This window comes from Cupressus sempervirens, chromosome 4, assembly GCF_028749045.1.
Source record: "Cupressus sempervirens isolate cs-2001-9-10 chromosome 4, ASM2874904v1, whole genome shotgun sequence".
In the NCBI taxonomy this organism is placed as follows: domain Eukaryota; kingdom Viridiplantae; phylum Streptophyta; class Pinopsida; order Cupressales; family Cupressaceae; genus Cupressus; species Cupressus sempervirens.
The window spans coordinates 777,792,863-777,937,041 of record NC_143121.1 but is presented as its reverse complement, the minus strand read 5'-3'; the positions used below and the strand labels follow the sequence as shown (position 1 = coordinate 777,937,041).

At 34.9% G+C, this 144,179-nt stretch overlaps 1 protein-coding gene across 1 annotated transcript; it reads right to left on the bottom strand.

Annotated features, from left to right (window-relative positions):
- Positions 1-73,375: 73,375 nt before the first annotated feature.
- LOC149563698 (U3 ribonucleoprotein (Utp) family protein) lies at positions 73,376-142,463 on the bottom strand. The gene is made up of 9 exons (XM_089826838.1): positions 141,912-142,463; positions 123,717-124,086; positions 123,043-123,518; positions 122,554-122,775; positions 122,137-122,469; positions 98,219-98,596; positions 97,123-97,974; positions 74,345-74,476; positions 73,376-74,252 (listed from the first exon to the last, which is right to left on the bottom strand). Exons 1-9 carry the CDS (start codon positions 142,248-142,250, stop codon positions 74,019-74,021), a joined length of 3,336 nt encoding a protein of 1,111 aa, XP_089682964.1. The 5' UTR covers positions 142,251-142,463; the 3' UTR covers positions 73,376-74,018.
- Between the last annotated feature and the right edge of the window lie 1,716 nt (positions 142,464-144,179).

Sequence of the window (144,179 nt, the reverse complement as noted above, 5' to 3'; positions counted from 1 at the left end):
GCCAAATTTCTATCTCTACCAACACTTTTTTGACAAAAACATGATCACACATGCTCATACATATCCTTGAAAAGGGTAAGCCAATAATAGCTGGACCTAAAAAAAATGGTGAGTCATAGCCTCTTTTGATCCAAGCCTTGTGTCATACTTGTCATGATACTTCTCTAATACTTCCTCAGATTTATAACAATTTAAACACCTTAGGTGTATTCCTTCATAGTTCCTTTTGTAGAGTTTTCCATCCTAGATCATATAGGACTCACATTTCATCTTTAAACCTTGGCATAGGGAGATGTTCATTTGTTGAGGGCATCAATTCTATAGAATATAATACACAATATCTTGGTACTAGACATTTTTTATAACTCCTTCATTTGCATACACATGAGATAACATGTTTTGTTCCTCATTATGGGCAATCATCTTAGTTAACCATTTTCCTCTTACTAACTTCATTGGTTGTATTTTCAAGTCAAATTCTTGTAAGATAACAATTTGTTTCCCTCTTTTTTCTCCTAGCTCATTCTATATCAATAATTATTTAACCGTTGGGTTGAGCATGATGGCATAAACTTTGCTTTGTAGTATATAATGATGGAAATTTTTGATTAATTTTACTAGGGTGAATGTCTCCTTGTCCAAATTAGAAAAGTTTAATTCCACATTCTTTGGAGGGAAACTCATGAATGCATTTGACTTCTCATCTTCACCATCTTTCTTTTGTGTGAGAATACTAATATGAATGGTCTAAAGCGAAAGAGTAGACTTTGAATGCCAGTTGATAGTTAGGGCTTATAAGTAATGGGGTGATATAAATAGCCACCTTGATGTCTTCAAAAAATTTATTGACTTCGAGGGTCCAATTGATCTTTGCCCCTTTCTTTAATAATTCATTGAGAGGGCATACTATTTCCACAAAACCATTGATAAATTTCTTCATCAAGTTAATTTCTTTTGAAGAAAGACTTCAACTCTTTACAACTATTAGGTGGCAACAATTTGAGCATCACTTCAACTCTCTTGAGGTCAATAGAAATGCTTGCTTTAGAAATTCTATATCCGAAGAGCTTCCCCTTCGCAACCCCAAACAATTTTTTTTGGGATTGAGGAATATGCTATATTTCCTACATTGTTTAAGTACTTTCTTTAGATTAGTGATGTCCTTGCTCCTCTCCTTTGAGAAAAGTATAAGATCATCCATGTAGATGATGATACATTTGTTTACCAAACCCCTAAATGCCTTGTCCATGCCTTGTTGGAATGTGGATCCTATGTTAATGAAATGGCATAAAACTATAGGAAAATATTCCCCACTTGGTAGCTAATATCATCTTTAATCTATCATCTTCATATACCATGAATTGGTTATACCCAGAGTATCCATCCAAGAATGACATAATCTTTGATCTGTTTATAATTTGTAGTACTTCATAAAGTGAAGGCAATGGATGATTGTCTTTCTAAGATGCTCAATTTAGATTCCTAAAGTCAACATAGAGCCGAATTTCTCCACTTTTATTTCTTATGGGCATTGGATTGGAAAACCAAGTGGAGTGCTAAATTGAGAAGATGATCTTGGCATCCAAAAATTTATGGACTTCTTTCATTATGAAAAATTCAATGATTGGGTTGGTAGGCCTTTGCTTTTGAAGGAAAGGTTTAGCATTAGGCTTCAAAGGGATATTATGTGTAATGATCTTGGGGTCATAATTTTTTAGTTCTTTATAATTCTAAGTAATAAAATCCTTGTATTCCATGAGGCAATGTAGCATTTCATCTCTTTCTTGAGTTATACATGCCCTCCCAATGTTAATCACCTTGGGGTCCTCTTTGAAGTCCAAGTTGTAGGAATCACACTCATCATTTCCTTTTTCTTCAAGGGTTCTTTTGTAGCATGTAGATTCATCACAGTGAAAGATTCATTCCAACTCCACCATCCCTTTGGGGATAGTGTTGGTTTTGAGTTTCAGGATGTCATTCTGATCTTCTTCTTATTGGTCCTCTGATTCACTTTAGGCTTTTCGTCAATTATTTATCCTTTGAAAAAATTGTTGTACATGATGAAATCAAGGATATGTTGATCATCTTGAAAAAATTGGAAGTTCATGATATTATATGGGATTGATGAGGCAACTACAAGTTCAATAGAAAACCTTTTGAGTTTCATCTTTTCAATAGGTTGTAATGCTTTGGTTGAGATAGCTAATGCATTGGTAACTGTATTCCTCCTTCTGGGGATAGATTTGATGTTTTGCGCCTTGAAATATTTCATCAAGTCCCAAAATTGCTTGTGATAGGCCATTAACCTCTTATCATTGCAAGAATAGACTACCTTGACTTGTTGAATCACCAATTAAGAATCTCCCCCCACTATAAGGGATTTGACATTATTTTCAAGTGCGAAGAGAAGTCCTTACACTAGAGCTTTGTACTTCACAATGTTGTTGGTGCATATGAACTATAAGTGATAGGTAGCATAGAAATATTTACCCTTGGGATTAATTAGCTTTATCCCAACTCCTGCTCCTTCCTTACACTTGGAGCTGTCGAAACTAAGAGTCCAAATTTCTTACTGCTTGGGTGTCTTGCAATTATGTTTGTTTGTTCTAACCTTTTCTTTCACTTGATCTTTGAAATTGTTCTTCTTTGGGACCTATTAAATCTTCCCTTGTGTTAGTCTATTGCTAGTGGGTTCCTCTAACATAGAGACATTTTGTTCTCTTTGTTTCTTTTGAATTTCTTTAATCAGTTCAACAACCTTGGAAGCATGTCAATTTGGATGCACAACTACTAAGACCCAACATTGACCCTTCACAAAACTTTTCCTTTTGTGTATATTGACCATCTCCTTAGGAGGAGAAGACAAGGCCCCACCATTTGAAGACATATCACTATACGATGCATTCATATCCTCTTTGATTTCCTCCATAAAGGTGCCTTCCATAGTGTGGACTTTGATATCTTGATCATTTAGAGTAATCTCCCAAGTGTCATTTGTCATTCTATTATCCATTACTAAGAGGTTGGATATCTTTTATTTTTGGACTGAGATATCAGAGTTAACCCTTAGGTGACAACGTCTTGACAACTCAAATATTCAAACTCATAATGGCTCACGTGATACAACCTACAAAACCCAGGAAGGAGTAAGATATTTGGGTATGCATCTTCTCCAAGGAATTACAAATTGGTAAACATTTTGTTAATGAATTGAGTGAGAAGTTCATTTTGGGAAGAAGGATCTTGCCCACCTGTAGTGGGATTTTCACTGGATCTCTCTGTTTGAAAGACATCAAGCACCATTACTCTATAATATTATAAATTTGACTGGAGAAACAATATTTCGTTAAGGGAATTATACTATGTGATCATATTCTTCATCTTAGGCTCAACATCTATCTTAATCTAGTTAATTAGTCCTTTTCACGACAACCATAATTGGGTAAAGCCTGTAGAGAACCATCCTCTTAAATATTGGGTCCATTCCTTACTTAGGAGCATGTCATATGTCTTGGGGATGCCTGCTACATGAATATTAATAATATCTTAGATTTTGGGATTATAATCATCTCAATATGTACATCCTTCAACACCCCAATGACCTTCACTTCTATCTTATCAAGTTGGATTACCACCTGGTTAGTAGGTTGGAAGTGACTCCTAGCCTTTGAGATATCGATAGTAGCACGACGTTGCAAAAAGTGACCAAGTCTACAATTCAAGTATGAATTTTTTTACCAAAGACTTGAATACCTAGTTGAAAAGGAGGCACTTCTGTCTTGTCTTTGAACATAGTTGGCATAGATTTGGTGGTATCAACCTGAGGAGATTTTTTGTTTTGAGTGCTAAGGCTAGAAGATGCCTTAGTGTGATCAAGGGTCGTTAAAAGTGATTCCCTTTGGGTGGACAAATTTGTAACATGTCATACATTGAAATGTTCATCTTAGTATTTTTCAAGTCTTTAATTGCACTATATTTTTCTATAAACCAAGCAAGATTCTTCAATAAGGTGGGCACAGTTCCTTGAGCCTAGAACTGTTGCTTCTAGGAAGGGGAATATCCATGCATAGGATTATTGCTTGCTCGTGGATTGGGAGGAGTAGGCTGCAACCTAGGAGGTATTTCATTGATTATTGGCTCCTCCTAGTTGCACAAATTATAAGTATTCTAGTTGTCAAGTTTGGGCTCAACCTCTTGATTGAATGGGAACCCCAATTCTTTGTTCGAAAAATATTTTGACTTTGTATGTAGTGAATTATCACAGGATTCCATTAATATTGTGTTGAACTAAAGAGAGGGCATGTCAATAACATCATGTGGATTTTGGCCAATGTCTTGATTTCCTCCAAACAACATACTATTATCATTGGGTATATTATGATTTAGTCCATTTGATTGATTTCAACAAACTAAACATTATTACTATTATCAATTGGGATACTTCCATTGGTCAAGCGAGTGTTCCACTGTCGATTCTTTCTAGGAAGTTTTTTGTAAGTTTGTTGTTGTGATATGAGGGGTAAAAATTATTTTTGGTGGTACTACTCCCATAGGAATTGAAGTTCTTTGACTAGTTTTTCCCATAACTATTATTATTTGGGGTTGCATTGGATCATTGAAATTTTTTGTTTTTCACTTTTAACAAATGAAGATGAGTGAGCTCAGTTATTATGTGGGACATATTTTTCATCATTTGTTCCAATCTAGTTGACATGTTGTTTTCTACTTCAGTAGCTGATGCAAATCTTTTGCTAAAAAAAGTTGCATTTGGGGGCTCGTACCATAGATAAGTTGGGGTGGGGGTTGAGACAATGGGGACCTATTATACCAGTATCAAGTTCAAGAGGATAAATTGATTGGGCATTATTTGCACCCCTGTTGGATAAGGTGGGGCCATTGTGGTAGTACTAGCTAGAACCATCATACCTCAACCATTAGGATTGACCTATTTGGTGAAGGTGACTACTTCTTTGAAGACCTTTTCTAAAGTATCAATATTCATGGAAAGAAGCCTTCTTAGGAAGATGACAATGAGATGATCCATAGAATTTAAGTATATTTGAACTATAGCTTCTAGTGGTATAGTGTAGGGAGTTTCCAATCTTTGGTATGTCATGAAAATGAGGGTTAAACCGAGAGATAGTTTCCATTGGGTGCTTTTTGATTGACAAGAACTGGTGGTGCAAGATAGTCAATTTAATAAATGTCTTGAATTGGTCTAAGAACAACTTCTCAAAAGTTGCCTAGTTTTGGATGTCAGTAGATGGTAAATTCATATACCAGTTAAATCCAACTCCCCTAAAGTGTATGTGAATAGATGGAGGACCACATCTTCATGTTGAATTTTATTTTTATTACATACGTCCTTGAAGAATTTAATGTGATCTTCTATTGTTCATGTCTAACCATAGATGAACTTTGGGAAGAAGTTATCAGGGTTTTTAGGAAGGTCATGAGGTGGTGGTTGCAAATTGATTATTAAATCCTGAGGATTTGCAAAGAGAGCCATTGGTGGGAGTGGTGGTGGCTAACTTTTCTATTGGGAAGGGTTTTGTGAAATGTTACAAATGGAAGTAATAGAATGTGAGGGAGATGATGATGATGGAATTTTTAGTGTAAATGGGCAAAGCTTTGATATACCTTTGCTTCTATGAGGCTTTCAAAAGTGGTTGAGTTAAAGGAACTCACATTTGTTGGGTAAAAACCTCAATAGTCTCTAAAAGGGAGATGACAAATCAAATTTTTCTAGTTTATGCACCTTTGGAATAGCGCACCTACACACCTATGCACCTTAGTGACTATGAAACTTTAGACTTAGAAAATTTGTAGGAGGCCCTCTTTCTAGAACCACTTCTATTGAGTGACCATTTTGCATGGTGCCAACGACAAAAATCATTACATATTTCTTTCTTGGAAAGATGATTGAATTAACCTCCTCCAAGGTTCTGAATGGTTGTTTTTCAACCTACTAGGTAGCTCAATTGAAGATAAATGTGAATATTCACAAGGATGTCTTTTCTAGTATCCTTAAATTTGCAAAAATTCTAAAAAAATGCAACCACAAGAACTTAAAGATTACTACCAGGAGCACATAATTAGAAGAAAAATGTTAGCTCCTAAGACACCACATCAGAATGGTGCTATTAAAAGAAGAAATAGGACAATCATAGATTGTTCCAAAGCACTAATTATTCAAAACAATATTGCACAATTCTATTCAAGATAATTTGTAAGCACAATAGTGTACACCTTGAATAGGGTATAAGTATAGAATGGAATGAAGAAGACTTTGTATGAACTATGGTTTGGTCACTCACCATCTATGATTCACTTCAAGGTATTCAGAAGAAAATGACCCATATAGAGATATGAATATATAGGAAAATTTAAGCCTAAGAATGATGAAGATATATTTCTAGGATTCTATATAAAATGTAAAGCTTATTAGTGTCTAAAACTTTTGGACAAATAAAATTGTGAAATATGTCAATGTGAAGGTAGATGAGTTCTCAGAGAATAAAAAAGAATAAAGCTTGAAAGAAATGAAAGATTAAAAATAGTGTGAATACATCCTACTAAATGATACTAAGGAGAGAGTTCTAATAGAGGTGAAACTTGTACAAGAAGTTGTACTAGCTTAGGCAGAAGTTTCTCAGCTCGAAGAGCAAAGAGAGGAAGCACCTGAAGGGTAACTAATACTAGAAAAGCATGTAAGAAGACATCACTTAGCTAAAAAAATTATTAGATATAAGGATGTTTGAGTGATGACTAGGAGAAATGTGAGAGAGATAATACGTCTTCTCTCACAAATAGGTCCTAGGGCCACTAGGGTAGTTCTTAAGGATGAAGAGTGGAGAAAGGCCATGGAGGAAGAAATTGATAAAAAATAAAAGAATAACACATGGACCTTGGTAACTCGATCAAAAGATAAGAATTTCATTGGAACAATGTGGTTGTACCAAAATAAGATGAACAAGGATGAAGAATTAGTAAAAAAACAAGGCTATGCTTGTTTGCAAAGGGTGTGCACAAGAAGAGGGCATAGACTATGGAGAAACCTTTGCATTGATGGCCAAACTTGAAGGAGTCAGGATACTTCTAGTATTTATTGCATACAATAATTTCAAAGTGTACTAGATGGATGTAAAATTCACACTTCTGAATGGAGTTCTAGAAAAGAAAGTTCACGTTGAACAACCTGAAGGTTTTGAAAGTAAGGAAGATAAAAATCAAGTGCATAGACTGAAGAAAACCTTGTATGGATTGAAACATGCACCCAGGGCTTGGTATGAGAGATTGCACTCATTCTTAATTAAAATTGGGTTTATAAGAACAAGTGAAAACTGTAATCTATATCTAAAGCAAGATACATATGCAAGCTTGTTGATTTCAGAATATTTGTGGATTATATCATCTTTGGAGGAGATGATAAGATGAGTGCTAAATTTTCTAAAACCATGAAGAGAGATATCGAAATATCCATGATTGGTGAGATTAAATTCTTCATTAGAATTTAAGTATCCCAACTGAAAGGAGGAACCCTCAAAGGGAAAACAAATTATGTGAAGGGGATTCTAAAGATGTTTGGTATGGAGGAGGAAACATTAGTGGTCATCCCAATGGCAATTGGTTGTAATTTATTAAAGGAAGATGAAAAAATTGAAGTAAATGAGACACTTTGTCAATCCACAATTGGTAAACCACACTATGTTGTGCATAATAGACCAAACATAAAACATGTGGTTGGAATAGTAGTTGGATTTTTAGCCAACCCAAAGGAGTCACGCATGGTAGTTGTGAAGATAATATTTAGATATATAAAAGGTAACGAAGAGTATGGACTATAATATCCTCACAAAGAAAAATTTGAGCTTAGTATCTTTACTAATGTTGATTAGGTGGGGAACATAGATGATGGAAAGAGCATGACTAATGGTGCATTCTTTCTAGGAGAAAGACTAGTTGCATGGTCTAGTAGAAGCAGAATTACATATTGTAGTCAACAAAAAAAGAAGAGTATGTTGCTACTACACTAAAATATACTCAAGTTATGTGGGTCAAACAACTTCTAGAAGTGATTTGAGAGAAGATGGAGGAACTAGTGGTTATCAACTGTGATAACAATAGTGCAATAAACATAGAAAAAAATATGGTATTGCACTCAAAGACAAAGAAGGTATCAATTAAGTACCACCTTTTTGAGATAGTAAGTGTAGGAAAAGGAAGTTAGGTTGGAAGCCGTACCAAATTTATGCATAAGGTGGTTACATTTCTATAAACCTTTATAGTTGAGAATCCCATGTTGAAGAGAATCCAAAGAGGAAACCTATAGATTCCTATCTATGATGTGCAAGAGCTATTAGATTGTGGCTCTTGAATGGACATAGTTTAAGAAACCCTTGTAAGGAGCACCATGGAATGGAAGAATCAAAGAGTAGAGGCAATAATTCCAATATCCAAGAACCAAGAAATGTAATTCACTCTAAGCTAAGTGAAATGCAAATAGAAGAGCAAGCTAACAAAGAGTTACAAGACCCTTGATTAGACTAGGTTATCTATGCTATGCATAAAAGGAAACTAAACTAAATGCAAGTATAAGATGAGTTTAAAGTGAGTGCTCCAAGTGATCTAGAATGAAACTTGCAACATAAAAATAGCATGCAATTCTAATATTACGAGAGAATAAGGAGAGAGCCTCCTTTTAAAGAGAAATGGATGGTAGAGAATAAGAGCCAAAATCAAGGATGGATAATGAATCTTAAGTGATCCACATGCACAAAAATCTCACCTAAGAAAGATAAATGGTGGTGTTCAAGAGGAAAAATGTATGTAGAGGAAAATTAAAGTTATTTTAAAAATAAAAATTCCTCTCATATAGAAAAGTGTGCATTCAAGTGTAGACAAAATGCCTTTTCTTTTTATTTTTAGAATAGGAAAATTCCTTTTCATGTGTACGCTTAGGATAAAGAGACTTTAGAGATCTTATTTAATTAAAAAGGGACAAGTTATTTCCATTAAATAGAAGACTCAGTATGGAAAGATGATGTTCACATTGAGACACAAAATATAGAGATGGCCATAAGCATGGTCTTGCAGGAAAACAAACAAGGATGTACTTCAAAGATCCTAAGTGTCAAGTGGGTTAAAGCAAGATGCTCAAGACACCTAAGATTTAACAAAGTAAACATGCAAACATAAATCAGAGGAAAGCATGCCCCATGCCCCTAGTCCTCTAGTTCAATGAAATCCTTGAGAGACTATTAGGGAAGGAACATTCAACAAAGAAATCATCATAAACAACACACAAAAGAAAATAAAGCAAAAAATATTAGTCAATTTTAGTTTAAGTGCATGTATGAAAGTCACATGACTATCTCCCTAGGACTCAATTATACCAGTGAGAAATAAAGAAAAATCCTAGACTGGAGACAAGGTATTCTATAAGTGTTAAGTAACAGCCGATGTTAGGGGGAAGTATTGAAAAAAAACACTATTTAGAGATCTGTTGAAGAAAAACCAACACAACAAAGAGATCCAATAGGCTATATAGTTTGTTACTCCTAGACTTATACAAGTATTGATTCCAAACTAGGAAAGGCAAAGAGATATGAGATGAGTTAGTTTAGAGTACAAAGAAACATGCAGATAGACATAAGTTTGAGGGTCTCAAGTCGCACATGTTTTCTAGGTTTTCGCCACTTGGCAAGATTGACTAGCTCTTAAGAAAGATTACATCATTTTGTCCTAGTATCTAGCTAGGTGTGGACATGATAGAATAGTAAGGTAGATAAGATGGATAAGAAAGAATGGATGGAGAAAGATGAATGTGATCCTTAAGGACCATATCCTAAAGAGTTCCCAAGCTAGGGAAAGAGGTAAAATAGTCATGTGAAGCATGTTTTAGATAAGCATTGAAAGTCAATGAGTGAAATGACATATAGGATATGACTTGATGTCATGAAAGAGGATAGCCCAAAAGAGTGGACATGCCAAGTGGCTTTAGAGAACCATGTGTTCATCTTTATTGTGAACAAGACCAAAAGGTAAACCATGAGGTCAGATAGGATAATGATAGGATATAATATAAAGAATAGAGTTTGTTATGGAGGATAGAAGTGAATGATTTTGGAAAATCAAGACCATGATAGGGAAGTAGATGGATGAGATAGTCGATTCACATGGATAGTTCAACATTGTCAAGATAAAAGGTGGACGAGGGAATAGTTGGATGATGGAAGAATTACACGTGACACTCATTTGTTAGGTTTTCATCATGGTACTTATCAAAGGCACCACAAGGAGTGGTTTTCACCATAGTATGAATTTATTTCTCTTTAATTTTTCTACTAGGGTGCATGTTTACTAGGTTTTCACCATGACACTTCTTTTTCTTTTTTTGTATTTATAGATAGAATGGACAGTACTTCTATTGGAAGGATAAGTCATGATAACCCAAGGCCATAAGAAGATATGCTCAAAGATGTTGATGTGGTGATGAGAGGGAGGTGATGGTAGAAAGAATATATGGAGGATAAAAATGCACACCTTGGAAAGCTATAAGTAGTATGGATAGTAGGAAAGTCTAGCATTGAAAGGATTACATAAGAGTAGGTGATAAAGTGGGAAATATCAACATTCACACACACCTTTAAGGGTGGTGGAATGATAGAGGAAAAATGGATGAAATAGCTTGAGGTTTTGATGTATGAGATGGTAGGAGACTTCTGAAAGAAGATGGAGTGGAAGGTTTTGGAATCTTTTGAGAAAGATGTTTGGAATAATATGAAAGGGAAGCCTTTGGAAGCTTGAATGTCAACTTTGATTTGCTTTCAATATTCAAGTCTTTTAAGAGAGACATGGGAATCCATATAGACTTTGAGTTTTTTTTTCCTTTGGATGCTTTAAAATGCATTTCTTCAATAATGGATTTAGGAACCCATATTTTCTTTGATTTCACTCTTTTATTATAGATCTTTGTGTTCTCTTGAATGTTCTTTCTTTATTTTAATTCACATGTTGATTAGATAGGAAATAGTGATCTTCATTTTTCAATGGATTCTTGTATTTCTTACATTGAACATCCAAGTTGCTTCCAAAAGACTTGGGACTTGTGAATGAAAAAGGTTGATATGACTAGTTTAGATGGGAAAGTGGATGGAGATTCATCAAGGATTAATCTATTGTGTGTGGAGCTCCAAACTCAGTTTTGAACTATTGCATGTGTGCACTCGACACTTTGCTTCTACTACTTAGTCAATATGAGTTTGGTAGTTGAATTTGGTTGCACTGCCTCCTTTTCATCATCATTTAGATTTCCAGAGACATTAGGTTTCTCACTACCAGTAGTAGATTTCTCTACTTGGTATTTTTGAATCCCTTGTTCCTTTCTCTCCTCTACCTAATAATTCTTCTCATGTGTTGGCCCACTTCATCACTTGATAGTAGCAAGATCCTTTGCCTCTTTTGGCACTTGTAGATTAGTGTCAACAATAACTGTAGATGTATCAATTATATTGATTTTTTTCTATTGAGATTATTTCTGCTCACCAATCTTTGGATATTCCTTTATTTGCACAATCACTAGATTGGTCTCCATTAATGAATCTTTAATAGATTTAGGGACTTTCTCCTTCTTTTCTGGTTGATAAACACAATCTTCTTTGGTTCTTGAGTGGTAGTAGTCACATCAGGAAATGTATTATCTGGTGTCTCATCCTCAATAGTGACTACCTTAGTCTAATTCACATTCTCCTATGCCATCTAATGAATTGTCTCTACTAGTTTCTTGACATAATCATAGATATATTCCTTATTATCTAGCTCAACTTCTCATGCATCTTTCTCTTCCTTATCATTTTCTTTATCTACAAGAATCAATCCAAAAACTTTCTTCCATACTATTTTTCTTTCTTAGACAACCTCTTCAATTTAATTTCTCAAAATTTTGCATGCACTTCTCTTTAACATAAACTTATTTGCATAGTCTTTCATGGCTATTGACATATGATGATTTCCTAAATCAGGCATAAGTTGGGCTAATGTAAACTCTCTCATTTGTTTCTCAGTAGTCAAAGACCATTTCCATTTTTTGTCTTTTTTATTGTACAACTCTTCTAGTAATTCCTTTCCCAAGTTAATTTGTGTATATTTAAAATTTACCATCATATCTATAATTGCTTGCTCTACTTTCTCTTTATCATCATTTTCTACAGTATCATAATTAATATATTTAAAACCAACTAATCTTGTAGAATTCATCAAATTATCACATACCTTATCAATAATTTGAGGCTCCTTCCTTGGTTTGTTCCATCTAATCTTCTTCATCATCATCCGGTTTAACAACTAATTTTCTTCTTGGCTACTTCTTTTGTTTTCCTTTCTTAACCCCTATAGCATTAGATGTCCTCTTCCTAGGACTTTTTCCTTTAATAGGCCTTCTGATCTTAACAATTCCTTTTGTAAGTGGATTGGCAGATGCAAGATATACTACCTTAGGTCTATGCATGGTCACCCTATGTGGTGTGGTAGTGGGATAGGCTCCCACTTTCTTCAAACTATTCTTCACTTTAGGCTCAACTACAACTTATTTTCCTTTAGTTTCCTTAGCCTTGACAACAACTAGTTCTTTCTCTTTACCTTCATGTTCTTGTTGAAGTTGATGAAAGGTCAACCCAATAGCTCCCAAGAAACACCTACATGCAAACACTTGTCACAAAAAGAGAGAAGAAAAAACTATTGAGGTTGGTATTCCCAAATCCACAGATGAGACATTCTTGACGAGCAAAAAGAGATTTTTCTATTATCAAAAGTAAATTAATGTTACAAAGAGAGACCATACTTATAAAGGAGATCAAAACCCTAACAAGTAACTAACCTAGGTTTCATGATAATAATTAATAAAAGAATTAATTATTATATGCCCAAAGTTTAGCTTTAGTAAACTAGAGATAATAAGTGACTTAATAATTAAATAAATATGACTTAATTAATAGGTAAATGCTTTATTACTCTAACACACCCCCTAAAGATAAACTTCAGGAGTAGCTAAAAACCTAGAAAGTAATACTGGAAGAAAATTTGGGTCTTGACAACAAAGCCTGATGAGGTACCCAAGCACAACTAAATCTCTGAAAAGAAGAGAAATAGAGAAAACCACATGGGAAAAGTCCTACTCCAAAAAAAGAAAGAAATAATGTTGAAAAAAACTAGGTAAGGACTGAAGAAGCATCAAAACTAGAGAATGTCCCACAAGATAGGAACCAAAGATGATCATGAAGAGCACCATTGAAGCATGAAGTTGCAAACACTACCAAGTTGTTGGTATGAAGAACCTCCACTATATAGAACATGACCAGGTAGAGAAGACTAAGTCTAAAGAGTTGATCAATCAAAGATGGAAGGTATCTTCATGGCCTCTAAAAATATGAATGAAATAATTTCTATATGGTAAATGATCCATCTCATTGAAATGCATAGGTACCCAACCACTATAATCGCCTTGTACACAGGATAAAATACTAAATACATAGCTCACTCCATCGAACCAAGAAAGTAATATAACCAACATAAACCCCCTATAATGCTGAGAGGTAAGACATGAACACTTAAAGTAAATGCAATATCTCATGTAGAAAGAAGAACCATGAACATTGAGAGTACAAAAGATGTACAAACACTTATAATGGCACTTGTTATCAACACATCATGAGGCTAATGTAATGGAAGGAACACTCACTTGACAAAGGAAGATGACGAATATGGCCAATATGAAATCCCCAAGGCACTTTATAATGTAGTACAAGTACAACAAAATACAAAGATGTGCAAGATCTCGAAATGCAATAGAGTGACACTTTATCTCAGTGCGCTTGCAAAAATACTACAACAAGATGTCAAAAAAGATCAAAAGAGACATATGGATGATAAAAGAAGATAGAACAACCTATGAAAAATCATCTAAAGTAACAAAATTGGTCTTTGGACTTGAAATAATGAAGATATCCACCAGAATGCAAAAAAAACAAAAAATTGAATGGGATGTGCTTGGAGCAGAATTTGGAAAATAGAATGTCTCAAGATGTCTCCCAAAGTGTAAAATAGAACCTATGACTTTGAATACATAAAACATAAAGCAAATAAAACAAAATTCCAAATAAAATACACAATCATGATAGGTTAAGAATAAACTTTCCAACAATATCTCGTTTGCAAAAAATAAAGTCTGGATGAGCAAGTTATGACCAAAAAACACAAGTAGGTCAAAAAAATGCTCGAAGGGAAAACAAAATCACTAACTTGGGAAGTGTGCCAACTAGTATAAGAAATTATCTTGGGATTCATGCCAAACCCCATAAATTTCTGCACCAAAGACTCAATTTATGTACCAAAAATCTCAATTGTTGTGCCAAAAAATCTCAAGGTGTGTGTGAAAAATCTTGATTTGCACACCAAAATATCTTGATTTGCATGCCAAAAATATCGATATGTGTGAGAATATGATTTAATTAATAGTAAAATACTTTATTACTCTAATATTTCTTCTTCATCATTACTACTAAGATCTTCACTTTTTCCTTCGATAATCTACAATGGTGTTTCTCCAAGTTTTCCTTCCAAAGCTTCGGTCATCTTCTTTCTTCTTCTGTCCATCTTAGGGACCTTGGTTTACATCATCATTTTGATCTTAACAGTCTCACATATGCTAAAGGGATCAACATTTTTTATCAATTTTCTCATCTAACAGTGTTGTGATGATTGTTGAAACTTCATCAACATTTACCTCATAGTGCAAAGGTCTTAACCATGCCACTCTAAGTATAACAACCTAAACATATGTATAATCCATATAAAATAGAAAGAATACGTGATCATAGTATTTATCAATGACTGACTTAGGTATTCTTAATTATTTCTTCATCTTCTACTTGAAGTTTTCAAAATAACCATCTATTATAGTTTCAAAATTTTCACATAACTTATCAATGAGCTCATTTATTTTCTCAGTCACTAACCTGGACTTTCCAAAACAACATCTCCAACAGTGGGAAATGAATTATGTACATCAAAAAATATGCATATAATAAGAGAACCAAACTTACAAGATGTATTCTTTGCCTTGCTTATGGCTCCAAGGTTTACTACAAGCTGGATGAGATGCAAAACTTGGCCAAGTCATAGATGTTGTCCTTCTTGAGAAATTTGTATCCCCTGTCAATAGCTACACATGGCACATTGATTAGTTAGCTTGACTGGTAAAACTTATGAGTAATTAGCCAAACTATGAACTTGATCATAGGGTCCTCAATGGTATTGATTGACATACCTCGACCATTCCATTTTTCCTTTGTGATATTTTCAATCACATCCCTTGCTTGAAAATGAACAGTCTTCACTCAATCCAAAATAGGATATTCAGTTACATGATGAATAATGGAATTTTTGATCCCGATTGGTCTATTCTACAACCATAATTCCATGTCATGTACCCTACTCAACATGATCTTTATCCATTCAACTTTAAATACTTTTGGTAATGCTAGGGCACGAGTTAACCCTTTCTAATATCTCAATATCCCATTGTCACACAATTTGGCATATGCAAATTGCTTGAATTATCCACTCATATGATTATTAGGCATACACTGGTTGTATAACAATTTTCTCAGCTTACTCAATGAAACTTAACATACACACACACACACACACACACACACACACATATTTCAACTTCACTTGGTCAATATTGAGACTCAGTTCATACTGACATACACAATTGGCACTAAAACTCTACCAAATTGCATCTTCTTTTATGTTGATTTGGAATTACATTCATGTTGTGTTAGGAACTAATGTATGAAATAGAAATATAAACATAGTTCCATACACACCTTATTATCTAGTTTGATGTGGAGAAATCACCTAATCCATTGGATTTGGTGATCACAACTTCTCCATTTGCACCATTGCCTTCATTTGAATTCTTTCTCCATTTTTTATTCATTTCACTTCTTACTTCTTTAGTATTAACCTTGCCCTTTCCATTGTTTGTCTTAGCATTGAGTGCCGACACTTGGTTCACACAACCCTTTCTTAGATGACCAATTTTCTAACAATTGAAATATATTGGTCCAAAATTTATCCAATAACTAGATCTTCCTTTGAGATGTATCCTAGCACAATTTTCTTCAATGTGTCCATACTTTCCACAATATTGATAATTTACCGTAGTATTGTAATCCCAATTTATGGTATTACCTTGCTTAGGTTCTTCGCCTTGACCTTTAGGTGTCCAATTATTCTTTGCCTTCGATATGCAGTCTTGTGACTTATGACCATACTTCTAAGATGTATAACAATAACCTTCAAATATAGAAGTAGTTGGTGCTTTATTGACCATTTATCTACAATCATGTGCTTGATGACCTTGTTTATTCCAAGTAAAGCAATAACCATTGAATTTGGGTTTAGGGTTTGACTTACCAATCTTAATTTTGCAAATGTTTGTTGTATGATCTGGTTTTCCACAATGATATCTTGTAGGCTTCTTATTCTTTGGCTTTGTATTCACATTCCTTTGTTCTCCTTGTTTTGACGACTCTCTTTTCTTTATACCTAATAGGAACTTGGAATAGCCTAGTCCAAAGGTGTCATGAGGTCTCCTAGGTCCATTCATATGTTCATTCATAAATCACATAGCCTCTTTAGGTTTATTCAATCTCTCAAGAAATTCCTTTTCATCTTTTAACTCATTTGTCAGTCTGTCATTTTCAAATTTCAGATTTGTAATCTCTAACTCCTTTCTTGCAATCTCATGATTTGAAATCAGAAATTGATTGAGCATATCAAATTGATTATGTGTTAGCTTTTTTACTTCTTTGATCCTTTCATAAAGTCTTGTAACTAATTATTCTATTGTCTTCATCAACCAATGCATTGTCATTTGCAACCTTTGTTTTACCTTCCTCAACCTTTTTCTTTTGTTTAGTCACTTCACATAGCCTTACTGCTTGAATTTGTAACAACCACAACTAGTTATAACATCATCAATTGCCAAATTCTTCTCTAATTTAGTTGTTTGATATTTCATCAAACAATTTACAAGCAAGAGATATATTGTATATGTAAATTCTGATTGCTTTCTAAATGCCAAACTTTAATAAATATTCTTCCAAAGAACACACCAAACAACTAACAATGAAGATGCAATTGTTTTTGAATAACATTGATTACAAATAGGAAAATATGCATCTACATCAATAAGGCATTAGGGAAAAAAATTCTGATAAAACTCTGATATAAATTAGATTACAATAGATTTTACAAACCCTACCAATGCCCTAAATATCTACTCTCAAACAATGCAAAATGTAGTAGATAAAAACCTGAAATTGCTCCCAAATATGAATTTTCTTGTAGCAAATCACAATAGCAAATTCCAACTTATTCCTTACTCCACAAAGTTGGCTCTAGGCCATAAATTTGGCACAATGAAAAGACTGATTTGTCTTCTCCAACAGTCACAACCCTTTGGAAGATATTTCACCACCTTAGTTATGCAAATCAATGGGAGTGTTCATTCCCAATGATCAATATAATAACTGCATAAACCCTTGGCTCCACAAGCTATCTAGAAGAGTAGATGACAACACATTCGATGCTCAACAATGAGGCTCCCCTTCCTATTTATTTTTTTCCTTCACCCTTCTAGAAGGAAATAAAATATTATTTAATTGTACTCTCTAGAAGCTTCCCCCTTTCCAAGGTAGTAATTAGTTGTACTTCTATAAAATTAAATTAATTAAATATAAAGTAACCTTTTAACTTTAATTTATTTAATGACTTTATAAGAAATAATTTAATCGATTTATCCTTATTTCTCCACTTAGCCTTTAGAGGACATAAAGGCTAAGAACTCCACTAAGATGCTAAAAAGATGGTGACATTACAGCCTGCCCCTCTTGAAATTGCTTGTCTCCAAGCAATCTCAACTTTGGATGCTGCAAAATTTCTTCATTCTCACAAGTGGCATCCTCTACTGGCAGGTCCCCTAATAGTACATCTCCTCAAATTCTTCTCCTTTAACTCAATGATAGCCTCTGGTACTAAAACCAATTTCCCCCTATCGTCCAAGGGTGAAAGCACTGTAGAAGGAACAATTTGGTGTCCTAATGCCTTTTTGAGATGTGACACATGAAAAATATTATGGACTTTGCTCTCTGCTGATAAATCCAACTCGTAAGCCACCTCTCCAACTCTCCTGATCACCCCAAAAGGCCCATAATAACGTGGCTTAAGTTTTTTGTCACCACTCTTTTTGAGAGTGGACTGATGGTAAGGCTACAATATCAAATATACCATATCACCTACCTCAAAAGTCCACTAAGTCCTGTTTTGATCAACATATTGCTTCGGTTGATTCTATGCCTTGGTGATATTTGTATGCACCCCAAAATGGTTATCTAGACTATGGGCCCCCATTATCCAATTTATCAAATTTCTGAAATCGATGGTTTGCAATATTTTATTAAATAAATTCAAATCAATTTCTTTGATCAAAGTTTAATTAATTCAATTGTTTTAACACTTCCTAAAGTTTGATCATTTTTATCCTAAGTCTTATTTAATTAAAAGAAAACCTCTTTTTTAATTAAATAATTAATCCACATTTAATTAATTAAGAGAAAAACCTCTCTTTTAATTTAATTAAATATTTCCTATTTAATTAAAAGAACTTACTCCCTTTTAATTAAATAAACTCCCCTTTAGAGAAATCGTGGACATCTTTGTTAGTCATTTCAAAAATTTATTAAATAATCATAAAGGTTCAAATTACTCAGCGCAAGCAAGTCTGTTGAAAGTCATTCCTAAAATTGTGGATTGCCAGGATAACATTAATTTGATCAAACCTATAACCTTAGAAGAAGTTAAGAATGTGGTTTTCGATATGAACCCAGATAATCCCCGGGTCCTCATGGATTCCAGGCATTCTTTTTCCAAAAATGCTGGGACATCATAGGTGTTGACCTTTGGAAAGCAATTGAGGCATCCAGAAATGGAGGCTCTCTCCTTACTGAAATTAATTACTCCATTACTTTGATCCCTAAGAAGTTTGATCCTAATCCTCCAGAAGATTATAGACCAATAGCTTTATGCAACACAGTCTATAAAATTTTCTCCAAAATTATAGCAAACAGACTCAAAAAGATCCTCCCTAAGATTATTTTGGAAGAACAAATTGGTTTCATGCCGGGTAGATCCATTCTAGATGGTATCATCACTATTCAAGAAACTATTCACTCTGTAAGGCTCAATAAGGATGCATGTATGCTCATGAAACTAGATATTCAGAAAGCATATGATCTATGGTAGATTGGAGGTTTTTATGTAAAACATTAGAAGCCTTTGGGTTCTCACACCAGTGGATTAATCTAATATTCAAGTTTATTTCAACTCCTAAAATTTTGGTGCTCATCAACGAAACTCCAGAAGGTTTCTTTGATATATCTAGAGGAATTAGACAAGGGGACCCTCTATCCCCCTCACTGTTCATTATTATGGCGGAAGCATTTGGAAGAGCGGTTCAGGACGCATACTACAATCAGCGGATCTTAAGCATCACAGTCTCTAAAAATTTACCTAATATAACCCACCAACAGTTTGCTGATGACACTATTCTACCTGGGAAAAGTACAATTGCAGAAGCTCGATCTCTTAAAAGCATTATCAACCTATATATGGAAGCCTCGAGACAGAAGGTCAACAATCTCAAATCCAAAATTTTCTTTATTAATACCAAGATAGAAATTGAGGAACAAATTTGTAGGTTCATGGGTTTTAAAAGAGGAACCTTCCCCTGAAAATATCTTGGTATAGCCTTAGAAAAAGGTACTAAGTCAGACAAGGTTTGGGATGATACTCTAGGGAAGTTAGATTCCAAGTTAGGTTCATGGAAGGACAAATGGCTAACTAAGGCAGGCAAATGTACTAAAATTAGAGCAGTACTGTCAGCCATCCCTACCTACCCACTTTCTTGCCTCCCTCTTTCTAAGTAGAATCTTAAGAAATTTGAAACTAAGATGAGAAATTTTCTATGAAACGATAGGGATGGAGATAACAAGTGGGCTCTCATCAAGTGGAAGCACATCAGTAAACCAAAAGAATTAGGGGGATTAGGAGTTAAGAATCTTCAATGGAAAAATGAAGCTTTAGGAGCAAAACTTATTTGGCACCTCTACAATGAATTTAATCGTAAATGGGCAAAGGTACTCTATAATAAATATCTCATCGCAGAGGATCAACTTTCAATTTTCAGAATTATCTCTCCTCCCAAAGGATCAGAATGTTGGAACTTCATGATCAAATGTCGTAGTCTGATTTATTAATTTCTAACCTGGGATGTAGGCTTGGGTGATAAAGCCCTTTTCTGGGAGGATTCCTGGGATGGTAATCCTCCTCTCTCTCTCCATTTTGATAACCCAACCCTAATAAACAAATTAACGACCCTTTGGGGCAATAAGGTTAAAGATTACAAGACTCTGTCAAATAGAGAAGGTTCTCCAAAATGGTCTTGGAAATCACTCAAAGGACTAGGTTTTGAAAAATAGATAATTGAAAGATTTGATAAGCTGTTGGAGGGTAGAAAAGTTAAACAAACTAACATAGAGGATACTCTAATTTGGGCGGCTTCTAATGATGGGCAATATTTGGTCAGCAATGGTTATAGGGCTATTGTCAAAGCTCAGCAAACAGAGTTTGTGGATATCCCATCACAACTATGCTGGGATTCCTCTTGTCTCCCAAAAGCTGGCTTCTTTCTTTGGCTAGCTATTCAAAAGAGGATCCTAACTATGGATAGATTATACATCCTTGGTTTTCAGGGTCCCTCCAGGTGTACCCTATGTCACTATAATATTGAAAATGCTGATCATCTTTTGTTTAACTGCTCCTATTCTCAAAGTTGGTGGGAATGGCCTAGATGGATGCTGGGCTGGTCTACACCTTTTCCAAAATCATTGACTGAGCTGCTTTTTGGCTGGCCTACGAAAATAGTTAAGGGTGTCTATAGTAAGCTGTGGAACATCTTCCCTTCTATCATTATTTGGGAAATCTAGAAAGAAATGAATCGCTGTATATTCTAGAGCTTGGAACTCGAACCGGCAGAGCTCATGATCAAAATTGAAGCTAGTATTATAGAACTGGTCAACTCCCACTTAAGTAAATTAAGGTTAGAAGAAGGTTCCTTTTCAAATTGGGATGGCATTATGAAGAAACACTGGTCTAACCTGATCAACCCTCCTCTTATCTATATGAAGAAAAATATAGAGGCTAGGAAAATCTGCAAATGGGAGCCACCGTCATTTGGATGGGTCAAATTAAATTTTGACGGAGCCGCGCGAGGTAACCCAGGTGTAGCGGGTATTGGCTGTATCATAAACAATGAGGCAAGATCTTGGATAGCTTAAAAAACAATATCTATCCAACCTACCTCAAATAACATAGTAGAACTGGAGGCCCTTCATCAAGGGATTCATTTATGCCTCAAGCTTAAGTTATCCAAAGTTATCATTGAAGGCGACTCTCAAATTATCCTAAATGCTGTTAGAAAAAGATCCACTCCGAACTGGGTCCTAAAATCACATTTAGAAGAGATTCTCTCCCTTTTGGATAAGCTGGAAGATTATAGGATCTATCATATATTCAGGGAAGGTAATATAATGGCGGATAAACTAGCAAATTTAGGAGTAGACGGAGTCAACTCTCTCCTCGTTAATAATAATTCTCTAACTCATTTTAATAACTGACCAATCTGAGTATATTCTTTACTATGTTTAGTTTAATTATATCATCCAAGTAGGATATAGTTATCTTCTTATTTAGTGACTTCACTAAATAAGAAGTTCTGGCATCATCATCCTTTAATAATATTCTCTCAGTAGATTTGTATGAGTTTTTTCGAGTGTGTGAAGTATATAGTCTATAGGTTTTAGGTACTTTCCACATCATTATTTTGTAATCTGCAGTTTGTAGTAAGATTGCAATCTTGATTAATGATTTCCCTCTTAGATGATATTATGCGCCTTAAGTACTTAGCTTAGGCCAGCTTTGGTTATTTCATTTAGGTATCCTTCTAGTTTGTGTCTAGAAGTTTCCCTTCGATATCCATAAGAGAACTCCTTTGAGATATCCATCCCCAATTTCTCGATTTAAATGTGGAATCCAACATTTATCTATTCCACACCGATGAAAGTCAAACTATGGCATTCTGTGGATCGGTGAAACCGTATATTATATCCGGGGGATGACATGATGCATTTTTCTATCTACAGAGCTCTGGGAGAGGAAGTGTTTGACTATTAGTATACCTAGAGGACCAATAGTGACATTATTGGGTCCTTTATCGAATGCTTGGTAAGAGCTAAAGTAGAAGCGAATGACATTGTCAAGCTCTGTCGTGACCTATTTGTCCAATCATGGAGAAAGGGTTTGGAAGAAGCCATGCTTAGCATCGATGAAAAATGGAGGATTCCCCTCCTGAAAAGGTATATGAGTCTTCCTATAGGGCATTCGGACTTAATTACCACTCCTTGCCGTCAGTCCCTGATCATCCGGGATAACCTAACCTTCTATAGAGAATGGCCCAAAATGGAGGCCAATCTACATTTTCTCCTTCATTGGCGAGGGATCATTTTAGAAGAAAAAAAAGACTGGCTCCTCGACTATCTTCACTGATTCAATGCCTATATCAAGCTGGGGGTGTCTTTCGACAATCTGGATGATCTCGTATTCAGTACCCCAAATGCAAAGAAATCAAGTAGGGTGAAGCATGACTACGCATTTCCTCCCAATTTCCAAGTGGAGCATCCAAATGACATGGCGGATGTGATCATTATTTTTTGGAAGGAAGGAAAGGGCCTGGTTAGTTAGATTCAAGTTTTTGGTCAAATTTAGCCCTATAGATATCTTTAGCGTGTAGTATGACAACGATTTTGTTATTACACTTAATATAGCTTAGTTGAGTGTCCTTCGGTTTTTAGCAAAAATGTTTAGTTTGTAAATTGGTATGTTACATATAAAATGTGGGTCTGTAAATTAATGATAAGTTCTTTGCTGCAAATGATGTGATAATACATTATGAAATATGATATAAGGTTAATCAAGATGAAGTTTTGCATATTTATTAATCTTAAAATGCTGTTAGGATCTTATCTAAATAGAGATGGATTTAATTCCTTACTTGTGATTCAAGTTAATATAGGGCAGTGTGAGGCCCAATGTTCTCTGTTTCTATTTAGTTAATAACTTTCTCAACTGTATATGCGATATTCTGTGGTTCGAATAATCCATAAAATTCCCAAAAATTATACACTCAGAGCTTTAATAAATGTTTAATATCAGCTTTAGATTTAGCTATAGTTCATGACAATTCTTATGAGGATATCATGAATCAAATGGTGATTTGTATTTAGAGATTACATAGATTTGGTACTTGGTAATTTTTTAGCTTCCTCGAAATTGAGTATCGATTTCCATCCTTAGGAAATTCTTTGAATTTGCATTCTGGGTGTAGTATCATTGCTTGGAATTCTATGTAATTCAGTAGTAAGCAGTAAAGCTGCAATATGGGTCGAACTCTGTTTCCCAATCAAGACTAATTTTAAGCCGACTAGATTTGCCCGACCAATCTTTTGATAAGCCTTTCTCCTCACTTTGGCCACTGGTTCTAACTCCAGTAATGATTGGTTAGCATGTAGCCTCTCATTATGGGCCCTTTAAATCTATTAATTAATTAATCCTTTAAGAAAACCTCCTCTATAAGCTATAGCTGGGCAATCTCATAGAATAGGCTCTTCTCTGTTAGAGTTGGTTAAGTCAGGATTTTTCTTTGAGTTTAGTAATGATTTTAGTAAAAGAAATCATGGCTCGGGACTCCTTTCTTAAACTTTTTATGATGTGGAATTTGGCTCATATTGTTGATGATTATGAATACATTCAAATTTTTCATAGTGGTCATCTAGCAGAGTTAACCGCTATTGCTCTTCTTGTAGTTTAGTTCGCTGCCATTGTTTCTCTTCTTTCCTTCTTAACTATTTTCAATCAGTGTACATGATTAGCTCTTTATGTTGATAGGTATCTATGTGTTTTTCTTTTTCCCATTAACAACTAACCCTTTGTTCGAATATCTAGCATAAAAAATGGTTGAATGCAGGAATTAAATGAGAGATTATAATCAATCCCTTGATCACTTTCCTAGCATCACTCGGTAGAAATTATGGATTTCTTAAGTTGTAAATTATCAGGGCTATCCCCCAGATTACATGTAATTATTAGGGAAACAATTTCACTGGGGTATGCCCCTTTTAAAGTTGTAATAATTTAGGAGATTTGTCCCGGGCAAGACTGGAGGTTTTCTTCTCCATTCTTTCCTACCAGTGCCCGTTTGAACTGAAATATGCTTTGTAATTAATTTTAAATTAATAATATAGATCAAGGCCTTGGCCGTTTACTGATCAAAAAAAAAAAAAATCCCCTTTGAATTAAAAGAAGATCCCTCTTTTAATTAAATAAATAAAATCCCACTTGAAAAAAAGGAAATAAATTAAATAAAAAATAAATAAATCTTTTTTAAAAAAAATTTCTCTACACTTAAATGCACATATTTCTAAGTGGGATTCTATTTAATTTTCTTCCTCTTTTCTCATTGGTAGAATTTTGTCTCACACGGATCATTCTTTCTCCACCCTTGATTAAATCTTATTGCCTCTTAATCTTAATTGTCTATTCTTCTTTATAAGGGAGAGCCCTCTCCTCATTTTTGACATCCACGAGTATGCTATTGTTATGTTGCAAATTGTGACAGTGATTTTTGGAGGAGTTTGAGCATTACAACTTTTTGTGGAGAACTTCTATCTTCTTGTCTTCTTCTCTCATGCATCCATGGCTTCCATCATCATGATCCATCCTTGCATTTTCATATTAGCTTAGATCCACGTTTGTTTTCATAGATTAATATTGCATTACTATTTCCTTTCTTGCATTGCTTTGCATTGTCATCATTTAGATTAGCTTGCATCTTCACTTGCATTCATATTTTGGTCTTTGAATCTCTCATTTTATGATGTACTTGCATGAGCACAAACTAGGTCAAGTTGAAGGCCTCCATCACAAACCCTTGCACTTCATGAATAGAGAGCTATAGTTGCCACTCAAGACCTCATTCTTGAGCAATCTTGGATATAATGACTCATAGAAGTGTGCTCACATTTTAGGCATACATTTTTGGCACCCACCATGGGGCAACCCACCTTTACTTGCTAGTTTTAGATATTTTTGGAGCTAACCCCCTTATGCAGATTTGTTTGGAGACCAAAAACCCTAGATCTTAAAGATTTGATCATATCTCCCAAACGGCTTGGTGTTTTGGTTTACATTTTTTTTCAAGGTGGCGACATATCAGACAAGCTTTAGTGAAATTTTTATATTATTCTGAGGTATTTTCAATTTTTTATAATTTTTTCTTTATTTTTTATGAAAAATTGTTTTAGGGCTCAAATTAGCAAATTTTTAAGAAAATTCTACATTTTTGGAAAAGTCTCAGAATTATAATAGGGTTGGTTATTTGTGTTTTGATTTTAGAGATCACATTAAGGCTCAATAAATCGATTTGCAAAAATTGGTCTATTTTGAAAAAATGGCTCTCTAGGGCACAAATGAAAAGATCTTTTCAAAATTTTGACATTTTTGGAAAGCTCTCTAATTTTTTATAGGGGTCTCTTTTCTATATTTAGGGTTTTGGATTTGAATTCATATCATATAGGTCCAATCTTGTTGACTAGGTCAAACATTAATATTTAAAAAAGGGCATTTAATGAATAGCTTGCATTTAATTTTCACATGGATCAATGCATGATGAAAGATTTTATTTGGGTTATTTTCTGGTTATTGTCACCTTTAAAAATTAGATTTTCAAATCTAACCCTAGTTTTGCATAAGTTGGATATATATTACATATCTTGTGTTTGCTTGTTGCTTTGTTCGTTGCGAGTGAGTGTTCAAGCATAAATGGAAGGTACAATAGAGAAAAGAAATGTTGTAAGGATTACCAGGTATTTTTAAAAGATCTCTATAACATTTGGATTTGGTAGTCAAATGAATCCTCTCTTGTGTTTGGCTTGAGTGTTTTTACATACTTTCATAGATTCACATTTCATTTGGTGCTCTAAAATTGGATCTAGATCTACTTTCATGCATATGTGTTTCACATAGTAATTAGGCCTAATGAACACTATTTGTGGAGTTCTTGAGGGAATGTGCTTCATTTTCTTGCATTACATGCTAAGCTCTTCTCAACGATAGATCCTCTTGTAGGTAGGGAAGGATATTTGTTATTATCTCACTATTCCACTTGGGTTTGTCCTCAACACCCATCAATACTTTCTCTTTTGAGATTGATGGTGTTTGTTGTTAGCTTTTCCAAAAATTTGGTGAGGTGATTTTGAATTAGCATATCAAAAATTCTTGTTTGCTATTTTTGGGTAAGGTGAAAAGGCTAGAGGAGTATCCTTTGTTCCCTTTTGGGCACATCAGAAACTTGGAACCCTTGAATCCAAACCAAGTTCCCATGTGGTACAACTTTGTGAGTCTTCCTTGATTAGAGAGGGTTAACCATAGTGGACATTCCCTTTAATGGATCAACCATATGGATGAAACCTCAAGCGGTAATAGCCATTTTTGACATGGTAGTAGCAACCACTATATAATTGTCCTTGTGGGAGAAATCCTCACAGTTGTAGTCTTTTGTTGGGTTGTCGTATCTCTTCAATATCTTCGATTGAGTAAACTCTCAGAATATGTCAAAACCCTGGTGCGTCAAAGTTGGATTTTGCCCACTCTAGATTGCAAAAGCTGCAAAGTTGAACATTACTAAGACCATAGTGTTGCCAAATTTTCTTTTCTAAGACTATGTGCATAATTGGAAAACATTTTGAGAACATACACAGTGGTGGTTCTAGGGATTAGACTGATACTATGACACTATTCTTGTTTATGTGCAAGGTTGCTTTGCCCCTTGCTCATTATTTGAATATGTTTTCTTGAAATTCTTGATTATTGTCTTGTGTGCCTAGTTTATGATTCAAAATTTATCACACCTAGTTGGATATTTAAAACAAATTAAATCTAAGTTCCTGAATCGAGACTTCATGATCAAACTGCTTTGCTATCCTATTATTTCCAATCTCCCTAGGTTGATCTAGTTCAAATTTGGCTACTTACCCCATTGTTAGAAGCTTGTTTGCACCTTGGGTTATTGTGCTTTGACCCCTTGAATTAGTGATCTTTGATTTCACAAGTGACCTTGTTTGGAGTCGGTGAGTTAGAGACTGTCCTTGTTGAGAAAGATATACCTTTGGATTCTTTGATATTATGCTCAGAGAGTCTTAGTAATTTCTTGTCCATCCACTTTCATAAAAATTCAATTTTAATTATTTATAATTTGGGTAAATCATCCTCCTGGTCCATATGTGCTAGGGTATTCACCCAAATTTGTGGGTACCTCTATGGTAGTGTTGGTTTATGCCTATTGCAAAATTCTATTTTATCACATCTCTTTTGGACAAGTGAGTGATTTTACTATCCTAGTTTGGTACCAACATTTCTTAGGATTATCCTATCACCTAGTACCTTTTGTTTTTATGCCGGTTACAACAAGACGTCAAGTAGACCAAGGAAAGCCACCTCAAGTCATCTTTAAACAATTACCTTTAGTTCAAACTCATAAAAGATGTAAGGGAAAATAACTTGTGTTTTCTCAATCACCTGAGAATATTCCAGAAGTTTTTTTTGACCCTAGTAGTGACCTTATTGAGTTGAGTACACCCTTAGCATCACCTCACTTGGATATGGATTTTATAATGGCTCCACAAAAGAAGAATCAAAGTGGTGAATACTATGTTGACCTTTTGAGTGGTGATCCCACTTGTGAAAATAGACCAACCTCACCCCATATTGAGGATAGATATTTGGATGCACACCAAAGGGCTGAGAAAGATAATCATTATACCTATCAAGAAGAGAAATCCCAATATGATGATCAAATTAGTGATCATTCTAGCACTCGTGTGAATGCAACATTTACTGGTAACAAGTTTAGACAGTCAAGACCATGTACATTTCTCATGAAACCTTTAGGTTATGCGAGTGGAAAACTCAAATTACTTGAGCGTGAGAGAAAATCCCTTCTAGAAGAACAAGCTAAGAAGGAAGAATAATTTAGACACCTAGAGGAAGAAAGGCAAGTTATGATTGAGATATAAAGGAAAACCCATCAAGAAGCACAAGACCTTGTTGTGGCTTCGCAACTTGATAATAAATTCAAAAATTTGCACATTGGTGATGGAAACAACTCTCCTCCATCCACCCCTTTTAAGACTCCACGAAGTCGAAGACACTCAAGAACACCTTCACGATCTCCTAGCCCTAGAGGAAGGAGAGCTTCAAGACATGATTATTATAGGAGACCAACACCTCCTAGAGTTTAAAAACAACCTTCACAAAAAGCTCATTATGGCTCACAATATGGAGGTGGTAGCTTAAACTTTGACTGTAATTCTTATGATTTCATGGCTATGCAACCAGACCCAAATTTTCAGCAACATATGGAAGCATATATGGACCAAAAAAAAGATGCATGCTTTCAACATTTTATCAACAAGGGTGCTAAGGTCCCTTGACAACTTTGATGTAGACAAAAGGATTCAAAAACATGATCCCTCTATGAAAGAAGAAATTGACCAATTGAAGAAATAATTGAAGCAAATATTGGCACCCAAGAGCTCTTTTTCACTTGATTCAATTTGTCCTAATCCTTTTGATAAGAGTGTTGACATGAAAGATTTTCCTATAAAAATTGAGATCCCCCAATATGAAAAATATGATGAAAATGGGGATCCAAATGATCATGTGTGTCGGTTTTATACTACGAGTTTTGAGTTTCATCATGAGGACTCATACCTTATGAGATTATTTCCAAGGAGTCTTGAGGTCAAGCAATGGAATGATTTACCAATTTAACTCCTCCTATTAAGACGTTCCCTGAGTTAATTTAGAGATTTGTTCAACACTTTGCATATGACCTTTCACGATCTATCTCGCTATTGGACTTACGTTACACAAAGAAAAATCAAGGAGAATCCTTTGTTACTTTCTCGCAAAGATGGAGATGATAGCGGTCTCGCTATTCTAGGACTATTCTTGAGAAAGAATAGATTGAAATCCTCCTTAGTAACATGGTTCCTGAGATGAAGTACAAATCTAAGAAGATGGTTTTTGAGTCCTTTGATACCATGGTTGAAGCTGAATTTAGAATTGAGGATGTTTTGAGAGAGCAAGGTATTTTCACAAAAAATGGAAACAACAATAATGGTTAGAATAACAAGAATAACAAGGATAAAGGAATGAGCACATATTGGAATAAGAAAAAACAAGTGGTTAATGATGGAGTTGTGGATTCCTCTATGCCTAAAGACCAAGTTGTTCTCCATTTGGCTAGTGCCAATCAACAAAGTAACAAGCCAAGATATTAAGAAAGGCCTAAAGGAGAGAAACATAACTTTACACAATTGGGTGAATCATATGAAGAGATATTCACGAAGCTTCTTGCTCATAATCTTGTGCTCTCTTATGATGCTACAAAGTTTTGCATACCTAAAGTTAAACCATGGTGGTGGGACGAGATGACTTATTGCAAACTTCAAAATAGCATTAGACACGATATTGAAAACTATGGGAGATTTAAGCATATTGTTTAAGATCTTATTGAGAACAAAAAACTTTAAATAGATGGATTAAATACTAATGTCGATCACATAGCATTCAAAGAACCTTTATCCAAGGATGAGAAAGGGGAAGCTTCCCAACCTAAGAATGGCAAGGCTGCAATCAATTACACTTATGAAAATGCAAAAAATGTTGTCAATATGTTTAAGTTTATAGAAGAAAGTGTTAACATGATGGAAGATAGAGATCCTAGTGGTTATGATTTAAATTTGAGCTTTCCTATCCTTGGTGAAGAACCTATTTTGGTGCTAAGGGGTGCTCACTCTAGAGAGTCATCTCAAGGTCCCCTTGTCATTAGAGGACCCAATTCAAACTAGTCAAGTAAACCTAAGAAAGTGTCTTCCCAAAGTCTCAATTTTGTTACACAAAGTCAAGACCTAGTTCAAACTAACCAAGTAAGCCAAAAAAAGTGCAATCCAAGTATGTTCCTTCAAAACTAGTGGTCAATCCTAGGTTGAATTATAATCTTGTTGATCAATTGCAAAGAACCCCCACTCAAATTTTGATCTTTGAGATTTTAGAGTTGTCTTTGAGATACAAAAAAGTCCTTGAGGATGCTTTGCACATGGCGAATGTCCCCAAAAATTTAGATGTTGATCAATTCTAGAACATGGTTAATCATATTGCTAGCCCTCACTACCTTTCCTTTTTGGAGGATGATGATAAATCTTTGAGCTGTTCACACAATCTTGCCCTTCATATTGAAGTCATGATCCATAGAACTTGTGTTAGACATGTGTTGATAGATGGGGGTGTTGGGCTTAATATTTGTTCTTTGAGTCTTTTAAAGACATTAGGTTATTCTGAAAAAGTTATTGATACTAGAAGGAAGATTATTATCAAAGCCTATGATGAGGTAGAGAGAAGTTCAAAGGGGTTGGTCATCCTTCCCACTAGGGTTGGTCCTATTGAAAAATATATTTTATTCCAAATAGTTGATGTTGGACCCCTTGGGTATAATATTTTACTTAGTAGACCATGGATTCATGATATGCAAGCAGTGCCATCTACCTATCATCAGCGTATTAAGTTCCCTTACAACAGAACAAAGTAACACTTTGTCTATTAACTCAATTTCAGCAAGTAATCATGTTCCCCTCAATAAAGAAGCAGATGATTTTGATGCAACTTTAGTTGAATGTAAAGACAATTTCAAATCCATAGACCTTGGCATAGGGGGATACCAACTCAACTCCTTTGCAACATTACCAGTTTCCCCTAGGTCTTATGGTAAACCTTCACAGAGATGAAACCTTCCTCTTCAGCTATGACATTATTTGACACATTTGTACAATCGTCAGTGCCTCTTCAAGATGAGAAAGAAAATGTGGCTGTTAGAGATTGGATTTATAGAGAAGAGAAGTATATGCACAATCAGAACTTCACTCCCTCTCCTAAAGCTTATGGAAGAGGGTATACTTTTGTCAAGAATATGGGCTATCCTAGACATGGCCCTCTTAGTAATAGATTGGATGCTAGAGCTGAACCCCTTGATCATAGTCTTTTTGGAAGCAAATCTAAGAAGCCAATTGACTTAGGATATGCAAATCACAATAATGTTGCTCCTATCCTTGATAAGTTGAATAGTAAAGAAGAATAAGAGTACATACCAAATTTGGAAAATCAACAAGATATGTGTGAAGATTGGGTCCCTTCTACTAATCTCCTTTGGGGAGATTCAGATAGTCTAGTATCTCATGAGACAATTGCAAATTCAGAACAAGAGAATGTGACCCTTGATGATATTGAGGCTTCCATGTCTAGGTATCCCAAGCCTTCATGGTGTAAGCATCCTAGTTAAGATTCAAAAAAAGATTCCAATGAGTATGAATAGGACTCCCTCTCAGAGCCTTCTACAATTGATATGGGCATTGATGTTGTTCATACATATAGTTCTCAACCCGAGTTAGTCGATGATTCATGTGTAGGATTAGATGATTTGAACTCACATGTTACCTAAGTGGACAATTCTTCACTTGTTAGGATGAATCCTGATTTGGGTAGTTTAGGAAGTTACTTGACATACTTTGATTCTTTGGTCACCAGAGATATCATTCATATTCATAACCTTAAACCAGTCATTGATTTACCCCTTGTTCATCCTGATTTGATTGATTGGTCGCAATGCAATCACAGACCTAAGCTTTTAATGTTTCAAAATAATTATGAGATAGCCTACTATTTGAATGCCATTGAATCCATAGTCTCTTCAACCAATGAACCAACTACCAACATGATAGAGGCAAACATCAAGTACCTTAGTCATAAAATAATAAGAATAGAAAATAAAAAGAACATGATTTATGATGGAAAAAACCACTATGTGGCAGCGTCAAAACCAAAAAAAGTAAAAATAAAGGACATATTCGATGGTGAAAACCTCTCTGAGGCACTTGAGGATGAGGTACTTGATCGTCTCCCTAGTTATTTTCAAGATAGATCTTCAATACTCATTGAACCAACATAAGCAGTCAATTTGGGTATGCATGAAGATCCATAAATTGTACATTTGGCTTAGTCATTGTCATCACAAGAAAAAGAATCCTACACTAAGTTCTTGCAAGAAAAGAAGATCAATTTTGCATGGACTTATTCAGATATGCTAGGGTTGGACACTAATCTTATTATACATCACTTATCCATAGCTCCAAGTGTTAAAACAATTAATCAGAAATTGAGAAAGATGCATCCTCACATAGCTCTCCTAGTCAAGGTAGAATTAGAGAAACTCCTTGGTGCAAAATTAATAAGAGCTATTGACTATGCTCAATGGATATCAAACATTGTACCAGTTTCAAAACCTAACAAAACCATTCAAGTTTGCACAAATTTTAGAGATGTTAATAGAGCATGCCCAAAGGATGATTTTCCACTTCCTAATATACACATGATAGTGGATATGATTATGAGTTATGAGATTTATTCCTTGATGGGTGGTTTTTCCAGATATAATCAGATTAAGATGGCTCCTGAAGATCAAGAAAATATGACATTCACTTGTGCATGGGGTACCTATTGTTGGAACATTATGCCTTTTGGATTAAAAAATGTAGGAGCCACCTATCAACAAGCTCTGGAAAGTATTTTTCATGATATGATGCATAAAAACATGGAAGGTTATGTGGATGACACCCTGGCTAAGTCTAAGAAAAGAGATACACATTGAAACAATTTAGAAGTCATTCTAGATCACATGGAACAATTTTGACTAAGGTTAAATCCTAAAAAGTTTGCATTTGGAGTCACCTCTGGAAAATCACTAGGATTCATTATTCTAGGAAAAGAAATAGAGGTGGACCCTAAAAAAGTTCAAGAAATCATGGTAATGCCAACTCTTAAGAACATTAGTCAAATGAGGAGCCTTTGAGGGTGTCTTCAATCCATAAGAAGGTTTATTTCATAGTTGGTAGATAGAGCTCAACCTTTCAACAAGAACTTACATAAAGAAGTCAAATGTGTATGGAATGAAGTGTCAAAAGAGCATAGACCAAATTAAGAAATATTTGGCAAATCCTCCTATTTTAATGCCTCGTATCCCAGGGAAACCACTTATTCTATACATTTTAGCAACAGAGTCTTCCTTGGGGGCATTATTAGCTCAACTAGATGAACATGGGAAAGAAAGAGCAATATACTACATTAGTCGTACTCTTGTTTCATATGAAGTTAATTACAATAGTATTGAGAAAGCTTGTCTCATAGTTGTGTTTGCTTCCCAAAAGTTGTAACATTATATGCTTGTGCACACTATACACCTCATAGAAAAAATTGATCCACTCAAGTATTTACTAGGTAAGGTTGTCCTCACAGGTAGACTTGCTAAATGGATGATGATCCTTTCAGAGTTTGACATAGAGTACGTTGGGCGTAAAGCAATCAAAGAGCAGGCCATAGTAGATCAATTGGCTGATTTCCCACTACAAGATAATGCACCTATTCAAGTTGATTTCCCAGACGAGAACCTCATGTATATGGCTGAAAGAACATGGAAGATGTTCTTTGATAGATCCTTTATGCAAAATGGTTCCCGAGCTGGTGTGTTGTTTGTTTCTCCTCATGAGTACATGATTCCTAAATCTTACAAGTTATTATTTCCATTTACAAATAACATTGCTAAGTATGAAGCTTTAACAAATGGACTTAAGATGGCTATAGAATGGAAAATTATAGAGTTACACATCTATGGGGATTCATAGATGATAATCAACCAAGTCAATGACAATTATTTAACAAAAATGAGAAATTGGTACCTTACAAGCAAATGGTTGATTCCTTGAGATGCTACTTCGTATATGTCTCATTTTAGCAAATCCCTAGAGTAGAAAACAAAGCAACCGATGTTATGGCTACACTTGCTTCACTTCTTCAATTAGAGCAACATGAATCAAGATTTGAATTCTTGGTGGAAGAGCTACATCACCCTATCTACGATTCCCAAGAAAGTCATGTTATTTGTATCCTTGTTGGTTGTGAGTCATCTCATTATGGTGTCATTTATTCATACCTTCATGATGGCATTATACCTGACACCTTTAACTAATTTGAATGTAAAAAACTTATTCAAAACACCTCTCATGATTCCCTTATTTCTGGAGATTTGTATAGGACGGGTCTAGATAGAACACTTCTTAGATGCTTAGAAAAGGAAGAATCCAATCAAGTGTTAGTTGACATTCATGAGGGCATCTATGGGGGACATTCCAATGGTCTTTCCATGGCTCGACTATTGCTTAGGGTAGGGTACTATTGGCCGAAAATGCAATACCTTTAGCAAAGTCATGTGAAAAGTGTTGAAAACATGGTAACTTGATACATGCTCTGGATAGGGAACTCATTCCTTCTATCTCTCATTGGCCATTCAGTGTTGGGCCTTTGATCTTCTTGGGTAGATTCATCCCAACTCATCATGTGGACACAAGTTTATTATCACTGCTACTAATAACTTCACTAAATGGGTAGAAGTTGTCTCACTTTCTATTGCCTCAGTCAAAATAGTTTCTCTATTTATTCCAAATCATATTATCTAAAGATATGGAGTTCCTTCCAAGATTATCACTAACAACATAGGCCAATTTAAAAATAGGGGCTTTAAACAACTTTATAAGAAATTCAAGATAAAACAACATTGGTCCTCCATTTACTTCTTGCAAGGAAATGGTCAAGTAGAAGCATCAAATAAAACCATTCTCAAAATCTTATATAGAATAGTTCATAAGAATGGTAGGGATTAGCACTTACATATAAATCCATCTTTGTGGGCCTTTAGAACAAGTATTCGTACTCCCATTGGGGTTACTCCTTTTTCCCTTACATATGGTGTTGAAGCAGTGTTACCTTTAGAGGTTGAGATTCCTTCACTTAGAGTTTTCCTCAAAGGTCTAGTTATAGATGAAGACTATCATGCCATGAGACTTCAAGAGTTAGAACTTCTAGATGAGAAACGCCAAGCATCATTTGACCATATGAGGGTCTATCAAAAGTGCATGTCAAAAGCATTCAACAAAAAGGTTCACCCTAGAGAATTCCAAGTGGGAGATCTTGTCCTACATGAAAATCCTAAGAATCAACAGAATAGAGATCAAAAGGGTAAGTTTGAACCTAAGTGGCTTGGACCTTACATTATTATAGCAAATTTTGGGTATGGTGCCTATTTACTATCTACAATAGAGGGAGAGTAGCTTCCTAATCCTATCAATGTCTTGCACTTAAATAAGTTCTATCCATGATGCCCATTTTGTCTAGGGGCATCTTTGTACATATTTATTGATCCTAATTTTTTTTTAAATGATATATTTCAAAAATCCAAAAAAAATGATATACTGTCAAAATTCTAAAAATTGGAATGTCTTGAAAAGATGATTATCTTAGTAATAAGTGCTTTGATGTATCTCCAAAAAATATATACATTTAAAAATAAATCCAAGTGGTGAAAACCTGAAAATGAGCGCTACTTGAGGCCTTTTCAACCTTGTTTCTTAGCGTGTGTCCTCGACACTTGGCCTTTCTCCCTCATGCCTTGTCCTTGTGGCCTTGGTTTGGAATTGGTCTTTTTCTAGGGGGCATAACTATGTTCACTTTGGTCTCTTGGCTGTGTTAGTCTTTAGGACACCTCAAAAATGGTGTTTTTTAACACCACTGCAACTGTATTTTTCAATACAACCCCTGACATTGAGTGTTTTTCAACGCTTATTGGTTTGGTCTTATCCAGTTTCATCATGGATCTTACCTACTTGCAAGAATTTGATCCTTATCCTCTGAACTTAGTATCAGTTATCACATTTAAATTTAAAAAAAAAACACTTAATGCTTGATCTATGTTATGAATTTTTTTCTTTGTGATTGATTTTCATTGAATGTCCTTGTCTGATAAGTCTCTCTGAGATGCATAGCTAGAGGACTTGGGGCATGGGGAATGTTTTTATTTTTTTTCTACTTGTGTGTGTGGTCTTGAAACTCTAGAGTGTCTCTTGTTGTCCCCTTGAAACACTTAAGAGATTTGAGACATCATCCTTGACCATTTTTTGCACAACCATTCTTACGATCATCCTGGCATCTATGCCTTGATGCAAGCATGGTTTTGTTACATTAAATTGGGTAAGCTAACATTGAAGTCATCTTGACCTTTATGTCTTTAATGTTTATGTTAGAATCTTTCCACATTCCAATTCGATATAAATCACATTCATATTGTCATAGTTGCACTTGTGACTAGTGATGATTGTATGATTTTCTGATGTCCGTTAATAATGGCCCAATGATGAAAATAAGTTCTTTAACATTCTCTAATGAATGATGAACATAAAATCCTATGTTATAGTTGCTCTGTTGCAAGTACACCTTTGCATTTTCATGTATCTTGCGTTATTAGACTTCATGTTAGTTTGCATTTTTAGGCCACATTATGAGTTTGAGAGGGTTTTCTCTTCATCTTTCTTGTGGACTTTTAATCAACTGTGGTAATGTTTTGATCTTCATTTCCTTATCTTCTTTTGTGATCCCAATCAAAATTTCTATCTTAAACAGTTGATTGATTTTAGGGAATTCTATTTCTTAGGGAAAATTTTAGTTTCTTCTTTCTATTTCTTTCCATATCTTCCAAATTTCTACCTTCCATTCGCTTTCACCCCACTTCTTTTCTTCTAATTCCCCTTTGGGGCATAATATTTCATGCTTTATGATCTACCTTGGTTCTGTGATTCTTATCTATTTCATCTTACACCAAGAACTTTATCTTTTGTTTGATTTGATCAAATTTATCAATTTGTTGTTTCTCCTCTATCTCATTTCGATTTTGATCATGAGGGGGTAGTACCTATCAACTTCAATCCTTGATTCAATTTTATCCTTGACTTTTTAAAGTCAAAATTTGTTTGTATTCTTTGTCCTGATGTGTTCCCAAATCGACCACACATCTGGGTTATTTTGTGATCCTAAATCGATCTCACACATCAATTTCTTTCTTTGACTACATGTGTTCCCAAATCGATCACACATTAGTCGAAGAGGGGAAAATGTATGCACCCTAAAATTGTCGTCTAGACTATGGGCCCCCATTATTCAATTTATCAAATTTCCTGAATCAATGGTTTGCAATATTTTATTAAATCAATTCAAATCACTTTCTTTGATCAAATTGTAATTATTTCAATTATTTCAACGTTTCCTAAGGTTTGATCATTTTTATCCTAAGTCTTATTTAATTAAAAGAAAACCTCATTTTTAATTAAATATTTAATCCACATTTAATTAATTAAGAGAAAAAATCCTATTTTAAATTAATTAAATATTTCCTATTTCATTAAAAGAACTTGCTCCCTTTTAATTAAATAAAATCCTACATGAAAAAAAGGAAATAAATTAAATAAATCTTTTTTTAAAAAAATTCTCTACACTTAAATGCACATATTTCTAAGTGGGATTCCATTTAATTTTCCTCCTCTTTTCTCATTGGTGGAATTTTGTCTCACACGGATCATTCTTTCTCCATCTTTGATTAAATCTTATTGCCTCTTAATCTTAATCGCCTATTCTTCTTTATAAGGGAGAGCCCTCTCCTTATTTTTGATATCCACGATTATGCTATTGTTATGCTACAGGTTTGGGGAGCAATTTTTGGAGGAGTTTGAGCATTAGAGCTTTTTGTGGAGAACCTCTATCTTCTTGTCTTCTTCTCTCATGCATCCATGTATTCCATCATCATGATCCATCCTTGCATTTTCATATTAGCTTAGATCCATTTTTGTTTTCATAGATTAATATTGCATTGTTATTTCCTTTCATAGATTAGATTTCATTTCTTGCATTGCTTTGCATTGTCATCATTTAGATTAGCTTGCATCTTCATTTGCATTCATATTTTGGTCTTTGAATATCTCATTTTATGGTGTACTTGCATGGGTACAAACTAGGTCAAACTAAGGGTCTCCATCACAAACCCTTGCACTCCATGAATAGAGAGCTATTGAGTTGCCATTCGAGACCTCATTCTTGAGCAATCTTGCATATAATGACTCATAGAAGTGTGCTCACATTTTAGGCATACAATATTATCCTTAAGAGCCTTCATAATGTCTTGACTCTCCTATAATAAGTCTCCATCACTGGGCACTCTACTATCTGATAGCAACAAATCCATGAAACTGGGTGCGTCATATCCATATAATATCATGAATGGTGATATCTAGATAGACATGTGATATGTGGAATTATAAAAATATTCACATAAATATATCCACTTAACCCAAGCCTTCTATTGCCCTACTATGTAATTCCTAAGGTATCCCTCCACCCATTTTTTCACTATCTTTGTTTGCCCATCTATCTAGGGGTGGTAGCTAGTATTTAGGTGAGTTTTGTCCCACACAATCTAAACAACTCCTGCCATAAATGACTCATAAACATGCTATCCCTATCGCTGAAAATGCTCTAAGTTAAAACATGCAACTTAAATACCTCTCTAAAGAATAAATATGTCACCTATGTAGTAGTGTATGTAGTGTTGATTGGGAAGAAGTAGGCAAACTTTGTAAGCCGATCAACAACAACATATATGCAGTCTCTACCCTGAGCTCTTGGTAGTCCTGTAATGAAGTCCATGGATAAACACTCCCACTTCCTGTCAAGAATTAGAAGTGGCTTAATTAAGCTAGTTGGGTAAGAGTGCTCCTATTTATTCTATTGACAAGTAGGACACTCTCTAACATATTGTAACACCTCATCTTTGAGCCCTTTCCATGAAAAATGCTCACGAATCTGCCAGTAGGTTTTTTAAAAACCTAGATGTCCTACCACAAGTGAGTCATGATAAAATCTCAACACCATCCCCTTCACCTTTGACCTTGGCACCAAATAAATATGCCCTTTGTAAATGATGATCTCATTCATCAGGGTGAAATCACTGTTCTGGATCAATCCATCTATGAATCCTGATGCCCATGTATCTTTTGCATACTCTACAAGGATCAAATGTCTCCAATCCTTTGATATGTCTATCATCAAGCTCAAGTGGGGTCTTTGTGAAAAGGCATCTACTACTACATTTTGTGTCCCCTTGAAATAGGTAATATCAAAATCATATGCTTGTAATTTACTTACCCATTTCTACTACCTATCATTAAGATCTCACTGCCTTAGGAAATGTTTTAGGCTATTGTGGTCATTTTTTATGCTAAATTTGCTACCCACCAAATATTGCCCAACTTTGGCCAAAGCATGCATTATGGCCAAAATTTCCTTATCATAAATGTTGCATCTCCTCTCAGCCCCCCTGAGCTTCCTACTCTCATAAGCAATCGGTTGCTTGTCCTGCATAAGCACCGCTCCAACAACTCTGCCAAATGCATCACAGTGCAACTCAAAAGGTTTGCTAAAATCTAGTAATGCTAACACTATACAAGAGGTCATCAACTCCTTGAATTTATCAAAACACTCTTGTACCTCAAGAGTACATAAGAAAGTCCCCTTTCTCATCAAGTCCATCAAGGGTGTTGCATGCCTAGAATATCCACTAACAAACCTCCTATAGAACCCACACAACCCCAAAAATCCTCTCAATTTTGTTAGGTTCACTAGAGTAGGCCACTCAATAATAGCACAAATCTTTTTAGGATCCATGAATACTCCTTGAGCACTGATAATGTGCCAAGATATAATAACTCTGATAATCTCAAATCACATTTGGACTCCTTTGCATACAAGGACTCCCAGCTCAGAATGCTCAACACAGTGTCTTAGTGTCACACATGCTCATCCCATGTCCTACTATACACTAGGATGTCATCAAAGAAAATTAACACAAATTTCCTCAACTAATGTTGAAAAACTTTGTTCATCATGGACTGAAAAGTAGCTGGAGAATTAGTTAGCCCAAATGGCATGACTACAAACTCAAAATGACCATAATGACATCTAAATATCATCTTCTCTATATCATGTTCTCTAACTTGGATCTGATGATAGCCTAATATCAAATCAATTTTGGAGAAGAAACATGCTCCATGTAGCTCATCTAATAACTCATCAATCTATGGAATGGGGTATCTATTTTTTATAGTCTTCTTGTCTAGGACCCTGTAATCTATGCACATCCTAAGAGTTCCATACTTCTTCTTCACCAAAACCACAAAAGAAGTGAAAGGTAACTTACTTTCTCTAATGTGCCCCATAGCAAGTAGTTCCTTGATGGTTTTTTCAATCTCATCCTTCAATCTCTTTGGATGCCTATAAGGTGTGATTATGATGGGTTTAGCACCCTCCTCTAACTCAATAATATGCTCAATACCTCTATCTAGAGGTCTACATGGTGGTATTTCACTGAAAACCTTGTAGTGTTTGATTCTCAGTTCCTATAAGTCTGGGTGATATTATGATTTTTGTTGCCCATGTGATAGCATTAAAGTGCAACGGGTTGCCCACTCAACCTGGTCATGTCTCAACAAGCTCTCCATGCATCTGTAAGATATCATCCTAAACCCACTGTCACAAATGGCCTTAAGTATATGGGTCTTCCCCTCTGACTGAAACTTCTTCTCCATATCTCTCAAATTGAGAGTGAACTCCCCTATGTCACGTAACCAAGTCATACCCAAGACGAAATCTGTATCACCCATGTTAACAACATAAAAATCTGTTTTGAAATCAAAATAGTTGATCTTTAGGGGTAGACCTGTAATCATCCTAACACATTTGAGGATGTAGCCATCAGCTACCCTCACTCTCAGACCCTCAAATTCCTATGTCTATATCCCATGCCTCTCAATCAATCTAGAATTAATAAAATTGTGAGTAGAACCTATATTGAGCAAAGTAATAACTTGTTGACTAGCCAATACCCCTGTCATCTTGAATGATCCCTCTTGTTGTACACTAGTGAGATGAGCCTACTAAAGTCTAGCCTCAATATTCTCATCACCTATATCATCTATGCATTCCTTTTCTTCAATTAATTCCTCATTTTCAGATTCTTGGTCTAAATTTTTAGAATCAGAATCCTCATAATATGCCCACATAACCCTATTTGCTTTCCCCTTTGGCCTCAAGGGACAGTCATAGTTCATTTCATAGGGGCCCTTGCAATAAAAATTTTTTTTTTTCTTCCTTAAATAATTCAATGTCTCTCTATCCAAAGGAGCAAATGATTTATCTTTATTTTCAGCCTTTATTTCATTCCTGTCAGGTTTCTTGAAGAATGGTTTGTCTTTGCTAGATGATGCTCCCTTTGACTAAAATTTATTTACTGAGGCTACTTGTTCCATACTTCTATCCTTCTTAATTGCTTCTTGAAAATTTAATGGATCAAAGGCTTTTACCTAACCCTTCAGTGGTTTGGATAATCCCTCCATGAACAAAATAACCTCTCTTCTATCTGATATATTCGACGTCACTGTCATTTGTCTACTCCCATCAAATGTAGTCAAACAAAGCTTCCCTATAGCCCACTTTAATTCATTATCCTTTCCACAAGGTCTCCTATTATGTCTGATTGCACAATAGTGTTCTTTTCTTTGGTTCACAAACCTCTCAAAAGTCATTCTCTCTCGTACCTGTGGTGTTAGTAATTCCCATTCATCATTAGCAGCTATAAGGATATATGCAAATGTCCCATCCTTAGCTTCCTCTGCTAGCTCCTATATTGGTTCCTCTCTAACAAAGGTAGGATGTGTAGGCCTATCTACTATTGTAGAAAGAGTTATATGAGCTCTAGGTGATCCCACTGCACTCATGTTATCCCCTTGTTCCTGTTTTCATTTGCCTTGTGGGTTCATGCACTCAACCATGGCGGTGAGTGCTTGTAAATCTTGAGCCATCCGCTATTGTCCTGTAACCATTGCTATGAAAAATTCCCTTGTTTTCTAATCCTCATTCCTATTGTCTCTTGGTGGGCTATGCTCTTGCCTGTCAAACATGGTGTTTGGTTTCCTATCAAAATCTTGTTCCTTGTCAAACAAAGCTAACTTGCGAGTGGAAAATCTATGAGAGCCAATCGCAGGTGGTTGCATGTGATTGCAAAACCCTCAAGATGGAAGAATTTAGCTCTGATACCAATGTAATAACCACAACCGGTTATAACTTCATCAAACACCAAATTCTTCTCTAATTTAGTTGTTTCACATTTCGTCAAACACTTTGCAAGCAAGAGATATATTGCATATGTAAATTTTGATTTCTTTCTAGATGCCAAACTTTCATAAATATGCTTCCAAAGAACACACCAAACAACTAATAATGAAGATGCAATTGTTTTTTAATAACATTGATTATAAATAGGAAAATATGCATCTACATCAATAAGACATTAGGGCAACAAATTTTGATAAAATTTTGATATAAATTAGATTACAATAGATTCTACAAACCCTAGCATTGCCCTAACTCTCAAAAAATGCAAAATGTAGTAGATAAAAACCTGGAAATGCTCCCAAAATATGAATTTTCTTGTAGAAAATTCTAACTTATTCCTTACTCCACAAAGTTGGCCCTAGGCCACAAATTTGGCACAATGAAAAGACTGATTTGTCTTCTCCAATAGTTGCAACCCTTCAAAAGATATTTCACCACCTTTGTTACGCAAATCAATGGGAGTATTCGTTCCCAGTGATCAATATAACAACTGCAGAAACCCTTGGCTCTACAAGCTATCTAGAAGAGTAGATGGCAACACATTTGATGCTCAACAATGAGGCTCCCCTCCCTATTTATTCTTTTCCTTCACCCTTCTAGAAGGAAATAAAATATTATTTAATTTCAATCTCTAGAAGCTTCCCCCTTTCCAAGGCAATAATTAGTTGTACTTCTAGAAAATTGATTTAATTAAATATAAAGTCACCTTTTAATTTTAATTTATTTAATGACTTTATAAGAAACTAATTTAATCAATTTCTCCTTATTTCTTCACTTAGCCTTTAAAGAATGTAAAGGCTAAGAACTCCACTAAGATGCTAAAAAGATGGGGAAATTATAGAACTTCATGTTCTCTTTTCAATTCTCTAACTTTTTCATTTAGGGTATTGTATCTCTCCAATAGATATGCTATTTCCACATTAGATTCATTGGAACTTATTTCATTAAATAGTTCTTCAATAGTCTCTTCTTTGTATTGGGTGTCATGTTGTTGTATTGCCATCTATTTCTTTATCTTCAAGGATCTCCTTAATGTTTCCTTTGTGGCCTTGACTTTTCATATGCAAGATGAACATCAATCTTCTAGTTCTCAATGATCTTTCTTAGTTTGTAGGCTTTCATCTTCAATATCTTTAACTCTCAAGTGGTTGGACTTTTATCAAGAGAGCATTGCTTTGATACCAATTATTGGAAATCTAATAGTGAAAATGTGATATTGAGAGGGGGGTGAATCAAGATCTATTAAAATATTTCACTTCAATATGAAACATATTTTATATCACCACAGTAAACCCTCATTTAAACATTCATCTCATATCAATGAAACCATTCACATCACCATAACATCTGATCTACCTTCTAGCTTCATAAATGTAAACTCATAAACACATAACACAATAATGCACAGATTTGGTAATGTAGAAAACCTCCAAGATGAAGGTAAAACTATATCAAGGATGACACCGAAAAAATCTTCACTACTACAGCAATAAAGTTGTTCCCATTAAGGCTACAATGATTTGATCACTTATGGTGATCTACCATGTGAGGCATCTACCCTGTTAAAGGTTAAAATAATTTCTAGGTTCTACCTTAGTTAAAGGAATTTATATCAAAATGAAGTGATTACTCTTTTAGGATATTTACATAAGCTTGTTAAAAGATTTAAACCCTAAAACACTTGTTAGAATGTTCAGTACATGATCCTTCAGTTAGCACTTTAATTCTTGATAACATGTCTCATCTAGATGCAATATAATATCACCTTACTATGATAAATCTCCTCTATCTCAGCTCAAAACTCTTCACTTCACTTCTCTATCTCTACACTCTAATTCACTTAAAAAATTTGATCTTCACCTATTCATGTGCATGCATCCTCATTACATCATATTAGGTCATAGACCCTCCTTAAATAGATGATTGGGTGAACCTTCTATATCCAAATCAATGATATAGAATCAATCTTTTTGCCACTTAGACCTTGCATTTTTTTTGACTGACAGATTCTCTTACCTAGGGACCAATGATCTTCCTTTGAATGCATAATCACCTCCTTGATTACCTCCTTGATCTTCAAAACACACTTCAAACTCGATAAAAATGGTTAACACAGGATTCAATGCCAATCCAAAAAAAATTCTTAAATTGTGTTACTCAACACTTACATCACACTAATGCTCTGCACAAATTGTTTCTTCATGTTGTCCTTCAACCATAATTGTGCTCGACATGAGCTGAATAAATTAGCCTCTGCATCAATTGACATCCACTAATATCTTTGACTAACTTGGTAATCATTGTTATCTTTGATTAGCTTAGAAATCATTGGAGTAATTACCTACCATTATCTCGCTTGATAGTAACTAATTCTTGACATATGACTTAGTATATTTACAAGTCTTCACTCCTCTACTTGGCCTATATAGGATGATTTGGTCATAGTGATGACTGAATAATTCTGCCTTGTGAATGACTAAGTGTTTGACACTAATAGACAACATGGCTTAGGGATTAATACATATGTACCTAAAGATATTACTTCTTGAATGGATAAAACTATAATAACATACCAAGGTAAAAAATCTCTAAGTATTTTTCATACCACATCCTCTTCTCCAATAGTTTTACCAGCTCCTCTAATAGTAGCAACCACATCCTTTATTTTTCAATGCTCTCACTCTCCATCATCCACATCTCATAAAATTTTCCTTTCAAATTCTCCACCTTTTCTTTCTATACATTTGAATTTCCACCATTAACTCTCTTTAGTTTCTCCCATATGTCATAAGAGGATCTTGCACATTGATAAACTCTACATCAAAAATAGTACTTGCAATGGCTTTCATAGTAGGTGTATGCTCCTTTTGTATCTTAAACTTGTCTACATCAAGACTTCCTATAGGGATAATATATCTTGAAACCACATGATCCTAGTATTGTTCACTCATAGCTTGAGATAGAGCTTCATTTTGCCACACTCTACTACATAGTTTTCCCTTGTGAACTTTGACCTTCCTTTTTCTCGTCATCTTCAAATATTTTCCTCATGTTTTTGAGATTAAAAAAAATAAAGGACCATACCTTTAATATAAATTATTAATCATAAGAGATCATATTACTAAGAGGAGGATGAATCAGTAATCAACCAATTAAATCACTTCCAAGTTATAAGCTTTTATCACAAAGACAACTTAATAGCTTCACATGAAAGCATTAAACATATAAAAACATCCACAAGATTGATACACAAATTTTGGTGTTGTAGAAACCAAACTTGGGTGAAAACCTCGGTGGGGATTAGTACCTACAAAATATGTCATCTTTTGAAGGACACCCAATGAGGAGCTTAACCTTGTTAGGAGTTACAAGGATATTGTTAGATATCACTTGTCAAGGGATTTGCCTCTAGACCTATTAGGATATTTACCCTATTAGGAGTAGCCTAGTTAGAACACTATAAACACTACTTAAAGTGTCACCCTTTTAAAGGATTTATAATGAAGGACCTATTAGTATCTACCCAATTAAGGGATTTTACTACTGCAACTATTAAGGAAAAATAAATGGAATATTAATACATATAATTAATCAAATTTACTAAAAAAAAATACACTTCACAACATACTCAACTCTAAACTGCCTTGATAGCAACTTGCACCTTTCCATTGCACTTGTCTAACCATGATCAACAACTCAAAATATCCATCTTCTATCAATATATATTGAACTTTAATGTCCACTACCTTAATAAATTCTTAAATGTGCTATGGATATGAATTTGAAATATCACACTCATATCCAACACAACATAAGACAAATCTTAAACCCCAAAAAATGTTTCCATGACTGAGCTAACCAATAGATAGGATTTTGTGTCAAGGAGTCAAAAACATTTTGACCAAATATTTTCTCCCTCTAGAATCTTCTCCATATGCTAACATTTAGAAAATTGATTCCAAATCATTACCTTCAACCATGTAAACATGTCACTAGATCATGAACAACACAATTGAACCCACTTGAACCTTAATAATGATCATCAATCATCAATTTACAACCTATCACTCAAGAACATAATACTCTTTCACCTATTCAACAACCCCATTACTATTTTTGATCATCTAGCCTTACATTGATCACACTAATGTGTTTGTAACCATATCATCTGGATAGTGTTATTTTTTATTTCATGTTATCACTCCACCTGAATCATTGTAGATTTGACAAACGTCCAATCAAATCAATTGTGACATGTCACTAATTTCTATAAAAAGTTGCACTATCAAGTAAATCGATCATACCTTTCTTCACTTCAATAGTAGCAATCATATTATGGACCTTTAGAGATACCCCCAATTCTATCGTAATGATCACTACCAGTAAAACTCAATCCAACACCTAATTCATCATGTTTATGCTTAGTAATATACTAGGAACACTGGGTCAATAGTTTATATCAATGACAACACAATAATTGATCATTATGAAATAAAATATGTACCATGACATTATTAACATCACCTTTCATCACTACATCAGTTAGGAAAAAAATTATTTCATCTTCAGGTGGCCTTCATCAGACTCTGTTCCTTCTTCTTCAATAGGATCAGTAGCTTTGTTCCTTTGTTCCTTCTATTTCTTTTATTTTTTTAGTAGTCTTTACTAGGTTAGAATTTTTTTTCCATAAAGGAGGCTCTAGCTTATTAGCCTTATTAGTCTTCTCCTTTTTTTAACACACAATTTGGTCGATGGAGTGACCTTCTGCTTCTTTATAGTTGCTCTTTTAGTTTTCCTCTTGGTTGACGCTTTGTCAGTTGAAGATAAGACTTCAACTTCTTCATTAACTGGTGTGCCATATGAAAATGTACTAGCTTGTTGAGTTGCATATTTATCTCTTACCTTTTCAATTTACTCTTTGGTAAAGTCATGCTTGATTGCATATTTCTCTAAGTCCTTTCTTATTTTCTTCTCCACAATTGATTTGTCTAATGGAATAAAGACCTCTTTTTCCTTTTCATCAAATATTCTAGACCTTGGTGCACTTCAATCATTCAATTTAGATAGTAATTCCTCTAGATAAGATATCAATAGATCAACTTCAACTTAATATCCATTGACATTACCCATGAAAGTTTAGATTCAATAGCCTCCATCAAATAAGTGTCAACAACAACCATAAAGAAAATAAAATCTTTATAAGCCTCCATAGTCTTTGAGGGGATCCTTTCTCTTTGATGCATATCTTTCTGGAGTCTTTTGAAATAACCCCAAACATCACTAACAAAAAAATTTCCTAGAATTCTATTATAGTTCTTGGTCTAAACTATTATTGTTGTATCTTTTGATCGTGACATACTACCAACACTAGGAAAGAAGTTTTGGAAGTAAAGGAATAAACCCATAAACACTTGACCACACTTGAATGGTTTTTACTAATTACTTTTGATCTTCTCTAGATTGATACATGTTGATCTTGCATTGCCTCACACATATCAAGCTATGCACTCTCCTTAACCATCTTGTATGTAGTGAGAATAGCAGTTGTCCCTTTGTTATTCATTCTACTTGATTGAAATACTTTGTAACCAATGATCATCAACTTAAATCTTATTGTTGGATCAGTGATGCCAGTCACTATCATCACCCTCCTGTACCATTTGGATTTTGGTGAACTAGGTGACCTCATCTTGCTGTGGTTTCTAAGTGTAGGAACTTTAATGATAGCACAATATCTTATTACTACATAGATTTATTTAGTTGTAATTTTCTATGGTTGATCCAATCATATGAATTGGTCATGAAATTTTCTCAAAACATACCTTACCTACTCATCCTCAAAAAATTTTGTAATGTCTTTGTCAAATATTTATCATCCAAAACCTTATGATCTTCCTTCAGTACCAAATTCTCATCACACAAATCCTTTTATTGATCAAATATTGCAATTACACCAAGGTTCTCTAGTTTACAATAGATGTAGGTTCTCACATCCTCAATGTGTCGCATGATGTAGAGCACACTAGATAGAGCACCCCCTAGATCAACCTTAATCGACTTAAAAGGATATTTCTTGAGTTTTGGTCAAGGTCTTTCAACATCAACAAAAACAAGTGTAGTCACGGTAAGTTTTGGGCGTTTGTTTTGCACGAGGCCAACAACAAGAATCCATTGCATAATTCCTCTCTTGAAAAGAAAATCTTTTTAAGGATCCACTCCAAGGTTCAATATCTGTCTTGTGACGTACCAAAATCTACTCAGTAGAAGATAAATGTGCGTGTTCACAAGGAGGCTTTTGCTGGTTCTAAAAACTATTTTATCTCAGAATTCAAGTAAATTTGTTCGCTGTCTCAAAATATCACACCAAAAGAACAATATTTTTTGTATTTTTTGTTTTTCAATGAATGCAACTACTATGAGGTCCTATTCTAACAGGGCGTTAATAAAGAAAATAACGAAACTGAAAGCAAAATAACATGAAATCAAATGACTTGAAATTGAAATTCCTAAATGGACATAAGCTACTAAACACAACACACTATGAGTTAAACCTTCGAAGAAATCGGTAGGAAACCAATGAAAACAGGAGCAGTGCTTCCTAGAATCCACTGATGCAATTGTCGGTGAGAATCTTTAACAAATCAAATGATGTTTCACTCTTCATCAAATTGCAAGGCCACAAAAAGTGCGCTCATGTGAGACAAAAAGCTATGTAGACACAATCGGGTGATCTCTTCTCAAGCTCATTATGTCAATGGAATTCATATATCTGTAGCAAACACTAGAACTAAAAGATCGTACAACCAAAAACAACGCAATAAACCTTTGGCTCAATCATAATCTCATGAATAAAATCCACAAAACAATGACACATTCAGGCAAGAATAACTACACTCCAAATGCTAGCACCAAAAGCATAATTTTATTGCATAAGAACGGCGGCCCTTCTTACATTTTACAATGGGGTATTTATAAGAAATCGTCTCCTCAATTTGTGTTGAGAGTGAGAGATATCTTGATGCAATAAAATGCTTTTAAAACATTTAAACAAACTAAATATATACAAACTGACAATCTAACTAGTGCTTAGAGGGACACCATCCATATTTTATTCATTAATTGGATGAATGAGCCCTTTACATGTCAAAAACAAAGAAAGCACGAGAGAGAAAGTAGGAGGAAGCCATCAATCTAGGTAGAAGTGCATGGAGGCATCAAAAATGGAAACTGGCCCTTTACTTGATGTGTGTCGGTGTTAACTTGCCATCAGAATGCGCTCCCAATGCATGGAAAGTGTTATTTTTGAAATTGGCAGTCAACTATCGATGCACCTTTGAATTGCGGACCTGCGAGGCTGCGGACCTACGGATTTGCGGACCTCGACTGGGTCAAAATCTTAAAATTTTACTAAGTGTCAAAATTGAAATTCTGGCATCTGGGTTTTGTTCATCTTTATCCTGAAGCTATGTTTGGATGTTTGACCTTGAATTTCTCTATCATCTCAGTAATCTTAGTAGCATCTGGAAGATCGAAAGTCTCATACTTGTCCTTGACCTTCTATCTATAGTTGTCAACCTCAATTTGAGTCTCTATAAAATCTCTGAGTTTGGTGTTCAACTCTAACAGTGCTTCCTCTGTCCTGAAGGCTTGTCTGATGTCTTCATCACTAGATGTTTCCTCCAAAGTCTTTCTAAAAGTTTCCACAACTACCTCAATTGGCAACAAATTCTCTCATTCTTCATCTTCAAAAATGTCCAAGCATGCATCATTGTACAACTTTTTTGCTTCCAAAATTCACTCTCGGGCTTGGTCCTTGAGCCTATGTATCTCATCATGCAATGTTTCCATCACTTTATTTCCATATGCAATATTTTCTATCCAATCATCTATCATGTCTAACTCCTCTCTGGTATATACATCAATCAGAATGCGGTATCTTTTCCCTTTTATGGCTTGTAGAGTTTGTAAATCCTTGCTCCATGCTTGTACCTCATCCATGATACTGAAGTCTTGCCTCAAAATTGCCAAGATCTTATCAACATTCTCTTATGTAGCATGCAACAACTTCAAACTTCCTATGATTATAGTGACACCCTTATCCTCAAGGCTATCTCACCAATCCTGACAAGCTCTCAAAAATGGACTGAGTCGTACACCTTCCACTTCTCTAAGAATGGTATTCAAAGTCTCCTCAGGACATTTAGAATCAAGAGGACAATAACTTCAGCTAGATATCCCTTTAGGATCTCAACTTGCCTTCGAAGTGTTCTAATTTCAATCTCATCCTATTCCATATGGATGAGAACCTCCTTGACTCCCATAGTCATCATCTGTTGGGATGTATCCCATGTAGTGTTTCCTAACATAATATCTTTCACTTCATAGTCCTCAAGACTAATAGCTTCTGCATCTATACCTTTCAGAGGGTGAGCCACTTGTGCAAATAAGTCTTGGTTCCGCATAGTAGTGATGAACGCAAATGGTGTTGCATCATGTAATGGAGATTCAGGCTTGTTCAAAATCTCTACAATGTCACAAATATCATCCTCTGAAGCACAAAATTGATGGTTGGCACTTCTCATTATTTCTTTTCGAAACTATCTTGGGATATGTCTTTCTATAGCCTTGGCTCTAGATAATGAAGGGATGTGTTCAATTACCTCCTTTCCTCTATCACTCTTGCTTGGAGTCTCCTATTGTGAGGATTCTTCTTTTGTAGTTTCTATTTCTGTAGATCCTGTAGTTTAATCCTTAACTTCCTGAGAAGGTTGTTGTACACATTCTACTATATGTGCCTCTTTTGATGGCTCATTAGTAACCCTTGGTTCTGGTTGCCCTTGTAATGATAGTTCCTTCTAAACATGTTCTTCTTCTGAACTCGGAGGTGGAGGTGTTACTGAAACCTTATCTACCATTGTGACCTGAGGTGAAGATGGACGAGTGAGATGAGGACCTTGTGTCTCGGGTGGCATTTGCGTCTAATCTTGTTGTTGAAGTTCACTTGTAGGGGTATCTCTGATCTTATCTCCAACTAAATCTATACCCACAGGCATGAAATCAAAATCTGAGATGGAGAGAACATCATCACCTTGCTCCCTTTGCTCATTCACCCATCGTTGTACTTCATCTTTTAAAGAAGAGAGTTCTACCATTTCAGCTTGGGTGGGTGGTGGGGTATTTGTGGCACTCTTCCTTCTTTCTAATTATGTGGCTTTTCCCACCCGAGTTCTCCTTTGTAGAGGCACTTTCTCGTCCTCTTCATCTAATTTTGTTTTCCCCTCATCTGATTCTTCCTCTGGAATGGTCTCAGGAATAGATGGATTAGGCACAAATCTTTTACGAACCCTTTGCCTCTTGTTCATTCTAACCTTGATCCTCTTTTGTTTTTGTGGAACCATAGGAGAAGCAGGCTCTTCATGCACCAGAGGAATGGAGGTCTCTGGAATTTCTCCCTCTTCCTGTTGACTTGAAAAAATAGGAGGCAATGGAAATTCAACCTAGATATGAGAAGCTCCAACATCCTGGGGTTCTTGGGGACTTGATTCTTGTTGCTGGGAAGGGACCTGTTCTTCAACATGCACTGCTTGAAACCTCTGAGGAGAAGCTCTCTTCCTTTTTTCTCCAAAGGGTGGTAATATCCCACTAGATGATCAAGCTGGTAGACTGTTTCAGGCCTGATAGGAGACTGGAGCGCAAAGATAGGAACTGTGACTTTCCTTCCCTTACCCCTTTTTGGGCGAGCATGTGCATGGAAGATCACTGTATCTGAAATTGGAAAGTGGAAAGGGTTTCTTGATCCAACTATTTTTCATTCAAATGACATGTCTCACTTGATGATTAATATCATTTCCTTCCTCTCTATCAAATTCTGCATTTAGAATGGGTCTCTCACCAACTTTATCTACATTGAATAGGGGATCCAATAGCTTCTTTGAGTCCTGTAGCCTTATCTCATCAAGGATAGTCAAATGGAGAGTCATCTTTGCTAAATACAAAGTCATCCTACAATAGTCTTTGATGCAGACATCATAGTCATCTGTGGCATTCATCCAATGATCTTCAATGGCATCCTCATGATCGAAGTCTTTCCCTACCAACTTTACCACTTTACCAACATTGTCAAAATATGGTCGAGGAGAATTATATTCTTTCAGGGGATAGTTCTCCCATTCCCACTCGAAAGTTGGGATATCCTGCGTCCTCTTCACCTGATATGCTCCTACAACTAATGGCCAATTCCAGCAAGGTCTTTGTTGTCTTTTAATCCTCTCGTAAGCTGACTCAATCTGCCTGGATATTTCCATTATGACCAACTTGTCACTTGGGTACCTTGGGAGCTTCTTTGCATTGATAGATGCACCACCCACTCGAATGTATGTGAATGTCCAGAACTGGATGAAATATGCTTCGAGAGTTGTGATATGTGCCTTGGCTTCATCGGACAATCTCTTCCCATAATCTCACTCGATAAATCGAATGATGGAAAAGATGAAAGCATCATTTACAACTCTATGCTCCTTGCTCTACAGTGAGAGCTTCTTCTTCACCAACTGGGGATAAACTATATATGGCCATGCATTAGGGTCTTGCATACTACCCTTTTTGTACAACTCAAGATAGTAGGTGGCCCTTGCTGCAAGTAGATGCACCACATAAGAAGTCATTTAGAACTTCTTCTTGTCCTTTATCATCCACAACTAATCACACAAGTTCTCGCTAAGTGTGGTGGCCCAATCTAGTGGCATCTTTTCATGTCTAATGTTCTCAATGAAGTTGACCATGAATGGAGCGAGATGACCCGCTGCAGGAGAACCCATAACTCTACTTAGGAGAATGATTGAATATCTGATGTCATCCTTCATGTATCCTCAAGTCATATCCACTTTGCTGATTGTCTTTCCCCGAGGTGGCTTCTCAATGAAGTATAAGAAATATATGATGTCGATGGCCTCTTGGTAATGATCTTTATGCCACCTCTCAACTGCTTCATACGAAATTCTAATGAACTGATCAACTTTGGGCAGATGGAAAACCCTCTCGACATTATCAGGTCACAGATCCAAGACCACTTCCCCAGTAACGCTCTTTACCATCCTTTCATCAGGAACAAAATGTCAAGATAGGGTAATAATCAATTTAGCTAATTGCACGGTCCCAGGATGTGATGCTACATTTACTAATCCAGAACAGATTAGGGCAGACCTCAAGGATGACCTTTTGGTCAGACTGTTACAAACTCTCAAGAACTCTCCCAAGTCCGTGTGTTCGAGGTTCGTGTGTTTGATCTCAGCGTACTCATTGATTCGGATGTAGATGCCATCCGATTATATTACTTGCGCATCACAAGAAAAAGAAAACATGATCAATCATTGGATAGCGAAAAAGAAAAAAAATGTAAGAGAAAAGAAAAGAAAAACGTCCCCCTTAGGGACCTTTTTTTTTTTAAATTATTACTTATATATATATATATATATTTTAAATGCTTGAATGACGGACGCGGGCATGGGCACGAGTGCCAACGCGTGGGCACAAGCATGCGAGCGCATGCACCATGTTGGCACCCCAAAGGGAGCCACGTGGGTACTACGTGCAGTGCCGCAAGGGCACTGGCGTGGGCGTCGCGCACAGTGGCACAAAGGCGAAGGCACCGCGTGGGCACTGCGCACACCCAAAAGGGTGCTACGTGCAATCACGCCATGTGGGCACGATGCATACACCCAAAAAAGGGTGCTTCTTGCGGTGCTGCATGCACAGTGCCACACGGTGTAGCACGCACACCCATGAGGGCACACGACAAACCAAAAAAAGTCAGGGGGGGTGTTCTTACCTCTCCCTCCTTGCAAAAAAAAATGATAACAAAGAAAGGGGGAAGGGAGGGTTTTAAAGCTTCCTCCCCCCGCCCCCCCCATGTGCAAACATAAGCGTGGTGCTTTGATGCACGTGCACGTGGGGGTAAGGGATTTTCTTTTAGACGCAACTTTTAAAAAAAAATATTTCTCCCGACTCTTGAACTGAGGGTCGGGGAGTTGAAAAAAGATTAGGGGGTCCCCATTCCTAGCAAGGAATGGGGCGTGTGTTGTGAATACCACAATAGTAAGATTGATATATTCAAGCTTAGGATATGATAATTACCTTTAAAATTGTAAAGCTAGAGTTTTTGTTAGGTAACCTTGGGGTAAAAGCACAAACCTGTGTCACCTTTTATAAAGAAACGTGATATCAGAATGTGACAGTTCAACATTAATGACAAAAAAAAAGGTATTTGTGTTTAAAATATGAAGATGATGTAAACTGATGAAATGTGTAGAATTGTATGAATTTTATGCCTATAATTTTTATAATTTTTTTGATTAAGAATTTATTCATTTTATTTTATTTTGAAGTCCCTTTTTTAACTATAAAAAATATAGGACGTAGTTCTCGTAAAAGAAGTATGTGCAAATCATCTTTTTTTCTTCTCATTTGAAAATATTTTATAGATGACATGTATAGCTAGTGAACAAAAAAAGAAATAATTATTTTTGATGTATATTTTCTTTGTTATAAGTACTCAAGTTTGACCTTTTCAGAATCCAACAATTTTTTCCTCCCGTCAAAACTTCCCTATCAAATCTATACCTTCTTGAAAAAAAATTACATATTCGTGAAGCAGATTCTCTCCTCTAGTGATAAATATAATTTTTTTATTTTTTTGATATGATTTACTATTTTTTTTCATTTTTTGAGAGAGCATCTTCTGAAATGTTGAAATATTGACTTATAATATTTTGAGATTATAATATATTATAACTAATCAAAACACTCAAACATTTATATAATTCTGATATTGAATTTGAGATCTATAAAAGGGTCTTTTTAGTTTTTGAAAAAAATTGAGTTTTGATAGAGAAATGAGATTTGACCAAAATAGGTTTTTGTATCACAAATGGTGACACAGATCTATGCTTCTACCCCTTGAACATAACTCAAATTATGCACTATATCACCAACAAATTCTTATCCCAATAGCTTAGATCATCTTCAATTACACAAGTGATCACTTTTGTAGCTATTTCACTGGTTCTTTGAGTAGGTGAATGAAAATTGAAGTCTAAAACACCTTTTTTTCTTTCTCACACATCAACATTCACCAATTGAGCTAAACTATGCACCTTTAACTTAAGGAATCTCATTTTTGGTAAGATAAATCTTTTTAGTATGAAAGCAAAGTTAATATCATATCACAACTCATTATAATGGATCCAATCACACAAATAGAACTTATTACATGTGCATCTAAGGGTTCAAAAAGTCGATTTGGCAATGTAGCTCATCCTAAGTCAATATAGAATTAGTTCGTGAGTGAATTCTAGGTACTTAGTGGAGATGTAGACCCTTCTAATTTCTTACTTTCATCCTTTTTAACTCACATCTTACTCATTTAATTTATGGTCTCCTTAATTGTACTGATTTTCTTTACTTTCTTATCATTCTCCTGGATCACCAGTTGATTTCCTTTATTTATTGACCCGCAAAACCTTGCAATGTGTCCAACCTTGTGATAATGAAAATGTGTCATTCCAGTATATCTCCAAGATCCAACATTACCTATATTTATTCTCAATCTACAATTCATGGTCATGTGACCATAATTGTAGCAATGTGAACAAGTCACATCCCACCAATTCTCATTCTGATAAGAACTTTGTCAGTTCACAAATGTTCTTTGATTATCCGTCATTTTCCTAGACTCATTAGCTCTACAACCGAACTTGTCATAATTATAACAATGACAATTGAGCACATTTGGTCTATTTATGTAATGCTTAGTGGTATGAATCATCCCATGACAAACTGGACACCATACATTTGCAGTATGTCCCACCCTATGATGATTGAAACAAACATGTTTATAGACTATCTTACTAGGACTTTTATCGTTCACCTTTGGTGGAGACTTGGCATCTTGCATGGTCTTTTGGATTTCATAAGATTCTCCAACTTCATAACCACTAAACCTAACCCATATGTCTCACCATGCATTCTATAGTTCTTAACCATCCAATTGTGTAGGGCTCTCAATGAATTTATTTAGCAAATCAATAACAACTTTTAGTTCTTTTGACAACCTCATGGTCTCATTGAAAAAAAATCATTATTCATTATCAGATTATGAAGCTCATCTTCAAGTTCTTGTCTCTTCATTAGTCTCATGGAGATGTGCATGCAAAGTACATGCCTCTTGTTTAGACTTGAAGAGTTCATGTTCTTAATCTTTCAAGGCTTGGTCCTTAGCTTATAGGGCATTATCTGTAACCTTCCTTGCTCTGTTCGTCAATTTCCTTGCTTCCATCTCTTGACCCATTGTGATGGACAAAACTTCCAAGTACCTTTTGAAATTCTTCTTGTCCTCATGTAGTTTCTCATTCTATTGTTATAAAGCTTTCGATGTTTTAGCATCCTCAGATCCATTATTGCTATATTCTTACAGTTATCCACATAGATCTTTCCTCTTTTCTCTAGACTTCTTGAATAACTCCTTTAGCTTTTCAATTGCATCATTAGTTTTTTTTTTTTTGAATTCTCCTCAAGTTGTCTCACATATCTAGCTAACTCCATATATGCTTCATGGATCTTCTCCAAGGTTTCATACTTCTTTAAGGGAACTTGGCTTTGATATCAATTGTTAATGTTATACACCATTGAGAGGGGTGATGAATCAGTGAGACTAAAAACTCACGTTCTTTAACTATTATCTTTTGTACTATCAAACATGCAATAAGAATAATTTATAGAAGTAATTAAAGTCAAGCATCTACATAAGAAAATAATAACACCATTATTTTTTACGTGGAAACCCTTGGTCAAAGGGAAAACCATAATAGGAATTAGTACCCACAAATCTCACTATTGCAATAACATATTTTCCTTATAGAAGCAATAATATTCACACGATTGAGGGCATAACCAATTAAGAGTATCTTAGTCTAGTTTAGATTTGATTACATTGTGACATGTTCATTGAATCAAATGTTGACCTGTACTTGTCATCAATAGATGAAACTTTAGAAATAGGTATTATTTTCTCTGATTAATCATCCACAACAACCACATACATCAATACATAAAACTCAACACTACACATCCAAAACACTTAAATTGACATTATGTTCACCAATACACTACATACTTTATAATTCTATTAATTTGATCACTTCTTATGCCGGTATAGTTGATCTATGAGTTGTGGATAATCTCGTTGCAAACAATGACATCTAGTATGATGATTCAACCATTCTAATACCTATAACCTTAAAGCACATCATCATCATGCCAACAATGAGTTGTATAAAAGTTCATTTTTTCATTTATTTGAAATAAGAAGAATTCCTACAATTTCAAGACAATTATTTTATAAAATTGAACCCCAACTCCTCTTGACATTATTACAAATTTAAACCCTCGTTTTTTATCCATATTGTAAAAAAAGTGGCATTTTTCTTCTCTATTATGGCTATGTCCCCTAGTAGAAAAATCCACACGTGGAAATATTGTTGAATGAATAAAATGGTTGCAAATCCACTAGACTTTTGATTGTTCCTAACCATCAGTTATTTCAAACCCATGCATCTTTTTCATTTCAAACCTGTGTTCAAGTTTATGATCACACTATTGTTAACCCCATGTCCACTCACCTAATAAATGGTTCTCAACCATACAAATATCTCAAATTACAAACAAATGAGTGACAAGATGACAAGAGGACATACTAAAAAACTAAAGAAAAACAAACTAAACACACCCTTAATAGTTTGCAATTAAAAATTAAAGATACAAACAAAAATCAACCTTGAAGAAACACCATAGTGATTGTGGCATAACTTGTAATGAATAAAAGTGGCATTCAATGAGCACAAAGGTTTCAAATCTTCTTCATCTTTTCATTCCCTATTTTAGTTCCTACTCTAGCAGATAACTCTTGCCAAGTCTAAATTTTAAATGATAATTAATCTTCCCATCTAAAACCAATAACATTTTCCTATTTTTGAATCGGTATGCTTATTTTTTATGTTTTCCATGAAAACATGATCACCATTTATCAAATTCTTGTCTCAAATGAATGGTGGCACATTTCTTCTGGACAAGTTGGAGGTTCTAAGATTTTAGTGCAAGAGAAGGAGAAAATATAAAAGGTAAGTAGTTGGGATTCTTGCTATTGTAGATGGCCTTAGCAATTTCCTTACTTATCTTTAAAGGAGATGGCTTGCATAGATCTGTTTCTTAGCTTTTTGAGGTAGCTTGCAATTCCTCAACATAGATTTTGTTGAAGTTGATGAAAGATCAACCCCACAACTCTCAAGAATCACCTGCATGCAAACACTTGTCACAAAAAGAGAGAAGCAAAAGCTATGGAGGTTGGAATTCCTAGATCCACAGATGAGACATTCTTGATGAGCAACAAAAGAAATTTCTATTATCAAAAGTGAATTAATAAATTACAAAGAGATCAATCCTTATAAAAGGAGATCAAAACCCTAATAGGTGAAACCTAGGTTGCATGATAATAATTAATAAATTAATTAATTTTTATATGCCTAAAGTTTAGCTTAAGTAAACTAGAGATAATAAGTGACTAAATAATTAAATCAAAATGATTAAATTAATAAGACAATATCTTATTAATCTAACACCTCCCTTAAGATAAACTTAGGGAGTAGCCAAGAACCTAGAAACTACTACTAAAAGCAAATTTGGGTTTTGACAACGAGGCCTGATGAGGTAACCAAGCACAACCAAATCTCTATAAAGAGGAGAAATAGAGAAAACCACATGGGAAAAACCCTACTCAAAAAGGAGATGGGAAAGAATTTTCTAAAAGATAGGAACAAAAGGACGACTATGAAGAACACCACTAAAGCATGAAGCTGCAAACACTATCAAATTGTTGATTTGAAGAACCTCCATTATATAGAACATGACCAGGTAGAGAAGACTAGAGAAGACTAAGTTTAAAGAGTTGATCAATAGAAGATGGAAGGTATCTTCATGGCCTCCTAAAATAGGAATAAAAGAATGTCCATATGGTAAATGATCCATCTCACCAAAATGCATAGGTGTCCAGCCACTGCAATCACCTAGTACATAGGATCAAATATTGAATACATGGCTCACTCCATCAAACCAAGAAAGCAATAGAACCAACATAATCCCCTATAATGTTGAGAGGTAAGACATGAACACTGAAACTAAATGCAATATCTCATGTAGAAAGAAGAACCAGGAACATCGAGAGTGCAAACGAAGTACAAACACCTATAATGACACACGTCATCAACACATAATGAGGCTAATATCGTAGAAGGAACACTCACTTGACAAAGGAAAATGGAAAATATGGCCAACATGAAACCCCTTCATGGCACTTTATAATGTAGTGCGAGTACAACAAAACACAAATATGTGCAAGATCCTGAAATCCAATAGAGTGACACTTTATCTCAATGCATTTGCAAAAATACTACAAAAGGATGTCAACAAGTATCAAAAGATACATAAGGCTGATATAATAGATAGTACAACCCATTAAAAATCATTTGAAACAAAAAAATCAATCTCGAGACCTAAAATAATTAAGATATTCATCAAAATGCAAAAAAAAGTAAAAAACTAAATGGGATGTGCCTAGAGTAGAATCTGGGAAATAAAATGTCTCAAGATATGTCTCACGAGTTGCAAAATAGAACTTTTAACTTTGACAGCCAAAATAGTCCACCAAACAGCATAAAAAATCCAAATAAACTACACCATCACGATGGCCTAGAAATCATCTTTTTAGCGATACTCGTTTTTGAAAAATAGAGTTTGGATGAGCAAGTTACAACTAAAAAACCATAGGCAGGTCAAAAAAGCACTAGAAAAAAAAAATCATTGCCTCAAGATTCGTGCCAAATGCATTGGAAAGCGTACTAACCGGTACCAAAAATTGCCTTAGGAAGTGTGTTAGTCCCGTACCAAAACTATCTCGATTTGCATAACTAAAAAATCTTGATTTACGTGTCAAAATTACAAAAGCGTCACCTCAAGAAATGTACCAAAAACCATGATTTTGTGAAAAAAAAATTGATTTGTGTACCGAAAAATTTGGATTTTTGTGCCCAAAATATCTTGATTTTCATGCCAAAAAATCTAAATTTTTGTGCTGAAAAATCCAAAATTTTGTACAAAAAAGTCAGCAAACTATCACCTAAGGAAATAAGTCAAATCATAAAATTGTCACCTTTGGAAACGTGCCCAAACCAGAAGCAATATTATTTTGCCTCAGATTCCAACTGTGTCCAAATTTGACAAATTTTATATGAAAACAGGGGTTTTTGGCTGCTTTAAGCTCAACGATGATGTTCGTTTTGGCTCAAAGTGCACCAAAAATTAGTGACCCCCAGATTCAATACAAAAATCATCTGAAAAGCACAGATCTAAAAATTGATGTCATGTTTCTCATAAACAGAACAGGGGCATGAAGATCGAGAGCTCTAATACCATGTTGAAATTGATGAAAGATCAACCCCACAGCTCCCAAAAATCACTTGCATGCAAACACCTGTAATAGAAAGAGCTATGGAGGCTGGAATTTATAGATCCACAGATGAGACATTCTTGATAAGCAAAAAGAGGAAATCGCTATTATCAAAAGTGAATTAATAAATTACAAAGAAATCAATCCTTATAAAAGGAGATCAAAACCCTAACAGGTAAAACCTAGGTTGCATGATAATAATTAATTATTGTATGCCTAAAGTTTAGCTTAAGTAAACTAAAGATAATAAGTGACTTAATAATTGAATCAAAATTATTCAATTAATAAGGCAATATCTTATTACTCTAACAAATTCCAAGGTGAGACAACACATGACTATTAATGTGTGGTTGTAGATATCACAAAAATGACATATTTTAAATGAGCCCTTTGCAGAATAGTGAGTTATATCCTACCTATAATTGTTGTGTGGAAGAAATTTAGGGGTATAGATGTGTGTTTCATATGACACATACCCACTATGGTCTACACAAAACCCACATAAGCTTACTATAACTGGAAAAAAAAAAATTGTAAAGATGACCTACATATATATTAGTTCCTCCCATGCATACAGTAGTAACCATATGGAAGGGGGAATGCTTAAATGGTGATTAAATTAAGTTTTCACGATCAATCAAGATTCAACCTTTCTCATCATTTATTTTCTGTTAATTTTATATCACTAATGTTACATGTTTGTTAAGGCAAAGATTAATTCAATCATTTGTAGCATCCTTGCGGTGGAAGAATGATAGGAAAGGTTGTTATAATTATGGTGCCAGAGAAGGCACATGACATGAGATCTCGGATAAAGCGTTGGTGTAGAACATAGATTAAAAAATATTGCATGGTTCATACACTCGACAATCGAATCTAGGCCTAGGGACATGGGATTTTGGTTTATTATGATTTTCACTTTGCTCAACAAATCATTTATACAAGGATTTAATCAAGGAAATAAACACCTTGTACAAGATATGCCACTTGAGCCTCTATTCATTATGCCAAATAAATATATAATAAATATCCTCCTCCTTTGTCATGCTTTGCTTTTCATAATTGTATTACGTGCTTAGTTTTCTTCCCTATAAGGCTTTACATGTACACTCTTATTGTGATGTTCTTGGTGGTGTTTCCTTTGTGTGCCAACTACTTCTGGGGTTGTGAATTATCTTTTCCAATTGATTTGTTAGGCTTGAATTGATGTTCTCTTCTCAAATTTAGCAATGGGTGCTTCTCTAGAGGTTTCATTTTTCTTCTTTACTTTTTAAACTTTTGCTTGTTAAATCTTGAAATAGGGTTTTGGTTCCTAGATCCTATTATATATTTTCTAGTAGTGGTTGGTTTCTTTTTTACGATTATACACAATTAGGTATGGAAATTACTTATCCAAGTACGTAAGATGATACTATTGCAAATTTACCATTGAAACAAGTAAACAATTCCTTCTACAATTAGATCTCCTATTAGATGTAATGTACAAGTCATTCATATTGTTTGGCATCTAATTAACTATTGCGGAAGACATTCTTTAACTTTTAATTAATCCATTATAATAATGTTGGTTAGTACTTGAGCCTGAGTCTCACAAACTCAAAATCATATTGTGAACCGTTGTTAGTGCCTAGTTAATGATATTATTTGCAAAGAAAATAATTTCACAAGCTAAGTAATCTTCATCCTTTATCCATTAGAAAGTATTCACAACAAGCCAAGCATAACATTATGAATTTATTCTCTACTTTTTCACATTGGTACAAAAAATTCAAGAAAGGTGGCAAAAATGAAAATAATTTATGGAGGTCGGATTTGAAGACCCTCCCACACAGTTTTTTTTCTAAAGGCTCCAATATATTTTTTAGGAGCCCATTCATCTATAAATTTTATTATGGGATATTTAATTATTAATTAGTAACATCTTATGAATCTAAAGAGGCTTCATTCTCAGCGGGTAAGAAAGAAATCTGATAATGCCCACCCTTGTCAACCAATAGTAAGGGTTTATTCCCAAATTTATCTATAGAATTGGCATTTGTGTCCTTTTATGAGAAATTATTTAACACCTTCTTACGATTTACATACAACCAAATATAGAGCCATTAACCATGGTCAACCCAAGCTTGATGCTCACCAACTCTTATTGATTTCTATAGATGATGTAATCATCATGAGAAGCAACACTATTTATTTGTAAATTTGCTTGTCTTTTTTTCAATTTAAAAAGTTTTATTTGAATAAAGCTACTTGATTCTCACATCAGTTTACCTTTTAACCAAGCAGGCTGGTGAGGACCTATTGTCTATCTTTAAAATAAAGCAATAGGTATCGAAAACAAGTTTTTTCTAGTTATCATAGTAGTCTAATTTATTAATTCAAATATGTATTCCTTTAAAAGAGGTATTTGTCCAACCACTAACATAAATAATGAATGGGGGACATTTTGCATGGATAGATATTGGTTACCATATTGCTATAACTACACACCTAAACATGACCCTTAATTTGTTCCCTTTTTCCCATCTTAAGTGTTGTTCTATCCATGTATCAGATGTTATCGATCATTTTATCTTTGATCATAGTTGTATTCCTTAACAACTAACATTGTCATGGAATGCATGCATTTTGGAGTTCTTAGGTACCATAAATTCTAGAAGCTTTGTGATGAAAATTTGGCACTATAATACTAAAAAAAATTGGCTTTTGATATGATTGCGATAAATGTTGAATATAGCTTCTTCTTTTCTTTGCTTATTTTTATTTGCTCAACATGATGTAGAGCATCTACCAAAACCCTTCAAGAACACCCAAATTATTCATGGAGTTTCATAATCCATACAATGTATTCAATATTATAGAGGCATTAATACATGTTTCCCAATACAAGCATCAATCAAATCACTATTATCAAATAACAAATCAATCTTGAAAACAGTCTTCAATTCCACCATTCAGGATAAACCTGCATACAGAGATTCATAACTTTTTAACCTAATCTTATTTATTCAATCCAACCGTCCAATTTAAGCAAAATTTGGTACCCAACAACCAACTGAACTTGGTTCCTTCTAAATTCCGCTCGACTGATACTAGAGTCTTCTTCAGTGCTTGACTGAGCTTGGTTAATATTAGTTGTGCTCGATTAGAGGGTGACATTTGTGTAACATCAATGACCATACACAATTGAATAATTGTTTTCAACACCTTTATCCTTATATCCCTAGTGTTGTAAAATCGATCCAAAACTCAAAAACATCCAACAGTAGAATAAAACATTATGGTTTCTACATCGAGACCCATTTTTTTATGACTCCATTAAAGAGGCTTAAAAATGAATTTTCTCTAAAACTATTATAACTTTTGAAAAACTTAACAAAAACATACCAAACCAATTGCATTAGAAAGATAATTCATCCCTCTTTCCAGAAATATAAAGTTGATCCCTTTAAACATCTATGAAATAGTCATACACATTGCTTCAGTATGACTGTAATATGAAAACATGAATAATTGTTATCCATAAAATGCTCATAGCTTTCTCAAATCTGCATGAAATAAACTCAAACCAAAACAAATGGAAGGAATATTCATTTTCCTACTCTTCCATATCAATAATACATCATTTCCAAGCTATAGATGGCTATACAAAGCCTGGAAACAACAAAAGAACTAGAAAAACCAATCAAAATTACAAGTAAAATGTGCTCCAAAAGATCTTTTCTTCCCTTCCTTATTTGGTTCGACCTTAGAATGTACTTTATAGTTTCTTGGTCAGTTTGGACCTTACAAATACCACCCATGACCTTTGGACTTCTTTTTACAACTTTAATGCAATTTTACATTGTTGCTCTTTTTGCAACTCTTCATCTTCTTGACAAAATTTTGAGATTGTTGACAAATATGATGCCATGACTTTGCGTAAACATTCAAGACATATTCAAATGACCATTTAATAACCTTTTATATGGTTACTACCCTTTCAAGAGTTATTGTACAACTTTTGACTTATTAAACCAATTGGGACCTTAACTATGACAATGTGGACAACATTACAATTTTGTTACAACTTTTCTTTTCAATTGGATTCCATTACATGGAATGACATTGCAACATATAAAAATGAATTTTTTTTTACTAAAATATCCATTATGATCTCTTGTAATTATATGATGGCTAGGTGCTCCTACACCACAACAGCTTCAAATGCATGCGATAGACAGTGTACTCTGAAATGAAAGACTTGTACATCACCTCTCTTTCTATTGCTCTATCTCAAATTTTACTAGTGTTTACAAAATTTCCCAATTTTAATCCAACCAAATCTATACGTTTAAATTAGGATCTTTTGGTGTGATAATACTCGTATTTACTATGTTAACCTATTTCTTACCTATTAAACAATAGCATACTTTTCCTTCTTTATCGTCCCCTTTTTTAGAAAGTTATTAGACGCTAGCTTGGATTAAGGTATTTGGATAACTATACATGAGGACCAAGATACTTCTAATATGAGGCTCAAAGTTTAGTCTATTGTTAAAATGCTTTGTACCTGTTAAATAGTAGATTGGACAAGCATTGAAAGATTAATATAAAATTTTACAAACAAAAGAACTCAAAAAATGGACTTACAAGATCATTGGCTTTCTCAACAACAAGGTTTAAAGCTTCATCATGAGCTAACAAACAAACTCTTCTCAGAAAGCCATACAACCACATCTTTCATCTTCAATCTGGCAACCTTCTACATCTCCTCATTTTTAAGAAGATAAAAAACAACTATCTCATCAAGTCTGTTCCTGAAATTCTTTATCACCTATACAATAAAGTTAAAAGAAAATTCAGCCCAGTAGTTTTTCTTTTAAAAAATAACAATATTTCAATGATGATTAAGATCTTCGAAACCATTGCTTAGTTACACCCACCTCTTGTATTACTCTATGTTCTGCAACATTTTATCAATGTGAGTCTAGAGAGTCTAGAAGCAACAACTCTACTCCTTGTTTGGATACCTTTATAATATTTGTGCTGGAGAAGTTAACTGAAACTCATAGGGACTTAAAGAGAGGATGGTTTAGATAAGGATGATAATGACGAAGATGATTTATTTGGTTTAATATATGTTATTTTTTACAAGTCACATATTGACAAAGATGCCAAACTCTTATTTACTGCTATTGGTTATCATACAAGGTACTTTGATGTTCTACTTTTATTCAACTGTGCATTCAGATGTGGCTTGGTTAAATTCAAATGTTTTATTGTTTTATACAAATTATTAAAATATAATTAAAATTTGTTTTAAAATGAGATGCTAACAAGCCTCAAATATATTATAACATCACAAGCAAAGGCACATCTATCTAAAATATACTTGGATTTCATTAATAAATAATAGATTATAGAGAGGGATAAGTTGCAATCATTATTTTGGGTTTGTGAACAATTAGATTTTTAAGTCAAATGATCATTTCCTCTATGCATAGGTTACTATTAGCAAAATCTTGGACTTAAGTTTCAAGGAGACAAAGGAACTTTCTAAGGGCTTCTTAATGTTTTTAAGTAATAACAAGAGCTCTGAGAGAGCTTGAGTCCTTGCCTTATGAAATCAGTAAGTGAAGCATTAATTGAAAGAATATGAGCAATAAATGAATGAAGTCATTAATGTAAGAGATGCATATCAAAATATACAACATGACATGTTTGATCTAAAAGAATGAATCTATAAGTGTTGTGATGATCTTGCACTGATAACTTAGCTTTGGAAGAAAGATCATTTTGGTAAGAAGAAATGTTATAAGATGGAGGTTAAACAATAGAGCATATGCTTATCCTTCAAAGATATATCACAAAGTAGATGCATTATCACAATCTAAGTGATGATTGGTCGTTAGTAAGTGTATAGAGGAAAAATAAATGAGTGATAATAGAAAAATCTTGTATATAGAACACATTCTTATCCATCTATAATGTTCTTTGAGAATAACAACTATAGTGTGACTGATTGTTTGTGTATTGATTTTGCAAAAACTAAAACATGAACCTTTTTTTATTATATTAAATTGAAATTTATTTCTTCTACAATTACAAAATGTTGTCTCTAATTCCATCTTACGATTAAATAAAAAGAAAGGTAGAAACACATTTATTCAAGTAATGTGATACGTAAAGCTAAATTAAATGAAATTTTTTTGTTTATTTTCTTTAATATCATTTTTTATAAAAAGTTTAAAATACACAAGCTTATCACATTTTAAAAAAAAATAAAACACACTTTTATCATTTTTACAAGATTGGGAACTCTTATGTTAGTATATGTTTGTTGAGAACTTGATATTGACTTTTATTATGAAATAACAAAATTTTAGGATTCATCTTATTAGTGCCTAATTTGGAACTATATGCTTGACAAGTATCATAGTTGCAAAGTAGATTATAATATTAAAAAAAAATCTAAAATCTAAAATAAATTATATTTTGATATTTTTAATAACATGTTCAATTGTTATAAATATATAAAACTTAGGATAAACTCATAAAAAGATATTTTTTAAGACAATAATATCAAAGCTGTTGTTAAAATTCAAATCATTACAATTCATGTCTATGATACATAAAAACTAATTATCCAATAAATAAATTTCACACTTCATACATAAGCACTAAAAATTAAATTTGAATAAAAATTATTTTAAAATGATCTTTAATCATGAATTCATAAACTATTTAATTTTAGATATAGTATAGCAACTATAATTTGAAATATAAAAAATCTTTTTTAAAGTGATTATTTTTCTGAACTAAAACATAGCTCAACAACTGTAGTTTATAAGTAAAATATATTTAATAATTTCTGGTGTTCTTTCTTAAGTAATAGAACAATATAGCTTTCTCAAGTACAATGCAATCAATACGGCTGTGAAGATATGAATGTGAGCAGATAAAATAAGTAAGCATGAACGGTGTCTTTGTTGAACATAGTCAATGTTAAAATTAATGTTCACCAACAGAATGAACTCATATGGCAACGTTAGAATAAGTCGGCCAAGGGTAGAATTGGCAGTTGAGTGTTCGGATAATGGAGGTTTCCTGAGGCATGGAAAACTTCAGCTTCCATTGACATAGCTCTGTGAGGCTACCAAAAGTGTGAAGAAGGTAAATGCTCGAGCGTCTCTATCCAATGGTTCGGTGCATAGTCAATGGGGACTTTGGAGACAAGCGTGAGCAAAAGGCCATGTCTAAGGGTTGGAGCTGAGCAAGGCTCCACACCCACCACTCACAAAGTTCTCTGTAATTCATGTCAAATGGAGGAATTTCTGGTTCAGTTAGTGCTAGAAAAGCTTTTTTGGGGGGATGCCTTTTACCTTAGTGGACGGTGAAGGGAGATGGAGAAACGTAGCTGCTTTATTTGTAAATCTGTAATTTCATAGTGTCCCCCATCACTCCACCATTTGCAGCATTGAGACATGGAGAGGAGAGAGATGTTGTTGCTGGGGTTGTCGACCATCCCTGGGCAAGTGCAGCACCAGAGGAATGCCCATCTTCTCCAAATGATTCACTGGTCCTATGTTGCTCAACATCAACAACTGAGGGCTCCCCTTTGCCCCCGCACTCAATATCAACTCCAGGAAACCATGATTTGCATTCAGATATACCTTTTAAATGAGGCGGTTAACAGTGGCGCATAGGAGAAGACGGAGATTGTGGGGATTAGCATCTTTGAGGAGATCAGCGGAAGAGGAGATTCAGTCTATGTTCCCTGCCTATGGCAGACAAAAACCACCCCCTGATTTTTATTGCAGTGTGTCAGAAGCATCTAGACATTTGGAAGAAAGATGTGGAATTTAATTTCTACAATTTTTCTCATCAAAAAATCAATTTTACCTCTAGGAAAATGGGAGGCAGCCAATCAAAATAAAGAAATTAATGTGTAAAACTTATTTTAAAAATAAATCATTTTTAAACTTCAAGAATAAGATGAATTGAGATACAAATTAATTGGTAGACCACTACTGAAAACATTAGTATTAGTACCCTGCCTTATGCAAGGCAGGGACTAATAATCTATTATCTATTTATTTGTGAATGCATTTGGTTGATCGTGGGGTCCTCTTGGATGGACTATGTCAAGTGAAATTATTTCTTCAAAGTCTTGATCTGTTGGACAGTCCATAACTTTTACTTTAAGTCTATTGATTAGAGAATTCTTTATTATATTCTTAGAGGCAATTTTTCATGTTTATTCATTTGTTTAAGCTTTGTTGTTGCTATTAAATTATGCATATATAGATGTAAAGATTCTTCATAATAATCTTTTAATGTTATTTTTCTATATCATCTCTATTTTCCCTTTGTAATTTCTTATTTCCAATTTTTTTACACCAAAGGCATTTTATATGCTTTATCCCGCTACATTATAATATAAAATAATCATAGTTTTTCTTACAATCTATTACAAATTTATTCATATTGAAATAACAAAGTACAACAAATAATTAAAAAATACAAAGAATAACAATTACAATAAATAGGAGAGAAAATATGGCCAAATAATTTAAAGACTGCTAATATCTTGATGGAACTTACTTTCTAATAGAAGAATACAAAATATAATACTCCAAATTCTTGAATTGAATGAAATCTTCCAAGATTTATTCTTCATCTTAAAATTGACATACACATTACCGTGAACATTGAGTCAATAATCTTATATTAGGTTGAACATAATTGATAATTAATTCAATCTTCTTGTAATATTGCTATCAGGATTTAACTGTGTGATTTTTGAGACAAACTCATTGACCCATATTTCATGAGTAGTGATTCAACATGAATCCATCTCTCATGAGAATAAATGAAACACTTAACACTCATTGGATCTAGGTGATCCTCACAAGGGTGAAGCACTAGGACTTCTCGAGAGGTCACCCATCCCAATACTACTCCAGCTTTAGCGTGAGTGCGCTTAACTATGAAGTTTCCTCCATGGTTAAACCCAAAGCTTGCAACCCCATTTGCAAAACCTTCACTAAGTGTTATGCCTTATGAACCATTCATTAGAAAGCCCCTTAAGCTCAATAATTGATAAGTAGGAGATAATTTCCACAGCAAGTCAAATTGTGATATTGCTATCAGGATTTAATTGTGTGATTTTTGAGTCACACTCATTGACTCATATTTCATGAGTAGTGATTCAACATGAATCCATCTCTCATGAGAATAAATGGAACACTTAGCACTCATTGGATCTAGATGATGCTCACAAGGGTGAAGCATCCAGACTTCTCAAGAGGTCACCCATCCCAATTTTACTCCAGCCTAAGCGCAATTAACTACGGAGTTTCCTCCATGGTTAAACCCAAATCTTGCAACCCCATTTGCAAAACCTTCACCAAGTGTTATGCCTTATGAATCATTCCCTTAAGCTCATCAATTGATAAGTAGGAGATAATTTCCACAGCAAGTCAAATTGTGATATTGCTATCAGGATTTAACTGTGTGATTTTTGAGTCAAACTCATTGTCCCATATTTCATGAGTAGTGATTCAACATGAATCCATCTCTCATGAGAATAAATGGAACACTTAGCACTCATTGGATCTAGGTGATGCTCACAGGGCTGAAGCACCGGGACTTCCCGGGAGGTCATCCATGAGTTTGACTCAAAAATCACATAGTTAAATCCTAATAGCAATATCACAATTTGACTTGTTGTGGAAATTATCTCCTACTTATCAATTGATGAGCTTAAGTGGCTTTCTAATGAATGGTTCATAACACTTGGTGAAGGTAATGAAAATGAGGTTGCAAGCTTTGGGTTACCATGGAGAAAACTTCGTAGTTAAGCGCGCTCAAGCTGGAGTAGTATTGGGATGGGTGACCTCCCGCGAAGTCCCGGTGCTTCACCCCTGTGAGCATCACCTAGATCCAGTGAGTGCTAAGTGTTCCATTTATTCTCAGGAGAGATGGATTCATGTTCAATCACTACTCATGAAATATGGTTTGAAGAGTTTGACTCAAAAATCACTCAGTTAAATCCTGATACCAATATCACAGTTTGAATTGTGGAAATTATCTCCTACTTATCAATTGATGAGCTTAAAGGGCTTTCTAATAATGGTTCATAAGGCATAACACTTGGTGAAGGTTTTACAAATGAGGTTGCAAGCTTTGGGTTTAACCATGGAGGAAACTTCGTAGTTAAGTGCGCTCAAGCTGGAGTAGTATTGGGATGGGTGACCTCCTGAGAAGTCCTAGTGCTTCACCCCTGTGAGCACCACCTAGATCCAATGAGTGCTAAGTGTTCCATGTATTCTCATGAGAGATGGATTCATGTTGAATCATTACTCATGAAATATAGGTCAATGAGTTTGACTCAAAAATCACACAGTTAAACCCTGATAGCAATATCAGAATTTGACTTGTTGTACAAATTATCTCCTACTTATCAATTGATGAACTTAAGGGGCTTTCTAATGAATGGTTCATAAGGCATAACACTTGGTGAAGGTTTTGCAAATGGGGTTGCAAGCTTTCGGTTTAACCATGGAGGAAACTCCGTAGTTAAGCGCGCTCGCGCTCAGGCTGGAGTAGTACTAGGATGGGTGACCTCTCGAGAAGTCCCAGTGCTTCACCGCTGTGAGCATCACCTAGATCCAATGAGTACTAAGTGTTCAATTTATTCTCATGAGAGATGAATTCATGTTGAATCACTACTCATGAAATATGGTTCAATGAGTTTGACTCAAAAATCACACAATTAAATCCTGATAGCATTATCACAATTTGACTTGCTTTGGAAATTATCTCCTACTTATTAATTCAATCTCTTTGAGGATGAAATCTCTAGGGTAATCTCTCACTATTAATCAAAGTGCTCTCAAAAGGCTATATAAACTCACCAAGTATTGATCCATTTAAACTAAAAATTAACATTGCCAGCAAAGTAATTTTTATTGCACAAATATGGGTTGGGACAGAATCTGCATTCTTCAAATCACAACAAAAACATGAACATTGATGCCACGCATTTGTAAGCTAAATATGCTAAATAAAAATTCAGCTCCCTCTTGAGCTCAATTTAGCAACTTAAGAGGCAAATTTGGATCAATCAAATTTATTGAAAGAGCAGAAACAAGAAGCATATTGTAATTTCCCTATAACTGAAGACTCTATTGGAAAGGACAAGAAGTACTATCTTTACTAAAATAAACTTTAATGTATTAAAAAGTTCTATTTTAAAAGTAACATTTATCAGATGAATTTTTTATAAACAAAATCAAAATTATTCTTTAAATCTTTGGCAGAACTTAGCTGCCGTGCAGCCTTTGTTTCTCTTGCTCAAAACTGCCAAATGGCAAAAATAATTCTACTCTAGGTTTATATTTTAGGATATTTATGCTTGCATTAACAGGTGGAGGGCTTTTGATTCCCCACGCTCCTCTGAACTCTGTTTGTTAGGATCCTAACTTTTCTTTTTTTTTGAAACATGCAGAATTTATAGAGAAACCTTGCCTACACCCTATCCGAAGAATGTGCAACGATTTCCCTACAGACTGGAGATGCAAGGGACGTCATATACCATCTCAAATAGGGATGCAGTATTGAGTGACAAGGGAAAAATCCCCGTGTAACAGTACGATTGTTGTGGTTACCTCTCAACTGTCAGAACTCGTCAAATCACTACTTAAAACAGTATATAATATACTTAAAAGAAAATCTTTCTTTCCAAGAACAATAAATAGTTATATGATTATTATAGTTACTCCCTAACCGGAACCTGTTAAATCGTAGCTTAGATATACAAGCAGGTGATTTCCATTCAAGAAAATAACATTAATAGACAGCAATTCAGATTATAAAATCATATTTCACCTGTCGAACCTTGCCATGTTCATGGCAAATATTCAACTCCAAAAAAAGTCATTGCTCCACTTAGAATTTTAAATGAGCAACAACAGCTGTAAACTTGAGAAAGCAAGCTACAGTAAGACCATGAGCAGAAGAGGATAGAACAAAGGATCTGTTCTCTTCCTCTTTGGTGTTCTATATAGAATTTCAGTTTAACCTCGAACAGAAGCAGTGATGGATTGATGACTGCGGTATTCCCTTCATCCATTAGTTTTAAATCCCACCATATAAGAATATAAAATATATGCCACGATTTTTGGGACCATATTGATATCACCTGACAACAACACAAACCATGCCATGTAATTTAACTATATAATGTATACATGTTATCAAATACTTCACTCAAATGAACATGTCTTGAATTCACTTCAAACTCTCACTTGTTTCTTTATTGAAGGAAATATCAATAATTTAAAAACAAAGGAAGTGAGATTGCAACAATAAAAAAAAGCTGTAGCATGGTAAAACTCATTAATGGTGATTTTATTATGTAGTTTTAACAGATTGAATCTACAAAGAATTGTTTCATACCCGTTACATGTAACACCTGAAGTCATAAGTGTATACACATGATTTTTCATCAGAAGTTCCATATCAAAGACAGGTTTCCATTAGTGGTAACTAGTTTCTTGTGTATTCTTCGGTCAATTATGAAGATTTGTTGCTGCCAAACCAGCCATACTGTTCTTGAGTCCACCAAATACCTTCTCTAGAATAATCATCTCAAGTCTCTGAACTCATAGACTACCAATGTGTTGGTGAAAAAGAATCCCATATAAATAGATAGATTAAAACGATCAACTGATTGCAATCTCTGATTCATGGTGCTCTGGAAGCAATAGTAGAAATAAAAAGAAAACTTTGGAGTTTTTAAGAAATATAACTAAAATTACATATGGGATTCTTTTATGAATCAATGAGCTGTAGGCTACATTGAAAGAGTCGATCACTCTATAAAGCTTGACATAGCAAAGAACTATCACATCAATCCCAAATGCTGATTCCAAGCTCAACAGCTCTGAATTGCTAATTAAAAAAGTCTCTCACAAAATGAAAATTAGTAAAAGCTCAATGCCTTACTCAGATTTTGATTCGCAGCCCTTCAACTTGCATTTTTAAGAGCATAATCTTGACCCTTGTTAAACCTTTTTGACAACTTGGAATTTTGATATTGATCCTTACTTGACCCTTTTTTATTTTTGTTAGAATTTTGATCAATATTACTAGAATTTTTTCGCTTTCTTGAACTTGCAGCAGAATGAATAATTTCATCTTTTGGCTGCTGCTCTTTTTCATATTTAATAGGATCAATAACTACTCCAGCTTTTTTAATAACCTGAAAAAGAAGCATTATTCATCAGAAGATAGCAGAAGAAAAGGGCAAAACTATTTATCAAATGGAAAAAGCAGCTCCTATAGTTCACCTACCGTAGGTCGTATCATATTTTGGAAGGCATGGATAGTGTTGAATTCTGGACCTAAAGGCATCCGCATGCTCCGTTCAAAAACTTCCTTAGATTGATAGGGAAAAGGAAGCGATGAGGCATTGTATTTTGCTGCCTGGCGATATAAAATTTGTGAATGTTAGTTTACACATGGAAAAAATATCTTATCAAAAAGCTAATATACTTACATCAGAGAGATTCAATCAAAATATCAATAACGAATACTAAAACAACCAAGAGTTGCACCGTCAAAATGTTTCAGCTATTGTATTGCCAATAAACTTACACTGTTGTCTTTCAATCTGCTAAATATATACTTCCAAACAAGGAAGATGGATAGGTATATGCTGAACTGCACCAAAACATAGCTAATGCTCTTATCAAAGAGTTGATGTACTTACACCAAAGATTCAATCAAAACAACCAAGAGTTATACCATTTAAAGGTTTCAGCTTTTGGTTTGCCAATAAACTTATACAGTTATCTTTCAATCTGCTAAATATATAGTTCCAAACAAGGAAGATGGATAGGTGTATGCTACTGGACCAAAACATAGCTGAAGCATATGATAAAGTTGGTGAAAAGAGAGGCTATCAGGTAGATAAAATTGAAGCAACCATTTGACTGAAGAAACACTGTTATTTTTTATATAATTGGACACCTAGACATAACTAAACAAAAGTATCATTTTTATCAGAACCAATAATGGGATAGACATTGTCACATCTATACTTTTATATTGTTTATGCCTCAACTCAGGAAAGGCTTTCAAGATTCAAATATTTTTTTCCATCAAAACAGAAAGTGATCAACTGCCTCAACTCAGGAAAGGTTTCAAGATTCAAATATATTTTCCATCAAAACAGAAAGTGATCTACTGGAGATGCCAGTTGAGGAGCCGGAAAGCACCATGAGACATCAAGCATTATTCTGAATGATTGGATGATTATGCCCAAATTAGACGGGATGACTATAATTGATTTGAAGTGGTTGTACATGTTAAAGATTCATACCAGAAATGAAGATAAACAGCAAACAAGATAAATGAACAAAAGACGCAGCAAATTATCCTGGGAAAAACCTCCAACTTGAGGGAGAAAACCCAGCCACAACTATATCACTTATATATTAATGAACGAGCTTTTCAATGCCCAAAACCACGCCAAAACTGAAGCAATGATCATCACCCCTATTATCTGCAGATAATAAATGAAACACCAATTTGATAAAATCACTCAGAAAAGAATATTGAATCAACACCTTGAACACTCCTGCATGTAGATCCCCATACATCAAGGAATATCAATCTATGTCTATTTTTAAAAATTCCTCCTGGAAGAACATATAAAATTGCTTTGATTCTTTATTGCCTTGCCATTACAATGTGAAGACCTTCCGTTGTCTTGACCCCGCATTGTCTTGACTCTTCAATGTCCTGTCCCTTCAAAGTGACAACCCTTTGATGACTTCAATAAAAAATAGATTATAATGTACATTGCAAATTTAGGAAAAAAGATAGCTCCCAATGCTATATCATCAACAGTACAGCATGAGGAATGCAGTAGACAGAGATAATAGACAAGATTGAGGCTAGATTTCTTGCACAAGAATTCTTCCAAAAGAGGGAGTTGACTATGACCAAATTTTTACTCAATTGTTGCAAGGTATACTTCTATCAGAGTAAGTATGTCTCTTGCATCTCATTTTGGATATTTAATATTTTTATATCAAACGGGCATAAGAACATTTTTTCTTAATGATAATGTTAGCAAGCCCAGGGTTGCCATTGCATCAAAAGATAGACCTCTCAATTCCTGATACAACCAATAGTCTTATAGAACCACAAGAGGCGGTTAAGCCATGCCGCGAATCCTGCGAGGGACACTGGCCCACTGCCAACAATCCCCCTCGCAGCATCACTCGCCGTGGCCTGCGAGATTCAAACCTGTGACCGAAGCTCTGATACCAATTGTTACAAAGGCCAGGGTTGCCGTTGCACCAAAAGATCGACTTGTCAATTCCCGATACAACCTATAGTCTTATAGAACCACAGGAGGCGGTTAAGCCATGTCGCGAATCTTGCAAGGGACACTGGCCCACTGCCAACAAACACTAGAGAAAAAGCATATATAAATCAGCCGAGAGGATTTGAAGCACAAGTCAGAAACTCGTCTATGCAAGCTGAAAAGTACCCTATATGGGTTGGGCTTGAAGCAAGCGTGTTGCGCTTGTTGTGCACAAATTGAAAAGTACTTGCTAAATATGGACTTCTCTATGGTTTTTGAAAATCCTAATCTTTATTATCTGTTTGATAACCCTAATCTGTTAGTTTTAGTCCTACATGTGGATGGTCTAATTCTTATAGGAAGTAATGAACAACTCTAAGAGTGTAATGCAAGAGGCATTTGACATCAAGATTTGATACGAAGGATATTGGCCTTGTGAACTGCTTCTTGTGGCTAAAGAGGTGGCAAGGTAAAAGGGAAGTATTCCTAAGTCAAGGGAAATACACAATGCATATTATAAGCCCCTCTCGACTCAAATGAATCCAAATCTTAAGTTGACCTCAAATTTGGTGAATCCTTTTGTTTATAGGCAGTTGATAAGTTTCTCCTATAGTCTAATATGCTAGAACTAATATTTGTTACCAATAAATGCAAAGAGTTAACTTATGCTTAGCAAGTCTGGTAGACTACCACAAAACATGTGCTCGAATATTTGACAGGGACAATTTATTATGGATGAAGGTATGATGATGGTAAAAGAGTTAATGTTGCATGCTTTGTAGATGTAAACTATGCAAGTGACGCTAGTGTTAGGAAGGGTGCTTCAAGGTTTCATTCAAGCCTGAGATCAAATATGATATCCTAGTTCAATAGCAAAGAGCCAACAGGTCATAGTAGCACGAAGTTCAGCGAAGTAAAATACATTGTGGATTCTTCTCCTAATTGTGAGGCTATTTGGCTTCGCAAGCTAATAGCAAAAGTTAACAAAAGTTTAAGCCAACTAGAGTATACAATGATGATTAGAGTTCCAGCAACCTCTCCAACAATCCAGTAATCCATGATCACTCCAAACATTTAATTATCATTTCTTCAAAGATTGTTCAATGGGAACTCAAACTAGTAGCTTGCCAATATGGATCCAAAAAAAAATAGGTTGCAAACATTTTGACGTAAGTCCTCGACAAAATTATGTTTGAGACACTAAAAGCTAAGATCCATTTCATTGAGAATCAATGTAACACTAGCACTAGTACTAGGATACGTCAGGACGGCGGGACACCGAGAGAAGTTTTCAGGACACGGGGAAAATGGGCCCCATTTTCAGGATGACAAGGTGACAGCTGGAGGAAAGCGGCAAGGGGAGGACGAGGCATGGAGGCGTGTTGTATAGTATACATATAGAACTTGAAATGCTAGTTATGAAATGATATTTCACTTGAACATACCAAATTAAAATACTCGAATATAGCAAAATTGCAACATGAACTAGAACCATTGAACATTCAAAATGGTAACATATACATACCCAATAGTTATCACGAGGTAATTTGTAAATACTTGCTTGTCATTAACAAAAACTAAGAGGTCAATTTATACAAAAGAATGATCGTAAAGAATAGAAACATTCTATTCTAGAGAAAACAAAAAACGAAAGCAAACTAAAGCTTAAGATATTTACAAGATGACCATTAACTAATAATAGACAACTTATCTATTATTGTAATACCCACCCTTAATGGTTAATCTATCGAACACACCAAACTGTCCTCTGAATTTGACAAACTTATCAGGACCAAGAGGCTTGGTGAGAATATCTGCAGTCTGATCTGTGGTAGGAACATACTACAGATCTATAGTCCCATCTTCAACCAGCTATCGTATGTAATGACAATGAACATCTACATGCTTGGTTCGTTCATGGAAGACTGGATTCCGTGCTAACTTGATAACGCCTTTGTTATCAACAAACAGAGTAGTCAGTCCTACTGGTGACATCTGCATATCCCCAAGCATCCGACAAAGCTAAACAGCTTTACATCCTGCCTTAACAGTCCCTCTATATTCAGCCTCTATAGAAGAGAGAGAAACTGCCTACTGCTTCTTGCTGGTCCATGTGACTGCACCGGATCCCAAACTGAACACATATCCAGATGTTGACTTTTTATCATCAACAGAGCCTGCCCAATCTGAATCTGTGAACCCATTGAGTTTAGGATTAGAACTTCGAGAGTACAGAAGTCCATAATCTAAAGTGCCCTTCACATAACAAAGCACACGCTTCGCCGCTATCCAATGATCAGCCTTAGGCGCTGTCATAAAGCATAAAATATAGCTGACTGCGAAGCTGATATCAGGCCTAGTAGCAAAGAGGTAGATGAGGCTGCCTACTAGTTGCCTGTATGTAGTACCATCAACGGAAGGAGAATCAAACTTTGTTGACAACTTGAGACCTTTCTCCATAGGTGTAGATGTAGGTTTGCAATCTTGCATACAGAATTTGTCTAACAAGGCCCTGGCATATTTGGACTGAGAGATGAATATACCAGAAGACTATTGCCAAACTTCAACACCTAAGCAATAATGCATGAGCCCAAGGTCGGTCATATCAAAAGAATGGCATAAATTATGTTTGATTCCCTGAATCAAAGATGTCAAATTGCCAGTGATGATCAGATCATCTACATAGATAACCAGAAGAATGATGTCACTGTCAGTAGTCTTGATGTACAGATTCGAGTCTGAAGAACTCCTTTAGAAGCCTTGATCACTGAGGTACTTATCAATCTTGATGTACCATGCCTGAGGGGCCTGCTTCAAACCATAGAGAGCTTTTACCAATCTAAGAACCTGATGGTCTTTACTAGCAACCTTGAAACCAAGAGGCTGCGTCATGTAGACCTCTTCATGGAGATCACCATTTAGGAAAGCACTCTTTACGTCCATCTGAGACCTTCTAGCCAAACTGTGCTGCCATGGCTAGGACTAATCTGATGGTGCTCATCTTTGCAGTAGGAGCAAAGGTCTCCTCATAATCAATGCCCTAACGCTGAGAAAAGCCCTTCGCCACTAAAAGAGCTTTGTACTTATCCAAAGTACCATCTGATTTGTATTTGATTTTGTAGACCCATTTGCAACCAATGGGTTTCTTCCCTAGTGGAAGATCAAAAAGGACCCGGGTGTTGTTCTTCAGCAGGCTCTGATGTTCAAATGTCATGGCCTGTTCCCACTCTGGAATTCCTTTAACCTCGGAATATGTTTGAGGTTCAAATACACTGTGAATGTTGGCCATAAGAGCAAAGTTAACAGAATCTGTAGTTTTGCTCTTTTTCCGAGCAGTTCTCCCATCAATGAGCTCATCATCACGAAGATCAGCAAGTGTCTTAGCCCACCACTTAGGCCAAATAGGAGAATGACCAACAATAGTACTAGGAGATGCTTGATCAGCAGGATCCTCATTAGAAGAAGCTGGATCAAACTCAAGTGAAGCATCTACAAAGCGAGGTGACCCTACAGGAGAAGCCGGAGGAATCTGTAAGGGTATCACTGGAAGAACTGGAGTTGTAGGAGCTACTGGAGCCTTCCCATCAGGTGGACCTAATGGAAGCTGAACTCCCAAATCATGAGCCTACATAGGCTGGTCTGCTGGATCAAGAACAGGAGAAACAGGCATGAATGGTCCTTGTTGCTCATCAAAGACTACATCCCAACTGTATATGAGACGAGATGTCTCAACATCAATTAGGCGGTAGGCTTTGTGAAGACTACTATATCCAGCAAGGATCAGTTTTTGACTCTTGGCATCCAACTTGGTGCCTGAAGCATCAAGGATCCAAACAAAAGCAAGAGAGCTAAAAACCTTCAGGTGACTAATTCTGGGCTTGCGACCTGACCAGGCCTCTTCCAGAGTTTTACCTTTGACCGCCACTGTAAGTGACCGGTTCAACAGATAAACTGCAGTGTTAACTGCTTCTGCCCAAAACTGCTTCGGAACATGTCTGTGTTCGAGCATGGAACAAGCCATCTCGGTGATTGCCCTGTTTCGATGTTCAACTACACTGTTCTGTTGTGGCGTGTGGGGTGTGGTGAACTGGTGTTGGATGCCATGTGTATCCAAGAAGCTGGAAAAAACATTAGAACAAAATTCCCCCCCATTGTCTAATCTAAGAGTAATAATAGATTTCCCAAACTCTTTTTCAACTAAGGGTTTAAACTTCTGAAATACAATAAATGCATCTAATTTCCTTTTAAGGAAATACACCCACATTTTTCCACTAAAATCATCTACAAACAACAGAAAATACCTGGACCCAAGAAAATAAGGAGTGGCCATAGGGCCGCAGATATCGGCATGAACAAGCTGAAGTACCTGAGAAGCTTGTCAAGAATCGCCACTGGGGAAAGGTGTGCGATGTTGCTTCCCAGCCTGACATGCATCACAAACTCCAAGGTGTTGATTCTGAATCTCTGGCAAACCAAGAACAAGCTCATCCCGAGCAAGCTGTGAGGGGTAATGCACATTTAAGTGCCCATATCACTGATGCCAAAGTGTGCTGACAGAAGATTGCCGAGCAGCCATAGCTAAGTCCTAAGGATCACTAGAATCAGTAAGTCTAAAAAGACTATGATCCTCAAGACCTATTGCAACAGTAAACTTAGTAGCCCTATCAGTGATGGTGCATTGATGTGAACTAAAAGTGACTGCCAAGTGTGGAGAATGTCGCAGCAATTGACTGACTGAGAGTAGATTTAGTTCCATCCTTGGAACGTAGTACACATCAAAGAATATGAGTCCTCCCTACAGACTGAATCTGAATGTTGCCTTTACCGACAACTGTGTACTCTTCTCCGCCACCAAAAATAACAGAATTTGAATAAGGCTGGTAGTCAGTAAACTAGTCTCTGTGGTGAGTGAAATGTCGAGAGGCACCTGAACCAATGTACCAGACAAACGACTTCACATGATCTGCAAGTCTTTTAGCCATAAAGGCGTAAAAGGTAGATTCCGCTTGCTCAGTGTGCTCTACATTGTTCGCTTTGGGTTGTGAACTTGATTGCTTAGACTAGGTAGCTAAGCATTTCGGACATTCAACCTTCATGTGACCAAACTTGTGGCAATAGTTGCATTGAATGTTCTTCTTTTGGGAACCATCAGATACTGAAGCAAAAGACTTCTGCTGAGATGGTTGCTAAAACTTGCTCTTATCTTTCTGAAAGGATTTCGCAGGAGAGGCTTGCTCTGGGGAGGTGGAATTGGAGCTGCTACCGAACTGTTGTTTCCACCAATCTTGCTGAAGTAGCAGGGTGCAAAGATCAGTGAACTTCAGATTAACAACAGTAGATGTGACGTTGAAGTCTCAATAAAATGCTCATAGGATTTTGGTAAACTCCGAAGAGTGATAACCACAATATCCTCTTCCTCCATCTTGCGACCAATGGCAAGTAGCTGATCATGGATTTCCTGAATCCGATTCAGGTGTGCCTAGAGCATTGTGCGCTCATCCATGACAATAGAAAACAGTGTTCTTTAGAAAGAAGGCTCTGCTCTTGTCGGAAGTCTCATGAAGACCTTTCAAATGTGTCCAAATTTCGACAGCTGTCTTGCCAGATGGAATCTGAGAAAGCTGATCATCAGCCACAGATAATTTGAGAAGCATCACTGCCTCTCGATTATTGGAATCCCATGTATCTTGATCAGGACCGGAGAAGTCGGACGCTGCGTAACACCCAAAACAAGTTGATCGGTGTTCCGATATTCAAAGATTGCAATGATGCGCTACTTCCAGGTTCCATAATTGCGACCATTGAATTTGGAATTATGCTTGAACAGAATATTCGTCAAAGATGCCATGGCATGCTTTTCAATGAAAAACTGTGAATTTGTGAAGGCACATTCTTCGAGGCAAAAATACGAAAGACCCAAAAGAATCAAAGAGTGACCCAGAAGAGAGCTCGAAAAACCCAAAGAGAATCTACTGTCATTCTTTGGATCTGCTGGCACAAAAATTGAGGCACCCAGAAAAAACAGACAACCCAATTGAGCTCTCGAAAAACCCACCAAGAATTTGCATGCAAAAAAAATTTCCGACCCCAAAAATTAGAGTTTCGGGCCAAACCCTAGCCGACAGCAATGAAGGTCAATTTTGTAAAAAAATGGTGGTTTTCACACTTGACTAATGCTGGAAGGAGGTCAAAAACTAATGCTTGGAGGTCACGCACAGGGGAAAAAAATGACCATGAAAAATGTGATGAATCCGAGCTGTCTGAAAAAACGTAGAGCCGTTTTTTGTTGTAAACGTTTTTGGAAAAAATACACACGATTTGGAAGAAATCACATAGGTTTCAGACGTTTTTCCAATCGTGAGTAGTAGAAAATCGCGCGGGATGCTGAAAATTGCTCGGGATGTAGAAAATCCAGCAGCCGAAGTCGTCTCAAAACAACAGGAGAAAATGTGATTTTCCAGAAAAAACTAGACACAAAAACCCACATTTTTCAAGAAACGGATGCATAAACTGAAACCCTAGCCGTGATTGGGTGTACGAATAGAAACCCTAGATAGGTTGTTTGTTTAAAACCAGAAGTAATTTTGAAAAAACTTAACAAATAATTTCAATAGAAGTTATAATTTTTTCGAAAAAATTCTAAGTATTTGCTTTGATACCATATTACGAGGTAATTGGTAAATGCTTGCTTGTTATTAACAAAGACCGAGAGGTCAATTTATACAAAAAAATGATCGTAAAGAATAAAAACATTCTATTCTAGAGAAAGCAAAAAACGAAAGCAAACTAAAGCTTAAGATATTTACAAGATAACCATTAACTAATAATAGACGACTTATCTATTATTGTAATAATAGTAACATTCAAAAATCAAAATTCAAATAGAAATTCAAGTACCCATCCCAGCAGTGGCATGGTTGCAAAATAGCAAAGGTAGGGGTACTCAAGTACTCAAGTACCCAGTACAAGGACATCTCGGGGATAGGTACTTCGAGGTTTGAAAGGGCAGTGCAAGTCCCTCTGTTACGCTATTGAGAATAAATGAGTCTCAAAGAGGGGTTCCTATATTTAGCGAATTGCTAGGTGCTGTTATGTCCTAAAATTGCTACAGCACAATCCTAAAACACATTCACCTTTACAGCTAGGGGTTTATTTCAAGAATGTAAAACAAAGGTTCTTCAACAAATTGAGGGTCAAAAGACAACTACCAAGATTAAGTAGTATTGCCTACACTTTAGGCCCATCTAAGCCAAGAGGGTAATAATTGGGGGATGAGTTCTTAATAGTCTTAAGTCAACTAAAATGTAACAAGACCGTAATAGTAGCAAGCATTCCCGTGTACATTTGACCCCTATGGCTGTCAATTGGTCAAAGACGAACTAGTTGCATAAAATGTCGTGTCCCCTTTTTGAAACCCTATTTTTGATATCTCCATCCTTTTTCACAACAAGGCAACAAGTACTCCAATTTTATGAAGTCTTTGGAGAGACAAAATTGCAAATATTAAAGGTAGGATCATAAATGTAGAAGTTAAATGCGTTATCAATGATAGGTAGTCACTAATATATATCAAGTATAAAACAAGCTTAGCATCGAGCAGACAAGCAATAAAAACAAGGCTCTCAAGGATTGACGCTAAGTATTGATGAACATTCGTAGAAGCACCGGATTTATACAAGCAAACTAGTCAGTAGTAATAAACTGGTCCAAAGAAGAGAATTAAGAAATAAGGTTAGAGTTACCAGTTTAACAAACATAACAATCGGTAAATTAAATCATGTAATATGCATAAATTCAGCTATTAATACAAGTCTTTTGTTAAACAGCAGTCGAGCAAACAAATATTGACATACATTAATAGCAGCGATTTGAAAGTAGACATTAAGCTAGTTATATTAACATATATTATTAATTGCATCAATATATTAAGGATTCCAAAACATCTGTTTATGCAGCGGCTTTGTTAGCCCCATTTTCAACACATTTAAACTTCTAGATTAAACCCCCTTGTGTGACTAGCCAAGTACATGTGAATCGGTCGCCATCTAGTGTTATTAAATGACTTTGATCTTCAGTCTTGTAATGTAATTAGTTGACACGGATCTCATCTTTATAGACCATCAAAATCATCATTTCAGTCCAATGCAATTTGATAATCTTGAAATTAATGAAGGGTATAGAAACTTTCTCATGAAGTTCAATTATCAAGTGTGAAGTAAAAAATATCATTTTTGGTTCCCCCTCTCTAATTTGGTGCTTGTTCAAAATGGTCAAAAATCCTCATTTGGAAATAAAAAGAGTCAAAACAAATGTCTCATTGGCACATCCTAAGAGTTGTGAAAGTTGTATAAAGGGCCTATGAAGTTGGTATGTTTTAGTGCATTCAGTGCTCTGTCGAACAGATTTAACTCGCATAAGCCTGTACAACACAGACAACAAGGAATTGGTGGTGTTGAATCAGCTGCTTTGCTAAGTTTTCTAAGTTGCTCAAAACTCCGATAAAACCAAAGCAAAAGATACTTCTGACAAGTTACTAAGAATTTCAAAAAGTCTGATCCAAATATGGGGTAAGTTGATGAAGGTTTGTTCATCGGCAATTTTGAAAAATTATTGAAGTTTCTTAAATTCCCGATAACTATATATGGATGATCCATTGGGATAAAGTGCCCAACTTTTTGGAAACGCTGATGAACACTAGTTTCTATTCTGACCCATATTGTTGCATAAAATGCCCATACTCATCAGTTATCGGGAATCCCATGAGTTTCAATAAGTTATTAAAATCCCCAACGATAAAATGCCCATACTTGTCAGTTATCAGGAATCCCATGAGTTTCAATAAGTTATTAAAGTCCCCAACGATAGTTGTAAGTGGCATATATGAAAGTAATGACTTGTTTAAAATTTAAAAAGTTCCTTCAAAACACCGAAGAGGGTCTATTTAATGCTTATCGGGCTCCTTGAAAAGTTGTTTAAGTATTCTTAGAAGCCAAATGCAACGTATCATCGGGATAATCAACAAGTTATGAAAGTTCTCAAGATCTCTGATGTAGTACGACGACTTGTATGCAAAGGTGGCAGCATGTTATGAAGAGGTAGTGACATACTGCGAACAGTTAATATAACCATCTTCTCACTAATTATTTTTGAAAGCTCTACATACTGATCATATACATCAAAAAGAAGTCATCACCTTTACCATCATTCATTGTAAACTAATGCCAAGCTTTGAAACAGGTTATCAACATTTGTCAAAACCAAAGAACTTTGGTGGATAGATCTTCGTCAGTGATAATAGTCAAAATCAAATGCAATCAATACACATAATGCTGAATTAACAACCTTAGCCAGCATCTTCTTTCCAAATCGAAATGTGCAAATATGCAGATTGAAATGGCTGAAGAGTCTTTATAGACTCTTTGTCAAATACAAATTGGCAAGCGTAATTAAATATTCTGCAAACTTTGCCAACATTCTCCATAGTCCTAACCACGGCTCATGTTGTTGAATACTAAAAAAAATGTGATCTTATGGTATGGTATAATCACAGGGTTGGCAGGGATGTTCTTGTCAAATATTCTCTAGTGGGCATCAGCACAACATGAGGACTCAAAGATACTTGTTTAGATTGTTTAGCAGGAATTCCCAATGAAATGTCACCTAAGGAATGTTGTGAAATGATTGCAGAGTGTGAACAAAAAGAACTGGTTTTTGAGTGAAGAAGTTCTTGGAACCTCTGTAATTTTAATTAAGCACTCACAGTACATGCTAAGGGCCCATAGCATAGTAATGAGAATCACCAAAAAATCGCGTGAATCGCCGGTTTGGCAATTCGATTCAGGCTTCCTGATTTTTTTTTGAGTCGTTGAACTAGATTGATTGCCAATTCAGCGACACATCAAAAAAATTGCCAAAATTACCTGCATGAATCGCGAAAAATTGGCCCACGCAGCTTGATAAAAAGTCAAGACAATTTTTTTTTTAAATACATCTTTTTTTAATGATTTCTTTCGCCTTTCCTCTTTGTTTTAACCCTAAAGGGCCTTCTAATTGTTTAGCATAAGTAGAAGAGAGGATAAGTGAGAGAGGAGAAAAGAAAAACCACAGTTTTGCAACCAGCAAGAAGGAAGAGCACCAAAGAGATCATATGACTCATTATGATCCTATGATTTCTATTTACTTCAGCTACAATTTACATTTTACGTGTAAAGTATGTGATGGATTTATCATTTATGTTCGTTGTTTATGTATGTTAGCTTCTATTTCATGATGTTATCGTGTGTTTAAGTTATATTCAATAAAGGGTGCTAGAAATAAGTTTTAAATTGTGAAAATCTCTAAATTTCAAGGGTTTTTTAAATTTACCCATTTTGTGGCTGATTCGATTCCGACTCATGGTCAATTCTGATTCTCGTTACCATGGCCCGTAGTGATTACTAAATGCACAAAATGGAATTGTTGTCTTGAGCTAGTGTATGGTGATGGAGCCCAGGATTTTGGTCTCCATTCTTGATTATGCAAAGAAACATATACAATTATTGTGGAATTGTCCACTCAACCTAATTTCAATCAGCAAATACAGTATGTATTGGGCAATGATGGAGGCATTTTGATTGCTTTATGGGCCTCCAGAATCTGTTATAAAGCAAGGACTGTAAGAATTAAGACAAGGGTATGAGCTGGGCGTGCCTACTTGGAAGGCATTAAAGAGTTTTCAAAGAGATGAATGTCTGATTTATATTACTGTGGAAGTCACTTATAGCTGAACTTATTTATCTTCATGCTGGCCGTATTTGGTGAGATCTGCTGCCATATATACACACACAATGCTGGAGGATGCTATCACTGTTACTACCATGGACAGTAGAAGTGTTGGAGATGATCTGTGATTGACTCATTGTACATTGCAATTAAAATGGCACACAAGGCTTTGAAGGTTCAGATTTGTGTTTTATTATCAAAGTTGAGACTGCAATTCATGAGGATCATTGAGATAAATTTGGACAGGCCTGCAGCCATGAATGCTCGTGAATGTTTGTTGAAGCAACTTGTTATACTGAGGTATTAAATTCAAACGATCGAATGAAAGAATAAACAACATTTGCTAAGAACTAAATTACCATATTTGCCCCTCAGCATGCAAATTCGACATTCGATTCGTAGCTAATTCAAAGTCGGTTCTGGTTCTTGTCAAATTCATCGTTTGTCTGATGAATTCCTTGCGGATTCTCTTTTTAGGATCCTGGGCAAATTTGGGCGAATGTCAAGCAAATTTTGTAGTTGACGGAAGAGCCCGAAAGGAATTTGGAGTGAATTGGGGCATGCAACCAAAAAAAATTGACTTTTTAATGTTTTTATTGTTTTGAAAAGGCGTTTTTTTGGTTTAAATATAATCTGATTTATTATCCAACCTACCCAACCCTAAAACACACTCGCACTTCATATAGTGGTGCATGAACTTATTTGGTGCAGTATGATCTTACATATATTAAAAAAGAAATTAAAAATGATAAATTCTTGTACTAACGAACCCAAAATGAACCCGAACCCAACCCCAAAAAAATTTGATCGAATTTTGAACCCGAATGTTGAACATGCATCTGAACCAGAATCCAAACCGGCAACTTAGGCTAAGAAATGAAAGTCAAAACATTGTCCGGAAGGGTCATTGATGAATGAACGAAAAACTGAGAAAGTTGTGCTCATGTTATTCAAGTATGGCTCTAGTTCCCAAGGAATGAAAAATGCCATTATCTATTAAAAGAGTGGTAACAAGAAAAAGAACAGTAGAGAATTACAAAGACATTATGCTGTGGAGCACTTCCTTCTGCTAAAGACGATGCTGAGATTCTATCTTCTGGGTTTCAATAGTTTTTCATTTTGTTGTAACTTTTTGCTTGACTTGTATCAATCTGACTTTGCAATAAATATTGGAAGGCAAAGGGATATCTATCTTCAATAATTAGCCAAACCAAATCTACCCTTAGACATTTGACAATGAAGGTTTTATTGAAACACAAATCACAAGCATTCGCGGATTCCTTCATCGTACCAGAAGGAACTGAAGGTTTTGCATTTTCACAGTGTATCACTCCATCAAGTTGGGTGTTTATCGAATAAAAATACTAAATACAAGACCGACTGAAGGAGAGGTCAAAAGTTGCCCAGCGAGCCCTCCACAATGTTCTTCTCATGTGTCTTGCGAATCAATTGATGCTGGTACTTACTCGGAAGTGGAAGCAACTTATCAGGACACCATTGGTAAAATTTTCGGAGTGGAACGAATGCCCAAATTCTCCAAAAGGTATCAAAATAACTGGCAGGATACAAAGAGGGCTGTGAGAAAGGAATAATATCCAAACAAGCGAAGTATCCTAAAGAAGTCACAAGGAGTACAATCATTTGTTGTCAACCACTGATTCAAGTTTCATTTTATAATTAGCATCTAATATTTCCTTAAACTTGTTGCAAGAAACATGCGAAAGGAGAAGGACTTGCATGTATATGGAGTATGGGTTTCCCAATATGCTCATGCATTAAAATAAAAAAAACTGGAGCAAACATTCAATCTAAGAGAAACCGTATTCAGCAATAGATGTATGAGTTTGGAGTGATTGGAGGGAAACTAGTTCAGGCACCATATTCACAGCGGAGGGAAATGAGAAATTTGCACATAATTTGTGCCCAAGGGAGAAGAACGGCAGGAGTGGATAAGTATTCAAAGCCAGAAGATTTATTAAGTTTTCAAACCAGTGTTTTGGCCCCGTGCATATTTATGCGGATTGTATATTGCCATATATAATAGCATCGTGAGATATGACTCAAGCAGTTGTTCGTATAACCAAGTTCGATTACTCAAGTTTATGTTTCTCATTTGTTAGTGAGCAGTTCCAACTGCTGATTGGTAATTAGATGAAATCAAAAGACACAACAGTTTATGTTCGTGCCTCTTCATTTAAGTATAAATATAGGATCAAAAAACAAAGATGGGGCACATTTTTTATAGCACTCTTGAGAATATATATCGAATTGGCAATTTTGTGCTTTGAAAACTGGCATAGAAAGGGAGGATTACAAACAATAAACCATTATTTATGATATGAATGCAAGTTGATAGTGCTTTCTGGAAATTTAGACGACATTTGTAAAAGTAATTGGTCCCGTGCAAATCGCAGAAGAACAGATTCGGTAACATTTTTTTTATTTAGTTTGTTCAGAGAGTTATTTCATAGCATTTGTTGCTTGATAAATAGAAAAATTCAGAAAGAGTTCATGTTTTTATCTTTTCCTTATCTAACTGGTTTTCTATCCAAAGAAATTAAGAACCCTTTTAGACTAGCAGCAAATACCATACGTGATTTAATTCTTGCATTCTATATTTCAATAAAAGTCTACGAATATTGAATAAGATCTTTTGTCTCACACAATTGTACTCAAGGATTTGTAATACATTTGACTCCATCATCCTAAGGCACTGATCTTAGCTCATATTGTATGCATTGGATTTGGAAGTTCCAAATCATTTTTTAATCTTTCTTTTCAAAGAATTAACCAATTCATTCACTATTATAGCAAGCATTATAAATAAATTTTACTTTTAAACAACTATATTCACAACTGCTTTAATTCCAGAATATTGGAGAATTCTATCTGAAGTTATTGGTGAAATTTTGAAGTCAATATAATCTTTGCATCTCTCACATATTCATTTAAACAATGTGCATTTAGAAGTTTTCTAAATCTCTTTCCATACAGAGGGATTTTGTTGCATTTATAATCAGATCATCTGCTATAAACATCCTTGGACTTTAGTGATTGGTTCAAGATCAGATGCACCCGCCTTGGCCCCTACAGAGCCAGAAGCGCAGAAGACTTAGATCAAATTGATTAGTCCTGTCAAGTTGGCCTTCAACCCGTTGGAATCCCAGCATCAAGCTGGCAAGACTCATAAGATTATAATCTGTGGTTTAGAGAACCAACAGATTGGCAACTCTATTGGGGAGAGTTGCAAGTACACTTCACAAGTTTTTTTGATTTCAGAACAGCATAGAGGTTCATTTAATCAAGACATTGTGGTGAGTTTCAGCATTCATTCTTTTCCTGTTTATCAAAGCATTTGAATGAATTTCAGATTTTGGAGAAGTTATGAATATTTTAATTCACCATCTGATATTTGTTTGCTGGTTTAGTTTTTCAATAATTTTCGTTACTCAGATTTCTAAGTTCTGATTTTTCATTTCAGCATATAGGAGTGAGCATTAGAGCTTTTTAAATCTGAAATTATAGAGATTCTAATTCCTATTAAAGTTCTGATCTTGTTTTCAGAATTATATATTTCAGAAATCTCTATTTCAATTCAAGCATTTGTGGCATATACTCTGCTGAGGAAGAACCTAAATATTCATTTTATTTCCCTTAAAGGGTGGCAACTCTATCATATATACATTGTTCAAGAATGATCAGTTTATTTTGTATAAACGGAATTAGACATCTGTCTTAAAGTTAATGTGGGGAAGGAGGCTAGGTAATCAAGGACCAAAAAATTTTACAGTGAATTTTGAAAGGAAACTGAGGAAAAAGAAAAGTAAAAATAAAAAATGATCTATTCAGGACATAGGGATTTCCATGAGAGGACTAATATGCAAACTGAACAAAGTAATTCAAATCATAATAGTCCTGAGAATGAAAATAAGAATTTTAATCCATTCTTTCAAATCCCTAGAGTTGATGAAGAACCACAATATGAAATAACACAGGAAGATGAGGAAGATGAGGATAAGTTACGACAGTGGGATGCAATCATTAAAAAGATAGCTGAAGCATCTAGAGATAACAATGCAATATTAGCAAGAATACTTAAGAGGCAGTCTAATTATATCCTAGAGAAAATAGGAATATCAAGAGCGGATATTGTCTCTCTACAAAATAAAGTAAACAACAGAGGAAAACAAAGGCAGGAAAGATGGACAGAAGAAAGAGGAGAACATGATCAGGAGGAGGCAAATAAAACATCTAAGTACAACCCTCCACACAAGAAAAAGTTAGACCCACATTATGCTACCAGCAAATCTTTTGTATGATCATGCGCAAAATAGAAATCAGAATGAGGGTTTTGGACGATATTATAACAACAACCAGCATGCTGGAAATTTGGGACAACATGCTAGAGGTGTTCCGCACAATAAAACAAACTCAAGGCACCCTTATGGTGGCAATCAAAACAATAGAGGTATCAACCAAAATAACCAAGGTTATGGGATGCAAAATCAAGGGATGAGAAATCATATTGTAAGACAAACTATGGTTATTGAAAGGTATAGACAACTCGATTTCAATGGAATAAGAGGATACCCTGATCCAATTTCTAACAAGCTAAGAAAAACCATTCCAAAGTTTTCTGGCAAGGGAGTTGAATCTACTGAGCAACATGTCATTAATCTAAAGAATACAATTGAGGAGTTGGAAGAACATCACAAGGATGTTTTCACAAAACTATTTGTGCAATCTTTAACAGAAGACGTAGCGGAGTGGTATAGGAATCTTCCTAACAAATCCATAGCTGGATGGTGCAATTTTGTCAATCAATTCATAGAGCAATTCGAGGACCACAATGATACGTCATTTGCTTCACATGAATTAACGAGCATCAAAAAGTATGTGAATGAGTCAGTCTCGGAATTCAACAAGGTGTTAAATAGAATCCCAAGAGAAATCAGGTTGGTGGATTCTTTTTTGATTGACTTTTATCTCAGCGCATTTGATAGTAAGACTCATTATGAGATAAGGTCTCATAGACCTAGTTCTCTTCCACAAGCTTCAAGATAGCCACAACAATAGAGAACGACAAAAAGGCAGCTGTCAGAGTAAACAAGAGAGATGATGCAAAGTTGTATAATCCTAAAGCCCCTAATAAGGATGAGTTGAAAGAGGTTATCGACATGCTAACGAATATAAAGATGAGGCAAAACAGAGATGAAAGACCACCATCTCAGAGAAATGAAAGACCAAGGTTACATGAAATACCATATCGTACAAATTTGAAAAATGGAAAACCAAAGAGACCAAATCATGTAAAGGATACTCCTAATCCATTGAAGAAAGTTAACATAGTTAAGATGGACCATGGTGCGAACTTTGTAGATTACACCATGCCCCTAATCACTGTGTTGTCACAAAATCTATTTCGGAGGAATAAAATCAAGAGACAGAGGATCAGCATACAGTTAATGCTTTGTCATCCAAACCTTTATGGGTTAGAGATGATGAAAAGTATTCTGACGAGGATCGTGCTTCAGATTTATATTCAAGAAAACTTGATCAACAACATCATGTTCAACAGGTGTTTTCTGATGAGGAAGAAGTGCCTAATATTAGGTTGACAAATGAGGAAAGAAAAGCCTATACTATCGCAGTCGTTGAGCAGGCCAAACAAACATATCAGCAAAGAAATAAACCCACGAGTACGGATCAAGGTAATCCTGCTGGCATATTTGCAAAAGCCTCACAACAATCAAAACCAAGGTAAACAAGTAGATACCTTTCAGCCTCCTAAATTAACCAAGCAATCGACCAAGCAGAATACTGGTAAGCAAGTTTCTGATTGTCACTCTTTTATGAATCATGCATTCTATCAATTGAAAATTAATGTTTCGCTAATGGAAATGATGACATTTCCTAATTACAAGAAGGAGACCGTGAAGATTATATCTAACATAGAAGAAGTAAACAATGAAAATGATAAGAAAGATAATGAGGAATCTCCTATTGTATATTTCGGGATTACATTAAATAAAACCCTAATCAAGTGGATCCTTTTAATCTAACTGCATAATTGATTCTGGAGCAGCAATTAGCATTATGTCTACTGATGTAATGAAAGAAATTGGTCTAAAAGTGGATACTCCTAATGGAAAATGTTATGCTATGGATAATAGATTTGTTCTTGTAGTCGGTATTATGAAGAATGTTGAATTTAGATTTCCTGCATTTCCTCAGATTTTATATAGGATTGACATTACTGTTGTAGAAATTCCAGCAAATTATGGCATGTTACTATCTCGACAATGGTCAAACTTGGTAGCACACATTCAACTAGAATTACCTTATGCTACTATACCAGTGGGTGGTAAAGAAATCAGAATTGAAAGAGAGTCCAGATTGTATTACTTAGTTGAAGATTTAATCCTGATTTCGATGTAAATTTCTGCCAGTTCGATATGAACAACTTTCAGGTGAATATAGCTAAACCAGTTTTAAATGTTGTTTACTCAGTTGAAGTACATGTGCAGGAAAATCATGGTAACATATGGAAAATGTACTTTGATGGGGCATGCAGCAAAAGAAGGTAATGGAGCTGGTGTCATCTTTGCTTCACCATCGGGTAAGACTTTCAAATATTCATTTTTTAGTAAATTTTGAATGCACAAATAATATCTCCGAATACGAAGCATTAATCATTGGTCTAAATCTTACAAAAACACATGGAATTAAATTGCTTTCTATTCTGGGAGATTCAAACTTAATTGTATCTCAAATCAAAAACAAGTTTACAACCAGAAATCCCAAGTTAAAGTAGTATAGAAATTCTGTTTGAAATTTAATAGAATATTTTGATGCATTTCCCATTAAATGGATAGATGGATCTAGTAATTTCCTAGCTGATGTAATGGCTAACCTCGCTATCTGACAAATGGATTTTCCACTTGATGAAATTGTGCAGGTGGAGATGAAGAATGGACCGTTGATACTTGATAATGTGCAAAATTGGCAAGTGTTTGGAGATGATAAAGATCTCCTCAGATTCTTAACTTGTGAGAAAAATTATATAGATCAAAACATCGATTGGAATGGGTACATGGAGGAACAAGATGGTAAGGAAATCTTATTTGGTAAAGAGAGAGTTTAGCTTAAAACAAATAAGATACCTAAAGATTTAGTAGCTTTGGAAAGAATTTTTGATGAGCAAGAAAGTTTTAAAAATAGCAAGTCCACTAAAACTCGGAATGATGTTGAAGCAATTAATTTAGAAACTGAACATGCTCCTAAGAATGCTTTCATTGGTAGAAAATTATCCTCTAAAATAAGGTCTGATTTGATTTCACTATTAAGAAAATATAGTCATGTCTTTGCTTGGGGTTATGACGAGTTGAAAGCCTATAGAGAGGATTTGTTCCAACATGAAATGCCTTTAAAGCCTAACATTCCTTATATTTTCCTTGGCACTAGATTTATTTCTTATTCCTTGGTGTTATAGAAGCTCAATAGTTCTTTCTTTGATCTTGTGTATCTCTTTAATGTCTTCAATTGAATTTAACTCGTGACTGATCAAAGAGACTTTCTATATTGTGAGAAATCACCTTGAATCATAGAAGTCCCCTCAACAAGGTTTCCATTCATTGGATCTCACTACTTTGTATAAAACCCAATTTGGTATGGATGAAATTCGATGTCCCATCAATGAAGGGATTTTCTACTTATAAACTTTGTAGGATCAAAAAGCGTCTCACCAATGATCATACTTTTTTATGGGACCTTATGTCTTGATGGAACACCTTTCTGGTTACTTAGATCTTAGATGTTACACCGAAACTATCATATTTCGGAGAGACTTTCAAACTCATCCCATCGACATCATAACATCCTTCTTCAATGAGATGTCTTACTGCCTTTTATTGTTGTCTCTTCGATGATTACATCGAACAAGCCATGTTAGCATCTCCTCGATGCTTTAGTAGATCTTCATTGTCTACTTAGTATGATACTTCGTCCATAAGAGTCTTTTATCTCCCTTTGATAAAGCCTTTATGAGAAACAACTTTTTGTTGGAATGCTCTTCCCCCTTGTTAATGTCTATCATTGCACTCATTTCAATATTTTGAAGGAATCTTCATGTCTCCTCGACATTCTTACTTTCCGACGGGATATTGCTCTTCGATGAAACATATTTCAGCTTTGGTAGAACTTCAACATCTCATCAATATTGGTTCACCTATTCATATTTTAAAGAGGTGATACATGTACATGTCACTTCGATGATTGAGTTTTCGGCATGACCCTACTTTTCGGTAAAGCATCTTTTGTGCTTAACAAAATAATAATGTCTCACCGATGTGATTCTTTTGGGTGTGATAAACAGAAATTCTTGGCGAAATACCACCAAGGTCTTCGATAGCATAAGGATTACTTTCTTGATTGTAGAGATGAAGGGGCATATGATCAACGTAATGAAGTGGATGATTTGAATTTGAATTTTGGCTTTGTAAGTTCTCAATGATTCCAACTATTCTAACGTGACAACTAGGAGAAAATGAACAAAAGTGGGAAAATTATGAAAATCACATAGATACTAGTGAGAAAATTGTAAGATTTGTGAGGAAATATGAAAAATGCTATCTCACTTTATGAGGTGCTAAAAAAGAAAAAAGAAAAAAGCTAAGAACTAGGTCATTCAGAAATACTTGATGAAATGAATTATCGTAGGGTGAGCAGATGAATGAAGTGAAGGTGTTCACAATTCAGATCAGCAGTCAGCAGTCATCTGGAAAGGTCTCAACCAGGAAATCACCCACAGCACTTTATTGATAGGTCGCAGACCATATCCAGACCATTACATTTGACAACATAACACTCATATCACATAGAGGGATCTCGGATCCATAAGGGTTTGTTCTCATAGTCATCAGACTTGATGATGTTTATAGAACCTAGACTAGTATACAGATATTTATATTGATTTGAAGGTAAGTATCACTGCAAGGACACTGAAATTTCAGACCCATTTGTATATCAGAGAAGTTAAGGTTATAGCAGTACTTTGATGTGTATTTTCCAACCCTTACTGTTTGGATCAGCGTTGTAGATAATTCTATTGCTGTCTAACCTTTGCTTAACTGTCTAATTCTAAATTTTATGAAGAAACCTGGGTTTTGAAATGACATAATAGACTATAGCCAGGAAACAAAACATAACTGTATAGCCAGCCAAGGGCTATTACAATTGAACCTGCTGCCAACATTTTGAGATTTTTATAGAGCAGAATTTGGAGATTTTTATAAAGCAGACAAATACTAAAGAATGAGTGGGGGTGTTGAACCAGCATAACACAAAGATCTTGGTCACAACATAGGGGCACACAGAAGATCTCTGAGATCAGATAAAATTGACCAACAAAACAGGGCAACAGCAAAGATGGGCAAGATCTTTCTGGATTTTGCAATTTTTCAGATTGATTTCCAACACATGCAAAATAAAATAATCCTACGTGTATATTAATCATTCTAAATTTTGGACATTATATTTAATGTAAGCATTCCCAAATTTATTTTTAATTCTGAAGGAGCAGTTTTTTATCCTGTGATAAGGCTCTGGAAGTCTATTTAATGATCATGTGTGAGTATTTCTGTAAAACTGTCGACTTGGAATAAGGCAAATATAGACCTGTATCAACTAATATAATTATGCTTTCAACTCATTCATTGGTTATAACTTTTTTGGACTTTGAGTGGATTTATTATTATAAGTTAATACACTCAAAAGACTGGCCTTTTTTAACGTTTCAATTTGATGATTAAAATAGTTTCTTATTTGCAGAATCTGCTTCCTGTGGTCCAGATTTCAACATCCTATAATCACGTCAGTAAAGTGTGCAGTTTGTTGGAAATTTTAAACATACTACAAAATCCAAACTTGATGTTATTTATTCCAATAAATTAAAAAAACACAAACAGCTTTTTAAAAATACAAATGCTCTGCTTACCTTCTTGTCCATTTTTTCAGAAATGACAACAAATTTGAGTTTTGCATCCTTCCTTTTTCTCAATGCTTCTTCCCTTTTCTTTTTCTCTTCTTGTTGTTGCTGCAAGATCCAAGATGGCAACCCTTTTTTCTGCTGGATGTGAGTCCACTGTCCCCAGCCAGGGAGAGAATCAACAGTTTCAGATGCCGGAACCTCTTCATTCACTGCCTCAGCCTTTGCCTGTTCAAATTCTGCCTCAACATCATCTGCTGCAAAGGCACGCTGAATGAGATCTGCTTGTGATCCAACACTGTCAATAGGAACCATTCCCTCAGGCATTGCTTTTTTTTCGGATTCATCTTCACTATCACAGCTAGAATCAATTTGATCAGGACTCTGTGGATGATTACCAGAGATGTCATCATTGGAAATTCCGGGATTTGAAATTTCTTTGGCCCTTTTGTTACTAATCTTACCAAAATCCACCTTGGCACCCCCTCCATTTAAAAGTGCATTATTGCTTTTCACATTCCTCTCTTGCCCATTGGGTACAATTTTGCTTTCATTTTCCTCTTTGCTTTTTCTTTGTTGTTTCTTGTGATTTCTTGCTGCTACTGCACCTATTTCAGCAGGCAGTTTTTCACTCATTTTAGCTCCAGACTCACCAAAAAGCCATTTGCTACTGTTTGGAAGTTCTGATAGTGTACTTTTCTTTGCCTTGGAGATAAACAATTTTTCTGTAGATTCTGTATTCAAATTGTTCAAATGAGATTCACACGAAACATTTTGATTTACACATTCATCTTGCTCATTGGAACTGTCAACATAAACAGGTCCTGCTGTTTTTGTCATTGTTGGAGCCACTGAACCTTCCTGCGTTATCACAATGCTATTATCAATTTCTAGCAGTAAAACTTTGTCTTTAAAATAATTAGTTACCAAAAAGTAAATTGTTTATATGTTCTCACAGCTTACAGAATTAACTGTTAGCTGTTATCAAAATTAACTGTTAGCTTACAGAAGAGAATGCAAAATCTTCACTAAATTTAGACTTATTATCAATACGAAAAGTTAAAATAAAAACATGATGAACAATATGTTAATGACGAGAAAATACCATTCCGCATAGACCAAAGAAATCTAAGTTGAGCCCCTCAGACGATAACTTATGATCAGTTTCCACTTGATCTGTGAAGCTAGTGTTTTTGTGGTTCTGCATTGAATTTTCTTCTAGATTGTTCTCAGAATCATCTTCACTTCCATCACCTCTATCCACTAGCATGTCTTCAAATTCAATTTTCGATTCTTTATGATTTTTTTTGTTGGTACCCTGCCTAGCCAAGTCCCCAAACACAAGTCTCCCCTTTTGAAAATCATTAACTTCTTCTCCGTTGCCAGCATCAGTGTTTTCAGCTCTCAAAGCAGATTCATATTCCTCTAGAGCAGTAAGTGCTTCATCATGAGCTTGTTTCTTTCTTTTTTCTATCCCTCGCACCTGTTAAATATGCACCGGACAATCAGATTAGTTCATAGACCATAGATCCAAATAACTAAAGTACATGTCAGAAGTACATTAAACATGTCACCATGCTAATTACCAGATATAACTGTCTTTACAACGCACATAGAAAACTGCTAATACTTTCAGAATAAGCTTAAATTCATACAGCAATCAACATGCCAAGCTCATCTCACACTCAGTATGCTTTGCCTAGTACACAGCAATGGTTCCAAAACAAAATATACTCTGTCAATCACATCATGATCTACAATTTCCTAAAATTAATGCTAATCCCTTACGCAATCTTTACTGAATGTTGTTGCCTGGACGGTATAATCAAACAGCTCCAAGACAAGATGTCATATCCATAGAATGATACAAACAAAACCAATAAATGCTTTGAAAAGCATATGTAATTTGCCCTCCGTTGTGAGGTTTTAACACCACTGTCCCATCGCAAATGGGGACCCCATTCTTTCTTTTTGCTTGATTAGGTTAGTAGTTTATTTGCTTTGTCTCATTTTGGCATTGTTTTTGAGGTCACCAGGTTAGTAGGGCAAGAAGTTTGAACAAGCTTAAGCAAGAGTCATGGTCTATCGCCGGTTGGAACCAAGAAATGCCTAAGATTGTCCAGTTGTATTCCTAGCGTTTTGGTGAATTTGAAAGTGTAAGTTGAGAGTTATGCCATCCCTTATGAACAATGAAATTCCGACTTGCAACATAAATTCAACTTCAATGCATAATCCAAAACTTTATCCAAGATTTTATTTGCAAGTCAATTGAAATGTTTAAGGTGAAAGGGAATCAATTAAACATGAAGACCAACTTGCTGGATGAAGTATGAATATCGCCTGACTAAAATCTGCATGTACCTATGAAATTGCTAATACTTTGAAAGATTCCGAGACACCAAAAATTAACTCCCAAAGTTCTGAGGATTTTGAGACTTTAGAATAAAGGTAAGATGGTTTTATTATCAGACACGAGGAATGGTTGATTAATGAGCTTGAAGAGATAAAGTTAGTTGCTAGTAAAATTGGTGAAGTTGGTAAGAACAAAGTTTTAAGTCAAATCTGAGATCCATCGGATCTGAGATTAATCCAAGAAGTGCCAAAAAACCAAGTCAAAACATGGTGAGATCCAAGTTTTTTTACTGGCAAAATCTGGACAACAAACTAAGAAACATTTCAATAGCTTAGAACATTTTTTGGTCAACCTCTTGGAAAACTCCAAAGGTAGGTTGGAATCCAACCACCGATTGAATTACCTGCTGAACTTTAGCCTATGAATAGAAAGTGATTTCGAAAATGAGGACGGTATCAAAACAGATATGTAATATTGTCTCTCCGGTATGACAGTGATACAAGAACTAAGTCTTCCTTTATAATAATTCAACAATTCAACTTGAGCGAGGTTCAGCTCAAAACAATCTAGTTTTCACAGAGTAAACAAGGCAGTTAGAACCAAACCATAGTAAGTAACCAAAAGTTTTAGATCCCTGTCACCTATAGTGTTTTATCATTTATGTTTGTGTTAATGCCTAGATTATTTATAGAATATTGCTCTTATGATGTGTTACATCATTTGTTATAGAGTGTAAGGCATTTGATAATGTGACTTATTTAACCTTGCCATCAATGTTGTAATTAAGTTTGCTAATTGGGTTTGTTGTACAGGAAGAACTAAGAATTATAAGCTTATGTATTAAAATTAAAATGTAAGATTATCCAGGCAAATTTAATCTATTAAATTCTTATAGCATGTCTAACTTTTTACTCTCTGATCCTGCAAGTGGTTTCAGAAATGCCTAAGGGTTGAAGGAGGTTAAAGCAGCAGTTTATGAAAGAAAGTGTACCAGGCCCTGTCTTTAGCAATTAAGCTGAAAATTTTCTCCATTGTCTCTCCCAATATTCTGTCCAGAAAAATCTTCAGCTTCATTTCAACCTTCAATCTGTTGGATTAACTGGTGGTTGTGCATTGCTCAACATGAAATCCCAAACAAAAAAGCATAAATGAGAAAGGAATGTCTTGCTTTGAAATATTATACTTCTACATCAAGCATTGAAAGCCACAATCAAAGATCTGTCTTGGATGTTAAAGTTGGAAAACTTGTGTTGTTTTTTGGATGTGAAATACCATGGATTTGAATTACGGAAATGAAGAGTGTACAAACAGGCCACACAGCATAAAGAGCTTGCAGCAATCACGTGGCACGCCCAGATCACAGCCCAATTTTGTTTGTCACAATTATTTTCTTTTAATTTTTTTGCCGGACATATATTTCCTCTACCATGATATACACATTGATGTACAGTGTGCTGTGCATAGTACTTTTCGTCCCTATATTGCAAAATCTGAAGAAAGCAAGGTTTGGTGAAAGTATTTCATGTTAGAACTAAGTCTTGTACAAATTGGAAATCCTAGGAACAGTTTAATTATTTAATGATTGTAATGTGTTGCAACATTTGGTCCCTCCTGAAATGAAGCACCACTTTTGGAGGAATCCATAAAATTTCTTGAATTACAAACTATGTCATTTGAAGTTGTATTGTGATGGGTGGAAGAGAGTATTGAAGTTAGGAGTTACGTGGCAGACTAAATGGAGCATCTTTGACCAGCTACTTATAGCCCTGTGTAAAGGAGTTATAAGAACAATTGGCACACTCAAACGTATAGTGCTTGGCTGACCAATTCACCCCCTTGATTTAAAGAGTCAATATCCTCGATGTGGAGTTACATACTATGTTAGGAATTACACTTAAGGTGTGGGCTCATGAGTGACTATGAATCGACTTGTGGTTTTGAGAGTGTAAAAAAACATAGGTGATTTTTGTAATGTCCCTAACTAGGAGGCTGTCAATTTCCAAAGATTAGCGTACATTACTGTGCATCTAAATCAATTCAATTCAAGAAAAATAATGAGTAGTTCGTAATACATTTTGATTTGTTAGTTGACATATTTAAGCTTTGATTCCTTAACTCTCCTAAACTCAACCCTACAGAGATTTACTAGTTTTAGGGCCTTGACACCAATCTATAATAGCTTCCCTCAAGGCTTTGGAACCCCATCCCTATCGCATCTCGGGATTCATGTACCCTCAGTGGATTTACTCTGCCTCTCCCAACACAACATCAACCTTTCCTCTAAGGGGATAAGCAAGAGATTAAAGAATATGCTGTGTGTGTGTTGCATATAACCAAATTATCACTAATAAAACAAAATATAATCCTTAGCGATCAAAAAAGAAAACATACATCCCTATTCATTTATATTAGATTAAGATACAAATTACTAATTTATAATACATACTTCAGTCCTAGTTCCTTATACCTCTCATAATAACATGGTAACATTACCATGACTAGGGCGCAAAAACAGTCTACAAGCAGACTACTCAAAGTTTCTATCCATGTTGAGAGCCTCCCAAAATGTAACCAAATTGCCACTCCCTTCACAAACTCCCTATCCTCTTAGTCGTATTAGCGAGTGATTAGAGAATTAACCATGTATATATTACTATTCAAATATATGTATATCTGTATAAAATAACTAATATATAATTTTGATTTCATTATTGTTAATATATATAAATAATATGTATAATAATTCTTATTTTCTAAATATAATAAATCTTCCAGTTGTATTATCCAATTATATACCCCCGATATTATATATGCATGTATACATGTATATTTATTTTTATATCTACGTATGTACATACAGATGTGTGTGCATATATATATATATATATATATATATATATAATTTACAATAAATATCTTTGTTATAATCTCCTTTCCAGTTCTTATTCCTCATGAAAAGTAATAAAATATATATTCTTCGCCTATCCCATGTCTTAAAAAAAAAAAAATCAATCCTCATTAAATATCCCTAGTATTGAATGGCTGCATCATATTGGGAAAAGACGTATCCTTTTATTAATAATTAATCAACTTTTCTTTATTTTCTGCTCTCTCCCTTTTGATGTATGTACTTTATCTTCTTTTCTTTTCTTTTTTCCAAATGAAATAGTATTCTCTCTTTTCTATCTGATGTTTGAGGGAATCACATTTTTTCATTTCATGCCTCTTGGCCATTTATTAATGTTAATTATATTTTAATTTAATTCTTTTATATTTTGATTTAGAAGTTATTGATATTCTTTTTTATATTCTAATATTTGCTATTTATTTAATTTAATTATTTCATATCTTATTTTAGATTTTATTTATATTTTTTATATTTTAATATTATTATTTATTACAGCAGATTCGAAGCACCCTCGGGGACCTGGAAGCAAGGGCAAGGCACTGGTGATGGGGGCTGATCATGGCATCCCAAATTTCACCAAAGAAGATGCAGCTAAGTGGTTCAAGTGAATAGGGGTCAGAGTCTGTGTTTTCCTGTTTTTGGTTATACCGTGTCATCTTTTTTGCTGTAGGAGATAACATCGAATGTAAGGGTGCTGGTTTTTGTTTTGGGTGCTCATGCCCATTTTGTCAAATGTATATGGGGTGTGGGGGAATAGTTGTAGTGGCTTAGTGTCAAGATGTTCAGATCTTTGGCAAGCATGAATGGTCTAAAAATTGTAAATCTTTACTTCTACTTAATAAAATATAAAAGTTACTGATCCAAAAAAAAATCCTATTCTAGAAAGGGAACATATTTTTAACAATTTTGTCACTTGTGATTTATTTATTTAGTTTACCATTATTTATTAAATTCTTTGTTAGAAAAAGGTCATCACAGTCCACCCTTTGCAAAATTGCTTATCCTCCAAGAATCATATGTTTTCTCCTTATGATTTGATTGTAGAATTTGACCTAAGACAAGTTTTCTTTCACATTTTAGGATAAAAGGTTCAAGGTCATTTTGTATTGGCATCAAAATTGTTTTGGGATTTGACCAATTTTGTTGATAAACTCATATCTTTGGGTTCACTTTAGTCATTTATTTGACATCAATCAATTGTAAAACCACACATGTTGCATACACATGAAAATATGAAGTATATGTATGAATATAAGAATACACAAAACATACAAGAAAAATACACATTAGTGCATGAAAAACAAAGAGTAACATATCAATGCATGAAGACATGAAGCACATACAAAGTATACACAAAATACACACATTGCTAGATTCCTTCCTATTAGCTAGAAAAAAAAAAGAATGATATATGTGTCTTCCATAATCATTCATGGTTTGGTTTGGTATGAAAGCCTCGAGAGGGCACTTGTAAGCTGCTCAACCCAACTAAGCCCAAGAGCGTGCAGTGTCTCACAATGACAACTCACATCTTGGCTCACAAGAGGCAGGAACATCCCACTATGACAATTGCATCCCTTGTGTTGAGTTTACAACTAGAAGACTACAAATGCAATATTTAGAAACTCAAAAATGCACAAGAACAAATCATACAAATATTTATCCTGGTAAAAGCCTCCGCATGAGGGTACAAAACCCACCACACCAAAATTTGATCATTTATTGAAAACCAGAGTTGCATGGACACGGGTACAGTATCGGATACGGGTACGGGTACGGCCAATTTTTGAGACATCTTATTTGGGAAGGGCAAATACAACATTCTTAAAACATATATATATATATATATATATATATAGATTTTCAGTCATTAAATAAGTTTTTCATTATAATGAAAGCAATATGAACACATAATTGATAATTGTGACATATTCCAAAATACTATAGTTAGATATAGTTTTATTATTAAAACGAAATTCAAATACAAAAATAGTTTGGTAGAATCACATGCTATCAAAAATATCATCACTGTTCTCTTGAAACTCGACATCTAGATCATCAAGATTCTCTAAAGAGTTAGGATAGCTGGATTGAGTATGACCACCACCTAGACTCTCAGAACCCATTGACGATTCAACGAAGGGTCCTCTGACCATGTCAGAATTCTCAACGTTGAGGCTGAGATGTGTCAATGCATTTATAGATACATCAATGTCACTTATCTCAGGTTGGACATCCCAAAGTCTGTTGGGTCCTTTTATGTAGTCTGTGGAGGAATGTGACAACAAACGAAGATTAGAGTGCACATAGACAAGGTCCTCTGCTTTGCTGGCTGCCAACCTATTTCGTTTCACAGAATGGATAAAACCATATGTAATCCAATTCCTCTCAGATGCAGAAGAACTGGAAACCTGCAATAAAAGAGTTGATATTATAATTTATAAGTTACAATTACAAAGACAAACAATCAAAAACATTTGAAATAAGAAATAATTCTTATTAGAATAATTAGTATAAAATCAAACCTGTGATAGAAGCTTGATTGCTAGCTTTTGCAAACGTGTAGTCATGGCACCATGGAAGTTCCACCACTTTATAGGATCCATTTCTTTTTTATCTGCCATTGCATCAACATCTGCATAAGTTCCATCAGAGGAAGCAAATGTCCCAAACTCATCTCGAATCTCTGCAGCAACTCTAGGATCTGTAAACATTTTCTTGAACGCTTTTTTATATCCTTCAACAACCTCAACATCCTTATTTGGTGCTGTCCTATTTGGCAATGCTAACATATCAGCACGGTAGTACTTAGGGTTTAAAGCATATGCCAAAAGTTGCAATGGAGTTGTCATTTTATCCCATCTTTTTTTTATTACACCATATATTTGCTTATAAAAAAATTCAAAGGGATCTTGCTCTTTTTCTATTATAATATCTCTAACTTGCTCCACCATTGTATCTATGCAATCATAGATGGCACCTAATATTGGCTTATCAGTATCACATTGACGGATCAAGGTGTATATTGGCTCAGTGAAAGATAGTAAATAATCTATTTGAACCCACCAATCCTCGTCAAGAATTAACCTCCTAACATTATTTGCTCTATCTGTTTGTGATTGTCTCCATACTGCCCAAATGTCACTAATCAGCATACTTTTCAAAGCTTGTTTGACATCAACAAGCCTTTTGAGAACAATGTAGTGTGTGGCAAAGTGTGTCTCAACCACCTTCAATAAATAAATAAAAAATAAACATTTTAAAACCATATAAATCTTAAATACATTTCAATAGAAAAAAAAATTGAATATTTTTGAGAGAAGACATTTACCCTTAACAACTCTAGCTTAGCGAATTGTCTGTAAATGGCCTGTGACATGTGATGATTACAAATAAACATCTGAATCTCTTTGGCTTCTTCATAAATCTTTTGTATCCATTGAATTTTGCCAATTTTTTGTAGCATTAGATTCAAAGAATGAACTACACAAGGAGTCCACCAAATTTTTGGATATCTTGCCTCCACGACCAACCCAGCTGCTCTGCATACTTTTGCATTATCTGTGATCACTTGAACAACACTTTCTGGTCCCACAGATTCAATTGCTTCAATTAAAACGTTGGCAATAAACTGTGTATCTTTCTCTTCAGCCTTGCATTCCACTGCTCTCAAAAACATTGCCCCCTTTGGGCTCATTGCAACCACATTGATTAGTGGCCTATTTCTAGCATCCTTCCATCCATCACAAATGATGGAAACTCCAGAAATTTTCCATGAATCTCGAATCACTTGCAACTGTCTATCAATAATCTCTTTTTCTTTGATCAAAAGAGTAGTACGAACCTTCTCATACCCTGGGCTTTTGTATCGTTTTGGAGCTTCATTAATAGACCTAACCATCTCTTGCCAATATGGCGAGCGAACCACATTAAATGAAATTCCATTCGCATATAGACAACATGCAATACTCTGATCTGTATCCTCTCAACTTTGTAAATTAAATGCCTTTTCAAGAGGACCTAAATTACGCCTCTTGTCACCAACAGAGGTTCCTGAAGTTGGATGCAAAGGAGGTCTATTGAGACTTGACCTTCGTGTTGACTTTAGAACTTGACTATTAGCTTCATCCTCTTCTTTTTGGTACTTTGCAATCTTCTCACATGACAATCCCTTCCCTGGTTGACCATCAACCTTTGGACCAAGGCACACTTCACATCCTATACCTTTTATGTGACAAAGATGTCCACGAACCCTTGTATAAGAACCGTTATAATCAATCAAACACTCATGACACTTCCATTTAAAACCTCCACCGCCTTGAAATTTCTCGATGATGGTTACATGTTTCCATAATGGATATTTAGCATTTGGTTTGATCCACTTGTCATTTTCTGATGCTCTAACATGTGTTGACGATGACGCCATGATTAGGTTCCTGTCACGTGAAAAAAATAAAAAAATTAGTAAAATCATGAAATCAAAAGTTAAAACAAATTCACATTAAGCTATAAAGCACATATTTAAAATTATAAAATATTTATAAAATGATTAAATTAAATATATGTGCAATAATTTTTATTTCAAATTTAATTTTACAAGAATATAACTTTGAAACTTAAATCTAAATTATTTATTAATTAAAAATAAATTAAATATACTCATAATATTAATTAATTTAGTTGAAATACAAAATTTAATATTCTAATGGTAACTCTACAGGCTAAAATAATTATTAGGCTTTATGAATTATTATATATTATTACTATAATTAATAATACTATTTAATATTTATTAATTTTTAAAAAGTTTAAATTTAAAAAACATAAAAAATAAATATAAATATAGAACTAGTTTAAATTTTAATAATTATAATTGTAATTATAATTATAATTATAATTGTTTTTAAAAACTAAATAATATTAATTTATTAAAATTAAACTATTAAATTTTATAATTATTTATTCAATTTTCTTAAAAATAAAACTTAGAAACGTAAATTTAATCTGAACTATATAAAAGATAAAACATTGCCATATAAAACAAAAATTAAAAAGATCAAACACAGAAAATTTAAAAAATCAAACACGAATTAAAACGCGTTACCTGTATTCAGCAGGGTTAGAAACGCAACACGATAAGATTTGGGGAGAACGCGGAATGGAGAATTGCAGGTGGAAGAACACGGAATGAAATTGCTGGCGCAAACACGAGCTGGAGCAAACGCCTCTGTAAAACGCCCAGATGGAAAAAAACGAACTATTCAGAATGCCAAATGAAAGTTTGAGCTATCAATCGATTGAGGGATCTATTTATAACTTCATATTTTTCGATTTTTCCCAATAGATCTATACTTAACTCGTGATTTGTCTAATCGTTGGGAAACAAATGGCAGTCTGGTGTAAATGTTTCTTTAAATCGACTTGGGAAAAACCGACATTCTATTTTTGCTTGCCTTTTAAATCGTAATGAACTGAAGTCTTTTTCGAACGCCTGAAGAAATTTGGCTCAATTTTTTCCGAAATTTATTTCCCCCGTTTTTGGCGCGGATTTAAAAATGGCATTTTTTAGAAAACAGGCGGAAACGATTTGCCCTCGTATTTTCTCCGTTTCGTATCCGTATCCGTATCAGATACGGCAATACGCATATCAGAGTTTGAGGGGTTGCATTTCCGGTAACCCTATAATGAAGACTCAAACTGGATACAATGTTCTCAAGCTTAATCAAGAGATAATCTAAGTAGAATTGTTAACTCTTATAAATCAACAATAGAAGCCTTTAAACAATTCGAGCATAAATTGCTTGACATCTATAATATGTACAGCACAAATTGTATCTCACGGATTACTAAATATAAGTGATTGTCACACCAAAAATGATCTTGCAACGATCATACACCACAGTCTGAAATAAATACAATAATAAGCAAATATAATAATGACTCTAGCAATCACGGTGAATAGTTGTGTTTCACACCAATGTACTCACCTAGAATTTCCCTACAATGGCAACAATACATGCAAACTGCTGAAGTCAAGCCACTGCAAAGAGAATGTTTGTTTTCCTATAAAGACCAACGGACCACACCATACACAACGAAGACAGCAGATAACCAAAGAGTCACCGCTTGCAGCTACATTAACACCCAACGGCAGTTACATATATGCCATTTCATATCAAATTGACACGCAACCTTTACTACAGTAAAGCCTTTGATAATCCATGGCAAATAAACAATAAATAGTATTGAGCAATCACAGTAAACAAAAGAGAGACTCGCCAGATCATATTTCAAACTGCTTCTTGCACTTTGAGCCTTAATGAGACATATAGTGATGTTGAGAAATTTAGCCTCATACTGAATTGAAGCCAATTCCATATGTAATATATGTTAATATATGTGTGTGTGTGTGTGCGCGCGTGTGCGTGCGTGCTTGCGCATGCGCGCGCGTGCATGTGCACGGGTGTGTGAGCATGTGCGTGTGCGTCTGTGTGTGTGTGCGCGCGCGCGTGCGCCCATATATAAATAGACTTATATTATTTCATGAGTCCATGTTCCTTGTTTTCACCAAGTTGGAAATAGTTAAGAGTGTCAGTTACAGCAATTGTATATCTGAAACAAGAATTGGGAGCGATAATATTAAAAAGTGTTATAGCAACTTGTGAACTCCTTGTGCTTGGTTGTTGTCTTCTTGAATAGAAAGGACGGATTGTCCTCGAACAACATCCCTAACTCGAGCAATCTGGATTCGATCATCATCAAAAGTTTTTGTAGTTGGGACCCATAGTGATTTGAGAAAAAAAAATGATTTATCATCGTAGGGATTGATGAGGGAAGATTTTTTGGTATTGCAGACCTTACCTTCAAAAGAAAGTCAAGCCTAGGAATTATTACAATCATCTGGCATATGTTGTTCGATTGTGTAGTCCTTTCAAATGGAATGTATGAATCATATATCTTGTGGATACCCGCAAATATTTGTAGAAAGGATTTTGGATCCTTAAGTTTCAGAAAATATAAAAACAAGTGTTGCTGCTGAAAGACTTTGTGAGGTAGCATCAAGTTGTACTTTTGATAACATCAGAGGATATGCATTGAAAAGGAGGAGAGAGAGGAAACTCACAATGAGGAGATAGCGAGATTCCTAGTCAAAGTCATTCAAGTATCATCTAGAGTATATTAATCTTTGACCACAAGAGATAAGTATTTTATGATTATACTTTTGATTACTGGTCATGAATTTTATGCAGTTAATTCATGTTATAATAATGGGATAGTAAAATATTGTATGCTTCCATCATTGATATTTTCCTTCTAGATAGTTTAGTTCTATGAACTATTTGTAATTTCTTCAAATAAAATACTCTTAGGATGGATTAAGAAGTATAAGAAATTGTACTCAAATGAGAAAGATCTTATGCCACGACATCGTGTCTACTGGACCGGTCAATAAAGAGAGAACTCCCAAATCCACCCACCACATTGTCCAAACCTCGAATGTTGTTTGAACAAGTGCCTTATCCCACTCACAAGGATGTTGGACTACGAGATATATAAAAGGAAAAAGAGTGAAATTCAGAGGGAGGCTAGCATTTGAGACAACCTTAAAAGAGAGGGAGCATATAGAGGATATGATTCAGTCAACCTTTGGTGATCTTGATCATATTAATTCAGAGGGAGTAAACCACGCTGTGATGGATTCACTAATGATATAAATTTGGAATACACAGATTGCAAGATGTGCGTAATATAGGTTTAATCAAAAGATCAAACAAATACCTTTGCATGAACAAAGGAAATTTGAGTTGTGAGACGTTAATGAAGCTTTTAGGAATTCATTTGAACCATCTAATGAGTCTCTCTTTGATGAATCAAACTCGCTGTATGAATTGTAGATATTGGCGTATTGTGGACGAGTTTGAGAAAATGGAAGGACATGTTCACTTCTACTGTTAAGCTAAATGAATGTTTGGACCTTCAATGGTGAAAAGAGCAAGTTGGAACTTAGAAAGGAGTTGTCATATTTGATACAAAATTGTTCAACAATAAGAATGAGTGGAAATTTTAAATTGTGGGGGGAGTAATAGTCAATGTTCCATTCCAACTTGAACCTTATTTAGAGGGGAGATGATCCATTCTCAAATAATCTAAAAAGACAATTTATGAATCTTCATATGCAGATAAGTATTCTTATCTTTTACATTTATCTCTCTTATTTGTAATTCTATATATACTATAAGGGTTATTTCCCTTGATCTTTTCCTTTTTATGTTTGAAGATATTATTATAGGAAAAAAAAGTAGGTACTTCACACATGCTACCAAATATTGTGCAGACTCAATCTAATGATAGTAGCTCCAAAGACCCTGATGATCAAGATGGATAAAGTGAGGCACTTGAAGCAAACATCTTTGATGATTAAGATTGAGATCCTTCTACATTAATAGGGAGTATGACACGTCTTCTAAAGCAACGCAAGAGCTTAGAAGATTGACGCTCAGAGGGAGTCTAGAAATACATGTGTGACTACATAATGTTGATGGGCCTACTCCTATGTATATCATGAGGAAGTGATGACTTATCACTAGAAAATCAGAAAATTGATATCAAATTCAGAGTGAGTCTGACAAGAATCCTTGGGGGAAGAGTGCTTCTAAGGGAGTCACTATTGGACCTGACTTCCTAGGATCATTGTTCAGAGGGAGAACTTTTGAGGTGCAATCCTTTGTGAATGATATCTTCTCTATGAGGAGAAGTTCTAAGTGAAACTCCTTTTAATGCATTCTTCTCTGTGAGAGAAAATTAAGGTGAAATCCTTTGTGCCACCCTCTGACTAGGTTCATGGTGGTTACTATTTCACATATGATATGTAATGAAAGGTGACGATCTTTCATTGACATATATAAATAGAAGGTAACCATTGTAAGGTAAAGATCTTATAAATGGTAGACATGCTATCATGGTAGACTTCATTAAGTTGTTGTCCCGGAGTGCTAAAAGGCATGATAACAACGTATCAACCAAAAGATAACCATTGTAAGGTGATGACCTTATCAATGGTTTGACCTATCTCCTAGATACGCTACATTAACTTGTACCACCTAAATGTGTTGGATGTCTAGGAGCAAGTGTTATCATGGTTCTTTGGGCTGAATTTTTTCGGACACCTTGATAACCAAACCAACTTATCATGGTTTTTCGGACCAGACTTTACCGGACACCTTGATAATCAACTCATCATGGTTCTTCGGGCAGGATTTTGCCAGACACCATGAAAATCAATTTGTTATGGTTCTTTGGGCCGGATCTTGCCAGAAACCATAACTTAAATCTATCAAACCACACTTAAGGTGATGTTCAAATCTTGTATTATAATTGCTTTAATTCTCTCTTTACTAAAGAGGGAGTGTTAGCCTCATAGTGAATTAAAGCCAATTCCATATGTAATATATGTTAATATATATGTGTGTGTTGATGGATTTATGTTGATATCCTTAAATATGTCATTCCAGGAATATCACATTGGGATGATATATCTCTATATGCTTGAGTGCATAATGTGTTCCATAACAAATCCTCCCTGGCTAAGAGGGAGTGTTAAGATTATAGCTACTGTCGGATTGATTTAATCATAAGATACAATGTTGATATAATATATATATATATATATATATATATATATATGTATATATATATATATATGTATGTATATATATGTATGTATATATATATGTATATATATATATGTATGTATATATATATATATATATACATACATATATATATATATATATACATATACATATACATATATATATATACATATACATATATATATATATATATATATATATATACATATATATATATATATATATATATATTGTGATTTATATTGTTAATATTAATTAACTAATAATGATGATTAATCATAGAGACATGTCTCTTCATGAGTCATGTCTCCTACTCTTATATTTATAAGAGATTGGGATTTGCATTTGGAAAATATCTATAACAATGGCAATGTAATTACATTTGCAAAAACCGATCCATGTTTTGTAACAAGTGATAGTTGGAAATGATAGCCTATACATCTTCAAAATGATTGATGCAACATACATAGAGTTTGCCACAAGGAAAGGATGGAAACAAAGGCAAGGGACTATCTACAACACTATAGTCACTCCATATATGTGTGCATGAAGGCAACGACTGTCAAACATATCAACACGAACAGACAATAATATTGCTGCAAGGCATAAACAATAAAGGTAACAGCAGAATGAAGCAATGGCACAGCATACCCAAAATAAAAAGCTTGAGAACAAGATAATCATCAACTAGGAGATTGCACAACCATCATAGATATAATGATGTCTTCTATAGCTACCAGACATTAACACCTTCTGGTGGCCTACTTAGCTTGGGAGAACCTGTAAACTGCAACTCCCTAACCTAATTCCTCCATTCATGCCAACTGATTATGGGGGAAGCCACATAACATAACTTAGGTAGTACAATTATATCTATTTATAATGTTTGCAATTTATTCTTTATATAAACTTATTGAAATTATTTCAAGTATATGTGTATATATGTTTAGATTCATTTTCATCGACTAAAATGATTACTCATTTTAATAGGTTCACTCAAGGCTTTGGAACCCCATACCTATCTTGTTTTGGGATTCACCTACCCTTGGAGGATTCACTCTATATCTATCCTTACACAACACCAATCTTTTCCTAAGGGATATGTATGTATGTATGTATGTACGTGCATAAATATATGTATATGTGTGTGTAAATATATATATCGCACGTAAGACCACTATATATATGAAACAAAACATACATCCCTGTTCATTTAAATTAGATTAAGAAACAAATTACTAATTTATAAATTATAATACATATAGTCCTAGTTCCTTATTTCTCTCCTATCACTAACCCTAAGATAAATGGTAGATTACTGTGACCAGGGTGCAAAAATAGTCTACAAGCAGACTCCCTCAAAGTTTCTATAAATTAAACCACCGCTCCCTTCACAAACTCCCTATCCTCTTAGTTGTATTAGTGAGTGATTAAGGAATTAGCCAAGCACATATCTATATATCATAACTATATAATTCTAATTTCATTATTATTAACATATATGAATAATATAAATATAATTATTTTTAATATTCTAAATACATTAGATCTTCAAGTTATATAATCCAATTATATATCCACAATTTATATAATATATATGTATTCTTATATGTGTGTGCACATATACATACTGTTGGTAAATTGATTTGTTGCTGCAAATGCCTCTTCACAACTGACCCTGTTTGCCCTATGGGCAGTGACAACTGTTTCGATAGTTAGATAGATTGCAACCGATCATTGTCAGATTGCAACCTTCCTCTGTGTTTGAGAGGGGCAGCTCCCTCGTATAATTGGATATTTGTATTTCTGTGTACTTTTCACCTGAAAGTACAGAAAGGAAACAAAATAGGACTGGAGAAAGTAATAGCATAAACCCAACAACAAACATACGAATACTAGTTGAGATTCACAAATGGTAATGATTACAAAGGGGTTTTCCAGCACATTGATGCAATTATCACAAAATAAGAATAACTAACCTTGACCTATGAAAAGATAAGCTATTATATTACATCCATATCAAGATACCAGGAAACTAATGGATTTTTGCCAAATCCATTACATAAATGAGAGACTGTTGGATTCCATCAATATATTAAGTGATCACCAACTTGACATCTGAAAAACCAGTAATAACAACTCATGAACACATTTGAGACCTAAGACTAAATGCATTCATTATTATCTCCTTGAAACCACAAAAGTTCAAAGACTCTTTTATACATAATTAAAGTAAAAAATCTCTTTCGAAATTTCCATAGTAACATGGAGACGCATCACTTTTATAAAATCTAACCTTAATTATAGTGAGTGACATATGTCACTTTTATATAATGAATTTAAATCCCACAACATCCAAAAAACCAACACATGGGTGTCGGTGAAACAAGATCTTATGTCCTCTTATTCAGTCCACAACTTAACCTTCAAGGATTACAATTGTATTTGCTAGATGCCCCTTTCCCTTCCATGAGTTTGCAATTTTGTCTCATCCATCTCTATCAATTACACCCAAGATAAGAAAACATCATGGTTACGGGGAGACCCGTCTCCCCCCTAAAAGTCGTGTCTTGGAGACTTTTCGCGTCTCCGGAGAACTCAAAAAAGGTTGGAGACTTCATGACGAAGTCTCCTGAAGTCTCCCCGAAGTCTCCTGATAAAATATAAATGTAAAATATAATATTAAATAATTTTATATATTTTAGCCCTCATTTTAATGTTTTTAATGCAAAAATTAAGACCATCGACAAATTAATTGATTAAATCATTTAAAATATTTTATTTAATAAATTAATAACTTTAAATGGTCTTAATGATTTGCCCCCGGTTGTACTACCATCAGAGGAACCTGAGTTGGAGAGATGATTTTTTGGAGAGCATGATAGCTGAAGACCTTGAGATGGATGATCACAACCTTGTGGAGTAGATGATAGTACCATCGACATACTAATACTAGATATATTTCTGTTTTTGTTTATTGTACAAAGTGTTCATTTTTGTTTGCATATCGGCAATTCAGCATCAAAATATACTCTTTTGAATTTAAAATTTGAATATGTAATGATAATCTCAGCAATTATCAATTTGATATGATGGTGATCATATGCAATATTTGAAAAACAAATATGTGTATGAGATACAATATTGTGATCATGTGAGTTTTGAAATCTTTGACTCTATATGAGTCTATTTTAATTTTTAATGTGACATTATTATTATTTACTTTAATCTTTTAGTCTTACAGTATTACTATTTTCAAATTTTGTATTTACTTTTAGTATTAGACTCTTTAAACTATTAAAAAATAAAAATAAAAAAATTGTCGCCTCCAAGTACCCCCGTCTCCTATTTGAAAAATTGTCGTACCGGTACCAGTACCAGTACCGGAGACCTCAAAGCCTCCCCATCTCCCGATGACCTTGGAAAACATATATAATGATACAAGAGTAAGCACAGTAAAAGGTGGATTATGGATAGATCTCCATGATCATTCAATTATTGCTCGAGGACAAGCAATTTTGAGAACGGAGGACCGTCATATCCCTTGTCTGAAACCCTAATTACATCATCCCCATTTTGAAATAAGATTTAATAATAAATGATTATTAAATTTTCTCAAATAAAGAATAATAAAAGAGAATTCAATAAATAGAATAATCTATTTTTAATATAATAATATATTATTATTAAAAATATTAAATATAATAATATATTAGAATAATAATATGATATATAATATAATTATAATTAAACAAGTCAATAATAATTAAATAACATATTAAATAATTATAATATATGAAATAGTATTATTATAATAAGTATCTATGAATAATATATATTAGAGTGACAAAAACCTACAAACAGTGGCCATCAATTATAGGAAGCATTGACTAAAAAAATAAACCAAACCAACATAAATTAAATCAAAAGGAATTAATTAAGATGTCATGAATATTGAAGAATTGCCACTACTCATGTCTCTCCAAGGCATATACAAGAGAAGGAAAGATAGGCGAGAAAGGAGGCGGCAGGGAATAAGGAAGAGATCTAAGTGTGTGAAATCACAAAAACAGCACACATCAAACACCAACAGAAACCAGATCACGGGGCTATATCTCAAAGGTCATAGCATTGGTTGACAACTCCGCACCCTTGATTCATTTATATGCTTGCAAAGATCATATTAATAGCAACGAGGGAGGCGAGTCAGCAAAATTAGGAATTATCAGACCATTCATTTCCATCAACACAAGAGATTAATCATTTGGGTTTTATCATATAGCATCAAGTGATTTAACATAAAGACAAAATAGAAATATCCAAGCAGGACGCTCAATAATGGTCAGCAAAAAAAGTCAGAAGGAGTTGTGCAAAAAAAGTCAGGAGGAGTTATGTCTGCACCATTATCATTGAACATCTCTATATATTTCTTTATAAATAGAGAGAGGGAACACAAAAGAAGTTGTTGTTTATACCAAGGTTGCCGACTCAGATGTGGGTACGAAAATCGAGTGCAAGGATGCGTGAAATTGTTTGGGGGTTTTGGATGCGTTTGGGTGTTTATATATATATATATATATATATATATATATATATATATATATATATATATATATATATATATATATATATATATATATATATATAATGCAAGAAACATGCAGAATTAAATCATTTGATAGTACAATACCTTATCATAATGCCAATTGACAATTCACAAATATTCAAATAAGCCACATATCACGTGCGTGTATGCCCACGATTCCAATGAAAATCAAAAAATCATTACAATTACAAAATGTAGTTCATGATTCATGAATCATCAAAATGGATTATCTATCAAATAATTTAATAAATAATCTTCAAGGTTGCACGGGGATGTGGGTGCTTGGGGTACTTAGGGTACCAGTACGGGTATGGGTACGATTATTTTTCATAATAGGGGACGGGGGTACTTTGGTATGTGAAACTTTATTTTTAATTATACTTTTATATTTATAGAAAATCTGAAATTGAGTCATGACAATTGTTTTAAAAAACAAGAATAGTGATAAAGTTTGCAAATGTAATGTATTGTTTTCAGTTTCAGATTTTCTATATGTTTGCGATGATAATATATTAATCTTAACTATGAAATACTTTTTAATAATAAAATTTCCTCCAAATACTAAAACATTTCTATCATAAATATAATTTTATTAAACTAAATTAATCCTAAAGTATTCTTATATAAACTTTTAAAAAGTATTCAAAATTTTATTTCGTATATATAACAATCCTCTTAAATATAATTTTCATACTTAGTAACTCTTTAGTTGATTCCCATTTTGAGAACTAGATTATTTCATCCAATTTTGGGCAACGCATAACAAAGGTTGCCAATGTTTTTATTTGATGTTGGGGCGAGACATGAAAAAATGAAGATATCATTGTCGTGAAGTACAGAAGTATTGTGGTTTAATGTGCATCCTGCTCATTTGTCAAATTTGAGAAAATTATAGTCGGCGCTCATCTCCTATGCGCGTAACTGATGGCTCCCTCTATTCAAATCCTTGGTGCATTCCTGGATATGACTTCTTTAAGTTCTTGGTTTGAGCAGTCTGCTGGACATAAGCAATATGCCACATCCCATGAGTGCTTTCATTTCCAGCATGGGCTCTTCCACCAGTATTGGCAGAGAAGTTTGGGATCCAAGTGCACCGGCATCTGAATGTGGAGCAAAGCTTTAGACATCAGGAAGGATGCATACAGGTGTCAGAACAAGTTGATTATAAGCAAGAAATTAAGGACCGAGTTACAAAATGACAAGGTTGAGTGGTTAACAAAATTCACAGCACTCCAGATCATCCGAGTTAGTTTTTGGGATAGAAAGGGGATTTGTTGGACCCTTGTGATTCATGTATTTTATGTTATGTATTAGAGCTTACGTTATCTGTGACCTATTATTCTTCATGATATGCCATGTGATTTATGATTGTTGATGTTTGGTAGCTTTTGTCGGATAAACCTATTTTATATATATATATAAAGTATTATTGTATGAGAAATTAATATAATAATGTCTTGGAAATCCTACATATAAACTATTATTATATTAATCCCTATTAATCGAATAGACATGTCCCATGACGGGACATGTCTCTTCTTGGCCCATGCTCTTTAAAAAATGAGATTGTTGCCATTTGGAAAGCATATACCGAAAGGCAATGTAAATACATTTGCAGTGATCCAAGAAAAACAACTGGTATCAGAGGCAAGGTGCAAATGTAAAAGAATAAGAGATAAGAAATAGAAATTTTATTTGAAAAGAAAGAACATGTGCCATGAAAGTCTTAAGCAATGACAAACACATAAGGCCATTATTATAATGGTGTGACTTTCATGTGGCAGTACATATTGTACAAAACAATCGTGGTGCACAAAATTAAACAAGATGAGGAACAATAAATCAAACTGTATGCAGGGACAAGCGAAACCAAACTCTGAGCAAGACTCTGACCAAGAAGGAAAGGACAGTTAGGAAGAAAAATCTGGTGCATTTTTTTTTCCTCTACAATAACTTAAAGCATCTTTTGTGATTTGAAGCAAGAGATTGCGATTTGTGGTAGGTTGAGGAGAGACAACCAAAGCCTTATTGTTCAATAGTACATCACCTCAGGATATCCTATGTGGAGGGATCGAGCGTTGCCCACTGTGAGGATTGTGAATTTCAGATCAAGCTCAAGACGAATCACAGAAGGCCATCGTGAGGATCAAATTGATAGATATCCCTGAGATTGCCGGGTTGGAGGGGAGACGAGCTTGGGCTTGATGAAGCTAGATCAGGTGCTTGAAGTTGGATCTGACTCAATGTCTATGTCACCCGCCTGTTTCTAGCACTGGCAATGAATGAGGGTGGCTTTAGAAGAAAATGGGTGCCGAGTGTTGTCAATGATTTGTGATGGCGTGATGGCACCAAATAAATGTGGCAGCATCAGATCTAGAGCCCACGTGGAAGGAAGGGCCTACGAGTTTGGGCATATGGGGAAGATGCCTTACAACTTCAATGCACTATGAAAAGACTTTACATTACACCAAATCATGTCAAATGTGAACGCACCTGAAAGACAATGTTTGATCGACAATTGTGCATTGAGAATTAACAATGTTTGTACCTAGGCTAGTTTGAATGTCAATCATTGGGCCTTCTAGTGTCGTGCAGATGTTTCTTCTTGTTGTTGACAGTGTCTAGCAATGTCTAAAATGCCCTGCTTGCAATGCTTATCCATTTCAATGTTGGTGGCTTTCATGATGGATTGAACAACATGGAGATCTGATGCTTGATCAAGAGATTTCAATACGGTACAATGTTGGCAGTTGTAGCTAGTAAAAGCATGTAACAATATTTATGTCACTCGCAAATTTATAATCTTAGATCTTTCTCTAGTGAAGTTTTGACTTCAACAACGTAGCAAATATTGAACTTCGTGTGCAGGGAATGGAGATGTCATCGTATGTGCCAAAGTTATATTATAGGGAGATCATTAGAGATGTGGGTTCCAGATCCCACCAAAGTAAGTTGGTGGTATTTTCTTCTTGATAATATATGTGAGGTTCATCTATATCATTAAGTCAATGAATGTATAATATGTTTTATACTGAATATTGAGAATATATATGACAAGTATATATATACACACATTTGATGACATTTAATAAATTGATATAATGATTGTGAGATTTAATATGGCAATATGAAAGATTAAGTATTATGTATTCTTACTTCTATTATTGAAAACATAAAATAGATATTACAATCATTTATGTTATTGTTAGTAATAGGCAAGAGTTAAATTTCTAGAAGCCTAATTAACATTCTAATTTGTATTTCTATACATCCCAACAAGAGCTATTTGCCTTGATCTTTTCTCTCAGAATGTTTTTGTAGGAACAAGAAGGAGATTGAGATTCAAAGGGAGACGAACATTTCATTAGAGGCAACCTTGAAAGAGAGGGAGCCGATAGAGGATATAATTCAATCATCCTTCAGTGATCTCGATCATATTGATTCTAAGAGAGTAAACTATGTTCTTCAGTGCTCAATAAATTGTAACAGTCAAGAGGACTATGATTCATGAATATACCTTGTGACTACGAGATTTTAATGGGCCTACCCCTTGTGTGCATAATGAGGAAGTGACGACACCCAAATGATATCACTTGTATTTGCAAAACTTATTGAAAGATGATGATCTTACAATAACTTAATTCTCAATTATGAGGGATATTTTACGATGTCTATGCAGATCATGATAGATTATTCTTTGCATGGTGGATGTTTATATGGTAAGCATTATGAGAATGCGTGTGCACATACCTTATAAACATTTTTTGAGTACATGCTGAATGTTATGCAAATTGATGTTTTGGAGGCCATTACACGGAGTACTTGGTGAAGATCATGCAACTTGATGCTCAAGAGACCATTACACACAGTACTTGGTGAATATTTTGCATCCCAACATTTTGAAAGCCATTACTCAAAGAGTATTTGGTGAATATTATATATTTGATATTCTGGAGACCAATACTTATGTGATTTCAAAATGGTGAATATCATGTGTTGATATTCTGCAGACTATTACTCAAAGCATTTGGTGAATATTATATGTTAATATTATGGCCAATACTCATGATATCAACATGTTGAATATCTTCTAATCAAAGATATTCTTATATTACATTGAGATAATATATGGTCATATGTTTATCCTCCCTAGCTAAGAGGGATTGTTGATGTTTGGTAGCTTCTATCGGATAAACCTATTATATATATTGGTTATATATGAGATATATATATATATATAAAGCTAAGATACCTGATGCACCTAGGTTCTGCACTGATGCTCTCTTAATCCAAATGCTCTTCCCTCATTTTAGAATACAAGTCATTCCTTTCATAATATTTACTAGGTACGATTGTTGAGATTGTTATACCAGCGAGCAAGTAAGATTGGAACGACAGTTATCAGAGAAGGAACTATATTGTTCCTAACTTTTCAGAATACCAGCCAGCAAGTTTAAAATACAATCCGAATGTGATAACTGAGATAGTTATCTGAATAAGCATTGTGAATGCAGCTGATTTCTAGAAATAATGTTTTAATCACAGAGGATTATAGTGTGTGTATATATATATATATATATATATATATAAATGCATCCAAAATCTCTATAAAAAAAATCACACATCTGTACATCAGAACCCCGCACTAGCATCAGAACCAGAGCCAGAATCAGTAACTTAGATCTAAAGTATTATTGTATGAGAAATTAATATAATGATGTCTTGGAAATCCAAAATATATAAACTATAATTAAAACTATTATTATATTAATCCCTATTAATCGAATAGACATGTCCCATGGACATGTCTCTTCTTGGCCCATGCTCTTTATAAATAAGATATTGCTGCCATTTGGAAAGCATATACTGAAGAGGCAACGCAAACACATTTGCAGCGATCCAAGAAAAACAACAATTATATTGTAGGAATTTAGGTATTTGTCAGTGAACGAAGTGATGGCTTTATAAGCATATGCATTGAAATGTAAGATTCTTCACCAAATTTAATCTATTAAAATTCTTATAGCCTTGTATATTTGCCTCTCTGATTCTAGAAAGGCAAAATGATAGGATTACATTGTGCTATCCTTGTCAGTTCCTGGGCTTATTTAATTTCCACTACTCCTGATCTATTGCCTTGCAAAATGAATAAATCCTGAGGTAATGATTTTGCTCATTAACATACATATATCGCAAGTATTCCATACAAAGATCTCATTATATCTACATAACTATTTATTTCAAAAAATATACAACAGCTAATGAAAACTAAAAATTATTTTATAATAAATGCCAATAGTTATGACTACAAAGTTTTAGGCAACAAAAGAACAATTTGTTATCTCAGAAAATAAAAAATGTATCTGGGACAAAATCAGGCAACAAATGAGCTAAATTAGCAAGCAATAGTTAAATTCGATCTGCTTCAAATGCATCATATTAATTAAAGAATGCAACTTCAAAAAATAAACTCAAAATGGAAGAGACTGCAGAGAAAGCCTACCATAAAAGGTAGAGCAAGAATCCCTGATTTTGGAATATCTTCCTCTTCACCTTCCAAGACCTTCAATGTATCCTCTTTGGCCTTTGCAATAATTTGGGATTTCAGTTCATCATCAGAGCCGAGAAGAGTTTCTGTGTTGTCATCATCTTCACTGCTGCTTTCATCACTGGTAGTATCATCATTCAAAGAATGAATTTTCCTTGTCAAAAGAGTGTTCATACGTAGTTGCTCGGCTAAGGCAGCTTTAGTCCCCTCATCTTGTGTCTGTAGTCCACGCTTTAATACTCTCTTTGCCCACTTAGATGTATTTTTGTGCCTCAATGTCATGCGTTCCTGTACTCCATAACAAAATATGCTAGCATAAGCACCCTTCTACATTCAAAGATAAGGAAAAATATGAAAATTTTATCTCAGTACCTGAGCACGCTTGAATTCCTGCTTCATAGCAAATTCCTTTGCAGCCTCAGGATCATTAGATGTGTCTCCTAGTCCAGATTTTCGTCTTTCCTTCTTTAACAGGCGGTGATATGTCTTAGACTTTATTTTTTTTATGTGTTTTGCTTTCAACTCGTGGCGAAACATAAGACTCCGCATTTTTGCAAGTCGGCCCTGCCGTTCCCTTACTTCTTCAAGAGTAACCTGCAAAAGTTCAAAACATCCAGATTTTCACAATTAATAATTTAAATTTTGTTTTCAACATATGATATGCATATTACAAATAGAGATTAAATACCAAAAAACTCCTAGCATTTACATGTATTACTGTAATACAACAAACAATGAGAACGTAATTTAACATGTAAGAACTTATTCCTGTTAAATTCAATGTCAATTTATTTTCCAAAAGTCTCCAACAAAATTAACTCATACACGGATGACAAGCAGAAATGACATAAAATTACATGCCTTATTTAATTCAAGCAGCTCAGCTCCATCCATTCTCTGAGCTTCAACTACACGTGCATCCTGTAGCAATGAGACAATATTTTTTTCCAAATCTGTTGTTGGCTCGAATGCAAAAGCTATAGCCCCTGTACCATTTTTCTCTACATTTGCCTTTTTAGCAAGGTTGACAGTTGTAGCTTCTCTATTCCTTTTCACAAGTGGCTGCCACTTTTTAATTTCTTCTTTTGTATTTGCATAAGCTGCTTTTCTTTCCAACCTTGCCTGTGCAACCTTAGGTAATGGTGCCTGTACAGGCATAGCATTTTTTTCTAGCTGATGCATCCTCTTTCTAAGTGATCCAAAGCCCGACTTCCCATAAAGAGGGTCCATCAGGTCCTGAACGCTCAGATTTTCAGTCAGACCAGATGCTTTTCGGTCCAGATTATATTCAGATTCTGGATATGCCTCAGAAATAACTACTTTTTTCTTCTTCTGACCTGATCAGCAGCAATCCAAGAAAAAACTTGTAAATTGTAAGAATTAATCTTTTCAACATCTAAGAGATCAAGAATCATATAGTAATCACTAATCATTGAACTGCAGAATGAAGCTTTAACCTATGAAATGGCTTTAAACAAAAGCAAAGAGGCATTTCCTATTTTTGGAAGTGTAAAAACGTATAGTGATGTACTTACCTTCAAAGGCATCCAAAGCCCTTCCAGTAACATCTTGGAGCATTTTTTTATGCTTCTCATCATCATCTTCTTCTTCTTCTTCTTCTGATGATGATGATGATGATGATGATGATAAAAATCCCTGCTGTTTCCTTCTAGCAGCCATTTGATCCAGCTCATTATCTTCTTCATCACTGCCATGCCCATGTTTGCTTTCTCCATTTAGTTCTTCCGACTCACTCATTCCATCTTCCTCATCACTACTGGAAACCTCAATTGATGTATATTTTCCCTTCTGATCCACTTTTTTCATCCCCTTTGAAACAAGATCATCATCCGAATGATCAAAGTTTTCATGACCAAATACAGTATCTTCATCGATTTCCTCATCCTACAAAACAACATATGATAGAACCTGTTATCATTTTAGAAAGGATACCATCTACAAGAAATATGAATCAAATAATAATGGTGTAATGGCTAAAGAAGGTTCATTCAATGACCAAGACAGAATTTGACTTAAACTATTAGCAGGCAGGGAATTATAGCTTAAAACAGTATAATAATAATAGCAAAATCAATAACAGGTATACATAAATTTGAAAAGAACATGTTAGGATGTAATATTTAAGAGGCATAACTATGACAAAAGGACATATTGCAGGAACTATGTTTGTCTTTTGCAAAAAAGAAGAGAAATGCTTCGCACGCATGGATGCTTTCAACATGAAGTCATGTACCAGTAGAATATTTTTGGATCCCAAATAAAAATTTCAGTATTAAGAACATCATTATATTAGCTGCCATTGCAATCCCCAAGCAACATAAGGAAATTTCAAAGCAGGAAGCTTGTAAACCATACTGAAATTTGTAGTTTATGCTTGCAAATAAGTTCACCAAACTGACTAAGCTATCTAAGATTAATAACTTCCAGACGTCCAGCTTTGGTAAGATTAACTTCAATTCTTCTTTTTGCATTAGTTATTATCAAATAAATGGAAGATTCTTTACCAGCATTTAAGAAATAATTTATTACAATATTCATAATAGTCAAAGAAAAATTATAGAATTGTTATAAGGCAGCAACTGCTCAACACTTAGTACCATAAGAATTGACAATGGAAATCAGGGTATAACTCCTATTTTGAACATAATGAAGGGGATAAGAGCCAAAACCCAAGAAACCATACTTGTAACCATTCTAGGGAAACTCAAACACTAAAGAAATATCAAGATTATGATATGAGTTGGAATTTTGATTTTGAAAAACACACTGCCATCTTTAAGTCGCTATCATCCATAAAAGGGTTGCAAATAAAATGCTTTATGGTACAAATACGAGTTACAAGTGTGTCTTCAAAGAAAAATATATGATTTGTCTGGAGGAAATTTAAAAGAAATGATGAAATACTAGTATTACAGAAATGCATTAACCATTAACCAGTTAGTTTTCTGACTCTTCCCCAGGACTAAATTAGGGATCGATCAAGTGAGTGCAGGTGGACCTTCAAATTAAGTATCTGTAGCGTATCACTGACCTTACCATGACAGAGAGCCTCTCCCATCATTTGCATGAAAATGCATATCTAAGGTATTGAACAAAATTGTCCCAGAGGGTAGGGAGGTGATCAGAGAATGTATCAAAGAGATGAAAATTTTTAACTACATACAGAAAACAACAAAACTTGGTCTGATAGGTAAGCTCTATAAACTTTTCCCAATAAATATGGAGTGCAACCATGCACAATTATGAATCCAAAATCTTAAGTGGCAAACTGGACCTAAAAAGATGATCTGGCTGAGACAGGTCAAAAACTTGCATCTATGGGCATTAAAATTTAATCCTCTGGCAAAAAAGCAAATCTACTATTCAAATTTCAAATATAAATGAAACTTCTATTCCTACAGCAGAATATTGGAATTCTCAGATATTAAACTTTAAAACTATGTAGTCGGCTGAGGAATGTTCTTAAGAAGGCAGATGATATGGCCAAAAAATAGTGATAAATGTTGAATCTGCTATAGAGATTGACATTCCAAAAGCAGAAAAGTTATGTCATGTGGCTCTATTAGAAATCCAAAGTTCGAACTATAGAGGACCTCAACTATACTAAAGTTTTTATCACCAAAAAAGCCAATGTAAGAGCAATATTTTCAAGAACAAGAAGGAATAGTTTCAGAACACCTTCAGTACAGCAGGGAGGATGAAGGAGACAGAAATCTGAACCCTGAAGGATCACCTGCAGAATCAAGTTGGATTAAAAAAAAATTAAAGAATCTAACCAGGGAGAGGGAGACAGGGGGAGAGAGAGAGAGAGAGAGAGAGAGAGAGAGAGATCTGGTGAATAAAATGGGAAAGAACAACAGTTGGAGGAATTGAAAAGCATAACAAATAACTAGTTGGTTAAACAGCATACGGGAGTCCATAAGAACCTAAACAATTCCAATTACTAATGAAACTTCCATTCTACCATCACAACTGTGAGATCCTTATCGCTGGAATATATTGTTAGTCAGCTAAAGAGTATAATTAAGATGGCAGACCATATGGTTGCAAAAACAACAATACATGTTTGAGCTGCTATACGACTGGCCTTCCAAAAGCAATAAAAATAAATCCATGTGCTCCATTAGAAATCCAAACTTTCAACCACAGGAGACATTGTGACATTGCATCACAATTTAACTTACTATTGAAAATATCTCCTACTTATCTACTAAAGACATTGTCAACTTTAATATAGATCATGTCATGAAAAGGCAAAATTAACAGCACAGATTTCCAAGAACAAGAAGAAATCAGGTTTGATGATACTTCCATCCATAAATGTAAGCTCTTAATGATCATGTGTAAACTCTATCCTGTAGGATAATCTATATATATATATATATATATATATATATATATATATATGAGAAGAACCCGAACAATGAGAGAGAAGCATGGAGAGTGTATTTGAGAGAGAGCAAGAGGTAGAGGAACCGATGAGCGTAAAAGAGAATTAAAAGGTTAAACAGCATTTGTTAGCTCCTAAATCCTGAGATGCAAATGTGAAAACTAGATACATGAGATACCAAGGGAAAAACTTCAAATGCAATTGATTTGCGTATAAACTTAGGATGCCCTAGCAGCAGGATAACAAGCAGAATTGCCATATGTGAAATATGCCAAAGGTCAAGTTTCACATCTATGAAAAAATAAAATTCATTACATGGAGTTCAAAGGGTTTGCCCTCCCGTGAAAATTAAATAACTATGAACATTATGATGTATAATATAAACCAATTATGGCTTTTATTTGCTACAAGAGGCTCACCGCTGTGTAAGTGGGCCAAGAGGCTCACTTACACAGTAGTGAGCCTTTAAGTGAGCCTCTTGTATCAAATAACCTTTCGGTGTCACCTTAACAAGTGGTTTCATATTTCATGAGAATTAACTTCTCCGTGATTTTTCTCAGTTTGAGTTTTCCACATAAAATCTAGTGTTCTCTGTTTCAATGTTCTTGTGTACTTCATGCTTACAATTACTATGGATGTTTGATGTGCTAATCTGACAAATCTTAAGTTGTTATTGGAATTATTTACATGTTAACCAATAGAGAAAAGTATTGTAAAGTTCTGTGGGAATAGTGATTCACCCCCCCTCTCAGTTATTCGGCCTATTACAATGGATGCATAAGAAACCTGCCTCCAGCAACAACCAAAAATGAACAAAGAGCATTTATCCTCAATGCATTAAGGAAAGGCAAATAAGTGGTTTATTAAGGCCATACAGTGATTATCGCTGCTGAACATCAGACCTTCCATGCCAATGTCTGTTGCTTTGTTGCGTGTTGAACCACCACCTCTTCTACAGGGAAACTCTTACAACATTATACCTGTCTTACTGAATCAAGAACATCTCAGCTTCCACTATGTCTTTCTTTCTTTTAGAACAGGTGTTTCTGGGAGTTCCAATTGCTTTATGAAATGCAGAGACATATCAGAAAAGATGGGGGAATGACTTGGAACTAACTGGATCAAAAGCGACTCAAAATTATAGGAAGGGGGTTCCAGCATTTATAATGGGCCAGGGATGCACAATACATGATGTAATTCCACACTAAATTAAATATCGAATGTGCATCACAGATGGCGGTCATGGGAGCAGGCATCAATATAAACTTACAGATGATACTGAAGAAAAGGGATGCTGACTGTGGTCATGGGTAAAACCTCCAAAATAACCTTATAAATAACAGCGAGAGAAAAAAATAGGATGCTGAAGTTCATGAATGTCACATTTCTGGAACTAGCCCTGCAGGAAGCACATGCTAACCCATTGAGAAGACTTATACATAGTTTTTGTTCGATAACACAGACAAAATTCATATAAAATCAATGGAAAGAAGATTAGTTTAATTGTTGAACAACAAAGGCTGAAAAGTTTAAGTGTGTGATTATGACCAGTCTTGTTAATTTGCAAGATTGTATGGAACACTTTATGATTAAAATGATTTACAAATGATAATTATATCTTGCTAAGATAGGTAAACTAAAAAAGAAATTCTCATTTCATGCAAGGCATGCTACAAGAAGTTGTAATGTCCTCTTATAAGCTCACCATGGTTGGTGGTTAGAATTAGGCTATTAGCCTATCAATTATCCTCTTAGGCTAATCAGTTGGATAGAGGGTCTCAGTAGGCAGTGCCAAAAGCCAAATCTCACTCCGGAGGTCAGATATCAGAATTGCTCTTTGTTTGAGTCAAATTGACACACTTATTATTTATAGTAAAATAATAAGTGGCTATTTCAAGAAAGTTAGGGTTTCTATCTTTAGCAGAGCGCCTAAACAGCTTTAAGGTAGTGTTGAGATTCAGTAACGTTGGCTGAGGTAGTTATTCATAGAATTACTATTTATAGTAAGTCATTATTGAGAAGTTGCTATATCTGGTAGGAGCACCCGAACACATGGTGTGTGATTGACTATTCATCAATTGGCTTAGTTTGAGGGACTTACTATTTATAGTAAGTAATGTCTAGCTAGATACTATTTTTGGCAGGGCACTTTGGCGTCAGACACGGGCAGTGAGTATTTGCATTATGAGCAGCAAGGGCACAGGAAGCAGCAAGGGCAAGGGAAGCAGTAGCAGCAACAAGGGCACTTACAAACAGAGTTTCCAGTACAAACAGCAGAGTTTCCAAATAGTGGAAGTTACAGGTCGGATTCTGCAAACTCTCCCTCGTTTTCCTTTCTTTCTACCCTATTTTGTCTATGAGCGTTTGGAACCCGTAAACTGCATTCACCTTTTCTCTCACAACAAAACAAGAACTTCACCTAAACACACAGAGAACACAAACACACAGAGATACTATATTTGGGGTTACACACAGTGATTTTTTGCCAGCGGATACATATGGGCCCAAACAGGACTTCTCTCAGACGTGATTCACTTGGGCTAAGGGGCTGGGAAACCAGGAAGCTAGGACCTTGGGGTCTGTTCAACCTCTCGTTCCTCCAGTAACAATGCAGAATATGGTGAGACTAAGAATAGGAGGTCCTCCATCAAAAACCCAGGACCATGACAAGCAACAGTATGGGACCTAAACCAGTGTTTGAACAATCTCAGATGGCACAGTGGTCACTCTGCAGTCCTCAAATGCGGTCGCAATCAAGGGCTATCGCAGATCATCAATACATCTCACCAGAGATGCAGCAGGAAGAGCATCACAGTGTAAACAGCAAATTCATTTTCGTCAATGAAAAGCAATACCTAGGAATACTTAAACGGAGACAAATCCGAAAGAAGAAATGACAACTGCAGAAGAGGAAACTTATCATGATTTTACCAAGGACAGCTAAAAACCACCTAGTAACCAATACAAAGGAACAAACAAACGATGTCTCACCAATACAAGAGGAAACCCAGGAAACTATGACAGGGATTCCTAAAATAAACGATGGGGCAGACAAAGGAACTTGCGAAGGGGGCTTTCTACAAGAATCTTACAGCCCCTCCTCCTCTCCTTTGCTTTGGTCTTTGGAAATGTATGCGAATGACCATATGGACATGAAAAGAAGGATACAAGCCTTGGAGGAGAAAGGACAGCAAGAGAGGGAAAAGTTGCAGGAGGTCACAATAACCAACTAGGAACTTGAAAAAGAAAACAAATGGTTGAAAAAGCAGGTCTTAAACCTTCAAGACAACATCGAGAGAGGGCAGCAAGAAATAATCACTGTCAAACAGGCTTTGAACGAAGGGAAAGTGACAATAGAAAATAACTTGGAAAAAATAACTAAATCAAATACTGTAACAAAAATAGAGGAAATTCAAGCAACATTAGCAGGCATGGTGCTAAAAGAAAATGAACTAAAAAAGCAAATAAAAGAGGCCAAATCATGGGCACAAGTGGTCAATGAACCATCCACGAAACAAAAGGAAGTCATTTAAAAACAAGTCAGGAGACAAATCAAAGAGGAGAAAGAAATACAAGATAAGGTTGTAGACATCATTATCAAAGGCTTAGAAGACTATGGGGAATATGAAAAAAATGAATATTTTGACACATGACTTCCTTAGGGACAAACTAAACTTTGGGTTTAACTGTGGAGGAAACTCCGTAGTTAAGCGCGCTCAGGCTGGAGTAGTACTGGGATGGGTGACCTCCCGGGAAGTCCCGGTGCTTCACCCCTGTGAGCATCACCTAGATCCAATGAGTGCTAAGTGTTTCATTTATTCTCATGAGAGATGGATTCATGTTGAATCACTACTCATGAAACATGGGTCATCGAGTTTGACTCAAAATCACACAGTTAAATCCTGATATTCACATCACAAACTAAACTGGACAGGTAAAATCCGGTAGGCAAACAGAATTGGGAGAAGTATAGGAATGGGGAAAAATAGACATGTGAGAGTTACTTTCAGCAACATAGAAGGCAAGAGTGCAATCTTGAAGAACATGGGGCTACTCAAAGACACCCAAATATACTTAGAAGGGGATTTGACCATTAACCAACAAGAGGAAAGGAGGAAGGAGTGGGAGAAAGTAAAATCAGCAAGGGCTGTCGGCAAATGGGCTTGGATGAAAAACGGTAAAGCACAAATTGTCGATAAATCAGTGAATTAGAAATAGGAACTTAGGGCCCCACGAGAGTATCTAAACATGGTGAGTTGGAATTGTAGAGGATATCTATGGAGAAGAGGACCGGGGTTAGGGCCCATAGCCAAGAAGCAAGACATTATTTTTCTCATAGAAACACTTGAACATGAAGGGTGTAGGATTCCAGATTTCGAAGGGTACAATACAGTCTCGGTATGGACTGAAAAGACAAAGACAGGTAAAGGTCATGGAGGGATTACTATCTTGATAAAAGATACGTGGAACAAAAACATAAAATTGGAGAAAGAGGACCCAAATAAACAATTTATATGGCTGAAGATTGAGGATGATAAGGAGATCACATGTCTGGCAGCATGCTATTTCGCACCAAAAAGCTCTAAATTCTATAAAAAGAGGCACCTAGACAACAAAGATCCATTTGCAACTTTAAAGAAAGATGTGCTCTCTTTTAATCATACTGGTAACACAATTGTTATAGGAGATTTTAATGCTAGGACTGCAAGTAACCAAGCCATTCAGCTGGGCAATGACCTAACAGAGGACAGCAAACCCTTCTGGCTAAAAGAAGCTGATGACAGTATCAATAAACAAACCTCACAGGATGAAAAAGGTGGTGTGTCTCACTTTGCAACTGAACTCTTAGGGCTATGTAGCCTTCATGGGTTGGTTGTTTGTAATGGTATGAAGATGTGGCCAAAATCAAACAAAATTACTTGCAAACGTTAAAGGACAATGTGTGATGGACTATATGATTTGTTTGCAATCAACCATCACCAAGGTAGTTGATTTCAGAATTAAACAATGTCCTATGGAGTTAAATTCAGACCATATGCCCCCGTGTATTAAATACAATATAAAGGTCAAAAGACTAAAAAGTGATCAGGTCCTAGATGGCAGCACAAAAGGGCATAAAGAGGGCAAGATTCTTATAAACAATGAAAATAAAAAGATATTTTGCACCGCTCTTGAACAGCAAATCCAAATGCACCATGACATCACAAATATCAAGGAAAACAATGATAAGAAATACTACTTCAGCAGCAGCTCGCTGATCCTACTAATTCAAGAAGCGCTAAAGGGTTGTAAGAGAACAAGGATAAAGAAGAGCATCTCAAGCACCTTTCAGGCTAACCCATGGTATGACGAAGAATGCAAGGCCGCAAAAATAAAATTTAAAGGGAGAAAGGAAAACAAAACAATCATAAGAGAATACAAACAGTTGATCAAATCCAAAAAAGAAGAATATGTGATTAATCGGAGGACAGAGCTAATCATGTTAGGAAAGCACAATCCTAAAGATTTTTAAAGGAAGTTACAACACGCTAGAAAACAGGTTGAAAATAAAATTACAGATTCCCAATGGTTAATATATGCAAAGACTCTCTACGAGAAACCAGAGGACGAAGTTTCACTCCCCACAATCAACAACTCGGATGAACTATTTTCTAATGAAGACATTACTCTAAGGATAAGGAGATTAGCGAGTGGAAAAGCTCAGGATATTGATGGGCTGCAGGCTGAATTTCTGAAGTGGGGGACAGATTTGTTGACTCCGTACATCACAACATTTTTAATATGGTCACGCAAGGCTACTTTCCCATGGAATGGACCACAATTGTAGTTATTCCTCTCCATAAAAGCGGGGATGTCAACAACCCTTCCAACTACCGCACCATCATGATCAACCCCCTATTAAGCAAGCTTTGTGGAAGTATGGTAAAGCGGAGAATTAGTGGATGGGCAGAAAAAAAAGGGAAAAGAGCTATGGGTCAGGCGAGTTTCAGACCAAAACCTTCCACCATTGATCACTGCATTACACTAAGGTACCTCATCGAAAAAGCATGGGATAAACAGGGGGAAGAGGCTTTTTGCTGCTTCGTTGACTTTAAGAAAGCTTTCGACACCATCCCTAGGGATAAGCTATGGAATAGGATGGAATAATTGGAGGTCCCAATAGAATATAGGGCTGTTGTTTATAAACTTTATGAACAGGTTAAAGCGAAAATCAGAACCAAAGAGGGCATATCGAAATGTTTTGGCAACGACATAGGGATCAAATAGGGGTGCCTGTTATCTCCTACCTTGTTTGGCCTCTATATTGACAAATTAGAGGAATGGCTAAACAAAGCCAATGAAGAGGGAATTCAGTTGGCTGTGTATGTGATCAGATTACTTCTTTATGTTGATGACCTTATTCTCATCACTAAAACAACACAAGGGCCGAGTGAACATCTGAAGAACCTAGAAACATTTTGCATAGAGGTAGGGATGGAGGTCAACACTTTTAAGACCAAGATCATGGTTTTTTCCTTGAGGAAAAGAAAACAACAATGCACTTTCATATTTAATGGCAAAGCGCCAGAGATTGTAGAAGAATACAAGTATCTGGGGATAGATTTCCATTACCGGCTAAGTTGGGAAACATGCAGATCAAAAAGGATATAGGGGGGATGGAAGGCATCTTATCTTCTTCAGAACAGGTGCAGGACAGCAGAGTAATGAGACTAGAAGACTAAGAAAACCCTCTTTGGATTGTTGGTGATACCGGTTATTTTATATGGCAGCGAGATATGGGGGAGCAGCATATCAAACCATAAATGGCAGCAAATTGAAAGAATTCAGAAACACTTCATCACAACTAATCTCAAAATCAAATCAACAGTTCCCTACAAAATTATTTTGGCGGAGGCGGGCATGCTACCAGTGGAGGCCTCGGCAATTGTTAGATTGTTGAACTATCTAAAAAAAGTGGGTAAAATGGATGCACATTGCTGGCCTAGTAAGGTGGTCGACAAAGAACTGGCTCATCGAAAGAAGACATAGAAGAAACAAAACAATAAATGGTTCAACAAGTGGAACGTTGACTACCAAGAGTGCCCGGAAAACAATTCTGAAATAAAAAAATGGGTGGCAGAAAAATCAGATCTGCCATGTGGGCAAATCAGTTAGGTAGAAAAAAAGCCTATTATTTCAAAGAATTTAATCCCACATGCGAACATGACAACAAAGAGTATTTAGGAGCTGAGATCAAAGGAAAGGCAAAAATCCTAATCGCCCAACTGAGATCTGGTTCACTCCATTTGAGATGTGAAACTAACATATGGAAGGTCCCTAAGGAAGAGTGGGAGGACAGAATTTGTAGATTTTGCAACAAGGGTGTGGTGCAAACGAAGTGGCACTATCTGAAGGATTGCACCGCATACGAGGACATTCACAACCAGCACAAAGAAACTTTAAAAGTGAACAGCATAAAAGACCTTTTCGAAGGACCAAGACTCCTCAAGGGGGTCATTTTGCTTATGCAGATCACAAGAAAAAGGACAGCCTGGAGAAATCTCATCAGACTGACTGGGAGTTTTATGTGGGTCCCTTAAGCTTATGGCCTCATGGACTCATTAAAAATCTTTCATTTCATTTCATCCGGATGAGTTACGAAGCTTTGATTTTATTGATGATTATTAATTAAGTCATGCTTAATTAGTAATTGAGTCTATTATTAAGTGTTAAGTTCATTTAATGTTTTATTTAATAAAGTGCATTATGGCACTAAGTCTTGGAGAGAGATATAATTGAATATTATATTTCAAACATCAAAAGTAAATACACTCAAAAGCAAAGTTATGTGGAGTGTAAACTTGAAACTTCCAGGTCGATTTGCTATACAGATTTTTAAATACCTTCAAATGAGAAAATCGATCACTCGGTTCTGCATTTTGAGTTGTGAAATTGGTGATTGAATTGTACCTAACATTTGAGCAATTGGAAGCTAGAAGAATTGGGAATTCTTCAAAGTTGATCTCTGTCAGTGAATTGTGTCAGCTTTAATCTCATCCAGAGATTAAGATTTGCTTAATTTGGTGATCAGATTGTGATCAAGATTCAGCATTTCATATCAGTGATATTTTGTAGAGTTTAGAGGGAAAGATTTGTGCAGAATCGCTGCCATTAGAGGCCAGTGCTTGGAGTTCCATGCAGCCGCATTGCATCTGTTGGCAGAAGCCATCTATAACAGGGTTGTGAGCTGTATTTTGAGGGCAGCATTAAACTTAACAGGGCTACGATAACATTTAGAGAGCCCATGTTAGCTGTTGAAGTCTCATTTTCATCTAAGGGTGCCAGCGAATTCATTATTAGCAGCAATGTTAAGACTTGCATTCTTCAGGAAGCTGCAATTTCTCAACACAATACCCATGTCTTTTGAAGTTCAGAAACCCAGGTTCAATAATTGTTAAAAATAACTGTTGTTGCAAATTCCTTTGAATGTAAACATTTGCATACAATTTAATAGTGAAAAAGCATGTAAGTACATAGTTGGTAATTTGCTATTGAATTTCAAGAAATTTAATTTGAATTTCATGCATTGGTATATGTTTTGAATTGTAAAAATCATTCAATTACAAGCAAAGTAAACACATATACATTCAGAAATCAGAATTAAAGGATTGCATGCCAACCATTTGACGAAATGCAAAAGGTCAAAACTGAGTCTTCAAAGTTATAACCCATTGGGGTTCTTACAGAAGTGGATACACGGGAGGCAGCATCAACAAATCTATGCAAAGATTCTGAACAACAAAAGAGAGGCAATGTGGCTGTACTCCAAGGGACATCTTCACACATAAAGGTCCATCAAAGAGTGATTTGGTTAAGGTAAGTACCTCCTTGTTCAACAAATCCTCCATTGTGAAGTCTAATAAGTCCCTTAGTCAATTTTGGCACACACAAAAGGAGTCAACTCTTAGCTTCTAACGAAGATGGTATATAATGTCAAAGGATGGTCAACAAATCCTTATACCCATAGAGGCCGGGGAAAGACCACCATTTGGTGGCCTTGTGCTTGACGACAGTGAGGTTGGAGGATACTCCTAAACAACCAAAGCAAGGGAAGCTTGTATAGGTGACAAACCATCTTCATGTCAAATTCATCCCAACATGAGCATAGAATTGGTGACTTTATCTTTGTAAAGCTCCAAATTGATTGTTATGTTTTAACAAGAAGTCAAACAAGCACAAGAAGCAGAGGATGTGGTCTTAACTCAAGGAGGCAAAGAAGCATTTTCAAACAAATGGTAGAATTCACCACATTATTCTTTAGCAAAGAGGAAATGAAGAGATAGCACTCCCAACTTCACCAAATGGTTGTCCCTAAAAGGTGGAAAGCAAGCATCAAGCTCTGACAGAAATGTGCAAGGCAGGTCCAAGTCTTCCATCAAAGGTCTCAATAGATAAGAGTAATATAGAACCTAAGATGACCATTATAGTAAATATAATATTATTTTAATAGTGTTCAAATCATGAGGATTTTGGCTTTCTTGAAGTATGTTCAGACCTTTTTCTTCTGCATGCCAGATACGTGGACAAAGAGAGAACCATTTCTCTGGCATGCAAAAGAGAAAGGTCTAAACACACTCCACAAAAGTCAAAATCCACATGATTTGAACACTATTAAAATAATATTATATTTACTATAACGGTCATCTTAGGTTCTATATTTAGATTCAGATATTTTTAGTTCTTTAGTCCGCTAATTTTAGTGTCGCTATATTTAGCGACTTCTGCCTTGTAATTTGTTATTCAAGGAGTTTCCTCAGTTTACCTAATAATAAATTCTATTTTTCCATTCATCCAATTTTTAACAATTTTATGGTATCAAAGCAAATTTTCTGGGAATTTTATTTTTCTATAATTCGTGTGGAAAACACATGAGGAAAGATAATTTAAAACTTGTTTATCAGAATGGCAGCAGCAATAGCACGGACCTCTGCATTTTTTGTCTAAGCATCAGTCCATCCATCCAAGCACTTATGAAATTACCGACGTAGGATTACCAATGGTAGCCACAGAAACAAACCAAAAAAATAGACAGGCGCGGGCCTGAAAAATTCCGGACTGGGCGCAAGTGATTGGGCACCGCTACCAGAAAAAATGGGTGCAGGTTTGTAGGAGTCAATTAAATTATATTTTCCTGACAAATTTTTTTTTTTGCAGGTTAATTAGTCTGATTTGTTTTATTTCAGTATTTTTCCAGCATGTTCTATTTTGCAATTCAGTGCAACATCTGCCACAACTTTCGTGCCTTACACTGGTTTGACCAGAAACCTTCGTTACAGTGATGACCTCTTTAACCACCATTATGTTCGAGGGCAGTCAGCAGTTTAATGGCTGCAATTACAACACCTAGAAACAGCACATAATGACGATATTTGAATATTGTTGTGCTGATAAGATTGCTTTGGGTACGGAAGCATGTCCTACGACAGTTCGGAAAGATCAAGATAATGGGATGAACATAATCGCAAAGCTGTAATGCTGTTCAAACTTCCTGCTGCAAATGATCAGCTCCCTCGGGACATCTTAAAGAATCTTTATGAGACATCTGACAAGAGTTGTGCTTTTTGTCTGAAGAATTTGTTGTTTTCTATCATGATCAATAAGAAGACAACTGTCCAGGCACATCTGCTGAAAATCAAGGATCTACGTGGATCTATGTGACCAGTTAGAGGCTATTGGCCGCAAGATGGAGGAAGAAGATATGGTAGTGATCATGCTGAAAAGCCTGCCCCAATCCTACGAGCACTTCATAAAGACACTCAATATCACTTCTACTTGTGTTGTCCTGACATTCTTTGATCTATAAAACAAGCTTCTACGGCAGGATAGATGGAAGCAACAGTTTGGAAGTCATGAAAGTTCCTCCTCTTCTAAATAGGTGGACTTTCCAGCCCAAGCCTCAAACAAGTATACAGGTACCTTACAGTTATCTCAGCAAAAAGGATCAGGTGAACCTGCATCTTAAAAGAAGAGTGATCAATGCAATTATTGTCACAAGCATCATCAAATTAACAAAGATTGCAGGAAACAATTGGCAACCACACAATTTTCACAAGATTTGTCTCGGCAGAAGGCCCCAGCTACTCCATATTCCGATTACCAGGAGGTTGCTTCCTATGCATTCTGATCATCTCTTATTATGGGAGGGTTAAAATAATTTTGCCTCAAAAATTATCTGGTTAAGTCTTCATAATTTTTCCCTTTAAAAAATCGGTTGGGTTTTATCAGTTTTCCTCAAAAACAGAGATCAATATTTCTCTAATCTGTATTATTTGATCCTTAATTTTGCTTCTATTTGGTTTTGATTGATTTAAACCTCAAAAATCATATTTGATTTGGTCGATTTTGTCCTCAAAAAACGTATTTTGTTTTTGTAATATGCGAAGTTCGTGTGGGATGTTATTTCAGGGTCTTTACCATTTTTCTTTGAAAAAATGATGCTTTGTACTTTTCAAATCATGGTATTTAGCACTCTGTTTTGGGGCATTCAGCTCATCTACACTAGTTTGGAGGGTTTTGTAGTTGTTCTCAGCATGCCTTTGTATTCAAGGAAGGATACTTCAGTTATCCAACATCATGTTGGGTGTTTTTGTGATAATTTTTGGTCAACGGTTTTGCCAATTTTGGTATGGTCAGTGGAAGAGTTTGTGGTAGGCTCTATTCTCGCATCAGGAAATCATTCTGAATAAGGGGACTATTAGAATATTGTGATGTTTCTTTAGTGGTCATCTTAGTTAGTCTTTAGTTTATTGAGGTAGATTTTATTTTTGTCTTTAGTTCACAACTGTTTCTTTTAGGAACATTGTCTTTGTAAATCTTTATAAGGAGCTTTCTTCTCCTCTGTTTAATATAACAACAATAACATCATTTTATCATAACATGGTATCAAAGGGGGTCAATGAGATTTCACTAAATTTGGTGGGCTTCTTCTAATCTAGAATTTTTTCCTGGAAATTCATCTTTCAATTTTTTGAAATTAAAATCATTCGAGGTAATTCATGAAAGTTTTGTGGTTCGTATTCAAAAATGTTTGTTGAAAATTGCTAGTTTGGTTAAGGGTTTTGATTGCACAATTTATTGGTTTAAGCAAAAGTCTCTCATTTTCGAAGGTTGCATGAATTACTTACATGTTGTTTGTATGTGCTTTTTGTGAGTTGCATGTTCTTCCATATGTTGTTTTACCATGCAAAGTCTCGTCTTTTGCCACATGAAGGTTTCTTTGTTGGGTTTTTTTTTAAATCCTCAAAAATTATTTGTTGGGTTTTAAAAATATTTTCCTCAAAACATATTTGGTGGATTTATAATTTTTTCCTCAAAGATTATTTGTTGGGTTTTAATAATATTTTTCTCAAAACATATTTGGTGGATTTATAATTATCTATTGGGTTTTAATAATTTTATCCTATGTTACTGATTTGGATGCAGATTCCAAAGCGGATGCAAGATGCGGGATTTTTTTTTTTTGGGGGGGGGGGGGGGGGGGTGTATTCTTACCTTCAAGATCAAAAGATGATCTACATTGTTTCCTTCAAGTATTTTGTTTAGATGCAAAATCCCTAGAAAGTTATTTGTACAAGGTACATAATATGCAATTTGTTTACTTGGTTCAGATTTTAGGCATAGATTAATTTTAAAAAATCCTGTCTTATAATTTGAAGAGAGAATTTCCTCTCACTATTTGTCACAAAAATGGCAACTTAAAATGCCATCAAACTTGAAAAACTTTGCAAAATGCATTGCCATATAAGCTCAACTAGCTAGCAGCCCAAAAGAAACCCTTCTAAAGAAACCTATTGCAATTCAAAAGGAGTTGTGGAGTCAGTTTTGTATGCCATTTTTAAGCACTAAGCATATAGTCACATTTGGTTAAAGTTTTCACCCACAAAGAGTTTCTTTGAGGCATCTATGTCTCATTGTTGTTAAAATCTATCATATCGCTCTTAACTTTCATTACATCTATTTAATTCTTACACTCACTTTACTCATGATTTAAGCCTAATAGAACCACAACACATGTTAAAAAAATATTTAAAATGTTTGTGTTTCTTTTCTGAGCAAGGAAGCCTGTGGATGCTCTTGGGTGCCACCCAGAGGCCACTCACACGCACCTAGATGCAGTCAAATGCCTGAAACGGGCATCTATCCACATCCAAGTGCCTATGAGTGGCATTCAGGCGACACCCACAACGCACCCATCCGGCTCCAACACCCATTCGTATCCGCTTCCACATCCAGCCTCTAGGAGGGCGAATTAGTACCTTAGTTTTTTTCTCAAAAAATTATCTGGTGGATTCTAATAACTTTTTTTTTTCAAAAATTATCTAGTGGCTTATAATTTTTCCTCAAGAATTATCTGGTGGGTTTATATATGTTGTGCTTTAGCTTTATTTCCTCAAAAACAAAGCTTTGTATTCTTTGATCCATGTCTCAGATTTTGTTGTCTAGTTTTCATTGATTTTTCAACTCAAAATTCATGTCTAATTTTTCCAAATTTTCTCCTTAAAAATCATGCCTTTTTGAAGTTTGTTTGGGGCATCATGCTCATTTGCAAAGTTTGGAGGGTTCATTGATTTTTTCCTCAAATTTGTGTTAGTTATTCTCAGTGTTTGTCTATCTCTCCAAGGAAGAGCGGCTCGTTGAATATTTCGGGATGATTTCCAGTTAGATGTTTTGCTGATTTCGAGAGGGTTAGTAGCAGAGTCAACTCAATGGTGGACTCTCGTCTCTTGTTGCAAAGCATTCTGGAAAAGGGGACACCCTTCTCTATTCTATTCTGGACAGTTTTTTGCTACTCTTGGTCATTGACATTCTGCAATTCCCGGTAGGGTCTCAACAACAGCAGAGTGTTCTGAAGAATATATGACCACAAGACATGTATAGTCTTTTGCATGGTAGTTAAATGATGACCTTTAAGGGAGAGTATTAGAAGATTGTAATGTTTCTTTAAAGGTCATCTCAGTAAGCCTTTAGTTTATTAAGGTAGTTTCTAATTTCGTCTTTAATTCACAATTGTTTCTTTTAGAGACATCATCTATGTAAATCTTTAAGGAACTTTCATCTCCTCTATTTAATACAACAACAACATCGATTTACTATAATAGGGACCACCTTCGCCTAATCTTTCTTTGGTTACTCTTGGTCATTAGCATTCTACAGATCCAAGAAGGGCCTCAGCAACAACAGAATGTTTTGAAGAATTTGTGACCACAAGACATGCATAGTATTTTGTAAGATTAGTACAATGACCATTAAGGGAGGGTATTAAAACAATATTATACTTACTATAAAGGTTATCTTAGGTTTTATGTTTAGATTCAGATATTTTTTGTTCTTTAGTTCACTATTTTTAGCAGCTTTTGCCTCGTAAGTTGGTTATCTAAGGAGATTTTGTCTCCCCAGTATAATGTTATCATGAATTCCGTTTTTCCATTCATCTGATTTTTAACAATTGCAAACACATATCAGGTCATTAATTATTATAGCTATTGCAAGGATAGTATACATTTGGATAACAAGTGTTGTAAACTCCATCTTCATCTTCATCTAAGAATGGCCAGGTCAAGCAAGGGCAGCCACAAGCTAAGAGAAAAAAAGAGCATAAAAGGGCAAAGGTTCGAGGGGCAAGAAGTGTGTGCAGCATGTATCCTAACCACTATTGCAAGTAGATAACGGAAAGGCCGCATCTTTTTATTCTCGTAGGGATTACTTGCATAAATTGCGAAATAGATACTTCTGAAACATCTCACCCATGCATATGAGCTGTCACCCTTTGTCTGAAGAACGTTTCAGCAGGGAAGGCAGAAGAAGAGTCACTGCAAGAAAGTGGGAGTCAAGAGAATCACAAGAAAACACTTGTAGGATGTATTCATTTATTGTCACGTGAATATTGAGCATTTGATGGAAAGGAAGAGTCCATCTATAAACGCAAGGCATAGGAGCAGGGGCCTAGAATTTATGTTCCTCTCTTGGAAAGAAAGACGAAAGTAGAAAAATTAAACATCTTGGCCCAAATCCATGGAAAAAACAATTATCAAAAGCATGAAATGGCGTGAAAAACAAACTATATCATCACACGCTAATTGGATGAGCTTCAGTAAAATATAAAGGTAGCTGCATAAAAAAAATTGGCATCCAATTCTAAAGCCAGCTGATACCACCACATGTCACTTTTAGACTAAATGTTTCCAGTGAGCTGCCAAACTTCCAAACAAGAACAATGCAAAAATTATGCACCATTCAAAGAAAAAATTAAATTCCTAAACTAAACGAAAAAAAAACTTACCTCAAAATCTGAGGGCAGCTCAAACTCGAGGTTATCTACTTGATCATATCTTTTGTTTTTTTGGGTATCTTCCTGTGCTGAATCCTCCTCGTACTCGTACTCATCTCCGTCAAGTTTTTCTCCATCATTCTGATCTTCTTCATCATTGCTTGTGGGATGAAGAATATCTATCTCTTTTTTAAGAGAAAAAGGCAGGCGAGGAACCTTTTTGGAACCTCCGTTTTTATTCTTCTTCGTTTTATTCATCTTGGGCGGAGGACGAGGCATAGGAAACAGAGATTTCTTCGCCATTTTATTGCCTTTCACAGGTGGATTTCGTCCTTTCATGATTTTAGCCATAATAGGACTTATGAACCCTAGTGTGTGCAATATCACTCTGAAAGGTTTTGCGTTGAAAAGGTTCAAACTCAAATTGCTGCCAAATTTGAAGTCTGTTGACGTTTGGTTATTGTTTTTTAAATTCCGCAGACCACCTCTCGATTCGCGAGGGCTTTAGGGAGCTGGATGGAGAGGGTTTTAGCTGGGTACCCAGTAAATAATTATATAATTATAATTTTTAAGGGTTTGAAAAAGAAGTAAAAAGTACTTGCCTTAAAGTTGTGTAGTTAATTATAATTAGAGTTTTATATGTAAATTTAATTATTTGTAATTTTATTATATTAAAATTCATATATTAATATTTTAAGTGTATTTTTTTATAATTATAATATTAATTCTATTGTATTTTTTAATGAAAATTTATAATGTAAATTATATTGTTGAGTTAATTATAATGGAAAAGAAAATTTTAATATATGAATTATCAATTTAAAAGTATATATACTATATATATAATATAAGAATATTATAAGAATGTGTAAAGTTATAAATATAATATTTTAAATTAAAAAATATAATTTATTAATGCAATCAGATTTCCACAATCCATGATTTATAATGCTAAGTTTCTGGAATAGATTGTGTAGAGATTTGTCATCAACGTTTCGAATCACACTACGTGATCCATCATCAGGAAGAGAGAGCAAGAGGTGTCAAACAACATTGCTCTCTCTTCCTGATGATGGATCACGTAGTGTGATTCGAAACGTTGATGAAAAATCTCTACACAATCTATTCCAGAAACTTAGCATTATAAATATAATTTAGTTCTAATGATAATTCTAAATTTTCATCCAAATAGTCATAAATACTCAACAAATAATTGTACAAAGATTAATGATTTGTAATCTAAACATAATCTAACACAACTAATTCACTATGCCTAAATGTGCTTCAACATGTCTTAAAATAGCCCAAATATTCTGAGAGATATAGTACTCCCTAAAAATCCATGTTTAAGACTCCAATTATTTTAGCCAATCAAACTATTTTAAATTTACTTTTCGTCAATTAGAAATGTAAGAAATTTGCATCTATACTATGGAAATGATTTGCATCTATACTATGGAAATGATTAAGTGTACAATAAAATTTAAAAATACTTGATTTTGATTGGTAAAAATGAGAATTGTTAATCACTCGTTAAGGCCTTTTGGCTGCAAGAATTGTTGAGTGCGGCATTCATCTATGTTGGAAGAAGCTCTCTTCTGGTATTTGTGCATTCTTAAAATAAATTCTGGAATATCATTTGGACATGTTTAGTTGACCTAGAAGAGGAGTCGAAATATGCATATTCTATGTTTGGTTTCAACAATTGAAATAGGAATTGGAATAAGTTTTGTTTTAAAATTTTAATAATTAAATTATTATTTTTAGTTTGGTAATATTTTAATAAACAAGATTTTTTATTTATAAAAAATAGTTTTTTTATTAACTTTTTAAAAAGCCAAATTATTTTAATTAGCCTTTGTTTTATTTTTTAAATTGAGTTTATAAGTGAGAGATATACCACAACCTTTGAAGTTCATCGAAATTCAAAGGACATATTATTTGTATATTATAATTTTACTTCTAAATTAAATCAAGATATTTTAATGAGTATAAGATCAAAACTAAAATCATTTTATTTTTAAATATATTAAAGAAAATAAAAAATACAAATAAGTTGAGATTGATATTTAAATGATCTTTCAACATAGTATTAATTATAAGACTAAACACAAGATTTATTTGTAAAGATAATTTTATGCAAGTTTAGAAAAGATATCAAATTTGATATTAGGCTTTTTTGTCATTAAAAAAAAATTAAATATTAAATAATGTTGACCTACTTTATATCTTATGATGAACGAAGAAAATAGTCCAAAAGTGCATTTGAGAGACAAAATA

What these genes read in the sequence shown, in the direction of transcription:
- LOC149563698 (XM_089826838.1), bottom strand. Translation starts at nt 142,250, where the DNA reads ATGGCTAAAATCATGAAAGGACGAAATCCACCTGTGAAAGGCAATAAA. An exon ending in AGCTGCTTGAATTAAATAAG is followed by an intron (nt 122,776 to 123,042) that starts GCATGTAATTTT and finishes GAACTTTTGCAG; the next exon opens with GTTACTCTTGAAGAAGTAAG. An exon ending in AGGAATTCAAGCGTGCTCAG is followed by an intron (nt 122,470 to 122,553) that starts GTACTGAGATAA and finishes TATGGAGTACAG; the next exon opens with GAACGCATGACATTGAGGCA.